The 117,544-nt window shown below is 42.6% G+C and overlaps 4 protein-coding genes across 4 annotated transcripts; 1 reads left to right on the top strand and 3 right to left on the bottom strand.

Annotated features, from left to right (window-relative positions):
* Window positions 1-4,173: 4,173 nt before the first annotated feature.
* Window positions 4,174-21,639, bottom strand: pnkd (PNKD metallo-beta-lactamase domain containing). The gene is made up of 9 exons (XM_030081021.1): window positions 21,482-21,639; window positions 21,000-21,115; window positions 17,537-17,649; window positions 16,651-16,709; window positions 16,292-16,384; window positions 14,255-14,418; window positions 10,242-10,328; window positions 9,871-9,986; window positions 4,174-8,521 (listed from the first exon to the last, which is right to left on the bottom strand). Exons 1-9 carry the CDS (start codon window positions 21,637-21,639, stop codon window positions 8,348-8,350), a joined length of 1,080 nt encoding a protein of 359 aa, XP_029936881.1. The 3' UTR covers window positions 4,174-8,347.
* A 12,384-nt stretch (window positions 21,640-34,023) lies between these two features.
* On the top strand, window positions 34,024-37,519 carry LOC115380026 (protein lifeguard 3). Its single transcript, XM_030081054.1, has 11 exons — window positions 34,024-34,294; window positions 34,403-34,470; window positions 34,622-34,686; window positions 34,775-34,828; window positions 34,940-34,990; window positions 35,086-35,125; window positions 35,412-35,449; window positions 35,567-35,654; window positions 36,026-36,121; window positions 36,282-36,335; window positions 37,224-37,519. The coding sequence occupies exons 1-11, from the start codon at window positions 34,024-34,026 to the stop codon at window positions 37,371-37,373; spliced, it is 975 nt and encodes a 324-aa protein (XP_029936914.1). The 3' UTR covers window positions 37,374-37,519.
* A 506-nt stretch (window positions 37,520-38,025) lies between these two features.
* Window positions 38,026-85,114, bottom strand: dars1 (aspartyl-tRNA synthetase 1). Its single transcript, XM_030080449.1, has 18 exons — window positions 84,958-85,114; window positions 81,233-81,335; window positions 75,866-75,895; window positions 75,463-75,520; window positions 71,825-71,917; window positions 70,415-70,517; window positions 62,167-62,269; window positions 60,515-60,595; window positions 52,916-52,975; window positions 49,705-49,816; window positions 47,998-48,132; window positions 45,813-45,960; window positions 44,245-44,391; window positions 43,528-43,570; window positions 42,869-42,949; window positions 41,383-41,494; window positions 40,369-40,440; window positions 38,026-38,644 (listed from the first exon to the last, which is right to left on the bottom strand). The coding sequence occupies exons 1-18, from the start codon at window positions 84,978-84,980 to the stop codon at window positions 38,553-38,555; spliced, it is 1,596 nt and encodes a 531-aa protein (XP_029936309.1). The 5' UTR covers window positions 84,981-85,114; the 3' UTR covers window positions 38,026-38,552.
* A 3,932-nt stretch (window positions 85,115-89,046) lies between these two features.
* Window positions 89,047-91,255, bottom strand: cxcr4b (chemokine (C-X-C motif), receptor 4b). Its single transcript, XM_030081695.1, has 2 exons — window positions 91,156-91,255; window positions 89,047-90,615 (listed from the first exon to the last, which is right to left on the bottom strand). The coding sequence occupies exons 1-2, from the start codon at window positions 91,183-91,185 to the stop codon at window positions 89,512-89,514; spliced, it is 1,134 nt and encodes a 377-aa protein (XP_029937555.1). The 5' UTR covers window positions 91,186-91,255; the 3' UTR covers window positions 89,047-89,511.
* Window positions 91,256-117,544: the final 26,289 nt, after the last annotated feature.

Raw genomic sequence — 117,544 nt, 5'->3', positions numbered from 1 at the left:
TCAGCACCAGAGGAAATCTTTCAAGTAATTTGCACTAATGGGTGTGGCCACAAGTGCAATGTGCCTGTCAGTTTCAACCCCTAGGGGGCAGTGCAGCCAGCGTTTTCTGCCTCATGAGATCGAGTGTTGTGCTCCTCTTTAATCTTGCTCCCGTGTCTTGGGGCCTCGTTCAAATTGCCAGCCCAAATCTGATTTTTGCCTGATTTTATTAAGTCTGAAGAGCAAATTACTTTTGTTTTTGCAGGTCATATTTAAGCCACGTGTGTATGTGGTTTGAAATGCGATTCAAATCTGATTTCTACAGATGTGTCTCAGTCTGACTGCTCTGAATAAATATTTTTCCAGCTGGGCCCACCCTGTGGCACCCACAGCTCCCGACCTCTGAGGCTGAAATTTGCCACGGAGGTCAAGTGTGTCTGAGTTTGTGTGTGTGAGGATACACACACATGTACGTGATCGCAGCCACTGTGAACTCACACTTGTTTCAATATATTACAATACATGCGTGGCCTATTTATGGCTTAATATGCCGTTACAAATAAAAAGAATATTCCAATAAAGGTGTGTGGTAAAATACTTATATATAAAATTAACATTAAAACTATAGTAAAGTTTGACATTTTACTGAAATGTTCATTTCATTGAATTTCACTACACTTCCTCTCATTTTTTTTTACTCTATTTCAATCAACACATACTACCACTGAAGCAACTTTATTGCTGGTGTAACAATGTATTATGCTATATATATTTATTTTTTTTTTTTTTTTTGCATGAGTCACTGGGATGTTTTCTGTTACTGTTTGTGAAGCCTGGAGGAATACTGACTTTCTTAAATCCTCGTAGCTGGAAAACAATAAAACCAATGAATTAAAACATTAAACAATAACTCAATATATTGACGGTATATATTGAGGAACAGAGAAAAAAAAAATCCCTCACATGTCAATCATTTTCATTCTCATCAGTGCCGTCAGACGAGGTTGAGGAGGATCACTGAGGTTCGCTGTCCGCTGTAATAAGGCGGCATTCAAAGCCAGAACAAAGCAGGTAATGAACTATGGGTCTTTTCTTAGGTGGGGCCCAGGATGGTCAATGAAAAGATGAATATTATGTTCAATAAAGTCATTTTTCAGATGCAGTCTGTTCCACTGAGATCCGCTACATTTAATGGAGATGTGACAATGAATCAGCCAAGGTGAAGCCGGAGCTGCAGTCCAGAGCACCTTCGTGGAGTCCGTGGCTATTTTACGACCAGATTAAAGCAGCAGTTCACAAAAAAAGAGAGAAAAAAGAAACATACCCCTAACCACCTAGAAGTTTCTACAGTTTTTGAGTTTTCCACAATCTTCCCTGTCTTTGTGCAGCCCAGTACAGGTATTGTGTTATCTGTTTGGTTCAAACTGTCCAGAAATTACATGAACACTGACACGGATATCTTGACATACTGTAATCCACAGCACACAGGGGCAAAAAGTCATGCTGGGAGCTCCAGGAAACAATGCCCAGATGCCCCAAATTTGTACTTTTTGAGGGAAAACAAAGTATTTTTGTATTCTGTGAAGTTCAAGTAAAAAGCAGCTGCAAAAGGGTTGAGAGCAAGTCAAGACATGAGCAGTTTGTCTTGGGGAAAAAAAAGTTACACTACACTGTCCTACCAGGGGAAATTTGGCAGCAAATGTGAGATCACGTCAAAGAAGACAGTGAAAGAAACTATTGAATGTTGAATGCGAATGCTTTGATGCAAAGGTCACGTGCAAATGCAAACAACTACCAGCCATCAGTCCAGTACGTCCTGTGCCTTCCTCAGCTCCTGCCTGTAGAGATTAGAGGTCAGAGGTCAGAGGGCTGAGGCTGAACCTCCTCTTGTTTGTCAGATTCAAGTTCCCAAACCAGGCCACAATACATAAAGACACAATTTCTGTGAAACTTCATTTTTATAAAACATCATTGTAGTCCTCAACATTAACAGAGTTCATTTTTCTCAAGAGATGCGAACACTTAACCTTTTTTAGAAACTGCATCTGCATTTGGTTAGAAGTTCATCCTATTGCCAAACACAGCACCCCAATACTTGTGATTTCCCACAAGGTCAGTTTCATTCCCGTCTGATGGGTTGGGTATTAACTTCCTGAAGTCAGAGATGACGTCCTTGCTTTCAGACACACTCAGCTCAAGAAAGGACTCCTTGCACCGTGACAAAAAGTTGTTAAATACTGGCCCAGAATCATCAGCCAACTTTATAACGTGTCTGTTCTGGTATTTACTTCGACAGCTGTCTGTGTAAAGAATATAAAGCAGCGCAGAGCACATCTGCCGAGCCTTCCTCTCTCTTACAAGCAAAGCCACGCACTCCATCAGAGGAGGAATAATCTGTGCAGTGAAAGGAAGATTTAAACGCTCAAATAAAACGTGGCATTTGTTTATGGACTTTGCCTCCCTGGTGCATCTACTTCAAAACAAACATGTGAACTCTCTTTTCCTTTATGTGTAGATTGTCATTATTGTGATAAAGAAGCAAAACAAAACAAACAAACAAACAAAAATTCATCAAAACTGTCTAAAAATGGAGCTTAAGGAGTTTTCTGCAGCTTAAATTCTTTATTTGTCTGCAGGAGCTTCAAGATGCGGCTGATCAATACATGAAAGTCTCACAACTCTTCCATATTATTGAGATTCCTTAAACTGTTTTAGGTGCTGGGAGGGGGGGGGGGACTCAAAAGCGGACCTGCTGAAGGAGTAATGTGACTGAAAAGTCGAATCCAAATGCATTAGTGGCCGAGACAAGAGCGGCAGAGACCGAGACGAGTTCAATTAAGATGTCAGGGAAGCGGTCTGGAGACCGGCCTCAAGCACGACAGCCGCATGTGAAGGTCAGCGCTGTGTCTGATGTTTTGAGTATGAACTTGTGAACGCAATGGAAAGTGTGCTTTGCAGGGCTCGCTCGGTTCAAAAATTATTCCAAGGCACAGGCGTACGGAGTGCATGACGGGAATAAATGAGAACAAGTGAGTAAATATTCTGGAGGTATGAATCCAGCTTTCAATCATCGCGTCCCTGCTGGAAAGATGCAGGATTCAGTTTTTCTCAGCGCCGACGTTCCAGTGGGTTCAATAAAGCACAACCAACGCGCCGTGAATCCACTGCTCAATTAAGGCAGACGTGCCAAAGCCATAAGTGCATGTCACGCCGCGCAAAAGGTCAGCGGCTTCTGCTTTACACACCAATGAACTACAAGAAATAAGAACCAATGCGTTGTGCAATTAGCTGCTTGGCTCACTTGAGGTGAAATCATATTTATTTGATAACAAAGGAGGAATAATTAACTGGTATAATTTAGCCTTTTCTGTTGGTCCTTTGATTTGTAAAAGATACTGAGTTTATGAATAGAAGCAGAATTTAGATTTAAAAAACAGAAAAACACGTATACATAATTGTGCATAATAAAAATTTAAAACTGTACACCTACACGCACACCTGAAGTCATACATTCATAAATACGACTGTGAGCTTACATACAACCATGCCTGCATTTTAAAATACCATATAAGAGCAAAAGACAACACAAAGACTTGAAGCTATCTTTTATTAAATCAGTTTGCATCACTTTTTTTTTTTTTTTTTTTAAACAAAATAGACTGTAACCCTCCATCCTGTGGTTGCTGGCCTGCTGTTTTATTACTCTGGTCTTTCTCCAGCAGGTTCAGCTCACCTTTTTCATCTACAGAACATCTTCATGTGCATAATCTCAGCTGTGTTATTATTAGAGTTGAGGGAAGTTGTATCGGTGAGAAAAATAACTTGCTTGTCAGTTACGAGCAGGCATAAAGACAACAATAACACCTACACAGCTGTAATGGAGGAGTTTGCTTTCATATCTTCTCATTAAAATGTAACCTGAAGTGAAAGAGGCTCCCATGAGGCGGTGCTCGTAACTCAAACGCATGCAAATAAAAATGCGAGGCTGCATCAAACAAATGGGATAAATTTTAGTCAACAATCACCAGGGGGATTAGATGCTTTGGTACGAGCTCTTCCGCAGGAGTTTTTCATCTCCTCACAAAGGTAAAAGGTTTATTCCTGTGCATCCTGGCACTCCCTGCTCCAACAGGGGCTGCCTTTCTCTTGTTTTTACAAACTGACAGACAAAACAGGAACCAAAATACCCAAACATGCACGGCAATAAAACCATCTTTATTGTATTGAAATAATTGCTGCCAAATATTAAACAAATGAATTATCACAGTATAATAAGTCATTCAATATATTAAAAATAATATTCGCAATTTTGTTTTTTTCAAAGTTTTGAACCCATTAAATGATTATAAAAAAAAAAAACATTCTACCTTGTACATTGACAGAGTGCCGTAATGCCACATTCTGTTTTTCTGCCAAAGTGTCAGAAAATGTTATAATTCCAGCAACGTCGTCTTCTTAAATAGTAAAAATATGATGGCAAAACATGTGTATGCTGAATTGCTTGAATCAATATTGTCCTGAAAACCTACTGAAAACAGTTAAGCCTCCTATTATTAATTCTACTTGCTAATAAAAAAAGTCAACAGAGATTCAGTCATTTAGAGTATTGTAAATGAAACCCTTCACACACTGTGCTGTGGAAACTACCCTTTTAACCAGCTAACACTGGAAAAAAAGAGAAAAAAAAAAAAAGCAAAATTGTACATCTAAAAAAACTTATTCAGCAAAGTCATTTGGTGCATGGTTAATTAAACTTTAAGGTAAAAAAAAAAAATGGCCTTCATTGGGAAAAAATATTCTTTCATTAACTGAAGCATACTGGCAGAAATACCTTGACTTATTGTTGGAGTTTCTTCAGCAAATTTTTGAGCAAAATGCCTGTCACACTCTTTTTTCAGAGAAGAATCAGGCCACAGCAAAATCCCAGTGTGATGCACTTTTAAAGAGATAAAGTTAATTATTTCTAAATCAAAGCCCAAGCTGACAGAAATATGGCTTAAATGGATAATAAATATGCATTTGGAAACTTAAAACAACTATTCATATGAAAGCTGTTTCTCCCAAGGGTGCCAAGTATGTTCTTTTTTTTTTTTTTTGGCCATACAAAGAAATTATTTTAGTGTTAATTCTTACATAAATATAGACAGCCAACCGTATTTGTTAAATTAACTTTGCCATTAGTGGTGAAATGAAAATCAAATATTCACTATCAAATAACTGCACTCCAAAAAGGCAATGCAGACAAAGCCTGTTGGAAGGCGTAATTACTTCTTAACAGCACTGCAAATGTCAAAGCAGCGTACCAATATAGCCAGCCCTAGATTTTCACTGAAGACAAATGAACAAAAAAAAAAAAAAAAAAAAAAACAATTCTCTTGACAGTTTTTGAATTGGCCTCAAACTTAACCTTCCTGTGCAGGAAGTAGAATTAACTAATACAGTACCTCGCATGCTGAATGAACTAGTTCAGTAATTTGTGTGCAGAGCTGACAGAAAGAGAGAAAAAAAAAAAAAAATCCACTTCCGTCATCATCCTGTTATTCACAAACCAGAGATCTGGTTACCAGTATTAGCAAAATAATGGAATGCTTCACTTCCATTCTACATTATTGCGTATATTTCTACGTTAAAGGGGCAACAAGTAAGCCTCGTACTATTTAAAGCACAAAATGACCATAACACATGTGCAGGGGGGAAACAGAGCGAAAATGTGACTTAGTTGTTTCTGGCGATTCGGAGTCACAGCAGCTAAAATGATGGGAGAGGTGGAGGTATTGTGTAAGGGGAGAGGACCTCGATCAATCAGGGATGCACCTGGATGATCCTGGATTTGGTGCTGGTGCCGATACCGGACTAGAATGGAGAGTCAGTATCTGAGACTTCACCAAGGACTAATATCTAACACCGAAAGCCCTGAGTCATGTGTCAGAAATAAACAAACTGTTGAGATTTTCTCCATTTTTGGTGCACTGAAGCCTGTGTTTCTCAAATGGCAGGGGGAAGTAGCATTTGATATCAGTGGTTCTGTGCGGTGACACCAAACTCGCGTTCCAGGCCAAAGTGAAAGTGATAGATCCGGTCGGTGCTCGGTCAATACTTCAACGTGCACGATGCAATTTCATCTGACCACTAGATGGCATCGCGAGCGGCCAGAGGTTTTTTATGTGGTGTGTTTGCCACGCCATTTCCCTCTCTCTCCTCCTGTAGAAGTGTACATCACGGCGGAGCGGAGGCCAGCCTAGGACAAGCTTTACTAGGCTTCATGCCTGCGGGCTAATAGCTAAGCCAAACCAACCGTGTTTTGTTTCATGTCTTCTCATGTTATCTCTCTGACTCTGAACGTGGCCTTTTCAGCTCACTTGCCTCGGCTGTTGCACTCACTTGCTCCTTGGATCCTGCCGAGGGCTGTACTGTTAATGGTATATTAAATGAGGTTACAATTACAGCTGCAGTGATATAGTAATAGTGAAAAGGGACCATTACTGCATTCCCTGCATCTTCCTGCTGTGCCAGTGCAGTCTTGCCTTGGAGCCGGTAAACATGCAGAAAGCACATATTTGGATGCCAGGCAGGGTGGAGCTGAGGAGGGAGCGAAGCCATCAGATACTCAACTCCACACCCCAAATATCTTGTGTCGACTGTACCATAACAAGTAGAGCGCAGCATTCACTGATAGCGGCAGTGTGTGGTCATGAGAGGATCATACGAGCACAATATTAGCTGTAATATTCCTATAATATTTCTATAATCATTCAGAGGCACCTCTGCTACGGAGACCAAGCCACAGCTGTAAGAAAATATCCTGGGGGAAACAGATACCCTGTTCATTACAGAGCGGTGGTCTAACCTGTGAGTGGAGCAGTAATCTGACTTGCTACTATTAACAGTTACATAATTCGAGGATTATACTTTCAAAACTATAGTATGTTTGAAATTAGCATTGTTCTAGTCTTAAAATAGGCATAGTAACTACATACATGTCCATATCCAGTTAAAAAGCACCCAATGCAGTTAGTTGCAATTCTGTAAGAATTACAATTATAGAATTATAATTCTAGATTAATAATTAGCAGATAAATATAGATAATTATAGGTAATTAGTAATAATTATAGATAATAATTACAGGACAGAATTATAATCACGATTATAATATCATGCGAATTAATTGGCAATTATAGTTTTTGTGATAATTGTGTAGCTCTAATTCTGCCATTGTGAATTTTCAGGAACGGCAGGAAGAGAGAACTTCTTTTAATCAGCAGGAGGAGCTCGACTTTGGCAACAAACTTTGGAGAGGAGGTGAAAAAGCTGAAAAGTGACGCTAACATGACTGGTCGATATGAATTGGTACTGGTTTATATCATTACGTCTCCACAAATAACACATTAGTTTCAAGAATGTTAAGAGGCTCTAAAATTGCACAGTGCAGGTTTCAAGCTGCAGTGTGTAGCCAGAAACAGATCCACCACTCGCAGAGTTAACTTTTACTTACAGAGAATGCTCCTTCTCCAGAGCATAGTCTGCTCTAAAGTGCTGTGAAGAAGACCGCCGGCGAGACACGTCAGCATCCTCTGCAAATAAAAGTTGTTAACTCTGCATGTGGGGATCGGTTCGATGGGAGTTGCAGAGTATCTTTTAGAAACGTTTGCAACTCCATGACCATAGTTTTGTTTTCACGTCTGTCTTTCACAGCAAAGGAAGACGTGAAGACGGTGCTTCACTGCAGGCATACACCACAAGAGTGTGTCCAAAGTGTAGTGTAGTGTAGTGTAGTGTAGCGTAGTTACATCTGGGTGCCAGAAGAAGACAACTTCTGTACTGCAGGTTCAAAGTTTGGTACTTGTTACCAGCACTGACAAATTAGTATCGGTGCATCCCTAATATAGGGGGTCTTCCACTGATTGTGACCTTCACTTTGATAAATTTTATATATTTGGATGGATTTGACTATTCAGAAACTAGAAGCAATGAATGGAAATGTGAAAAAAAAAAAAAACAAATCGCTTCCAGCATTCAAACTCCATTATTGAAAGCAGGGCCAGGGACATCCTACAATACCTTCATGGACCACCAGGGGGCCAAGGACCACTGGTTGAAAACCCCTGTAAATGTTAAGGTTGCAATGCAAATGCATTGTCGCTAATAGTCGACAGAGGTGACAGATTACTAAATGCCCCTTTAACTTTTTCAAATTCTGCCCAGTTTACCTGAACAGATTCAAGCTTTAACGAGTCACTTAGGAGCTTCACTTTGTCACCGCTCTCCAAATGCACTTCACCTCTCGAACCGTCGTCCAGTAACGTATAAGTGACTTCACCCATCTGCTCCCTGTTACCTAGCAGACATCCAGTGTTGGCGCTCCCTGCACTACCTCCTGTTGTAAAGCTCTTTGCGTTTCCGCAGCTCCACCAGGACTCGAGCCCTGAACTCTGTCCAGTCCTCATCCTGGAACTGCTGAAGGCCGAGGGCCAGGTGGAGCTCAGCAGAGTGGATCCGCAGGAAAGGATTGTACTCCTTCTCTTCCCCGATGGTGGAGGGACTCTGAAAACGAAGTGCATGTCAAACAGCAGGCAATCCTTCCTCTCTAAGTTGCCGTGCAGAGTCCCTCTCCAGCAACCACAACAATCTGCAAGCCAGTCATTTATATGCAGGCCAGACTGACTGTTAGCAAATGATTCCTGCCAACATTCAAACCAGCACACCTTTGCATGTCTGCCATGATTCCCCTGCTGTGCAACTGGAGCTCATCTGAAGTGAGATTGTGACTGCTGGAGGTGAACACAAATCACATACAAATGACCGCACTGGGAGGCTCGACTGACTTACAAATGAGTATAATGGCAAATTCCTGGATAACCACAATTACAAGCAATAATAAAAAATAAAACAGGACCTCAGTGTCCTCATAATTCTACCCTTCAGTTACCAAGCATGTAATTTGTGATAAGATAGCGTGTAGCGTGTTTTGTGGGAAGCCAACGTGCATGAATAAACAGTACTGCTAAACTGACTCACTCAGAATTAAAAACAAGGATCTCTGGTGTGTGCAGACCTCTGCTTTTACAAAACTAAACTTAACCTTCCAGTGGTGGTTTAAAATTGCAAATGGAGTACTGGGGTTATAGCATCCTTTACAATTCTCTTAAAATGACTTAAAGCTGCACTTTGTGTGAAAAGAAAGTACATTTCTAAGCTGAGAAAATTGGAATATAAAAAGCATATCTGTCCTATTAGCCTGAATCGCCAAGTGGAGCTGCAGCAGAGAGGAGAGTCAATTTTCAGGTGCTGTGTATGATCCTGGTGGGAAAACTCCTTAAAGCACAGGAAGCGATGAACTGAAAGTTAACACTCAAATCGCAAACTGTCTCCTGAACAGCAGCTCCGGCCAGAGAAAACTGGACTCACCAACATTGGCTAGACTCCCTCAACACCCACACAAGACTCTCAGAAGGAGACATTTTAAATAGCGTTTCATTATCTCTGGGAACTGAAGTCATCAAAATTCAAACAGTTAGCTCTCCAAGCCATTTGGCACCGCCAACCTCGAAAATTGCCAACTGCCTCAAGTGCAGTTATTTATATATATATCTATATTTTGTTTGGTTACTGTGCCATGCCACAGAGATGACAGACAAAATCTAATCTGAATTCTGGGACAGTCAGTTCTCTAAATGCTGAACTTTTGCCGTGCTGCCCACTGTACCACAGATGAAACTCGATGGAAGCCCTAAAAAGAGGACCAAGTGGGAGGAGAGCGAGCACTCAGGCATTTGACAACACATATGCTGTAGACTGGTGATAAGCCCCTCTTCCCAGGTGCCGGATAACATGAATCCCCTTTTGGGACGGCATGCCAGAGAGGCATAACAATGACGATGCATCATTCTCACCGTGCAAAGCTTCCGGCCTCGCTGCTGCAGCACCCACTGATATTTGTTTTCCCTGGCAGCGTTGCGTGGCTCAACCTCAGCAGCAAACAGCAGGTTGTCCTCTGCATACTCATGACCTGGGGGACAGGCAGTTCACACACACATACCAATGAAAAAAAGTCTCACACTCAACAGAAGTCAGCACACAGCCCTTTACTCAACCCTAAGCAAAGACTGATGTGTAAATTGGGCAGAAAATGTGACCCTCATGTCTTCGACTGCTCCACTTTACACACAAACTAAAGAAAAGTCAATTCATGGAGCGATGCATTCACTGCTACTTAAAACACACACACAGACACAAAGTGGTGTGGACATGATGAGTTTCCTACCAGGCCATAACAGAGTATCATCACTTAAGGAGCCGACGATGTCCAGAGACGACAGCATTGTTGTGGCACTGCCTTCAAATATCCTCCCTAAGAAGATAACAAGATAAAAGATTACAACACAGACCTCACTGAAAAGCTGACTGTGAGATTTAAGAGGCCTCATTTACACATGCCATTTCATTCATTCCTTATTTAAACAATTCATCTACACTTCATTTACACTTGGCAAATGCAAGATGACAGCAGACCCAACAAACTTCAGCCTTTTGATCTTTATGCCAAATAACTTTTTTGGACATGGACAAAAGGAATCAGAGAGTTTTTAACAAATACAAGAGGGACTTTGGAAGCACCTCACTTGCACTCTGTGATGACTGTGGGTGCACTCCACTTGTACGCCAAATGTGCCTGCGGTGCGCCAGGTTGGCAGAGCTAACACCCTCCGCTGAAGCTCCCTGGGTCATGCACTGCTTAGCCCACTTGGAAGAGAGCGGCGGATCCGTCACAGAAGGACTGAACACAAAGCGCGTGTAAAAGCTGGGAAACTGTGCAGCAAATAGAGTGCACCGACTCTCTTATTTCCACGTGCATATGAATGGAAGCTTCTCAGCAGCTGTGTTTTCTTCCGCGGGCTCTTCATAAGAACTATAACTCACGTACATGTAGTCAGACTGCAGCCAGACTGTGTCTCAAGGCTCCTCCTGAGTGTTGAGATGCACTGAGAAATCAGATTTAAATCCAGGCCCAATGCATCTTGGGCGCATTACACTTTTCCTTTTAGCTATCCAATCAACTAGAGGTGCACAAAGTGGGAAAGTGTAAATGGGCTAACAGACATTTACAGGATAGCTGGAGTTTTTGTTGCTTTCCTTGGTTCCCTTACTGGTTTACGTCACTGTTGCTTTCATCAAATGTTGGCGACTTTTCCTTCATCTTGGATCTAAATGCTGTCTGAACACTACTCCTAACAAAAAAAAAAAAGAAGACAAATCTGAGCTGTAAATTGTGTAAAATGAGCTAGTTGGTAACTTTAATTGATATCTAGCTGTCTGGCAGACTGCCGCTCTTTTGCTTTGCAGGCCTCTGTTACCGCCTGACATTCTTTACTTCGCCTGGCAGCTGGAGGCTCTTGTTCGGCTTCCCGGGAGTTTTAATGTCACTTTGCTGCCTAAGAGACGACTCGTTCTGTTTAGCAGCCTGTAGCTGGTATCACTCTGTACCTGCTGCCCTTGAGGAATCAATTGTGAAATGTATTCCCTGTGAAGAATGAATACATTCGGCAAAGTACTTGGCAGTCGGTCCATTACATTAAGAGACACGTTGTGTACGAGTCAAACTCCTGGCTTGAGGGTAGGGCTGGGTGACATGGACAAAATCCAAATATTACAATATCTTTGACCAAATACCTTGATAACGATATTGCAATGTTACTGTTGGTGCTTTCATAATATATTTACACCCAAGAGATTTTTGTTAAACAATCACTAGTAATGTGGATATGATGACCAACAAGATCAAAACAAATAATTAAACAGGTTGAACAGTCTAATAAGTTCAGAAATTGCATTTCTTTGCTGTAACTCAGCATTTAAACCAAGAAGAGACATCACTTATGCCAGATTATAATATTGCAATATTTCAAGATATATGCACGGACCAACACAGTCATCCTAACATTTGTCTGCATGGCAAAGATTAACTCTGAAATCACTTGAATTAAAGAAGTAGAAGAGGTAGTTTTGAATTTAGTTTTGGGTATCCAAAGGTTTCAGAGGGATGAATCTTTAATTATTGCTACCTGAAAGACCAATTTAAAAACCAAAATAAACATATTACTCAAATAAGGACATAAAATGTAATTATGATTAGTAAAGCAGAAAGGTTGAGCGCTGCACGAGCCCTTTTCTGAGGCTGATATGCAGCACAAAGACACCTGTCACTGCATGGTGGGGAAAAACAGACCCTTGACAATGTAAGACATTTTAATACTTTTAAATGACTTCAGTTTAGATAATTTAACTTTCTCATATTTTTCAAGGTCTGACAGATACCCTTTCACTGAATCTTTGATTGCTCCTATGCACAACCAAGCACAAAGACACCTGTCACTGCACAGAGAGGAAAGAGCTCCTGACAATGTAAAACATTTTAATACTTTTAAATGCCTTCAGTTCAGAGGACTGGCACATAAACCGAACTCTCGACTGCTCTCATGGGAACTGTCGTGCATCGACAATGAACAGAATAAATAGAAACGTCAAACAAATGTGATACGAAGTCCAAATTTAAATAAATAAATAAATAAATAATCGTCTATCACGGCTTAACATTGAATGCTGTGCTGCATTTTGTCTCTCAAGAAAACTGCAATATTGTGATGCCCAGCGACTGAGAAGCCACTATCTAACCCTATCTGATCACTATCTTCACATTTTTCAGGGTGAACACGGGGTGTAGAGGGGGTCTATGTGGAGTAAGTGAGTGACAGAGAGAGAGAGAGAGAGAGAGAGAGAGATTGCATATGTACACATGTGTGTGCGTGTTTCAGGAGCTTCCCTTTTCATTAGTCAGTAGCTGCATTTACACTGAATGCGGCGCATTCCCGCAGAGCTGCGTGGGGATGTAGGCCCGTTTTTTTTTTTTTTTTTTTTTTTTTTGTGCTCCAGGATGTAGCTGCTATGAATTTTTTTTTTTTTTAAATATCGTTTTATTTCTCTGATCCACTGCTTTGTTCTTGATGCCGCCGGTCCTTCTGTTCATTCAATCTCTCGATTGCTCCCACCTATCCCTCTATCTCTCTCTCTGTCTCTCTCTCTCTCTCTCTCTCATATCTGAAGCCAGAGCTGACCTGACTGTGGTTTTCAGGAACTTTAGCCAAGGCAGAGCTACCAGACTGCTAAGCTAACAGTAACCTAACAATAAAAGCACTAAAATCACAACCTAATTCTGTGTATGACTGCATAGCGTGTTGCTGAGCCGCCCCAAAATCACCACAGGGGGTGACAGCCCGACTCAGACCAACAGCCAGCTCATCCACACCGGCCAAGTAAAATCTATGTGCTCATTGTGCTGAAACTAGGAATAATCCTGCTGATAAAATACTGTGATATCATCTCTAACAATTACTAAAAATGAAAGTTTTCTCCATGGCGGCAGAAGGAGGTCAGTCTTAACCACTTGCTGTGTGTTGGTTAAACATCTAGGAGTCATGCAGTTATCGTGGTGAGACCTGAACAAATCTGAGCTCTACACCAAATCAAACACAGACAAGCAACTTTACAACCAACAGCAGGCGCTCTCACACCCGCTTCTGATGAAGTCACAGGCAGAGGAAAACATGGTTGTGGTGCAGCACATTAGGCTTTATATTCACTGGGCACCTTCTGTTTTTAACCCCCACTAAGCCTGTTGCTGCTGCTGAACAACCACTGACAGTGTGTGTGAGGCTCTGCCCTCTCTCGCTAAAACATGAAGCAGCAGCCAGCTCTGCACAGATCCCGGTGGAAACATGGTCTGAACGCTTGTTAGAAAATGTAATGTCTTCATAAAGGTCAACCCGTAATACATTACCAAGCAGAGGCTGCGACGCTCTTCATTTCTATAATACAACATCCAGCCACCCTACTTCACGCCTGAATGAGCATCGGAGTTAAAGTGCCGAGTAACGACAGCAGAATCACTTTAATTGTGGCGTCAGAGACGATGTGCATGTGATGAGAGCGATCGGTGAGCTGTGGGCTTGTTGGTGTCAGTGAAATGATATTAAAGGAATACTCCAACATTTGGACAAAATGCCTTTTTTTCTGACCTACCCAGACTGAGACAAAATGTTACTAAAAAAAAAAATAACAACAATAGTTTTAAGACACGCTAATTTGTGCTGTATCCTCCTACACCTTCAGTGGCGTGTGGATAGATGAGGGACACAGAGGTTATAGTTTCACCATATAACTTCTCCTGACTTCTCCTGAGCTGCAGCCTGGGAGTGAAGCCTGAGGTTAAACTGTGCTCACCACATCCAGACAGGAAGACCAGGTCGCCGGAGAAGAGGCTGGAGGGAGCGCCGATGGTCCGACCGTCCAGGAGGTAGATCATGTGGCCCACAGTGTGCCCCGGAGTGAACAGGGCCTTGAACTGCATACGGCCCACTGTTATCGAGTCCCTGTGTGAGAGCGGGCTGACAACACAGGGAAAAAGAACAGTAAGTGTGTTGGATTCTCTGGTCTGGTGTAATAGGCCTTGTTCAGACTGCAGGAAAACCTGATTTGAGCTTTAAGACCGACTGTCCGCTCTGTTATTTGCAAGTGATCAGATTGGATTTGTGTGGTCCAGACAGCACTAATGTCTCTGCATGGGTTGCTATGGTAACAACGTAGGTGTCCGTTTCTACACACTGGAGATGCGATAATTTATCAACACGGAGGCATCAGGAATGGAGATCTAGCATTTCGTCCAGCGAACAATCGTGTTGTCAAGTCGCGCTGCAGAACATCTCCATCACATTTGACAAATTCAGCGATGGAGGAGGCTGATATTAATTAACGTATCCATGGTAACAGCAGCCTCTATCATGCACTTTTGTCATTCTGAACGGACGTTGTCATTGTGTATCATGTTGCGAGTGACGTAACAGACACTTTGAAATCCTATTTGAGCGTACACAGCGCCCGGACAAACACACATCTGTACAAATCCGACTAGAGTCGCATTTCAAAGCTCCTGCAGATGCGGTTTGGATCTGATTCGCAAAAATCACATTCTATGTGTTTTTTGCTGTCTAGACTTTCTAAAAATCAATCTGGATACCATCTGGATGCGATGGATTTGGGCTGGCAGTCTGAACAAGGCCAGAGACTGGGAGCACGGATCATTAAGCCTACACCAGGAAAGATTCAGCTAACAGAGATCAAATCTGATTTACGATACTTGAAGATTTGATTTGAGCTTGTAAACGATGATTTAATTCAGTGATTCGACTCTGGCCCTTTCAAATCCATTTTAGATACATGAAATTAACATGTGCAGTATTAGTAAGACTATCCCTTTTCTTCTGAAATGGGAAAAAAAGACAATTTACAAACAAGTGAGCGGGCGTGAACTTAGGAATTTAGGATTTGTGCAACTGCAAAGGAAATTTGGACCCTTTGCCCTAATTCCTCTTCATGCTTCCACAATTGATCCTGAATTGGGCTACAATCAGGCAGTGGACAGTTTTTAAACATGTTTTTAATGTGTAAATCTGACAAGCACACTTCACACGCCAACACAATGCGCTTTATATTACTTATAAGCCCCATCATGGCCAGCATCAAGTTAAGCTGATAACTGTTTAACGTTGTCCTCACCCGAGTTAAACCACAGTGAGTAAAACATCATGAGGTTACATGTGCAATACTTGTATGTAGCTCAAAGGTAAATTAATAAAGGAATAGGCTCACAGTGTTGCTGTTCTGTGAAATTTGACCCGTAACGTGACTGTCATGTGATGCTGGTTGGAAGCAAAACAATCCACATGGTGGCCGAAGTAATCCAAATACTGTTCCGCGTGTGACGATGCATTCAAGAAATTTAAGCATTTTTGGTGTTTTGGTGTGGACGGCCAACTTTTTGAAGCCTTTGTGAAAAGCCTTGTGTGGATGGAAGACAATTTGAAACAAAAACAGTGTTTTCAGATTTCTCCAGATCAGCTTGAACTTGGCCTTAGTGTTGATTTGCTCTGTCAAGTCTCGGTCGGATGTTGAAAACCACTCGTTAAATCAGCATTCATCAGTATGATAAACACATTTTTGCCCTGTGGCTTGGAAATCACCCTTCTTTCCCCGTGTACTATGACCCACTTTCTCTGAAGTAAGACAAACACATCACTGGGAGGAATTCACCACAGCATACTACACTTTATTGTCAAGTTAGCGGTCGGGTCGACCACGAATCTCCCGATGTTTTCAGCAGGACGCAAAAGCACCGACGGGGAGGACAAGATGGGATTCGGTCCAATCAAAATTATTTGATGGGAAGCGTTATGCCCTGATACACAGGTGCTGGTGACTTACTGTGTGAGGCCAGGAATGTTATCAGTTGCATTTCCATAAACTCGACAGGAGCTGTGGAGTCTTTTCAGCCCTTTGTTCCCCCCACTGTGATCCCTGTAAAACAGAACAGAGAGAAATGTCTTGAAATGGGGTTTTGATGCAAAGTGTAAAACATCTCAAAGTATGAACTATGAGCAAGTCTCTGCATGAGAGCACAACCTAATCTCCACATTTACTTCATAATGCATGCATCTACCGTATCTTTGGTATTTGGGATATTTAGCCCCATCCCCATCCCCATAAGTTTGCTATCAATATACAAGCATTCAGTTTGACACAGCGCACATTAACTCCACATTAGAATATGATGCCTCTCTCACCAGTGTTTGTGTGTGCAGAAGATTGCTTCTAACATCACGCCTTCTTCCTTGAGCACTGCCTGGAGAGTTACAGAGCGTTGTTTAGGCCTCCTGTCACCACACTCGTGTCAAATCAATACTTTCGTAACAGTTGATTCACAGCAGTGTTTCCAAAAAATGCTAATCCTGTTGTAAAATACTCCACTGCCCAAACAAAGTTGGACTAGATATTCTCCTCAGGTGTCTTTTTGGATAATGCTGCGCTTCAGTGCACGCATTCATGACAACTTATTGACAATCACGAGATAGATCTACCTCTTGAGCGTAATGCAACAAGAAAGGAACATTGTGGAGTAGAGGAAGAGTTAGTATCAGAGGAGTAATTGTACTGCTGCTGGCAGATAGGGGCCAAAGTTTCACCAGAGGCTGTTATGCAGCTGATAAAGTATTGATTGAGTTTACAGGCTTTATAAATGCTCTTTATATCTGTGGCTGTGAGTTGTTTTTTCAACTCATCATGCAAATAAAAGTAAAATTCCATTTAAGTTTGCAAACACAGGCGACTGATTCTAATGCCGGGTATTTTACAGTCAACCTGAGCATCAATTTAGCGCGATGACACGGGACCTTAACAGGCATGAAAAGGCTCCATTAAAGGCACCATGAAATGACCTCATATGACTACGACTTCCCGTAAAACTAAGTATCTCAAATGGTGCACTACATCCCACCCAAATATCTTGTTTCAACAGGAACTAGATAAAAATCAGGAAAGTCAAAGTCCATTTCATGGTGTTTTTAAATGACGTCTAGACCTACAACACATGGCTTTTCTTTCATTTAGCATGCCAGTTACGGAATAAAATGCAAAACGAAATTCCTTTCCACAGTGGGAAAAGGTATTCACCTGAACCGTCTGTGGATCTGCGGGGTCGACAGCCACGGCAACACTGGAGGCTGTGTCGATCACAAGGTAGCTGTAGTTGTCAGACAGCACGGAGATGGGAATGATTTTGATACCTGTGCACAGAAAAAAGTGATGGCAGCATCAGTATTTCATTTTGAGCACAGAAGCTAAACATGTACAGTTGAATATATAATGTACTGTCTGTACAGTAGGAGTGGGAATCACCAGAAGCCCCAAGATACAATATTACCACAATGCTTTAGTCAGAATATGACCGTACCGCAGTGGCGTCGTTAGGCCTATTTTAGGGGGGCTTCAGCCCCCCTAAAATTTTCTTAAGCCCCCCCAAATAATTTGGTGGGTTTTTTTATATATATAATTTTTTTTTTTTTTTTTTTTTTTTGTTACAAAAAAGTGCAGACAAACTCAATATAAAGATGCAAGAATATGATTTAAATAAATAATAATATAACCTGTCATCATTCACTTGAATATGATCATAAATCTGTTGGTTTCCCTTCACTTCACAGTGTAAGGTGGAGAGCGCCATCAGTGCTTTGTTATTCAGTCCGTTCCACTTGTTCGTATAGACAACGCCCACATTACTGAAAATCCAGTCCACGTTTTCACTGCTACCTTACACCCCGCCGGCATACACGGCATACGTGCTGCACACAGCCGACTGAGAGCAGCGTTAGGACAACATGAAGCAGGGATATACCGTATTTCACCAGTTAATCTCCCGGGCGTTTAATACGCAAAATCAACTTGGACCCCGGGCGTTTAAAAGAACCAGGCGGCTATTCGCTGCAGGCCTTTATTTATTTTTGCACAGACCTGCACCGGGCCATTACTGTGATGACAGTTACTGTCCAACATATTTAAGATTATGGTACACCCTTTTTTTCTAACGTTAGCTAGCTCTCTTATTTTGACAGAAAACGGAAGTGCCGCACAGTTCTTGTGCGGCTAACTGTTTACTTCTGCAAAAATAAGGTGAGTAGCCTTATTTTGGGTTACCTCAATATAATGCAAATAATCGCCCCGGCGGTTATTCAGGTGGGCGTTTAATACGCAAAATGGGTGCAGACCCCAGGCGTTTAAAAGAAGCCGGCGGCTATTTGCGGCGATTAATTGGTGAAATACGGTACACAAGTTTTTCAAGGAAGTAAGTCGTTATCACTGCTGGTAGTAACAGTTAGTTAGCTACAGCCTCCAGCTAACAGCAGAAAGCTCTATATAATTTATCAACTAGGTGCTCCCCATTTTAATAAATAAAAACCTGGCTTGCTTAGTGAATTAAATTGTTGGCATGATGTTGATTTCTGTCACTTGTTTTAGCTCTGAAAAAGGGAGCGGAGCTCCTTGATGTATCACAAATATCAGTACATAATAATGATATACTAATAATAATATCCAGACGCGGCACACTACATATCGATAATGTCCCGATGGCAAATAGATTAGTATGTCTGCCTGACATGCAGGAGACTGGCGGTTCGATTCCCGGTCAGGACAACAAGGTGTTCCTACTTTATTACCTAATTTTGTTGTTGACAAAAACAATAAAGTGATTCTTATTATTCTGCCTGTCACTGGCTAGATGAAACACACAGTGGCATTGAAGGTTTCCTAATTCTCCATTCTCCATAAAATCTCCATTGTGTTTGACTGATTGATCTTTATTATTATTGTATCACAATACAACAAAATTTTGTTTGGAGAAATCCAGTCCAGATAGCAGCAATAATAAATAAATAAAGTGCCATAAACATAACATTTAATGACAGATCTCTTGTAATGCACTTTGTAACTGCAATAATTGAGCGTGCCCCTTCTTGTTATTGAAGCACTTGTTAATTATTCACACTGGATTTCAGTTAGAAATCCAGTGTGACACATACCACCTATCTCTCTCATTCTTCCCAAAATGAAATGATAAGTAGTTTCTCACAAGAAATCATAGAGCACATTGTGAAGGAATTGAAACAGGCCAGGATGTACTCTGTCAATGAGTAGGTTAATGTGAAAAATAAGGCATTTTTAAGCCTTGTTCTAACTTTATGGGGAGATACATACACCAACTGATTCAGATTCAGATTTAAACAAGGATTTGTGTGGTATACTTTGTTTGTTGCCATGGCCTTCCTATGTGCAGTTTGGGCTCATTCTCCATTCATGCTGATAGGCAGCTGCACTTACTGATCTGAAATAGATGCCTAAAAGGCGTTACCAATATGGCCATTAAGTGAACAGCCTTGGCCTAAAAGGACTTTGATAGAACTACATGAGTGCTTTCAATTCCAGTGAGCCGCATACTAGGCCTATTGACCCTAATTAAGCATACACCCTTAATTGATTATACAGTGACTTGAATGCATTATGTTTCAAGTCTAAATTTTGATATTATAAGTCTCTTAAAAGTCCCCTGAAGCCACTATTTAAGGGGTTGTTTTTCAAAAATTTCTCATGAATATGAAACATTTCAGTCAAGGTACACCTTATATGACTTATTTAACTTTAGCTTTTATTTAAGAGTCAAGATTAGAAAGTGGAGAGAGCCAAGAGACATATATATGAGCCAAATTAGCCAAATTTAAAGAATAGACTGAAGTAAAAAAAACAAACAAAAAAAAAAACAATCTCTTGGTGGCCTAAGACTTTTACACTGTACAGTATCTTTGTTAAATCTATCCAAAAATGTTGAAAAGCAGTTTCTCAGTCTTTGTTTTCTGTCTGTGAAATTTTGTGCTTGCACGCGATCACTCACATCCTGTGCATCTCCTGGGGCTAAGCCCCCCCCTGTCCTTAAAACCTAGTGACGCCCCTGCCGTACCGCGATTTTATACACTCTGCAATATGCTGAGTATTGCAATAACATGCATTGTGACCTTTTTCTGTTGGAAATTATGTCCCCAAGGGAACATGTCAACATTTGTTTTGTCTAATAAGATAAACTTTTCATTCTGTTTTCATTCTGCAAAATGGGACTGTCAAGCAGAAAGACTGCCCAATCCTGCCATAAAACCTGTCATAAATGTCGCATCGATACTTGGCAATACGATATCCATACTTGGCTTATGTGTATCAATACATTACTGCCACACAAAATATTGCAATACTATGCTGTACCGATTCCCCCCCATCGCCTAACTGTACAGTGCACATGCATGACTCTATTAAGTTCAAGTTCATGTTGAGGTTTATTTAGAGCCTAATATCACTGTTTACATTCCCAAAGGGCTGACAACAGACAGGACCACACCTCCTGAGCAAATGATTAGTGTTTACCATCTGTGTCAGTATTTAGTGTAATCTGTTAGAGAGCTCTAATCCTGCACTACTGTGTCAGATGCAGCCCTTTCAGCCACACGGTGCATGTTGTATTATAATAAATACAATAAACAGTCATTTGAACAGCAGTGCTCTGCATGAATACAGAGGAGTGATGACTGGGGCGTACCATTGAACTCCACAGGCTGGGCTCTGGAGTGTCCGGCGGGGTAATGTTCCCGGGCTTTCCTCATTTCCCTCTTGTAGTACAGGTAGCCAAGCCAGGTCCGGGTGTAAAGCGTGTACCTGGAAATGAAGAGAACATGCTGGGCACAGGGCTGGGCACAGGGCTGGGCAGCTGCACAGACTAGTGAGGCTAGCTCAGTTAGCAGGGCAGCTGCAGCTCCAGTGTAAGTGGCTGTGTGAGGATGCTTTGATTTAATGCGTGTGTTTTTCTTGCACAACGAGAGTCAAACAGTTCAAAACGAAATCAAAGTGGCCTCGGTTGTTGGCAGACATGGTTAAAATACGCACAGACAGTTAATTTGGTCCTGGTGTTGTCTCTAAACACTGAGAGGTGCGCCGCTGGGCTGCAGAGATGCTAAGCTAGCGCGGCTAACGGGGCTCACACAGGAGAAGCTCGTCTCTCTCAGGCTCCATGTTTGTACTCACGCGATGCGGAAGAGCGGCTTCTCGGTGCGGGCCATGGTCCTGGTCAGAGCCTGTCTGCAGAGCGCCCGGCCTGCCCTCCTGAAGCGGACACATAAACACAGGACCGAGCACAGGGAGGCAGACACGGCCACAGTCACCAGCCAGTCAGGAAGCGCCATGGCTGGCGGGGCGGGCACGCCGTGACGTCAACTTACGTAAGGACAGCCCCGGAAGCTACTATCACTACTACTTTAAAAAAAAACAAAACAAAACAAAACAAAACAAAACAAAAAAAAAACTACTACTTCCACTACTGCTGACTACTACTACTACTACTACTACTACTGCTATTACTATACTACTACTACTACTACTACTACTACTACTACTACTACTACTGCTGCTGCTATTACTATTATACTACGATTACTGCTACTTCTACTGCTGCTGCTGCTGCTGCTGCTGCTGCTGCTACTTCTACTACTTGCACTTCCAATTCATTTCACTAAGAGAAGAAAGACAGCTGGCTTATTCCTCCACAGCTCTTATATAAACATTATTAAAGAGAAGTATGAGATATCTAATATTCACTAATTATGTGAGGTTTATCTTTCCATATTGAGACATATAACAGTTTATTTAGACTATTCCATTCCATGGAAATTCAGCAGGTTTATTTAATACACACACACACACACACACACACACATTTATATATATATATATATATATATATATATATATATATATATATATATATATATATATATATATATATATATATGTATGTATATATATATATCTTTAGTTAGCTGATTGGTTCTTGCAATAATATGAATTTTAACAGTTGTCCAATAGGGCTGTCGGCTGTGGAGTAACCTGACTTCTGCACAACACAACAGATGGTCCCAACCCCATTGATAAAGCAAGAAATTCCACTAATTAACCCTGATAAGGCACACCTGTGAAGTGAAAACCATTTCAGGTGACTACCTCTTGAAGCTCATGGAGAGAATGCCAAGAGTGTGCAAAGCAGTAATCAGAGCAAAGGGTGGCTATTTTGAAGAAACTAGAATATAAAACATGTTTTCAGTTATTTCACCTTTTTTTCTTAAGTACATAACTCCACATGTGTTCATTCATAGTTTTGATTCCTTCAGTTAGAATCTACAATGTAAATAGTCATGAAAATAAAGAAAACACATTGAATGAGAAGGTGTGTCCAAACTTTTGGCTACTGTATATATATATATATATATATATATATATATATATATATATATATATATATACATATTAACTAATAATTAATAAACAGTACATGCATACAACATGTGCCTGTGTAGTTTGCAAGTTTTTCCTGCTGAGTCAGCAGCAGCATGCCCAGGGTTTTCCCAGCTGCTCATCAGGAGCATGTGAAGATTTTCAAGAGTCAGCACATAACATCCCGGGCACATGCATGATCATGTTTGTAATTCCTTTCAGCAGTCAAAATATACCTATTTTAAAAAATAATTTTGGCACAGAAGGAATCATGGCTAGAACATGAGCCTGTAGCTAAACATGAGACTTTTCATCTCACACAATATGTTTTACTCAGCCTCCTATCCCACGTGGTGGTACGTCCCTTGAAAGTTTTCCCAAAATGTGTTTTTTCAATTTTTTTTCCCCCAATGAAATATCAGAAAACATATGACACCTCCAGGACACCAATGCTCTTTCTATTACACTGCGTCATATTGATGCTCAAAGTTGGTTACTGAAAAAATCATGTTGAAGAAAAAACACATTTTGGCTTCAGATTGTGACACCAAGGATGGATGTAAAATTGATTTAGTTGCGGTTTCTAACACAGCTCAAGTGTGTTTTTCAGACCTGGAAATTTCATCTGGCTCTCTCCATTAGGGATGAAATGATCAGAGCTAAAAAAAAAAAAAAAAAAAAAAAAAAAAAAAGTAACAAAAAAATGACAGGAATAAAAAAGCGTGAAACTTTGACCGACCCATACGAACTTACGTATTCATAGTATGAATGTAATAAAGGCTGAATTATGCTTCTGCGTAAGAAGAGCGTACGGGGGTTGTGCGAAGCTTACGGGGGTTGTGCGACCGCCGCAGAGCCTTGCCGCGCACCTCCCAAAAATTGTAACTACGCGGACCCTACGCAGCCCCACAAGAGCTGTGATTGGTCCACCGAAGTACATCATTTCCGGCATTTCGTTGCAACCGGCATCACATCCTGTTGTTATGCCGGCCGGCAGCGCCGTTTTTAAAACAACTGTTGTGTCTCGACTCGTTGGTTGTGTTTGAAAACTTTGGAGAGTGCTGGATCTCGCGGAAGAACGCCTGGCCGAGGAGGTGCGCAAGTACCCGCACCTATACGACTCATCCTCTATGGAAAGCCGTTTGAGCATATATTCAGATATCCTACTAGTTAACTTTTTTTGCACTCACTAGTGACACTAGTGAGTGCTACTAGTGTCACTAGTGAGGCCAAAAATATTTACTAGTGTCACTAGTGAATGCCAAAAATGCTCACTAGTGTCACTAGTGATGCCTAAAATATTTACTAGTGTCACTAGTGAATGCCAAAATACTAACTAGTGTCACTAGTGTCACTAGTAACCAAACAGAAGATTCCTATTGGTTCCCAAGTTCAAACAAACCAATCAGCTCGCTCGGTTTGGTTTCCTAGTAATACTAGTGACAGTAGTTACGCCTTTAGTCCTTACTAGTGTCACTAGATGCCTAATTTTGTTTTTTACTAGTGCCACTAGTAAGGTCAAAAATGACCGCTTGTGACACTAGTGGCATGCAATTTGACTTTACTGGTGTCACTAGTGCATGCCACTATAGCACTAGTTAGGAAAAAATGTTTGTACTAGTGTCACTAGTGAGGACCAAAAATGATCACTTGTGTCACTAGTGGCACGCCCTAGTGCCACTAGTAAAGTCAAATTGCATGTCACTAGTGTCACTAGTGGCCATTTCTGACCTTACTAGTGGCACTTGTGACCATTTTTGGTCCTCACTAGTGACACTAGTTAAAAATAAAAGGTGCGACTAGTGTCACCAGTGAGAATTTTGCGACACTAGTAAAGATTTTAGGCATCACTAGTGACACCAGTAATGCAGAGAATGCTTTAACTAGTGTCACCAGTGGTTATTTTGGGTCTCACTAGTGACACTAGTGATGAAAAATGGCACAACTAGTGTAACTAGTAAGCATTTTTGAGTTAACTAGTGTCACTAGTTGAAGAAAATGTGCGCCACTAGTGCCACTAGTAGGACTAGTGGACTGCATGCAAATGAAGAAGGCAGGATAATTATATTGATTGGTCAATGTGTTGTGAGGCCTTCAAGTGCCTGCTCTGAATTGTGATGAGCTGTTTTGAAGTATTTTGCAGCATTTTCAGGGTAAAATAGTTATTTTAGCAGTTTGCCATGACTAAAACTGACAGTTTGATTAACCCTCATGTACCCCTGGGGACATTTGTGTAACTTTGGCTTTGGTGTAACTTTGGCTTTGTTAAGGCATATGGCTTGATATTTTCTAAGGTCTTGTATTGAAATTGAAATTTTGAAATTTCAACAGACTTAAATTCTAGTCCCTGTTCAGCCAGCCACGTTTACCATGGACACACTACATCTTTGTCTGCAAACTTCAAAATAAATGTAATAAATGTAATAATTTTTAAAATTCATTCATATTTTTATCTAATGAAAAATCTGTTTCAATCTATATTTGTTGGCGTTTGACCTTTCAAAAATGCCTTTTTTTTTTCCTGCGGTCAAAACTGTTTGCTCTTGACCCACAGGAGGGCGCACCTGTAGCCTATTAGCAAGGCGGCAGCAATTCAACAGCATCAAAAAATAGCCTTCCTTATTATCTAAGCTATCTTTAAAATAAAGAACAAAAATGTCTGAACAAAGGTGTCTTACCAGTCTGTACAATAGGCCTATTTTTATGCTTGATTTGCAGTTGCTGCCATGTGCGTTTTGGCCCCATCAGATTACACCTGTCACATGTCAGTTTATTTATGTGTTTATTGATGTATTTACTGTTGGGTTGGCCCAAATCCTCTTCCTTATAATTGCACTTCATGTGTGATTCTTGAAATAATGTTCTCCTTCCTTCTCTGAGCAAAATGTAACTGGCAGAACTTATAATAAAATATGAAATAACAGCATCTAGCCAACAAAGTACAGTAAAGAGACTTATTCAGTAAAAAGCAGCGATCAGGGAGCCTCAGCTGAGGGAGAGACAATTGATTTTACTGATGGGGGCAAATTTAGTCGTGTTTTTGGAGTGTGGGAGGAAACCGGAGTGCCCGGAGGAAACCCACGCAGACACGGGGAGAACCACGAAAACTCCACACAGAGAGGGCGGGGCCGCGAGCCCAAGCCCCGCCCCCCTCGCTGTGAGGCCGCAGTGTTTCACCAGCAGCCACCGTGCCGCCCGAGGTGCACTCTTAAAAAGGACGTGGAGCTTTTCAGGACATCCCGGCTCCCAGGCTGGGCCGTGTGGAGTGCTGGAAAATAAACTGCCGACGTCCTTTTTAAGAGCGCACATTCATCTTGAAAAAAAAATCTAATCTGCCAATCATGATGAGACCTTTTGGTGTGTGTGTGTGTGTGTGTGTGTGGTGTTAGAGTGTGTAGGGTTTAAGAGGCGTGGAGATTGAAAGGAGTGAAGGGTACGGTTGTGCTGGTGTGTGTGTGTGTGTGTGTGTGTATACATGTGTGGTGTTCGTGAGTGTGTAGGGTTTAAGGGGTGTGGAGATTGAGAGGAGTGAAGGGTTGTGGTGGTGGTGTGTTTGTTTGTGTGTGTGTGTGTGTGTGTGTGTGCTAAAATGGGAAAGGATGCTGAAGGTGAAGTTGGTTTGACTTCAGCCCCGGGATCCTTTCCTCAGTTTAAGACAAAAGGTCTCATCAGGAGGAGAATTTGTTTTCAAGATGAATGAAAAAAAAAATAAAAAAATTAGGATGGGCCCGAGAAGTCCTCCTTCTACTCTGCTTTCTTCTTCTTCTTCTCCTCCTTTCTGCGGGCCTTCTCCTGCTGCTCTGCTCGCCATTCTTCCTCTCTCCTCTGTCTCTCCTCTTCCTTCCTCAGCAGCTTCTTCCTCTTCCACTGCTGCCGCTCAGCCACCTCTGGGCAGCCGTCCACTGCAGGAGAAAAGGGACAGGTGGACAGGTGGACAGGTGAGTGTGGAGTGTGACGGAGCTGCAGCGGCTCTGAAGGAGGCCACGCTGCCGTCACTCCTCCTGCTGAGTGAGCGACCTGACTTACCTTCACAGCTGCAGCAGACGCCGTGCTCCTTCTGCAGAGACCTGGAGATCTTCTTCAGGTTTCCTTCTTTCTCCTGCTTGAAGGTCCAGGCCTGGAGCTTCGCCCTGAAGCCGAGCTTCAGCTCCTCCTCTGCTGCCGTGGACGCTGCCTCTTCCTCCTTTTCTCTGGCCTCTCTCTCTCTTTTCTCTCTCTGTCTTTTCTCTCTCTCTCTGGCCTTCTCCAGCTGCTGAGCTCTCCATTCCTCCTCTCTCTTCTGTCTCTCCTCCTCCTTTCTCAGCAGCTTCTTCCTTTTCCACTGCTGCCGCTCCGCGAACTTGACCCCTTCTGTAAAAAACACAACATTATTTTAAGTTGACGGTGCAAAAAGGTGCTCAAACAATATTGCATGAATGTCCCTGAGCTGTTTAAGTTATATTAAATTATAAATCATTTAAAAAAAGAAATAAATGTTAAATTTAAATTAATTGGAGACTGACTATATTATTGTTAATGGTTTCACACACCACTTTGAAAAAATACAACAATGTGTCTGTGAAGCTACACATCCCTGAGGGGGATACAACTCCTAACCTGACTTACCTTCACAGCTGCAGCAGCTGTACTCGTCCCACAGAGTCCTGGAGATCCTCTTCAGGTTGCGGTCTTTCTGCTGCCTGAAGTTCCAGGCCTGGAGCTTCTCCCAGAAGCCGAGCTTCAGCTCCACTTCTGCCTCTGGGACTCCTGCTGCCTCTTCCTCCTCCTCCTCCTTTTCTTGGGCCTCTCTCTCATGGGCCTCTCTCTCTCTTTTCTCTCTCTCATGGGCCTCTCTCTCTCTTTTCTCTCTGTCTTGGGCCTCTCTCTCTCTGGCCGCCTCCTCCTCCCTCCTCTGTCTCTCTTTTCGGAGCTCTTCCTCCCTCCTCTTCCTCTCCTGGGCCTTTTTAAATTCTGGAGAGGGCTCCAGCATCCACTCCCTCCTTTTCTTCAGGTTGGCCCTGAACAGCTCCCTTTGGCGGCTGAATCTGCCCGTGGAGAGCTGGGGGCCAACATGGCTGAAGGTTGGTTTGGGAGTTTTATGATGGAGCTCCTCAGTTTGACGCTGCTCCCTCAGCGTGTTCTCAGCTCTGGTGGAGCTGAAGGTTAAAGGTCAAGAGTCATGCATCAACAGCAGTCCAAACATCACAAACTACAGCAACAACATAATGAGAGCAAAAGAACAAATATAATATAGCACCATACATGTCAGACATGATACAGCAGTTTGTTAGTGGCTCAGTCTGATTGGACAAGAGGCGCTCAGTGAGTGCTGATATACAGAATAACAGCACTCTGCTGTTTTACTGTTATTATCACTAAATGAGTAAATCATAATGTGTCGTGTCTTATTTCCGTTATTTGATGGAAGCTGTTTGTGGAGGTGTTGTATAAAAGCAGCATCACAGGAGAGCGAGCGCTGTCACTCTGAACATCAAACCTGTCAAACCAAATCTAACCGTCTGAAACCTGGATCAACGTCACGTTTCCTGTGTTTAAATTTAATTAACCCTTTGCAACCTGAGCAAACTGGCTTGATTTCTTCCAAAAAATGGAAACAAAAGCAGAGAGCAGCTGAGCAAGATGTGACCCGAGAGAGAGTCAGAAAGTCCCTTAGAAAGTTGTGTAGACAGCAGGGAAAATGTCCATACCTGGTGTGAATGTGGGTGATGGGAGCCTGGTGGAGGCTCTGTGGAGCCGGACGGAGCTGTGAGGAGCCCGTCCTCCTGTGGTTGTTGACCTGCTTCAGTGACATGCTTACTGTACGTGATCACTTTGGAAATGAAAGTCCAGACACACGCGCAGGTCCAGGTGTCTGCTGTGTGTCGCCGACGTCACAGAGGAGCTTTGTGACGGCGTTCCGATGCGCCTCTGTGACGGGAATTCTGGAATTCTGGACCGAGTCAGAATCGAACCTTCTGAGGCCTCAAAGGAGGAAACTTTTCAAAAATATTTTAATGGAATAATATATATAACATATATATGTCATATGTATGCAATGCTGCTTTCACAGCTTTAAAATATTTTTTTTAATGTCAGTGGGTGTAAGCCTGGTCCAAATTTTAATGGCTGTCTTGAATTTTAGATTGAAATATTTCTTGCAAATTTCCAATTTCCAAATTTCTTCCAAATTTTCCCCTTGATGTACAGAAACATATGTTGTTGTTGTTTTTTTTTTATGTTTTTGTTTGTTTGTTTGTTTGTTTGTTTTTTAAATCACAAAAGAACAAATGTACTCTTCCATTTGGCAGTCTGTTTGTGCTCTCTCTCATCTCTCTGGCCTTAAATAAAGGTTGAAGGAAGCTGAAATGTCGATTGTCAGTATTTAGGCTTGATCTGCTCAAACTTCACCTTCGATCCTGCTGGACTGACACATTTTAGCAGATAATGTGGAAAATCATAACTTCACAGTTACAGGTTATATAGTTTTTATAGAATTTTGCATATGTTTGGATGCTTATGTTTGCCGTTTACTTATGCATATACACTCAGTGACCACTGTATTAGGTCGACCTGCACAATCTAATCTAATCTAATCCAGCTGTTGTGCCATAAAGTCTCCTCTCCTGCTGCCTTTAACATAAACATTCCTGATATATAGAAATGTTTCTATATTATATGTATATTTGACACATTAACGCATCACATTAGCCTAACGTCACTTCACATTACCTGTTGGCTCTACATTTTTTTACCACGACAAATCATCTGTCATCTGCGCTGATGGCTTTTTGTTCTGAAATAGGGCCCAGGTTGAATGCATGCGGTCTTCATGTTATGTTCAATCTAATGTTGACTGGCGTTATTTGTATCACCAAATATACACTAAAGCGGTCAGGTTGGCAACCTACAGCCCAAGTTTATTCAAAATGTGGCTGGTGAAGTGTCTCTTTTTACAATACTAGACGCAAACGCCGTTTTACTTTCTTTATTTCTGCAATAATATTATAACAATAATATTCCTAGAATAAAGCAACTGTGGGCACCAGATAGACACCCCAACACAATGAAAGAACAGCGATAAGTGAATGGAGAGACAACTGTACTTGTTTAAGCAGTAGCTAAGCCCCAAGAAGCAGTGATTTTACAACAGCTAAGGTACTCCACTGCACGTCATGCCTTAGAACTGCTTCAAGAGGCTTATTGCTTTTATAAATTGTTTACCCTACATATAGCCCAATAAACACACAAAAATGAAAACAAGAAAACAATCAACAATTTCTTGGTAATAATAAAACAACAAAATAATTAACATGGCTCAGCCAATCACATTTAAGGATGAGAAGCACCTGTTTTATAAGATGAAATAATAATAATAACACGATCACTTTTGATATAGCTAACACAATGTAGTATGTGCTACTGCATGTTGAAAGGAAGTCAACAAAAAGCAATGGAGCTTTAGAAAATCTCACTTTAAAGGGCAAAAAGAAAGAAATTACACACATTTTTATGCTTTATTCTGCTTGGAAAATAAGCAAGAAGCTACTGGAAAACAGCAGTGAAATCTCACCAGGCTTTAGGGGGTTAATTCTGGCTGGGTGGAGAGATGACTTTGGGAGCCAATAGGAAGTCTCTCTTTGTCTTACTAGTGTGACTAGTGTCACTAGTGAGTGCAAAAAAGTTAACTAGTAGGATATCTGAATATATACTCAAAAGGCTAGCCAATATGGCAAGCCGTGCTACTAGTAGCACTAGTAGCACTAGTAGGATATCTGAATATATGCTCAAACGGCACATTGACAAAAACCCGGATATATGCTCAAACGGCTTGCCATAATGGCAAGCCGTCCATTTGCATCGTCCATTTGGAGTTTCTGAGAGTCCATTTGGAGTTTCTGAGAGTCCCAAGGCTCGAGGGAAACGTCAGCACATCAAGAGCATTTCTCACTTCTTTTTTTTTTTTTTTTAATAAACGGTGCACTGTCATCTGTCAGTTTAGTTTCTCTGGCTTTGAACACAGCACCCTGAGTGACCCTGCGACGTGGTGGAGCGAAGGATTTGTGACACAAAGAGGAACAGTAATGGAGAAGCTGGGCAACCTTGACGCCTTCCCCTTCGCAGGTGTTAAATTTAAGTGATGTGCCTTGACAGGATTTGATGCAGCTATTACCTCCATTGTAACAGGTTTTACCTGCATAAATAAAATATCAAACACATCCAAAATGAGAAAGGCTACAATGAAAATGCTATCTGATACTGTGTCAAAGACGTCTTCATAGTTAATAAGTAAAATGGCTGGATCCTCTAGCACCTCGCTGTATTGAACCACACCAGAGATTACTAGAGGGAAATGTATTTGAATAATACCAATCACAATATTATATACAGTATATATGAGTGCATTATTAACAACTGAAAATATTACATTTACAGTTATTCTTCATCCCTTAGAGTCTGCTCTCTCTGATTTTGAGTGACAGTGAGGCAACAAACGTGTGTTAAAGCTGCCACTGGCCGCCTGTAACTTTTCATTTTTTGGCTGTCATGCCCATAAAGTAATCAATAATTGATAAATAAATATCTTAGTCCTTGCATAGTTTTTTTTTTTTTTTTTTTTTTTGAGTGACATGTTACAAATAATGCGGGAAGGAGTTATTTTTTTTCTCTTGCCCACATTCTATTTTAAATGATGAAGTTAACATTATGTAAAGCTTATGCATCCTACATGGAGACGGTAGAAATACGCTCGCAGTTATTAAAGGCTTTAACCCTGCATCATTCCAGCCCCTTCTTTAGACCTATCTTAGGAGGGGGCAGGGGGTCTTCAGGGGGAAATAAAAGGTCAACAGTAGAAGCCAAAAAGAAGTTGTATGCATCATCTGAAAGCCAGGAGTAAACCTTTGAGATCCAGCTCAGCACTATAAAAGTCAACTTATTATAGTCCTGAATCTGTAATAAGCATTGGCTTAGAGACAGTTAAAACAGTATGATGGAATTATATCATAGCCATCTCCATCCTCAATTATGCATCATAAGTTGTTGCAGCAATTTTTATGTTGATACTATTCCTTGCACAGATTTGGTGCAAAATTTAACTATATTTGACGGCTGGAAAATGAATAAAAATGGTCAAAAATCCCTCCAAAATACCGTATTAGCACACCAAGACCTCAAAGAACATCACAGAAAAATGCATGCTTTGATTTGGTGTCAAAAACTTTACACGTTTAAAGATTTCTTTACGACAAGACAAATTATTCTGATCCAGATATTACTGAGAAGCCTTTAACCCCTTAACTGTCGATATACCTAGGAAAAGCTACCTAGAGATATCCTCTGAGTGTCCCCGGTCTCTAGTTTATGGTTGTAAAGTCTCATAAGGCTGTGATTATCCTAGAGGTCACTATAAGTCTTACCCTACATGGTCTGGGCTAACATCATCACACATGAATCAAATGTGGCTCACTGAATCTACAAGATTCTCAGTTTCCCTGCATAAATTTATTGCATGCATTTAGCCTAACTTTGGAGCAATATGGAGCCACCACGCCAACCCTAGACCTGACATCAGTCGATTCCTTGTGTTGTCTTGTTTCATATGATGCCAGTATCTTCACTCTGGCTTTAAAATCGAGCCCTCTGCAGCCTCTGAGAGTCAGTAAGTCAGTAAGTGGGAACATCAAGGGGTTAAGCACAAGAGCTCATACTATTTTAATTAGCTGGCGGATGTAATGGAATGACTGTGGAATAAAGTCAGGTTTAGTGAGCAACGCCTACTGGCAGCACATAAACTCAGACTATATCAGCATGTAACGTGTAAGCTGTGGTAAACTGAGCAGAGCCACGACATGGAAGTATTAACAAGTGATTTTTTTAAAAAAAATGTAATAATTTATTTCCAGATGTTGCAATATCTAGGAAAAGACTCTACGTTGGCCCAGCGTCGACCCGTCTGAGACACAGCATCCTCAGTGTGTGTTTCAGTGACCGTATCTCGTTACAAAGATGACATCCTCTTGTGGTGCGAGTCCACAAACCTCCCGGGAGAGAGAGAGGACCAAGAGGCACACTGTTCCCACCTCAGCCTAAATCCACAGGGTAAGCATGCTCTATTTGCCTTTTCATTTGAGCTGAGAATACCCAGATGATGCATGCAAATTTTTTGTCTGTCGTTGTTTTCCCAGGCTTGTCCAGCATGAATATTTTAGAGCGACACAACCATGGCTTTTTCCAACACTGGAAACCAGTGGCCCTAAAAATAAACATGGGGTTTTGGTTAGATTGGGTAGCTTTAATAAAGTATGTTTGTATTTGTATTATTCTGTATTTACAATTAGAGGACAGCAGATTTTATTTGGAAAATGTGAGAATGAAAATTGGTGGTAATAATTGCTTATAGGACAATGAAACCATGAAATACTGATCAAACATGTTTATATTCAAAGGCTGAAAATATACATTTACCCTGGTCTTTAACCTGCAGTAACCTGATATCAGCAGAACTTTATAATAATTAAATAGTGTATATATGGTGTATATAGGTATATTTTTTTCACATATTCTCAATTTCTTATTTCTGTAAATGTTGTAATATTATTATAGAATCAAGGTACATGGTTGTACATAATGTGCATGCCTTTTTTTTTTGCAAATTTCTAGCACATGTTTATATTTCTTATTTTCCATTTCTAATTCTTTAAATTTCACTTATGCTTGCTTTTATATATTTAGAGCATATTTTATATATAAAGAATTTGAGCAACTGCAGCTGACTCAGTTTCCCTTCGGGGATCAATAAAGTATTTCTGATTCTGTACTGTACTACAGCTTTGAGGTAATGGCTCGTGACTTGAGTATTTCCTTTTTTTTTTTTTTTTTTTTTGACATCATGCTTTTTACAGCACTTTAATGGCTGTGGTTACTACTTAATTTTCAGAGAAAAAAAGCTTTTCCATGCAAAACATCAGATATGATGTATTGAGTGTAAACCAGACAAGAGTATTTTGAGCAGTTAGAGCCACAACATTAAAATACTTTTTATATCATCACGAAATTAGCACTCTGAGAGGAACCAAAATGACTACTTTTCATACTGAACTATATTTTACTGCTAGTACTTCTATACTTTTTCCTTAATATAATTATGACTGCAGGACTTGTACTGCATACATGAGTATTTTATGTTTTCTTTGTATTGCTACTTCTGATTAAATACAGAATTTGGGAAGTTTTTCCGTTCATGTTTACATTTTAAAGTCATGAAGAGGAATGTAACTTGTTCATCGCTCATGCCCTCTGTAAGGTGGACTCACTGTATCATCATGACCAAAGTGGATGCCCCTCCAGCCTATGAGGAGGCCCTGCACAGTCCAAAGTATGGGAACTTCCCCGAGCAGCCACAGTACGGCTTCGCTGCGCCGCCGCCGCCAGCCTACAGCCCCAGTCCTGGCGTCTGCCCCGGCCAGCCTGGGCGCTGGGGCCAGGCGAGCGCCTACCCCCAGGCTGGCATGAGAGAGGGCCCTGGCTTTCCTCCATCTGGGATGCCCACCATAATACCGACTCTGTCTGGTGGAGTGCCTCCGTCCAACCCAGGTTGTGACGCAGTGACACTGGACTTCACATCCTGGATTACACGTACTGTAGATATTCACAAGTGTAACAGCAAATATCCCTCTTAACTCCTTATAACCAATTCTGCAGGAGACATGGATGATTTTTTGAGCAGCCAGTGGGAGCACACATCTGTCCGGCATGCCTTCATCAGGAAAGTAAGAATGCGGTCTTCTATGCAAAGATAAGATTTTAACTGTGCATTCATGCTCTTGTGCAAATAATTACTGATTATGCTATTTGATCTAAACCACATCCAGCTACATGTATGACCTCAACAGAACTTCTTGGTTTTGTGTTCATGGGCAGGTTTACTTAATTTTGGCTGCTCAGCTTTCTGTCACCATTTCAATTGTAGCCGTCTTTACGTTTGTGTAAGTGTCTCCATTCATCCCAACACAACTACTCAATATTCACACCCTGTTTACCTCTGAGTGATACTTTATGTTTTTGCGTCCACAGTGAGCCGGTGAGGGTGTTTGTCATCAGAAACCCTGCAATCTACTGGACGTCTTTGTATGTATCAGCATTAAAATGAACTTATCAATTAAAGTCGTTCACTCTCATGTCAAAGTCATCTCATGTCTGCTCAAAATGTAGCAATTCTTGTGATCTGTCTTCCCACAGTGCGGTTTATTTTGTGGTTTACTGTGTTCTCGTCTGTTGCAAAGAGCCAAGGTAAGCATGACTATAATAACATATATATATCTATTACCAGCAATGACATTTGTATGTGCTTACTTATCTCTACATTCATTATATTCTGTGTTTAGGAGGCGCTTTCCGTGGAATCTTCTGCTACTGTCAATATTTGTAAGTAATGTTTCCAGCCTGGCTTGCTAAATTATGGGTCAGTGGCCAAGTTTTGTTGAGGGCCTGTATGTCCATATGGCAAAAGCAGCACCATATTGCAAGAAGTGAACTTGTTTTCGTATCCAAGATTGAAAAATTAATAATGAATAAAAGCAAAACAACCCCACCCACACATTCACAGAACTTATGGAGATGACATATGTGTGTTAGTCTTGTAGTTTTGAGCAAAGAGGCCCACTTTTTTAACATGCAGAGGCCGTTCAGTGACTCCTGTTTTGTCTTGCAGACTCTTGCCATGTCCTTCTTGACTGGAACAATTGCGAGGTTTGTTCAAAGCAAAATGCACCACAAGGCACAAACAAGATTTTGATAAAAACAGAGGTGCAACGGGCACGGCATTCTTGTCTTTAATTTTCCACCCGTTTTCTGTATTTTCCACAGCTACTATGACACCAAAGCGGTGTTTATTGCCATTGGAATAACAGCGGTTGTTTGTGTGGCTGTCACAATCTTCTGCTTCCAAACCAAGGTAGATGGAGATGTAAATTGTGCCGCTCTGTAGCTCAGTAGCCTGTGGCTTGTCAGAGGATGTCTTTGTTGTGAGTGTAAGAGAACGCCTTTGTCTCGCATTACAATGGGGCACTGAGGCCTTTAAATATTCATGGATTTTGGGGTAAGATGTTATGCGAATCCAACTTCTTGATCTGATGTAACTCAAAATGAATGTTACATTTTCAGCTTGGCACATTATAGGGATATTGCATTATGCAGCCTTCCCACATTTAATGTTTTTTTACATTGCTCAGATCTTCTCTGGTATCATCCCGAACCGGCCTGGAGCATGTTAGACTTTGAAGAGCTCGCTTTCATCCCGCTAATGACTTCTGTGTCTCATCACAGGTGGATTTCACCTCCTGCGGCGGACTTCTCTGTATTCTTGCTGTTTTGCTCATGATCATCGGGATGGTCACAACCATCGTCCTCTGCTTCCAATATGTGAGGACTCGTCCTTTGCAATCCCACTGGGTCAAACCATGCTTTATACATTACCGGCTTCCTCCGCTCACATTACTTACAGTGGGGAGTGGCAGCGGCTCGGTAGGGAGTATCTGTTTGACTTCACATACAGAAGCCTCTCTTATCTGCCACCCAACAGGTCCCTTGGCTTCATATGCTCTATGCTGCGCTTGGAGCCATTGTTTACACTCTGGTGAGCCTACATTCACATGAATTTCTGCACTGGAGAGCTCATGAATTTAAATTATAACACCTTATGTGACTTTTTCTTTTTTTTTTAATCAAAACAGAGAGGAAATGCTCAATACGCAGTGATAAAAAATACAAAAGTAAACACAAGTACTGTACTTAAGTACTTGTATTTTTCCAGTTCCAGTGAGACTTCATATTTTTCTTGCACCACTTTTCAGAGGGAAATCTTGTACTTTTGAACTGCATTAAACTACATTTATCTGATGGTTGTGGGTACTAGTTACTTTGCAGAAGAAGCTTCTCCATGCAAAACATCGACTCCGATGAATTGTTCAAGTAAACTAGCCAACAGGATATAGAACATTTAGAGCTGCTATATTAAAATACATCTTACAGATTAATGCATCAATAATTCAACTCTCTGAAAGCAGCCCTTCTTCTTAATGACTTTTGAATGATTTTTACTTTTGATACTTAACCTCTTGAACTCATACTTTCTCTAAAATTCCCTCTTAAGTCGTTTCAAAGTTAGAAAAAAAAAAAAAAACTTTTCCCACATTGTAAAGTTATATTCAGTGTATCTGCTGGTTGCTCTTCATCAGACTTACACTGAGAGAAAAGTTCAAACCCAAGATGCCACTGTTTTACAGCTGCAGCATCACGCCAAAAAGAAAAATATCTAGATGTCTCGATCACCATTTTATTTGCATTTCCCTTGAATTCAGCAGAACATCTTGAGTGTAGCACTTAAATCTTTAATGTAAAAGTCAGTATTTTACATGGTATTGCTGTTACTTAAGTTAAAGGATTTGAGTTGGATCGAGGATCAGGCCGTCCAGCACGTTCCTGCTTTTTGACCTCTGACTTTTCTTTCTTCCTCATCTGTTAGTTTTTAGCGTACAACACCCAGCTCCTCATCGGAAACCGAGAGCTGGCCATCAGTCCGGAGGAGTACGTCTACGGGGCCCTTTCTCTCTACATCGACATCGTCCAGATGTTCCTCTTCATCCTCCAGATCTGTGGAGCCGCCACGGACTGAGTGCAGCATCACGCACAACTGGTCTTAAGTCAGTTTGCCCTGTAATGTGTTTGATATTTCACGATACCCACGAATAAGCATGAAAACTGGAATGTGTTGTGGCCAGTTAAGAATAGTGAGAATCAGATCTATATGCTATATTTTTTATGTCATTAACACTTAAGCACTTTGACCCCTCCTTGCACTGTAGCAGGGCAGTGGCTATAAAGACCTTCCCTTAGCCTAACTGTGAATGTAGAGGATAATTTAAGTGTTGCATTTATAATTTTATTTGGTTGTAAATTAATAATAGCTTGGGGTCAGGACACCCAAAGAAAAACATATTCCCATCACTCTAAATTTGCCTATTTTTTTTTTTATTTTTCCCCTGAATTTAGATTCTTATGAACATTGATCTGCAGTCTGTGGTAATCATACAAGACTGAATTGAGATTATAGGGAACAGGACACATGCTGTTCATCTTCTCCACTGTATTAGCCTGTGAACTATCACTTGCATCAGCTATAATATTAATGCCTTCCTATCGTCAGGGTTAAGTGGCCATCAGACACCCGATGACTAAGACCGAAGATGTGATAACAGAAGTGATTCATAGCGTTCCCCACATGAGAGCTGCTCCAATAAACATCAATAACTCCGGCAGAGGGGCGATTTATGGTTTGAGAAGTCTTTTTATTGTCCATGTTTAGTGCTCCAATTACTTACAAAACATCTGTAGTAATTAACACCAGCATACTGCTTGAGACCACAATCATCAGGTAGTAGCAGTGCCTTAGACCTGTATCAAAGTAGACCGTTAGATCTCCATTAAAAAAAGAGCTAAGACAAACACTGATTTATTGATTAAGAGATGGATTATGAGTGTGCACCTTTATGGCAACATGTCACTAAATCATTTGCCAACACCCCTTTTTCCCTTTAATATATCTGTTATTTGTGTCAGGCTAGACCAACTGTGCACACCAATCAATAAAGTTCAACCTATTGTTAACAATGGCTTTATTCTATCATTCAAATGGTTAATCAGAGTGGCACTTCAGAGTCATAGGATGGCATCAGCTCCTACACTCTCTCTCTCTCTTTCTCTCTTTCTATGGATTGTGGATTAGTATTTTTCCCCATGACCAGCATCGTGTGTTTGTCTGGTGATGGCTGGGTTCAGGCACGTGACCGAGGGCTCAAGGGGTCAGGCGCTTGGGGTCACGTGGGAACATGGAGGTCTGGCGGACGTTGTGGAGGCCCAGGTAGAGCATGCAGACTCTCTCCAGACCTGGGAGGGAAGACCAAAAAAAAAAAAAGGAGTTAAGGCACAAACACTTGAGGAAACACAGCTGCTGGTACAGTCACTACCAGCTCCATGTCTTCTGGGGAAAAAAACAGTTTGATTAGTGGAACTAACGTGTATCATTCAGTTTTTCAATTTGAGCAATTCTAACTCACATGCCTAAGACACTCTCTCCCATATACATTCACTGGACTGATTCTCAAAGACACTGGAAAAAAAAAAAAAGGTCTGTACATGCGTGTGTTCAATTTGTAATGTCCAGCTGGCCTTACAATTAAGGAACAATTCCTGGACTGTTTTACAGGACAGAGTACTTAAACTAAATGAAACTATCTTAACTGTACTCTTAACAGACAGCCATGCGTGGCACAAAATATAAATATAAAAATTAAGCTTGACAGGGAAATTCAGGGGGAGGTCAGAGAGCTACAAAAAAATAAGATAAGACACAAAAAGCGGCCGAGAGGATTGCACAGAGAACATCGCAGGAACTAAAATAAATAAGTCTCCTGACGCCTCTGTGTCTCGTCTTGTCTTTTCGCCCCAGAGTTGTCCTTTTTACGGAGTACACTGGGGGTTTTACTCTAATTGTAAGCTGTACTCTGGGTAAGAGCTTCTGCTGAATGCCTAAATTGCAGGGTGTGCTCACACTAAAATGCTTTTTCAAAAACATCAGCTTTCTACGACACCGGTGCCAACTTGAATAAAAATGTTTTGAGAATCGGCTGATTGTGTGTGTGTGTGGCAGCTGTAAAGGCTTCACAATATTTATTATGAACATCACGATCCATGAAGTGGGCCACAAGCAATTTTCTCCTGCAAAAAAAAGTACAGTGTTTAGAGCAGAGCCAGTGCTGAGCGCTCTGAGATCACCTGCCAATCAAATCGTGTGGGTGGGACTGGGACCTTTTTTGGGATTGATGGAGTTTGAGTTCCTGTGGGTGGCGCTGTTTTCTTTGTCTGTTCAGCTACCAGACACTGTAAAGGCTTTCATAAACCAGCTCCACCCCTCCATCAGCCACAGAGCGGCCAAGCAGACAAATATTTACGTGAAAATGAAGCAGATTATTTATAAAGTCGGTGGGGAACTGGAAGCCTGGTTTCCTCTTAGTGTTTTCTTTAAGACAACAACGAGGAGCAGAGTGAGCATGGAGGATGTAGCCATTGCTGTCAATCATAAACAGTAATTATGGAGCATGCTGTTTCAATTCATGCCTTTTTTCAGTAAAGTGTATTGCACCGGCATGGCCTTTGCTCCCTTCACTAGCACCGTTTTATTCTCAGTTATATGCGTTTTGTGCTCTTTTTCAGCAGAGCGCAGTGCTACCCTGTGTATGAAAAGCACCACCTCAATAAATGTTGCCTTTCCTTGCTTGTATTGTGGGAGTTTCTGCAAAGTGTTTCAAACTGGACATCAGTGTGTGAATGGATGTTTTCGTAGTGCACACTGGGTCACGCGCTGTCATTACCATTGTCTGAGGCTACAAAGGACAGTATTGCTAATAAAAGCCTTACAAATATCTGACCCCAAGTTTATACAGTGACTATCTCCCAAAAAACCCAGTTTTAATTCCTTTTTAAAAAATTTTTGGCATTTTCTTGGTCTGGGACAGGAAAGATCAGGGGAGAGAGAGAGAGAGGGGAGATGAAATGCAGCAAAGGGCCCGAGCAGGAATCAAACGGGGGCACCCTAGTGTTAAATTACTTACCGATGCCTCCGCCGCCATGTGGGGGAGCTCCATACCGGAAGGAATCAATGTAGGCCTTGATCTTCTCCAGATCTGCAGTGTTACACAACAAGAGGTTCAGCTGCAACACTTTCACCCTACATGCTTGTTTCTAGAAATGTGGAAATGAGGAAAAGGCATCTAATGCACTTCTTATTCTTTTTAATGTTTTATTTAATGTGTTTTCAAATGTTATTCAAGTGTTATTTTTATTGTGAAGCACTTTGAACTGCAATTCTTGTATGAAAGGTGCTATACAAATAAAGTTTTATTATTATTATTATTATTATTATTATTATTATTATTCTCCCAGCTCTGAGTGGGTGCTCTGCCACAAATCAATCACTGTCAAATAATTAGCTTGAAGAAAAAAAAAAAAATAATAATAATAATAATAACAAGAGCAGAGGCAGCAGTCTAACTCAGTTGAGGGAGTTTGACCTTTATTGGACAGCATCATACTTTATTGCATACTTTATTGTATAAACTTAGCCCTTATTGCCTTTAGTGTATATATTTCGCATATTTAGTCTGTATTGTATATACTTTTTTATTTTAATTTTTTAATTTTAAATTTTTTGTTTTTATTGATGATGCTGCTGTAACATGTGAATTTCCCAGTCTGGGATCAATAAAGTATACCTATCTATCTATCTATCTATCTATCTATCTATCTATCTATCTATCTATCTATCTATCTATCTATCAAGCGAAGAGAGTGAAAAGGGATAAGGCATGACAAAGCTGCATTATTATTCCAGTATTTAACAGTGATACTGTATGTTTCTGACTCAAAAGACGTTTCTCCAGACTCTGCTCTGATCAGCTATCTGACTCCACTCTGTGGTCAAAATGTTATTTTACTATCTGGGCCTCTGTAAGCTGACTTGATGGCCTGATGATGTTGCCGAGGCTCCTGCTGCTGGCTGACTGAGGTCGACACAAGGCGATTATTTCATGTCCCTTTAATAAAGTCGAGTCTGAACTCGTCCCTACCGATCTGGTGATGAGAGGCTCTCTCCGTCAGCAGCTGAGCGTCGTGGATCCTCTGAGCTCCGGACAGGATCTCCTCTCCCCTCATGAACATGTCGTACGAGTTGGAGTATTTCTGGCGAGAGACAGAGAGGAAAATCATCCATCATGTCACTGATTCCATGCCAGCTTATCAAAATGTAGACATGAGCAAAGGAAAAAAAAAAAAAAAAAAACCAAAGCCTGCAAACACACATCTTTCTTAACATTTGTTTACATTGTCCTGATAACTGAAATTTCAATACTATCCACCACTAGCAAAGGCTGAACTCCATATATTCACAAGATGCATCCTGCTGAAACACTCGCAGACCGGAACATAAAGCTGAACAATTAATTGAAATGTCACAAAGCCAATATCCAAGTGCAATATCCAAATCGCAGGAGCTGCAATTTTTTGATAAACATCAAATGTGACAAACAGCATTAGAAATGTAGTACTGCGCTGCTTCAGAGATGCCCTGGCCTACAAATCATCTTCTCCTGACGTTATACGACGTGTTTTTCTGGCGCAGACACCAGCAAAAACTGCGTTGTCAGCATTTTTTTTCCTTGGAGAAAATGAAAATTATAAAGCCAATATTGCCCGCTAAAATTGTGCATCAAAGCAATTGCCAAATGTGACAAAATAACTGCGGGATGATATTCTCGTATTGTTTCCTGCGGCAATACGAGAATATTGAGAGGGAGGATTGAGAGGGAGGAGGAGTAAACAGAGCTGAAGACTCCAAATTCAAATCCGGTGAAACAGTCCAGCCTGTCCTGAGCCGGATCCAAGTCCACTTCACCCGCATGACAAACTGTGGCCAGGAGACAAATATGGAGAAGGGTTTTCGCATTTAACATAAAGCCCTGCTGCAAATATGAAGCCATTTCATTTATAGAGCTGACGGCAAACAGATTAAGGCCCCCGTGAAAAACTTCTCCGAGTCGACGTGCTGACATAATACGCTGCGTGTTTGTTGTCATGTTTCTTCTAGATTACTGTGTTTTCAGATATTAGAATGAGCGTTGGCACTGAAGTCCAATCAGTGACACGATGACATCAGATCTGTCATTCCTCGGTGGATGTCGGCCGACACGTGGCTCTCAAAACACCAACAATCGGCTGAAATGTTGCAAAAGAAAAAAAAAAAACTGGAGGCAGCATCGAAATGTCACTGACTGCTCTGCCCAAGAAAAGAAAGAAAGAAAGAAAGAAAGAAAGAAAGAAAGGTTTGTGGTAAAAATGTGGCAAATTTGTACCAGCGAAGCAGATACTAAATAGTTTCTTCCCCCCAAAAAATGTACAGCATGTTTCAGGCCACAACGGGAGTTTTACCACAAATTCACCACAAAAACTAATTTGCAAAACATTTGTGGCTGTGAATTTGTCACAACGCAGACAATAACTGTGTGTGTGTATGTGTGTGTGTGTGTGAGACAGAGAGGGAGGGAGGGGCTGACTTACGGGGTCGCTGGGGTCAGGCATGGTGTAGAAAGGCCTCACAGACAGCGGATACTTATCGAGCACATAGAAGTCTGTGTCATACTGATGGAGGAGAGAGAGGCAGCGGGTCAGAGTGAAACAGTCTTTATTTCATATTTATACACACACAGGAACATTAAAAAACGAGTCTGATGTCATTAAATGTCAGAAAAAGTGATAAAAGCAACCAAACCGATCACAGTGCAAAAACTCAAAATCTTACCAAGATTATTTGTCTTATTTCAAGTCAAAAATGTCTTATTTCTAGTCAAAATATCTCATTACACTTAAAATAAGACATGATCACCTCAGAAGTAACTTGTTTTTAGACAATTGTCTCTTGTTTCAAGTCAAAATTTGCTTGAAACAAGTGAAAATTTGCTTGTTTCATTGGCAAAATTTGTTTCTTGTTTCATGCTAATTTTCACTTATTTCAAGTGAATTTTCACTTTTTCCACTGGCAAATTTTGCCAATGAAAGAAGCAAATTTTCACTTGTTTCAAATAAACAATTTTACTTCTGAGGTGATCATGTCTTATTTTAAGTGTAATGAGATATTCTGACTAGAAATAAGACATTTTTGACTTGAAATAAGACAAATAATCTTGGTAAGATTTTGCGTTTTTGCAGTGCACACGTACCTTCTCCTTGACGAGGCGGCCGAGCAGCTTCTCGTTGGGCGTGCTGTGGACAAATAACCAGAAACACATTCAACGTTAAGTCAAATCATTTTATCTTATCTCTTTGTGGTGCACTGTTCTACCTTTAAATTGCCTGCAAATTAATATATAAATGAAAAACAACACTATTTTGTGGAATTTGGTACTCAAGGTTTAGCTTGCCATACGTTTACATCGATGGTATCACAAAAATATCAATAACTGTCTTCAACAGACAATATAGTTATGACACACTTTACTATGGATCGGTCACTAATCCGGTCTGCTGTTTCCTCGCTCGGTGCTATTGTTCAAGTCTAGTTTATTTATAAAGCACATTCAAAAGTTGACCAAAGTGCTGCACAATAAAATAAAAAAGAATAACATTTCAAACCGATTCAACAAAAGCAATTGTTTTATATTTTTTAACTTATTTACTTTTACTGATTCCTTCATTGTGCCATTCTTTGCTTTAGTTCTTTTTGGAGGCGGTTTGAATTTTGAATGTGTGGAACCTATTCATGCAGGAGTAGCATGTAATATTGCACAGACTTCTTGTCTATGTATATCTAAATGTACTTCCTGACATGATCTCTTTGTTGAAATCAATATAAAAAAAAAAGACTTGATTTATGTGGATTTCCTGCTTGTGTCAGTGACAGGAAGAGTGTGTGTGTGTGTGTGTGTGTGTGTGGTGACCTGAGGTCGTCCTCGTCGCCCATCTCCACCCCGGCCTGCCGCAGCATGGCCACGGCCTCGGTGTACTCCAGCCTCAGGGTGGGCTCCAGGAACTTGAAGGGCTCGCTGGGATACTGCTTGTTCACCGTCTGGATCTCCGTCTGGAAGCTGATGTGACAAAAACACACAGACACGCAAAAATTAGAAACTAACACGCAGGGATCAAAATGAAAACAAGGCTGGAAAATTGGGATTGGTGGATAAATACAGTTTAAGAGGTAAATAACTGAACGTGCTCAAACTTGGAGGCCACACACACACACACTCTCTCTCACTGTGCTCCATTCAAAACCATGCACAGCGCGGGCCTGCTGGCTGCCTGTTAGTATGCAACACTCCGCACAAAGCAGCAGTGTCAAAAATTCACTTCCTCCACACCCTGTTTGATTAACTAACCTAAAGTTACTTGAAAATTAACATTTTCCCATGTGGAAAGTCACGGCAAATTATGAACCTGATCAATTTTACAAGTGAGCAAGTTTTAATTAAGGCTCTGTATCTGCTCTTGTCTCTTTATTCCATGTTTCACACAGAAGTCTATTCTCCAGATGAAACAGGCAGGGTGACATATTTCTTGGACCAATTATTTTACATTGTTTCAGCCGGCAAAAAATTATTCCTGGCAGATAATATCTTCTAGTTTATCTGCCCCGCTATTATCCCGAGGCACACGGTTACTGAGTCGGTGATGAGCAGAAGTCAACCATGCATTGTATGCTAACTCAGTGGTTCCCAATGTGAGGTCCGGGGACGCCCAGAGGTCCTTGGGGAAGTTCCAAGGACCTCTGGGAATTTCATGGAATTCATGGAATTCATACTTTGAGGCTGTGAGTAAAGATGACTGTTTTGCTCATAGCTCTCTCTCTTCCTTGTATCATGTAAAACACCGTCCAAACTCTACAACACAAAATTTTACTAAACAGGTCTGTGCATCTATTTGTGTTGTTCTTGTTTTGAAAATACGATGGAAGCCATGTGCCAACTCATCGTGCTCTCCTGCCATACTTTTGTCCTTCACACGTGCTGTACTATTTCACACCACCAGGGGGCAATATTGCCATATTATAACGTTCTCTTGTTACCACACAGCTTGACAGCCAAGTGAGAAGCACTAATTCTCAACATGGGCTGACAGCACAGTGTGATAGCGCTCACACTGCATCCCAACACTAAGAGAGCTTTGGAAAAATAAATGCATGAATAAATATTTCTTTACTTTTTGCAAACTTTCAGATGTATCAGACGAGATGATCCGGATCCAGTCAAAATTCAGCAACGGCAACAAAACTTGAGCCTTCTTTTGGCCTGTAATTTGCATTGATCATTTTAATAACCATCAGGTGACCTCATATTAAATTTGAAGGCTACAAATGCTCTGAAAATTCAGAATATGGCAGACAGGTTTGGCAAAAGGTGTCACCTTTTCCTTTCAACCCCAACTGAGATGTTTTTTTTCTTTTATTATTTCCAATTATCACCGTGAGAGCACTGCATTCATGTTGGAGGTAACTATAAAGCCCCCATCTTACTTGTCTCTGAGGCCCTTGAAGATCTGGACCATGGTGTCAGTGATGGAGTCAATGACCTCGTGGTAATGGTAGTTGAAGGCCATCTCGATATCCAGACCCACAAACTCAGTCAGGTGACGGTGGGTGTTGGAATCCTCCGCCCTGAAAACTGAAATCATCGGGATTAAATATCAATGTCACTGCTTATAAAAACAGAAAGGAGGAGGAAATGCAGCCATAACTGAAAGTGGGGTTTTAATATGACCATATTACCATATTACCATAATATTAACAGAGACACACCTTTGACCCTGAACCCTTAACCTAAACCATGAAGTCAGGGAGGTCGCCATTTGACCTCCAAATGTAACCGCGGCTCACAAGGTTTCACGGAACGAGCGTGAGGTCTCAAACTGCCGAGTCATGCTCTGCGCCCGCAAACTGAGAGAAATGCGTCTTCCCGACAGGAAAAGATCACACGGAGGAGTCAAAACCAGACACAGGCGGCAGTTTCAGGTTCAGCCACCAGACTGACACACCAGAAAGTAAGGGTGTGGACGCTGAAACATTTAAATTGGTTTGATATTTGGTTTATTAAAACGTAGCCTAGTTCAAGACTTTCACACAGATTACTGCCTTAGGGGGGGGGAAAAAACGGTTTCCAACACACACACATAAACACACACAGTGCACACAACGCCTCACCATGACATCTGCTGGTCAGAAGTGACATTGCAATGAATAGAGAGCATTACTGTTGGAATTGTAATTTTTTGGGTCAAGTTATGAAATTATTGCAAGTTAAACTGACTTCACCGACACCATAATAGCTCGGACTGTTATTTTGCTCAGTTTGAAGTAAGGAAGCCTGTTTGCATCCTTCAATCCACTGCAAACCATGACTGCATACTTCACTGACCAGCAAGTGTAATTACACAAGCCTGACTTCTCAATTGCAATTAAAAAAAAAAAAAAAAAAAAAAAAAAAGCAAAGGTGCAATTTCTGAAAAAACTGTGTGGGCTAGCCAAAAGCCACTTCATGGGAGCTAAAAAGCAAAAAAAAAAAAAGTAAGTAAGTAATATTAAACGGAAAGGTAGAATGGGTTCAAGTTTAATTTCTCTTCCGTATTACATGGACTAATAAAGCATGTTATTTATCGAGGTGTTTGGCTTTATCAGCCTCTGCCTTTTGACTGACACAAGGTGGGAAACACAAAAGCAGGGACAGAAAGATTTCACCAGTGATGTTAAAGTTGGCTCCTGTTTCATTCCCTCTTGATCCCGATGGCCTCAAATGTATTTCAAAATGAAAAACATGATTCACTGCACAATTAAAAGTTAATACTCAGCTGAGCGCCTCGCTTTAGTCTTTGGAAATCATTGTGTGCGTGCTGACAAATGACTAACACATTAGGGCATAAATGCAGGACGTGTGCATCTCAGTCTCAGTGGGTGATGTACAAGTTTGGTGCTGATGGTGTAAAAAAAAAAGATGAAAACATTTTTTTTTTTTTTTTTCATGAAATTCAAAATAAGAGAAAAGCAACTATGACCTACACAGATCTTCCTAGAGGTGAACTAGTAGGTCGGCCAATATTCAGCCAAGGACAGAAAAATCAAATCAAACAAGCAGCATGGGAGATTTGACTTCTAAAAAAATTGTAAAGTTTAGGTTTTTTGCTTGTTTACCTCCCAAAATGAGACCAGTGGTGTCTGAAATACTGTGTGGCAAATGAAATAATCAAACAAAAACAAAAACAGAAATGTTCAACATCCTCACCGTGTGCTGGATGAGGACTGGGTGCACTGGTGGGAAAATGATGTACCTATAGAATCAGACCTGTGGCAGCTGTGTGCAGGAGCTCCTTCACACCAGGTGTTAGATGCTGCATGTATCTGAGCAGATGGTGGCGCTGTTAGCTCTCTCACAGCGCCGAGTGAGTGTGAGGGGTACCGGGCTGCAGTAAACACTTTTACAAGCCCCACAGTGTCAGCACCACACTCGGCTCTGATGGCTTTTAAAAAGCAAAAGAGGCCTTTGAAAGTTTAGCAAGCTACATGCAGCCAGAGCTGTGAGCCTGGTTAACAGCCACTACAGCTTTATGTGTTTGGATTTTCATCATCCTCCAGCTGCTTGTTTCACTGTTTTACTGGTCGCTGTAAGTGAGTGAAAGCACGCGGGGGGGCGGCGGGACACTTTCCATACCTGGACCCACGCAGAAGACCTTGTCAAAGTCAGCGCAGATACACATCTGCTTGTAGAGCTGGGGCGACTGGGCCAGGTAGGCGCTGGTTTTGAAGTAGGACACCGTGAAGACGTTGGCCCCGCCTTCGCTGGCAGCTACAAGTGGACAAAAAACAATTTAAATTTTACCTGAAGAGTTTTACTGCCTTATAAAACAATGATCACCTAATATATCTGCAGCCGACAAGATCCCAATGAGGACTGGTAACGCTGAGATTTGGCGTGTCATCGCTTTGAAAACAAAACCTTTTTACCTCCCAATTATCAAGACTTGCTCGCTTTTCATTGAGATGTTCCTATAGGATCTCTGCACTGTTTTAGCAGCTGCATTCATGTCATAAGTGGTATTTATTCCAATGCAAACTATGGTTGTAAAAAAGAAACAGTTTTTAGAAACAAACAAATTTCTGTCACTGTATTGTACATTAGGAACCCGACTGTGTTATTTCTGGTGTTTCCTGAAGTGACACTGACGTCAGATCTGATTATCTTCAGTCCTAAAAGTAGAGTAGTTTGGGTTAACAGAGTACAGACTGTTCAAGTCGCACGTTATGGGTGGTGGCAGGAAGGTTGTGGTTTTTAGCAAAAGTACAAAATGTTTGTTCGCAGCTGCCCGCCAAATGAATGAGCGCCAGTTTTGAATTCAGAGATGCCACCGTCATTGGCTCTTGAGGAAAATGAGGAAGTGAGAGTGTCACAGCTCAAACATGAGACTCATGTGGGAGGCTGCGGTCTGGAAATAAGCGTGAGAGTACTGTACTTTGTTATGAAACAACAATGCAATCTTTACTTAAAGAGCGTAGTCTGACCACAAATTTCAGGATCCAGATGAAACACATGCGTATTTTTCTTTGTAATGAATATATTCCTTTGCAAAGCTTCGTCCCTGGGCTTTAAATAATGAACTCATTTCAAGCTGGAGAATAAAGAAAAAGGCTTGGCCCGAGCCAGGTGTGTATAATGTAGAAGTATCTCCTTCCTGCCAACAGTGGAGAACAAATGCCAGGATAAAAGGGAAACTAGGCAGGGGAAAGCTCACATATCTGGGTCTCCTGAATCCCAGTGAGAGGATTCCTGCTTGAATCTGATGTTTTTTCCTACCACCTCTTTTCCAGTCCCGGCCTCCATCGAAAAACACAGAGAAGCAGGATGAAGTCTGCAGGGAGACACATTTAAGAAGGTTTCCCTCCCATGGAGCTTAGTGGGCAAGGTGAGGAAAGAGGGATTGAAGCGAGGGCAGGGCGAGGAGTCAGAAATCCTCCGTCGGCTGGGGTGAAACCATAAACCCTCGCTGGCCTCGTGCTGCAAAACTGAAACACCACTTTTCCCCCTTTGTTCCGTTAGAGATGCAAATGCCGTTGCTTTGGGGCAGCATCTCTCTGCGAGCCGAGCATCCTTTGCAAACCCATAACGTGCCTGCAGTCCGATTTGAATTCCTGATTTGAATTGCAGACAGCAGGGTGGGGTGGGGCGGGGTGGGGTGGGCGGACACACCTCCCTGGGCGTGCGACCTCAAAAAACTGTCACACCCTGACTCATAGTGCAACTGCAGGCGATCAACACCTCTTCTGAAACTACTCATCCAAAGTGATTCAATGCACGTCAGTTCAAACTTTATTCGTTTCCCACGGGGCAAAAAGCATGAGAGGGTGATGAGTGTGCTCGCACCTGATATGATTTTGGGGGTCTGGATCTCCACAAAGCCCTTCTTGGTGAGAGTGTCTCTGAAGAGCTGGCACACGCCCGACTGGAGGCGGAAGATGGCCTGGCTGGTTGTCGTCTACACACACACACACACACACAAACACATGTGCAGACACACACACAGAGTGGCATTAACACACACACTGTGATTCATTGGATTCATTACTCAATCATAAGAGAGGGGGGAAAACAAGGCTGCCAATTTGTGTTGGTGCACGTCTTCTCTTGACAATGAGTGCTCGTGTGTTGGCAGGTGTGTGGGCAGGATGGATTCAAACTCAGCAAGAGCCTCAGGAGCAGCAGAGCTATCATTAGCTATGTAAATACTGATATCAGACAGGTGAAGGGTACAACTGCTCATTGAAAGCAGAGACTATGGCAAGGAAATGCAAGGGAGGAGCTCCAACAGCCAGAAAATCCCCCCAAAATGAAACTGCAGAGCATGGCAGCCCTTCCTCAAAATCGACTGACTCATCTCAAATGACCACAAGCAGCTTTCCACTCTGGTTATCATTCACCTCCATGAAGGCAGGGCTCTGGTCCTTACAACAGGGCGCACACAGGTCGGCTTTAATTAAAAGGCTTCATATTTCTCTCTCTCTCTCTCTCTCTCTCTCTCTCTGGTTTGGCCACAGTCCTGACTCTCCTGTATCTGAGTGTATTGGCACAATCTCCATCTTACCGAATCATTTAGTTGTTTTTCCTTCTTCAAAAAAAAAGCTAAAACATCCACCAGTGGGATGAGATAATCCCACTTGCTTGCAGAGCTGATCAAGCCTCATTTCCTTGATACTCGTTGGCTTTATTCTGCCTTGTTTGAACGTATTTCTGCTTGTTCCCAGAAACATTCCTGAAACAAGAGAAAGTGCACTGGAAAACAAGCAGGATTATCTCATCCCACTGGCAAGTTTTTTTTTCCCCCACTTGGTTTAAGAAAACGCAATATTTTAACACCGTGAATGTGAGACTAAATGATTTGTTAAGGCGTAGGTTGTTTTTTTTTTTGTTGTTTTTTTTGGCAGTGTGCAGGCATGCTCATCAATCTGCATGCAGCGTGCGTCACTGCTGTCTGATCAGCCCGGCCTTATCGCCGATTCCGATCTGAACAATGAGACAAACAGGTTTTTTTCAGCAGTCACAGCAAATAAAGAAGTGAATGGCGAAACTTCCCACTCACATGTAGTGAGAAAACAACAACATGAGTAACCTGGAGGACAGCCAGGTGTGACACGACCGTCACCGTCTGATATGACTGTTTATGCAAAATATGGCAACTATGGGTGGCACCACCTGTTTAAACTCAGGAAATACTACCACCACAGAAAAAAAAAAAAAAAAAAAACAGAACCAGCGTGCACAGGAACCTGAGTGGCAGAGTTACATAACTAGAAAGCACTTCCTGTTTACAGCGAGCGGGTGTCGAGGTGGGCTTGGTGTCTCCAACTGAAACGTCTCCTGATGACGTTCTCCACGTCGTGGGACGTCAGGAGCGCGGCGTGCCTCTCTGCTGTATGAACCCAAGTGGCAAACAGGTTTTCTTTGATTTTTTTGGGGGGGTTTTGTTTTGTTTGTTTTGTCAGGTTTCACAGTCCAAAGTAAAACTGCTGTCAAATTTGCTCGAGCTCACCCAACGGGCTCGCCTCAGGGGGCCAGCAGCTGCACGTCCTGTTTCACTTTCCAGTCAAACAAAATCCCCCGTGATGAGGGACGACTCCCCATTCTGAGGAGTTTAGGGTAGTTTCTCTGAATCCCGCTTCACTCGAACCTGCACTGTTTGTTTTCTGTGTGTGTGTGGGTGTGTGAATGTTTTTAGTTTTGTTTTTTTGTTTTTGCCCGAGTGAGAGCAATTCAATTCAAACTCAGGTGGCGCCAATCGACCGCACAAAGACGCAAGACAATGCAAGTGTAGAAGAGAGCTGTGATGTGGTTGGTTAAAGTGAGAACACGATTTGAACCGACAACGGGAAAAGACGTCAGAGCGCAAGGGCTTCTGGGTGGCTGATGACATTCGACAGCCAGCAGGTGTTCATGTTTGAAAAGCAGAGCGTCACAGGACGACGCTCGAATTTCGTCACGAGCCCACCACGCTTATCTGAAATGACCGAAACTGAAATCCAAGATTAGACCGTGATTTAGTGACTCTGTGTCTCAGTCTGTCCACAGTGAACTTTAGAAACTGACAAACAGCCGGCAGAGGAGGAATCTGCCTCACGTTACCAAGTTTATTTTTCTGTTTTTCCAGTTCAGAGAATTTAGTTTGAACTCTGAGCTCCTGTCATTTTACAATTCACACATGGATCATCACTGTGTTTTCTAAAAAACTAACTCACTAACTTCTAATCCGAGCTACTTTTTACTTTACTTACAGTAGAGTCCTTTTACCTCTACTTCAGTAAAATGTCAGCAAAGTTAGAGTACATCTGCATATCAGAAATCCCCTCAGGTTTCATGTCATTATTTATTGGCCTGTGTGCATCTAAATAAACTAAATGCAAAAATCAAAGTGTCCCCTCTGGTTTGAACCAGAGCGCTTTATATTTAAGGACGGTCAAGTTACAAGGGGCCTTGCATTGGAGCCCATTCATTACCGGAGGAGTTTTATGGTTCCCTGTGTGAGAACCACCGGGCTCTGAAGTGTGGAGCTGATAACAGAGCCACGTCCATGAGCTCACAGGGCACAGCGCTGCAGAACAGGTGTTGCTGCTACCCGGCGCTGCACTGTGCTGCGGTGTGTGTGCGCGTGTGTGTGTGTGTGCGTGTCTTCCTGTCTGCCACATCATCCATGTGGGAGGTGCAGATCAAAACAATGAGGCCCTGTGTGGCCGGGCCTCTACCGTTGTTCACACTGTTGTTTAGCACCTCTCCCACTCGGAGCTCCATGAGGTGTCAGCACGCTAAATCACACACTTCTGAGAAACACTGTACAGGGGGCCTGAATTATCATCACCGAGCCGTGTGTAAGTCAGATGGGTTTAATTAAACAGTCTGTGTTAATGTAATCACTGGGTTACCGAGCCCAAAAAGGCAAAACTGTACAATGCAGGATCCATCTTGCCAGACAGCTTTACAAACCTCAGATGTGAACATGTCACTTAGATAAAAGAGATGAGATAATCCAGATGAACACACGGCATGTTTTCACCGCCGGTCTGTCTCAGGTGAGGCAGTAACTCACCCTCAGATCGATCACTCTGTTGTCCAGCTTGGTGTCCTGGTTGACCGTGGCTCTGCCCTCCTGAGGTGAAGGAGAAATACACAAACATCACAAAAAACAAGAAAATAGACCATGTTTGATTTCCAAATCAATGAGACATTCAAAAGTACAGTGGTCCCTTGTTCATCGCGGGAGTTACGTTCTAACCCTAACCCTAATAACCCACAATAGACGAAATCCGCAAAGTAGTCAGCTTTATTTTTTACAATTATTCTAGATGTTTTAAGGCTGTAAAACCCCTCACTACACACTTTATACACTTTTCTCAGACAGGCATTAACATTTTCTCACTTTTCTCTCTTGTTTAAACTCTCAAAGTTCAAACCTTCGTAGAAAAATAAGTCCAGTATTATAGAATGAACGCATTCTGTACTGTACAGGAGACACGGCACGGAGGAGATTGATTGACAATGGTCTATAGTCCCTTAGCCAATCAGGACGCAGAACACAATGTGCGGGTTCTCCCTTAGCCAATCAGGATGCAGAACACAATGCGCTGTTTAAAAAAAAAAAAAAAAAAAAAAAAAAAAGCATGCAAAATTGCATTTAAAAAAAAAATCCGCGAAACTGCGAGGCCGCGAAAGGTGAACCGCGTTATAGCGAGGGACAACTGTAAAACCAAAAAAATAAGAGAGTGTGGCACGCCCCTAAACTGGTGCAAGACACTGTGGATGCACTTTGGTTGTTGTTTTTTTTGTTTTTGTATGTGTGAAAAGTCCCCAAGCTTCAAGACACTGCTGCTTGAAACTTGGGGACTTTTCAGCCTGTTGGTGCCCTTCAGTTTCACTTTATAGGAACTGGATATCAATCTAAAAAAGGGTCACTGATTATGACAGGCTGGGTGTGAAGCTTTGGGCTCTCCTGGCCTGGCGGTGGCGCTGTGGTGGACCGATCAGGCTTTTATCACTCTTACCAAGTGGCAGCCTGGAGGAGATCATGTGTTCGGTCGTGTCTGTCCACAACTAATCTTGCAAACTACTGGGGTTATCAGCCTTATATTCTTTATGTGCGCAGTTCTAACTGCATGATGGAGAACCTCTTGCGTTTGTGGTGATTCAAAACATTTGTCTTTTGCTCATTCTTTTTTTTTTTTCCTCACCGTCTAGCTCACTCGACCAATGCTGCCCTCTCTCTCTCTCTTTCTTCACATGCAACTACTACAGCTGCATGATTTTTAGGGCCCGAGCACTGGAACAGTGCGAAGCCCTATTGTATTTGCTTCGTTTCTTTCTTTTTAGGCCCTCGCCCTCCATCGGAGAGAGGGCCTATTGTTTTTGTATCGTTTTTTGTTCTTTTATTATTATCACGCCCACATAACCCATAATTTGACCCCCTAAACATGCTCAAAAACTCACCAAATTTGGCACGCACCCCAGGTCTGGCGAAAAATTCGATAAAATGGCAACTCGGACCCCCGAAGTGCAAAAATGGGCTCTCTAGCGCCACCTAGGCACACTAAATCGGACGCTGCGGCCCACAGCAATGTCATAGAAAGACCAAACCAGCGCCGAAACGTAGGTCTCATCAAGGCCGAGATTTCACGCGCTCGCCCCCCCGACCTAAAATCAACAGGAAGTCCGCAGTTTGCCTTTCAAAGTAAAAGTCGGGCCCGAAATTGCGCGTTACACAAAAATTATCTCCTCCGAGGCCGTAAATCGTGGCGGCTCGAAAAGCTAATACATGAAAGAGGATACAGTGCTGAACAAAAGTTCTGAAGGATTTCGTCATTCCGGCCTTAGTTTTTAAGTTATAAGCCCTCGAAGTCGGCAACGCCGACTTCGAGGGCGTCGTTTTTTCCATGGAGTTTGGCGTGAAGAGGCGCACACTTGGCACTAATTAGGCCCATGGCGTCTAAAGTAAACGTCGCACGGCTTCGAAAATTATGCCACACGAAAGAGGACGAAAATTCCTACAAAAATATGAAATTAATTTTTAAATTGGAACAACTTTGTGGCCGCTGTCAAGACTTTTACAACATTTTGGACCCTGGTGTCCTCTCCTCTGCACTCTTCCCGGTCATGTGACTCACTCTAGGCAACGGACAGTTCCGCAATACACAGCCATTATAAACCGTCAGCGGGAGCAGAAAAAACAGTCAAACTTAAACTGCCATAATTCAAAAACAGTACAAGATAGCAAAATCATGTAAATACGAGATTTATAGAGCCGAGTCTTGTGCCTCGTTTAAACCTTGAATAAAGTCTGTAACTCAAACGATGTCCGAGCGGCGTTACCTCAAACATGGGTGGGTTTGATCGATTTCTCTATTGGATTGAATGAGGATTTCTCTGTGTGCCTGCATTTTGGTGTGATCATGACACAGCTGCCAGTACTCATGTCACTCACACACTAGGACATCCTAGGCCTTTCAAAATAAAAGCCCAAAACTCTTTCCAACTGAAAGCACCGAAAAAGACCCTTACAAATGGGAAAAATGGATGAATTGTCTGCACTTCAATGACACAAACATCGTGGCGGACCGGCACCGGTGCGAGGGCCGACCAACGCTGCTTGCAGCTTTAATTCTTCGTTTTTATTATTATTACGTCTAAATAACCCTTAATTTGACCCCCTAAACATGCTCAAAAACTCACCAAATTCGGCACGCAGGCCAGGTCTGGCGAAAAATTTGATAAAATGGACAAACGGACCCCCAAGGTGCAAAAATGGGCTCGGTAGCGCCACCTAGGCACACAAAGGCAGCCGCTGCGGCCCACAGGAATGTGATAGAAAGACCAAACCAACGCCGAAACGTAGCTCTCATCAAGCCCTACAATTCACGCGCTGACACCCCCGACCTAAAACCAACAGGAAGTCCGCAATTTGCGTTGAAAAGTCACGTTCTCGCCCAAAATGCCGCCTTTGAACAAAATCTAACTCCTCCCAGGGCGTAAATGCCAGCGGCTTGAAATTTTAACAGATGACAGAGGACACAGTGCTGAACAAAAGTTCTGAAGGATTTTGTCATTACTCGTTTAGTTTGGATGTGATAACACCTCCAAGTCGGAGGGGCCAGAACCAAAATCTCATTTTTTCCCATGGAGTTTGGTGGGAAGAGGCTGACAGTTGGCACTAATTAAGCCCCTGGAGTCTAAAGTAAAAGTCTGACGGCTTTGAAAACTATGCCGATGGAAAGAGGACGGAAATTCCTACAAAAATATGTAGTTTTGATGTGGATTGGACCAAGTTTGTGGGAGCTGTGAAGAGTTTTCAAACATTTTTGACTCTGGTGTGCTCTGCTCTGCACTCTGCCTGGACATGTGACTCACTCTAGCTGCCTCAGGAATGCGCAATACACACCCATTGTAAGAGCTCAGAGGGAGCAGAAAACACTTTCAAACTAAAACTGCCATAACTCAAAAACGGTAAAAGATAGCAAAATCATGTAAATGGGAGATTTATAGAGCCGAGTCTCGTGACTCGTTTAAGCTTTGAATCAAGTCTGTCACTCAAACGGTGACCGAGCTGTGACCCCTCAAACAGGGGTGGGTTTTCTGGATTTCTCCACTAGATTGAATGAGGATTTCTCTGTCTGCCTGCATTTTGGTGTGATCACGCCACAGCTGCCACTACTCAAATCAGTCACACACTAGGACATGCTAAGGGTGCCATCTGCTGGAGGGGCGCTGCTAGTGGCCAGAGGGGCACCAGCAGCGAATGTACTACCAGTGGGTTTTTGTTGGCGTCGTGTGTGTGTGTGTGTGTGTGTGTGTGTGTGTGTGTGTGTGTGTGTGTGCGCACGTGTGTGTGTGTGCACGTGCGTATGTGTGTGTGTGTGTGTGTGTGTGTTTGAGTGAGTGAGTGAGTGAGTGAGTGAGTGTGTGTGCCTGCATTTTGGTGTGATCATGCAGCAGCTGCCAGTAGTCCTGTCGGTCACACACTAGGACTTCCGCGGCCTTTCAAAATAAAAGCCCAAAACTCTTTCACAATAAAAGCACCGAAAAATACCCTTAAAACTGGCACAAACGGACGAATTGTCTATGCTTCGACACGCGCGCCGTCCCCGACGTGCACGGGGGGGCGAGGGCCCGTCCAACGCTGCTTGCAGCTTTAATTTTAAATTTTTTTTTTATCCTATTGTGGCCGTGTTCTCTCCGATCACAAGTGAAAAACTCCAGGATGTGAGTTGTAGTGTGTGTGAAAACTGAAACAGATACACAGAGCTAAAAAAATCTAAACTCGAGAGGTTTTCCGGTGTTTTTTTTTATAGTGCACTGTATTACATTTGAATCAAGTAGGCATTGAATTTGTAACATGAAAAGCATTTGACAAAACTGAGCTTTTTCTCAGCACATTGGGCAGCCTGCGGTCTGGAAAAAGGGGAGACACGCCTGGCAGAGATGTGCTTTCCACTGAGTGCACTCATCCATGATGGAGGCTTCTCCTAGACCACAGCTGCAGCAGAAAAAGCACATGAACCTGCAATCCTTCACTCAGCTGCTGGAGATGCTATTTGTAAATTCACTGTTTACACACAATAGACTCGCCCCACCACGGAGTAACTGTGTGTGGGATAGAGCGAGGGGGGGGGGTTATTTTTGCTCCATGCAGCTACAATTCCAGGGTCAGCAGCAACAAAAAAACATCTGCACTACAGGACAGGTTTACAGCGTGAAACAGGGCAAGAGGAGAGAACGGGAAAAAATAAAAAAAATCAGCTCAGGTAGTAAATGTTTCATCACGGGGGGAACTCGCACTTCCAGGGTCGTGGATGTCAAGCTTCCTCAGAGGACCTGCCGGGGTCTGAGCTAACAGCCTGTGAAGCCGCTTCCTGTTCAGAATAACCACATGCAGGAGGACGAGGGGTGAGACGGGCGGGCGGGCGGGCAGACAGGCAGACAGACGGGACTGATCGGGACTTTGTCTCTCGGGACAGCAGGTGCTCTTGGAAGTGTGTGACTGACGGGCCAAATCCCTGCAGAAAACACCTGGGTGGACGCCGCAGCTGCAAGGATTGGCTTACTGCAAAAACACCGACAGACCTCCAGCTGTCTCTGCCCGGGTCACACTGATCTATCAGTTTGCCAATAGTGGCCTTTATTAATATCAAATATCAATATTGGCCTTTATTAAATATCAAATATTAGCCTGTCATATGGTCCACTGCCTATACAACAGAGGTTCCTCCCTCAGTCTGGGGAAAAAAACAACAAAAAACCACACAACTGTCACTTGTCCATTAAACTGTTCAATGACGTTTTTCTGAGTTTTCCTTTGAAAGCTTAATGTAGTTGTGGCTTTCCCCAACTGCTGGAGGAAAAAAAAACCTCTCGGATGTCCCTTTTCAATATAAGCAAAACAGTGTTTTCTTCACGGAGAGAAGAACAGCTGTTCTCTAAAGGGAGAAACTATGAAGTGTTTTTTTGTAGAGAAGAGAGGAAATGGAGAAAATTAGGGAAACTTCAGATAATGTTGCTAAAGAATGGGGAAGTTTCTGGTTTGGCTGAGCGTCAGAAGAAGCAGTTTTTGATAGTAAAGACACATCAGTTCAAAGATGACTCCGGAAAGGCCTGTGACTCCACTTAAGTGCATTTTATACGTCTCTGCATGAAAACTACTGCGATTTGACGAATGTTTGGAGGGTGAGAACGGTCTCTGTGCAAATGTGTCGCATACCTGCTCAGCATTTTCAATTTTACACTGAATCTATGCGAAGTCACGCACGCGGATTGGCTGATCGTAGGCAGATGTCTGTGCAAGTATAACAGCCTCAATGTCACTATGGCCACGTTTTTTTTTTTTTTTTTTAATTCAAATTTTATATTGTGGTTACGATTCATTACATGAGAGGTTTTCAAAGTGGGGTGCATAATGAGGGTCCTCCAGTGGGGTCCCCAGCAAAATGAGGAATAGTTCAATGTCACTATTTTCATTTACGAATATCATTATCATTTTTTAATCATTAAAAATATAGTTTTCTTGTGATGCTTTGGAATAATTTTGGATGATAACTTTGCAAATTTTCTGTTTATTTGTTGTATTTTTTTCCCCTCTTTTGCAAATGTCCTACTAATGTCCCGAAAGTTTTCTTTCCTAATTTGCTAACAACCTTTTTTTCACGTTTTTGAAACAAATCAAGTGAATTTGATCAGCATTTTGAAGGGATAATTTAATAGACATTGCTAAGACATCAAAATAAGCATGAGTGATTTTAATCTCACCACACTGAGTGATTTGACGAGTATGACACATCGTCAATTTCAGAATCAAAACAAACCAAAATATCCTTTGATGTTAGTTTCCCGCTGGCAAAAAAAAAATTCAGATGGGGGTCTGGGCTGTAATGAGAGCCAATCTGGGGGTCCAGAAGTTTGAAAACGCCTGTGTTAAGACTACAAAATCACTTTAGTCTCTACATATAAAGCTATTTGACTATTATAATAATATAATATGCACAATAAGCACATTTCCCTCTATAGCTACCACAGGCAGGGTAGGGAAATAGATGAAATAGGTGGGATGTCACTCTGCCTTGAAGAGCTGCTATCCTTAAAAGAACTTCATTAGTCTGGGTTTCAAGGGAGAGTTCTGAAGTCTCATGAATAAAAGATTTCTCAAAAATTCACATTCCATTTTTTATTACAATGGCACGATACCGCAGTTTCACAAAGGCAATGAGCTTTGACGAAGCCATGCTTTACTGTGACGGCTGAATAGAAAAAGCTGGGCTATGCAGTTTCACACAGTGGTGCCCCCCCCCATCCCCCTCCCCAAACGGCAGCATTTCAATTTGGTGAACTTCAATTCCCAAGAAATCGTGTGACATGACGTCAGTAAACACTCGTATTAACCGAGCCGAGCGGTCTGAAGCTGCTCTATGCCAAAGAATACCAAAGGGACAAATGTGGCAGAAGCTGTTATGTTTCCAATAGAAAGTGGAGACAACTTCCACTGTGCAATTACTCTTCCAAGCGTGATTTACATACTTACACGATGTGAGCATGACAACGTTTCATTAGAGAAGGCTCTCGACCAAACATTGTTGTTGAAGTGAAGATGAAAGGCAAATGGTGTGTGGATACTCTTTCATATTCAATTTTAGTACCCAGCACTGCAAAACAAATAGGATGTGCATAGTTCCTGTTAATGACAGTGGGCATGTATTTTTCATTTTCTTGCCAAAGTTTCGGTTTAAATTTGTCACTTCCTGTGCATCAAGATTTCCCAACACATCTTGTTTCTGATCACATGGGCACCATGTTGGCAAAGGCAGTTAGTCTCATTCGCCGCTGAGGCGTGGATCTCCTGTGGCTCAGCACAGGCACATTACTTAAGAGTCGAAATAAGGCGATATTTTATCATGAAAATACTGCATAGTGGATCACTGAGAGGGTTTTATTCACCTACCAACGCCTCCTAACTGCTATAAAATCACTGTGAACGCTGGTTTATTGCTTAAGTGAGAGGAGAGGATAAGATCAGGCTTGGATGTGGGCCAGCACCTGGCATCAGTAACTGCAGTGGAAATGAAAAACGTCACCGGGATATTCCTGTTATTAAGAATCGTGGGTGAGGCACAAAAGAGGAAAGGTTTTGCCTTCCCCGTCTGCTCATCCTCACCTCGTCGGCCTCTCCTTCGGGCCTGACAGCATCCTCCAGCTGCAGGGGCAAACGGGCCTCGGCTTGGCTGATGACAAAAATCTGACAGAAGAAAGAAAGAAAAAAAAATGTTAAAAAAAAAAGTGAGAAAGCGACATGTCTTCACACATAGGAGTGAGAATAACCACTAAACTTTCCATGGTTCACACGCCGAGAGGATGGAAAGTACCTGGACTCCAGATGAAAGGCTGAAAAGTCAATGTGACGATGACACCGGCTCCCTCTTCAGCGGCATGCGCTGCTGATGTGTGAGTGTCTGACTGGGTTTCAGTTTGTGGGTTTCAACGCTGCTAAGAGCCATGTGCCTTCCCATGTGTGTTTGAGAGTTTACATGCATGAATGCCAACAAGTGTGTGTTCTTCTGTGTGCGTGTGTGGATTCAAAGAGGCGGTACTCTCTAAAGTCTAACATGCCTGAAATAATAATAATAAAAAAAAAAAAAAAAAAAACACAGTGCCACATACAGATTTGTTTACATTTGCCGTGGTTTTGCTTTGCTTTGCTTTGCTTAAGTGTACTTCATCCCAGTGGGGGCGCAAAAAAATATTAAAGAGGTAACAATAAGTGATGGAAACGAGAAGTAGCAGTGACCAAAACACAAAGGAAAACAACAACAATGGAGAACATGTGGCTCGATTTAGGGGCGGTTTTAATATATCGTGCAGACGACGGAAAAGAAGAAAATATAAGGGGCCTGTGAAATGGAAATGAGACACCACTCCACGAGCAAACGCACAATTTCAGAGTAATTGCAGCCAGTCGTACGGCGCTGGCTTTCAAGAATTTGCTGTCTGAATATTTTGCAGTATTGTAATGGTTATTTATGTTTTTGTTCAACTTGTGATTTATGGCCCTTAGTTGTTCAGACGTGTTCAGAATAAAGTTTACCAAACCAAATGTAGCGATAATGAGAATAATAACACAATCAATTTGATAGGTCACTCAAGGTCACCTTACAGGATGCATGAATTTAAACAGAAAAACAAGCAAATAGTTGTGGAGTTGTAAGGCTTGGCTATTTTCCCCACCGAGTGAAACTTGATGTGTGTGAACCAGCCAGACGTTTGTGCAGTGTGTATACAGCCTGCTTTAACGCTGACATAATAGAAACTTTTTTGAGTTAGTGCCAAAGAGCCATGTTCCTGTGAGCATGTGTGTACACGTGTGCGCATGTTTGCAAATTTTTATTCTAAAAACTGTTGGTTGACATGCTTTGATGCTGAGAAACACGCGTGTTCATGCACTTGCTTGCTTGCATGTGTTTGTGTGTTTTCATTTCCATGCTGCAGTGGTAAGAGGTGAAGATCTCTAGAGTGTGCGCATGTTTGTGTTTAAATGCTTGAATGCTAAGAATGGGGTGTGTGCTTGCATGTCAATTGTGTGTGTTCCTACGTATGCTTATATGGTATCTCTTTCACTTCAGGCTGTGTGGGGAGACAGCAGGACATCAGGACACACTTTACCGTCTGATGACCCCCTCTAAAGTCCTCCAGCCTCAAGCCAGAGGGACCGTGGCATGTAAGACGGCGTTGTGCCCACATGCTCAGGCTGTATCTGTGTTTGTGTGTTTGATGACGGTGCTGAAAGCGTCCCGTCGCCCACACTCCTCCTACCCTCTCGACGTGGAGCTCGACGTCCTGCTGGGAACAGCTCTCGATCTTCTGCTCTACTTTCTTCACCACCGCCTCCACGTCTACGATGCTCTCCTTGGTGACACTGGAGAAGAAGGTCGAGGGGGGCGGGGAGGGTGAACAACAGATAGCACTCAGAACAACAAACACCTCTGTGTGGGAGGTTAACTGCATGAGAGCGATATTTCCATCAAGCCCTGATTTGTCTTCACAGGCAGGCTCTTTGGGGTTGGGGTAGAACGCGGAGGGTGAGTAAGGTAACCGCAGACACCAAGAGACACCGAAAAGCCTTTTTCAAATCTCTGCACAGGCTGAGAATACAACTGCTGTGATGACATTTGCGAGTGGGGAGAAACGTCTACAGGGGCCGGTTACCAGACCACGTGAGCTTGTGGCTTTTGTAACAAAACCAGCATCTGAGCAGTCACCCTTTCTCTTTCTGTGACAGAAATAGTCTGCTTTCCTTGGACTCAAAGTCAAGCCAAAAGGAAGTCATTATTTTACCGGACTTCTCTTCTGAGCCTTGGTATTTTACAGGGCTGGGGAAGTGAAGCGTCTTGGGGTGAACCAATACACACAGTTTTACTTTGATTCAAAATCAATTCTGCAAATCCTGAAATTGATGCTTTATAATCCCACCATTTTTATAAAGCTGCACATTTCACTTGTGTTTTACAAAAACTCGACTCCTGCAAGCATCAGGCCGTGACTTCCAGCAGTACAGAGGCTCCACTTGGCCAAACTTCAACTAATATTCATCTCTTCAGTCTCATGGAGGGCACTACTAAACCAGCACTAATTAATCTCAAAGCAGATGCTGATGTGTATTTTGAAATCCAAAGTAAAAAAGAGCAACATGAACTAAACTTTGACATTCAGTGCTGTAGTAGTTATCAGGATAAATTGAGGAACAAACTGAGTAGAGAGCAGTCAGACCAGTGTTTGAATTCGAGACCAACAAACCATGACACACAGTTCTACATTTTCAGTGCATGTTTATGTTTGCATTTAATTGCTTAATAAAGAAGAATGGAACAATTAAAATCCGTTTTGGACTCAATTTGTCCCGAAACCATTTAAATAAATGACATAATCAAACACTGAGGGTGTTTTCACATTTGAGTGGATTACTCAAATCCGAAGATGAGATTATTTCAATGTTTTTCATCCTCGCAGGTTCACTTTTACTTATGCAAATTCTTCCAAACCGCAAAGTTTTTCATCCCACGTCATCAGTGTCCCTTTTTATTGTTTGCGTCTGTAAACAAGGACCAAGGCAGACATCTGATGATCCAAGTTCTGCTTTTGATTGATTGGTGTCACATAAAATGGAAAACAGAACTTGTGCTTGAACTTTAGTAAAGGGCAAATAACGCATCACATGAAATGATCCTATCATATGATGACTTACCATCGGTCACAGTGTGCTGCTGTAGCTATGTCACAGTGACCTGTGGCTGTGTAAGCATTAATAGCTGTTCTTCTTTCGGATTTTTAAAACACCAACCAGCAGTTTTGATTCTTTCCATGCTAATAAAGCACAAAGAAAAATGGAAACAATTATGTTTCTATTATGTGAAACAGAGTCCACTCTCCGCCTGAAAACAAATGATGCTGCCAAGGTCGCTGCTGAGAAACTGCTCCCACAGGACATCAAAACAACATCAGAAAATAAATTCAGAGTTATTGTTCCAGGGTTCTGAGACCAGTGGGGTTTTCCACAATGCAGTGGTGCCACCGATGAAACCCACACAACCCAGCAGAAAACCATCAAAAGGGTTTCTATTCAATGATTCTGCAAGGTGTGATAGACCACAAGTTGAGATTTTTGGGGCATAAATGTAGGTTTGCCAGGAACGGCGCATGCTGCCAGGATGGTTGGGAACTCATTTGTTTACCAAAGAGGCAAGACAGGTTCAGTGTTCCCAGATTTCACAGACAGTTTTGATGGGGTTAAACCTTCATCCATGTGTCAAGTCTGTAGTCTTCTTCTTCGAACTGGCTATGAAGCTGCTCTGTTTGCATCAACGCTTTATAATGTTTCATCTGGATATCCAAAAATGCTCCAACAGTTCTATCTAGGTTTTGAGCTTTGACTTTCTCTGGGGTGCTATTTCGGGAGATTGTGGAGGTGGCTGATCTATTGCGTTGTACCGAATACATTCTTCCTTCTTCTCAGCAGTGCTTCCTGACTTTCTCGGGGGCATCACATACAGTATACTGGGCCACACCTCTTAGGGCCTACTCACATTAGGGCCAGTTGTTCCGTAACATGCTAAAGCAAAAATGCCCCCATCCCCAGTCCCCTGCTGGCCTGCACTCATATCACCCAAAGCCCAAACACGCTAAAGCACGATTGCCCTCGGTACGCACGTCATCATGTTAAAATACGACACACGCATGGCCCAACGTCATTATGAATCGACTTTTGTTTATACGCGGTTGCAGCAGCACAACGGACAACGGCACAAACAACATGGTTGATTATTGATTGCGCAATGCGGCGATTCACAGTTAATTGCGCTGTGCGCAGTAAACAATTTTGCAGAGGCAGGAGGAAACAGGGAGGGATGGTCGCATGATTTACGTCGTATCCACGTTCGTGCGCTGCATGCATGACCGTGCATGTGCTCATGCATGAACTGCGGAGCGACGAATCACGCTTCTCTATGTGGTGGTCTGATGGACGAGTCTGGGTTTGGGGAACACCAGGAGAACGTTCCCTGCCTCCAGGAGAACGTTCCCTGCCTCCAGGAGAACGTTCCCTGCCTGAGCGCATTGTGCCGACTGTGCAGTTTGCTGGAGGAGGGGTCACGCTGTGGGCTGGTGTTTCTGGGCTCGGCCTCGGCCCCTCAGCTCCACTGAAGGGAAATCTGAACGCTTCAGCTCACCGACACATTTTGGACAATTCTCTGCCTCCAGCTTTGTGGGACCAGTTTGGGGAAGGAAGGCCCTTTCCTGTCCCAGCATGACTGAGCCCCAGTGCACAGAGCAGCTCCATAAAGGCATGGCCGGCTGAGTTTGGTGTTGAGGAACTTGAGCGGCCCACACAGAGCCCCGACCTCAACCCCATCCAACACCTTTGGGATCAACTAGAACGGAGACTGTGAGCCTCTGGTCCAACATCAGAGTCTGAGCTCACAAAGGCTCTTCTGGATGAACGGGCACAAACTCCCACAGACACTCCAACATCTTGTTGAAAGCCTCCCAGAAGAATGGAAGCTGTTCTAGCAGCTGAGGGGGACCAACTCTATATTAATGCCTTAGAATGGGATGTAGAATGGGATGTCATGAAAGCTCCTGTAGGTGGCCTAATGCTTTTGTCCATGTACTGTAGTTTCAAATACTGTTGACAGAGTTTGGCACCTTTGCTTTGGTCGGCTGCTCAAATGAATCCCCAAAGTTAGAGCTGCTCACTGAACAACAGAACAATGTCAGCATTTTTATGTCTTCACTATTAGCTTTTATGTTTTCATCCCTCCATATCACAATTTGAAATTTGGTCTCAACTGCTGACCAAAGGGTTCCCTTGCTCCTCGTGTAGGAAACATTACAAAGTTTATGTGATGGTTTATCCAAATATTCGTTACTAGCATCATACTTCCTGACTGTGAAGCTGATCAGATGCTTTCACATCTGCTGTAAACTACACCTCAGTTCATATGAAGTGGACCCCAGACCCCCGTTTTCATGCAAACTCTGGTCCGCTGCTCTGGACCTCACTCAAGATCGAAAAAAAGCTTTAACATCACCGGGCTTTTGGTGTGAACTGTCTCGAGCTCGGGAATTTAAAAAACACCCCATCAACTTCGTGTGAAAACATCATGAATGAACACAGTATTAGGGGAACTTTTTAGGGACAATATTTTTGGAAAACAGATGATGAACTGATGAGGTGAATCCAGGTAAAAATCATTATTCCTTAGTGATTCTCCTCGTTATATCTACACCACCACAAAGGAGGAGATGTAGATAAGGAGAAGTGGATGAGTTAGATAAGGATTTCTAAGCCTTTGAGGCAAAACATCGGGAAGACATCACTAACTTTTTTTTGAGAATACGATCAGGCTTAGAAGAGTGTGGTGTGTATTACATCCTTGTAATATGTACCGTGGGCTGCAATTAACAACTGTTTTTTAATCAAGCTAATGATATTTTTTTCAACTGGCCCATTAATCTCACTACAAACTGATTAGTCTAGATTTTTAACAAACCAAGAAACTAAAACTTTTTTGCAAAATTACAGCAACTTTCACTGATAGTTTTAAATTTTATTTATTTTCTCGAACTAATCTTTATTGGATGCCATTTCAGTTTTACAGCCAAAAGTCCAAAAACCCCTGTATTATTGGGATTCTGATTATATTTTTAAAAACTGCCAAACTTTAAATGACTGCAGTGGAGTTTTTCATGATGAAACTTTTTCTCGTTCCATGGCTTGGATTCATGTAGATGCATGTGTAGCGAGCCAAACAGAGAGCGCTAATGGAAGTATTTACAAAACTGACATCGCTGTTGATGTTGTTGTTGTTGCCTTCGAAATAGAGCTCTTCTAATTGACATGTCTCCATGAAACAAGACAAAATCAAGAAAATTACACAGGGGGTCAAAATTCTGGCACTGAATGCAAATCCCTCTTAACAACACGGGCTCTGAGCTTACACTAAACTACAGCATGTGAGGGGAGAGCATATTTTCTGTTCATTAGAATGGGTGGAAAAACAGGCCCATTGTCCTGCAGGGCCCCTTCACTCGAGCTGGAAGCCCAGAGCATGTCAGAGATAGGAGGGACAATGCCGACTGTGATGCGGCGTGAGGCCAGATGGAGATCCTGCTGTAATCCTTCACTCCTTCTCATTAAAAAGCAGTAATGAGGGACCGAGCATCGGGGTGCCGCCGTCCCCTCAGTCCCCCAGCAGCTGCTGCCGGAGTGCCTCCCCTACAGCGGGAGATCAGCTAGATAAATAAATCCCCACATTAATAACCTCCGCTGCCAGGCCCAGGGACCGGCGACAATACACTCAGCACACAGCGAGGCAAACCGAGTGATTAACTCAACACCCAAAGTGGACAACATCATGTAGACGCAGGGAAACTCAGCTCCGAGAGAGAGAGATAGTACACTTACCTCACCAGGCACAGATAAGAAACTTGGGAAGGTGCTCCGGTTAGACAGATATATCACCACAAAATTGGCTTTTTATCAAAAAATATATAAATAAAAAAAAAAATAAATAAACCAGTATATGCCATCCACCTCTGATACGACGGCAGTTCCTCCATCATCACAACCTTAAAAAATATTTTATTTTCTTACGTTTAGCTGCCTGCAGGCCAAATGCTCTACTGCTGTTCAGTGAAAAATACACACAGTAGAAATGTAACGATGCAGTCACCGCATCAAAGTATTGATTATGAATTCTGATACACCTGCATCGATCTGCTAAAAGAAATAAACTGAATGCATTGCTCGGACTCTGTCCTGAATCCATTTGAGATGCGCTGAAGCTATGTAGAGTTTTACAGGTGGAGCAAGCAATTCTGGAGAAAGACTGTTGATGTTTGAAATCGACAGCGGTTCAAGCCACAGCATTTGCTTCTCATTTACAGAATCGGGGCTGTGTACGAACACTGGATTTGTTTTTCAGCGCACACACAGAAGGGACAGCTAGCAGACACTGACGCTGCTGAATCAGTTGATTTCAAATGTCAACAATCTTTCTCTTTCTATCTTTTCTTTAAAAAAAAAAACAAGAGGACCTAATGTTGATCTAACAGAAAACTATGAATTTATTTACACCCCTAATATGCAGTGCACATATATCATACTGTGTGCACACACCAGAAACACCAACAGTTCACCAATGATGGATTGAAACTGACCTCTCAACAGGAGAGCCGGACATCATTTTTCAAATCTAAGAGTTTATGCAATTAATGGAGGAAAAGTCTTTGGGGGTAGTAGCTCTTCCAAACAGCTTTTATGTCATCGTAATCAGCCTATGTATATTCTAAATGCTGAATATTTGATTTTTTTGTTTCCTTTTTTGATAGGCAGAAGTCTTACAATAATTGCTTTTTTGTGTTATTTTGGCACTTTTTTTCCCATTCTTCACTGACTTACTGTATTCTGTTTCTTAGTATTGCTGCCACTTTAAATTAAGATACCAATTAACAAAGTCTGGCTGATATGCTGACATGCTGAAAAATGGTGTTTGAGGGGCTTTTCTACCTTGACAAGAATAAAACTGGTGTTTGAGGGGCTTTTCTACCTTGACAAGAATAAAACTGGGGAGAAACACTGAGTACCTGAAGTTTGTGAAGCCTTTACCATAGATTTACTATTCTTTCCATTTTTTTATTCCATCCTTTTTTTTTTTTTAATCAAACATAAGTTTTTTTTTTTTTTTTTTTTTTTTAAATTCGGCTGTAGGTGGATAAATATGTTGTTACTGAGATGGTGACTAATCACTGCCTTGTGAAGCACTGTGTAAAGTCTTTGACGAGTGCTACGTAAATAAAGTTATTTATTTGGTCATGACAACGGTAAAATTCAAAGACAGTAAATATTGCTACGACATATGTCCTATTGCTATATCTTTACCTTTAAAAAAAAATCCAACATTCGCCTTCAAAAGCCACACAGTCGAACCCCAGCAGGTGCAGATATATGAATACAAACAACCATATTCACTTCTCCATCAGTGACAGGGTAAGTTACAGCCAGGAGCCCTTAGATACTTGAGGTGTGCGGGATCTGGAGCCTGATGACGTGTTAATTAAAGAGTGCGAGTGACACGAGAATGACTTGGACATACAATATGCGATATGCGACTTCCTCCACAATGTCATGAATGTCTCCTTCACGGCCCCTCTCATGATTAGGAGAGGATTGGCTTCTAATCCAGGGTTTTACTCAGCTTGTCAGTCATCCTAACAATGTGGGTGACACTAGACTAAAAACACTCACTCGGTACCGGCATTCACACAAAACAGTCACAGGAAATGTCAGTGTGCTTGCTTCAAATCAAGAATTCAGTGTTTAGAGAGCAGGATGTTCTCATGGTAAACGTGATATGGAGAAATCCCCTTGGTAAGTCGTTATGCTGCAACAGGAGTTTGCTCCTTGTGTGTTTTCATGTTGTGATAGCAACCGTGTGCTCACTTTCACTTGTTGTGTTGTTAGGTGGCACTGTCTTGCAATACAGTCTAACTGTCTAACCATAACATTGCGCAAGCTGATAAATGAGGAACTATTTCACGCAGAAGTAATCAGCTGACAGGCTTAAAAACACACTGAAATGTCAGACATGCCCTAAAAATGGTACAGATATAGATTCAGCTGTGTGGTCTGTACTCAGTTTTCTCACAATATCAGATAAAATCCTAAAAATATAAGGCAATGTTCCTTTTTTTTTTCTCCCCTCAGTGTTCAGTGCAACTTCCTGCCGTTACAAAGCATTATGGGGTAAAGCAGCAAAGTCAGCTGAACCTCAACAGCTGCTGAGCCCGGCTCGGCTCTGAGACTGAGAGGAACCATCAGAGCGCTTTGACATTTCTACCGGAGCGGGGTCACTGGGACCAGGCTCGCTCTGCCTTGGTCGCCCTGCTGATTTGTGTTTGGGCTCAACTTCCTAAACTTCCTAAACTTCACCACGCTGCAACAGACTGCCAAGAGCATGGAAACACTTTGGGAGCATGTGACAAGTGTAAACTTTCCTGAATTGTCAAGCAAAACACGCAGCCCGTTGCCGGTCCCTCTACATCGGGAAGCTGCAAATCAAAGCTGAAGACACGCCCCCCCCACTGAGAGGTATTATGTGTTGCTAGAAACTCACTTGTCAGCTCCAGGCGCCATTATTATCAGCCCACCCTCTCAGTGATGTTCATATCGGCTGATATTCAAGTTCATTCACAGAGAAACCTTAATGGGCTTCATTCTGGACCCTAACATGATTAATGAGCCCGGCTCTTAAGTATTTCTTCCTCCTCTGATCCGGCCCACTGTATCTGCCATCTTGACAGGAACCGCTCCATTAAAACGCCGCTGTACCCCGCCCTGCCAACAGCCGGCTTTTGTTGTCAAGTGAAAAATGATCGATTCTCCCACCCACCCGCCCTCCAGCCCCTCTCCGAATGTGTGAAAATGGATCGGACGACTATTAGGCCCCAGCGTTTTTCCCACCATTGTGTTGCCTTCGCTGACAGGAAGCGCAGTCTCAGTACTCACTTGGCGGCAAACTTGACCATCTGCTTGCTGGCACGATCTCCCACCGCGACCAGCGCCTGCACGTTGAACTGCTGTTGACGCAGGACCAAGAAGCACTGCTTCCCTGCAAAAACAACAACAACAATAGACAGTGCCTCGCCGTTAACAGATCCTTTCATCGACGCTGAACCGAGCTAATGGGCTTGTCAAAATAAAAGCCGGGGCTCTGGACTGGGAGCTGCGTTCGCGTGGCTTTGCTCAGCCCAGCTGGAAGAGGCTGTTTCTCCCCCAGCTGTGACGACCACTCTTGTCTACAGGTGAAGTGCCAAGCATCTGCGAACGGAGCCTTCTCTTTGAAGAGGACTATATGGAGCCGGGGTGATAGCTACCTTCCTCACACACACACACACACCTTGGGACAGTGCAAACAGTTAGTGAGCAAACAGTTGGGACATTAGACAGTCAGACCACCCAGATGCTTTGATGTTGCCTGGCTGTGAGAAAGGGGGGGGTGGTGGTGGTGGTAGATGGTGGGGATGACAGTTACGCCGCGATCCCACCAACAGAGCAGCCTCATCCATCCCGAGCCAAATCAGGATGTTATTCTACTCACAAGGACGTCCTTTATAACGAGCGGAAAAAAAATGAAGAGACGAGTGGAGGGGAAGTCACTCTTGACATGGAAGTTGTCTTGGAAGGAAGTGGGCTACAAGATCATCACAACACCACGGCGCATTCATAACCGCATTGTTAGCGCGGCGGCGGACGTGCTTGGTGTTTCATGTTGGGATGTTAATAACCCGGCCAGCCTCAATAGATCCATTGTATTCAAATGGGGCAGCAGAGGCAGCCTCATAGCTGGCAGCGGCGGCGGGGGCCGGGCAGGGAAAGGTTATCCGATTTCGACGCTGGCAGAGTTCTATCATTGAGACGACGCAGCGGTGATATCAAAAACACCCTCAGGTTTTCAAACTCAGCTCCACATGAAGGGAGGTGGCGGTGGTGTGTGTGTGTGTGTGTGTGTGTGAGGGGGGGGCCCACAGAGGAATATATTCTTGAAAAGGGGGAAAAAAAAAAAAAAAAACAAGTCACACTCCATCACCCTCACTGTGTCATCTTACACCAGCCTGCAAATATGATGAATAACTCTCAAGTCATGCTGTGCTATTGTGCCGAGCGGATTTTCAAAACACAAGCTGCCACTTTCTTTTCGAGCCGCTGACCTTAGACGCTGCCCACTCTGAATGGAGCGATGTGAAAAATGGCATTCCTGTGTGCACCTTCTGGCCCGAGGGCAGCGGGGCCTTTTTTGTCTATAGTACACCGAGGATTAGCGACGGGGGCGTCGAGTCGGGCCCGTCCGCCTCTTTGGCGCTAAAGGGAGATGCTGTGTAATCCGAAAAGGTGAACAAAGACGGAGGGTGATCTCACCTTTGGCTCTGCTGGTGTGGATTCTGGCGCGCACCCAGATCAGCTGCTCAGCCTTGTCGGCAGTGAGGTCCTGCACGCGCACCAACAGCCTGTCTGGCTCACACACACACACACACACACACAAGAGGGAAAAAAAAAAAAACAATTTTAGGATGACTTCAAAGGACTTATCTCCCTCTCTTTCCCCACCTCTGTGCAAAGACTCTCACACCTCCTCTACTTCTGTTTGCAAGTTCCTATAGGCACAGAGGAATGTGAATGAGCATGCATATACATGTACACACACACACACACACACACCAAAAAACTGCTCAAATTACAAGAGGGACAGACGTGCCTAATAAATAAGACACACTAGGAGGCTTGCTGAAAAGCCTTCCCACCGGCCCGCTCTCTGTGGGCTTCATGACAAATTGACTCCAGTTTCACCTGTGTCACTCACAGGTGTGCTTTCACCTTATTATCAGCAGGCAGGGGAGGCAGACACAGAGGCAGCACAGGAGAAGGCAGAGCCGCCCTTTTGGCTGGGAACGCTGCCTCCACCCACATGAAAGGCCTCCTTGCACCCTTAACCCCCCCCTCCCGCCTTTCCCTTGGCTGGGTTCAGCACGCAGGTGAGGCAAACTGCACTTCTTCTTCTTTTTTTTTTTTTTTTTTTTTTTTTTTTTTTAAATCTGCTGCCGCTGGAGCTCCAGACAGACCGATGGCCCTGACAGGCCTGCCTGCTGTCTCTGCTGCGTTCACCCGGGAGTTATCGCACGCTATTAGTCACAGCAATTATCTCCAACACGGCTGCCGGTGTGACGAGAGGGGAAGCCAAAAGCATTTGTCACGGAGCTGATCGGTTGTAATCGTGTTATCTAACTTTTAACAACCTGACAAAAGGTAAAAGGAGAGGTTAAGAATCAGGATGTCCCCTAGTATCAGTGCAGGGACACTATGGTTTCCATTTCATGTATATATTCATTTATATTTATGTATTCATTTATTTATTTATTTATTTGTAACAATTTTTGGTTAGTTAATTCACTTTAAAAATAGGTCCAAGATACTTTTAAATAAAACACAAACATAACCACAAAAAGTCAAACACCTTTTTCCACTGTGGTCTTTGGTGGTTGGAGCCCATTTACTGCAAAGTCTCAATGTTTTCCCAATCACTTTGCAATTCAATGGATTCCTATTCCACATCAAATGTAAACTTTCCTGACTTTCCCGTGTTCGTCCTTGACTGAAACGTTTACTTTTTTTTTTTTTTTTACCTGTATAAGCGTACAATGGTTCTTTGCCCTTCATCAAAATTTTAAACCCACTTCAGATGGTGAGATCTTATGAAACTTTATCGTTGTGTTTACTTCTGCAGTGAAAGTGAATATAATGTGACAATAAATGTGACGTTTGATGAATAATTAGCTACGATTTCTTCTGGGGAGATTCTTTTTTTTTTTTTTTTTTTGCGATATTTCTCCTTTATTACACAGGTGCAGAGAAGAAGGACAGCAGGGTAGAGATTAGAGATGACATGCAGAAAAGGGCCACAGCCAGATTTTAACCCAGGCTGCTGCAGCTTACTCAGCCTCAGCAGGACACGGTGCATGCTTTACATAGTGAGCCACCAAGGTGCCCCTATTTCTTTTTTTTCATGATAATCCATTGCTTCTCCAAAGAATTTATGGAATTTCAAATTTTATGACGAGTGTCGGGTCGGGTCGGGCCTAAAATTTACGTGAATTGGGCGGGTCGGGTCGGGCTTCGGGTTCTGTGGGGGATTTTTTTTTTTTTTTTTTTAATAAAAAAATAGAATTATGTGTTGTGTTATTGATTATGACGTTTCATTTTTATGTGACTGGTGGAGAGAGTGAGAGACTGGATTGGATTTGGAGGCTAAACTTTCAGTGACAGACAGACAACCAGCTGTGCGAGCGCAGTGCAAACAAGTGAGAGAGAGTTGCAGCAGTATCCCGCTGTGCTGGCAGACTCGGCAGCAGGGACGGTTTCTGCTATGGCCAGTGCAACTGCCCAAGGCGCAATCTACTTGGGGGCGCACGAGAAAAAAAAAAAAAAAAAAAATCGCCAGTTTTCTAGACTACCGTATTGACATGCCGCGGCACCATCAGTCGGCATCAGGCGGGCCGGCCGCGGCACCGTCCGGCACCGCGCCCACCCGGTCAGGTCTGCCGGATATGACAGGTGAGTTGCCTGATGCTGGCCGGTGCGGCGGCCGGCCCGCCTGATGCCAACTGATGGTGCCCCGGTGCCGCGGCCGACCGGCGCTGCTAAATAATGGCGAATTTGGCGATTTTTTTTTTTTCTTCTCGGGCTTTATCAGGCTGTCGGGCCTAAAGTTCGGCTAATTAGTCGGGTTGGGTCGGGCCTCGGGCTGGCCCAGTTGGGCCCGGGTCGGGTCGGGTCTTAATTTTCAGGCCCGATGAGAACTCTAGTGTAAACCCTGCATATACATATACATATATATATATACATATACATATATATATATATATATATATATATATATATATACGCACACACACACGCACACACACACGCACACACACACGCACACACACACACACACACAATTAGATTTGTTAATTTAATCATATATAAACAGGGATTTCAAAAAACATAACTTTTAGAGCTTGACATTAACTAACTGCTGTCCTGGCTGTGAAAGATGGATGTGGAGGTGATAATAAAGATGTGTTTTTGAAGGAATATTTCCTGACAGGGACTGCCATGACACTCAGCTCGACTCGACACAATGAAATACAGATAAAACAGCGCCGGGCCAAATGAAGGCTTCATGTTTACTGTGATGGATTATGTTGCTCTGTGGAAGTTGGTTTTCACACTGAACAAGAATGAGAGGCAGCCCATGGCTTCGTCTGACAGGAGGAGAACAAACTGTGACGCGTGGCTGTGCGAACAGCAGGAGGAAGGACGGGCAGAGAGGGGAACCTCGACCACTACCACAAACTTAAAAAGAAGGTTTATCCTTTAAGATTTTGACCATTTTATTATAGTGCCGACAAGGATTAATGGATTAGCAGCAGACAGCAAATTAACTGAGCATAATTTCAATTGTTTCAATCACTCTGATGCTAAGAATTGCTTACATTTTGATTCATATCAATACAAAATAAATACTTTGTTGTTTTGGGGTTGTTTTTTTTGGCTGCTGGTCAGATTAAGGAGGCAATTGGATGACATTACTTTGGGCTCTGCTACGTTTCCATGATATTTAATCATTAATTTACCATTAATTTTGACACTTGACAGCTAAAAGACACTACAAATGAATCAACAATGACAAAAATCATTAGCTGCCGCCTTAAAACATAGAGTCAGAGATTCTGGAGAAAGACTGTTAATATCTGAAATCAACAGCCACATTTAACGCCCCTCTCGCTCGCATTGCTACCACTCTTCACATCAACAAATATCACCAAATGAGAAACGGGTTTGGGTGCACACAGACATGAAATGCGCCGGGCATCAACAGTTTTTATCCTCGCAATTTCTGTCCAACTGAGAATCTTCTCAAAACCCGGAAATTATCAGATTACTTCCCACTGCTTTGTCAAGCTTTTCCCTCCTCGGGTGACGTGGTGAGAGGAGGAAGCTGCTGCCATACTAACCCAGTTTCTGCTGCGACTGGACCATCGCCGAAACACCATAGCGCTCCTTGGCAAAATCCTGATGGAATAAGAAAACAGCTTCTTAGCGGTCATGAAAGGCAAACTGTCTCCATGTGCACTGATGTTTCTTTAGTTAGTATAACCGCTAAATGAAATATCAGTACATGCACATCAACTCTTAATATATCTTGCTGTCAGAGGCGATATTTCTGCTCTAATTTCATGAGCGTCAGCCTGTCTACAACATCTGAGATAACAGCAGATAATGTGGCTCATCAAGAGCCTGCGGAGGAAATTGTCAAACAGAGTTCAACATGCAGGCATTTGCATAGAAACCACTGGAAAGGTGTGAAAGCACAGGCAGAAAGGCAGAGAATTGGGCTTAGAGGCTGAGGATACTCACATCTTCCTCTGTGCTTTGTTCCTCGGCAGCCTGCAACACAAAGAGGTGAGGGGGGGTTTTAAAGGGCACAGCAAATAGCCAGGAAATCACCACAACAGGAGGACACTCTATTAAATTCAAAGCCCTACATAATAAAAGTTCAAACCACTTGAAATGGAGCCACCCCAAAAACTGTTTGCTACAACAGCCGTGCAAGCGCCATTTTCATCCCGCGCCATCAAGGATTTGAATAAAAATGAATAAATCAAAAGCTACAATTATAATATCGTCCCGGAGCCACGCCGCAGATCACTCGCATCCGTATCTCCCCTCTACATGGCTCTTACACATCACAGACAATGAGTAATGGCAGCAGGAGAAATTGCTTTGTAATAGAAACAGTGTAAGTGGACAGATATTCTTTATCTCAGCGCTGACGCCCAGGCTGCTTTGAGGCAAAATGACTCCCCATTGTAGGAGATTGAGTTTTGGTGAAGCTACAGTACAATTCCACTTCCTATGCAAATTGGTACGGGTGCACGGAGATAGTTGGTAGTGGTGGAGCGAATGGGAATCACCCATGCTTGATATAATAATACGGTCACATGATGGATGATATTGCGGTTTATGACCAACTGGAGTGGGCACGCTCATTTGCATACAGGCCTGCAACAGGAGCCATCCGGACTGACGGTGACTCGCCATAAGGAAATGCGAAGCGCAGATCGGGAAATAACAAAGCAATCAGCGACACGATAAACAATCGGCTCAGTCCGTGGCACTAACTCACGGTCGCCGTACAAAAAATCTTCCGACTTCCAACTGGGTGAATCCAGCTGGAAGCTCTCATCCCTTATTGCCTTTACCTTAAAAAATCCGTTTGAATCGTGAAAGCGTGATGTACAGAGTGTATGACAACTCTGGGATCACAAGGATAAGCAGGCATCTGACTGGCTGGATGACACATTTCCTGACCGATGGATAAGGAAGAGGAGGAGGAGGAGGAGGACCGGTGGAGTCTGGAGCTCCAACATCCCGACTTCAATTTTTTAGAGTTTGCTGTCGGGGGCTGCCTGAGGGGGAAAGTTTACGTTTTACACCTGTGCTGCTGCTGATCCAGATACGCTCTGAAAATGGCGTCATGTTCCATTTGCGCCGTGGTGGTGATGAAATTCTTAATAGCTGTAACGGCTGGGTAATAGATAAATATTATAGCAACGCTGTTATGTAGACTTGGATTCTGGATAGTATCACATTGTGTATTTCCCTCGTTTTAAAGGCTGCATTATAGAAAAGGACAACATTTTCTCGCCTTGCTTAAACTCATTTCTGACGGGTGTAGCTGTTCTATTATTTGCCTTTACCTGCTTGGTAATCATATCCACATTATTAATGACTGTTCATCAAAAATCTCAGTGTGTGTGAATATTTACTGAGAGTATCAATTGATACACATATCAATATTTTGTCCATACCGCCCTGGCACAGTAGCAATTGATCTGGAATAGTTTTACCCCTTTTTCCTCCACAGGAACCGTAGCCAGACCCTCTTTCTGCCCCGGGGGTCGAGTTCCTGACCCTCAAAATTGACCCTGCAAACGAGGTCGTACTCTCCGAGTTCCTGGGAGCCATTGTGGTGGAAATTTACCACTTTACATGCCGTATTCGTATGACGCAAGCATCAGCCGGTTGTTTTTAAAGGAAGAACATGCGACCACAAACACAGATAATTACAAGATTGCTCTATCAAGAGATTGTTTGGCTGGCAACTGAGAGAAAAACATGCGGCTCGTCTCCATCCTCCGCTGCATGCCTCATCACAGTGGATCCCAGCACTCGACACAAAACCGGTTTGCTCTTTTCAGCTTTTTGCTTTTCGAGTGTCCTCAATCTCATTTTCAACTTCCATGCGACTCTTCTCCAGAATCAGTGCAGCATCACCGTGACACAGCGTTAAACAATCATGAACATAATAATGGCACTGACATCTTCAGTTACTATGTTTACATGCAAACAAGAAACCAGTGCACTGTGGGTAACCAGGAAATGTGGTTACTCAAAAACCCCAGGTTACATGTTTTGTAATAATGAGGTTTCTCCCCGTCCTCTGAAGCTCTTGTAGTCCAGTCATTACATGAAAAAACCTAGGACAAACTGCAAGAGAAGAAAACTCAACTGATTTTGTATCCTCAGTTTGTCCTGAGTGAGGGGAAAAAAAGTCCCAAGAAATCCCATTGGTGGAAAGTTTTGAAAATCACCTATTTATCACCACATATTACCAAAAAACACTGTTTTTAACACACAGGGGAAAGGGGTTCAAAATTTTACTTTCAGATATCACTATAAAAATTCACAAGTTGATTACACACACAAAGACAAGAAAAAAAGTCAATTACAAGTTCTTTGAATTATTCTGTTTACACATGCATATCACACATTATCTGATTTGATATGCGCTAATAAGGAATATAAGGAATAAATGCCAGAACAGATATTAAAACAGTGAATTAAAAGGTTACTATATATAATAATAATCTTTTAATTCACTGTTATATAGTAGCATTTTAATTCAAGGTTACTATATATATAGTAATATATATATAGTAACCTTTTAATTCACTGTTTAAATATCTGTTCTGGCATTTATTCCTTATATTCCTTATTAGCGCATATCAAATCAGATAATGTGTGATATGCATGTGCAAACAGAATAATTCAAAGAACTTGTAATTGACTTTTTTTCTTGTCATTGTGTGTGTAATCAACTTGTGAATTTGTATAGTGATATCTGAAAGTAAAATTTTGACCCCCTTTCCCCTGTGTGTTAAAAACAGTGTTTTTTGGTAATATGTGGTCATAAATAGGTGATTTTCAAAACTTGCCACCAATGAGATTTCTTGGGACTTTTTCCCCTCACTCAGGACAAACTGAGGATACAAAATCAGTTGAGTTTGCTTCTCTTGCAATTTGTCCTAGGTTGACCCCAATTTTGGCCTAAAATTACTGGACTATTGGGCCTGTTCTTCCTGCTGGCAGCGACACTGCAGCCTGCAGAGAGCGGCTGTGACCAGGTGGCCTGTTTCTTGTTGGGTCGATTTCCCTGAGCTTCACCTCCACACACACTCCAGAGGGACAAAGCATCGAGTATACAGGGTGTGTTGGTGTTTATCCTGTAAGTTTCCTCATCCTGTCTCTTCTCCTACACATGCTGACACGTAAAAGGCTGAGTGAGGGTTTCATGGCAGTGGTGGGGTTTCACCAGCAGAGATCTAGCTGTGTAAATCAGGTGTCTCTTTACACATTCTATGGAAACCTGGGTTTTCGTTTACCTGGCAGTTGAGAAACTGCCAGGTAAATGATAACTAAAGTGGATGTAAATGTTTGCTGTAGTCTGTCACACACAGAATGACTAGACCCCTTCCCCCTCATTTGCATACAGTTTTCTGTTCTTTGCGGCGTGGTGGTGAAGCAAACGCACAAGAGTTTTAGTTCCCTGGCTCGGCCTCCTGATCCTTCTTCCGTGAGCAAAACCCAGGAGCTTTGGCTGGTGGACAAGGGGCCGATATAAAGAAACCTGGCGCTCAGAGTGCAAATACACCAGCGGACGATCATGTGAAGGAGTGAGCCATTTCAGTCCTGCCTTCACCTGGTATTAAAATGCGTCTCAGGTGATCCCATCACAGATGGACAGCTGTCAGTCCGTCCGTTCACCCCTGGCATTTAAATCAGTCTCATCTGCCCACTTGTGATCGGATCAGACTTTCCCGCTCCATATGCAAATAGACACCTATCATTTCTATTCAGGTTGTTTTATTTGTTTTGAGAGAGACAGAGAGAGAGACTGTCACATGCACAGTAAGATGGTAAAGCTGCACAATATAATTCTTACTTTGCTAGTCCTCCTTCCACACAAAATAAATAAATATAGTAAATATAAAATGGCTTTTAACAGGCACCAGGAGACATTCTCACTCACTCTAGCCTCATTTTAATGCGCTGTCAATTACTTACGATGTATTTCATATTAGTGAATTATGACCATGACTGTGCGGACTCTCCCACTGTCATGGCTATGATGTGTCTCAGAAATGATGGGCGAGGTTTAAAAAAAAGAAAAGAAAACTAAATCCGAGTGGCCACTAACACGGAGGCCTGTAATTTTTCTGTAGTATTCCTGTAGTAACTCTATCACATCTAGGGTTAGAATGTGTTTGATCGAGCTAGGGCATGAATTTTAAGAACTGCTGCTGCCTCCAAAGAACCCTGCATATTGTCAATACATATTTTAGACCCCCCCCCCACCTACATTTCTCGAGTCAGTCTTCAGGGCAGCTCATATTAAGGGGAGCTGAGCGCCTCCCTGCCTCCCTGCCTCCCCACCCTGCAGGAAGTGTTTTTATTCATTAAACAGCTGCTTTATAGTTGACCTGCACTTTTTTTTTCTATTGGAAAAGTGACAGTCAGGCCGGTGTTGGGATGTTGGGCTGGACCGGAGCTTAAGACAGAGGAAGGTGAGAAGATAGATAGATAGATAGATACTTTATTCATCCCGCAGGAAATTCGCAGTTTTTCAGCAGTATCCACAGATTACAGATTAAATAAATCAATAAAAAAAAAGAAAGATAAAAAAAAAATAAAGAATAAGATCTAAGTACAACAGAATAAGATCTAAGTACAACCCAGTGTGCAAAAAGCAATGTGCAACAAAAAAAACAGAAAAAAACGTGTGCATGGGTGTATAAAATGTGCATATAAAATGTGCATAGAGGTAGGTCAATGTGCAAATTTAGAAGAAATATACAGTATACGCATGATAAATAGCAGGACACTATAAACAAGGATTATAAAAAAAAAATAGAAATATGAACAATTTAAACAGAAGTATTAACAATTTAAACAGCAGTGGAAAATAACCTAACCTAAGTCGGCAGTCCTTCAATGCGCCCTGGCACAAGTGTTTGGCCGAATGTGTCCTGAGTGATCTCAAGGCGCGTTGAGGACACACTGCAGCTGTTGACACCTGTACTTAGAGCTGGCAGCTAGTGATCAGTGACTTCATGGCCAAAATGTGGATGAAGGGGAGATGAGAGGCTAAAAAAAAGGGATGTGGATTGTGCAAAAAGTTTGCAACTGCAGATTACGAGTGTGCTGCACATATTTGGGGCATTCGGTGCTTAAGAAAAAAGCTCTTTGTTTGGGTGGATGTAAACACAGCAGTAAGGACGGGAATAGAGAGACAATGGATACCCCTATACCCCCCCCCACACACACCCTCCTGCTGCCCAACAACACAGCACGTCACACCATTACCAGCTGTGAGGGAGACAGGGGGGTTAGGGGGGCATCGGATGTGGAACAAGAAACCAGAAAAAAAAAAAAGCCACTGACCAGCTTGGCCTGTTTCTCAGCCTTCTTTGCAGCTTTCTCCGCTTCCTTCTGCTGTTTCTTCAGGGCTTTCTTTGACTGGGCCTGCGCCTCCTCCTGCGCCGCCCTGCAACAGGAAGACACGCACAACACAAACATTTAAGTCAACTTCCACCTTCTATTTCTCCCGCGTCCCGGAGGAAGTTGTCGGCCGCCTGGGAAAATTAATTCTGAGCCATCGCCACCTCCAGGTTCAGGCCGCGTCCAGGCTTTTAAGTCTGTGCTGCCTTTAATCCCATTGTTTTTTTTTTCCACACGCAAAAAACAGCTGTAGCCTGTGTGAATGGAGGTAGGGCAGTCTGGGAAGCGGCTAAAAGCAGAAACGTCAGAAAGCAAGATTAGCTAGATAAACACGCAGACGTGGTGAGAGCCACGGAGGACGCAGCAGTTTCACCAGAACTCTCTAACCCATTAAAGAAATTTGGGTTGAATGCAGCTTATCCGATTAAGATGGCATGTAGTCTTATCTGAAAGTGGAGACATCTCTATGTGATAAATGCTACGGCCACACCACACCATACATCAGAGCTGATAGGCACGTGAACGTTGCCTACTCTGAGTAATGTGATAGATTAATTAGGTTTTCTTCTAGTCTGGAGGTTTGGGATTGATTCATTTATTCAGAAAAGAGCAGACGAATAATGGGACCTGTTTTTGCTGACAAGACGGTAATGATTATTTTTACTAGAGGCTACGGCTTCATTTTACAATTCGGCCAATAATGAACAGCAAACTTGGGACTAGCTAGAGTGAAGAAAATAATTCACACTAAATGTGTTTACTGGAATGAACTGAAGTGTTACTGCAAAGTTAGGAAACATCACCGTGCAGGTATTCAGTATGTGTTATCTGTGGGCTTCACTGATATAAATATCAGTGCTTTGGCATGGCGCTGGCGTAATGTCAGTGCGACATTAAAGGCTTAAACAGGGCACAGTCAGCTGCCTGCTGACAAAACGATAACACGTTCCTCTAGGTCAAAGACTAAAAGGCTGTAAAAGATAAGGCGCATTAAACTACATAAAAGCTGAAGAGCAACTGTCAAGGCGATCTAAGGTGATGATTCATTTAAATTAAAAAAAAAAAAAAAAAAAAAAAAAGCATGAATGTTGAATGTCTCCCAGTGAAAACAGCACCAACTGTGTAATAAAAGTGTGATAGGTCTGCAGGTGAATAAATGAGTCCTGTTTGGTTTTCAGACCGTGTGTCTAGACCTAGAGGAAGCCTTTAGGCAATGTAGAAGCTGCTCCCATTTAGTCACAGGAAATAACAAGGACCAGAGACCAGTTATAAATAGCAATATAGCCAAAACAAAACAAAACCAACAAAAAAAAAAAAAAAAAATTACAGCAGATGACGAGTTGCACTTGACGTCCAAAGGGCCATCGGGTGTTTTTGCACTTTGACGTTTTCATCTTCAAACAAGCGCAGCACCAATTGAGCCATCGCACAAAGAGCATCCTTCAAAACAACCGGCAGCCAAACGCAGCTCCGACATTTGTTCATGCTTCAAAATGCTCTCGGGCAAATTTGTGGGAAGATGCTGTCTCTTAATTTTTCAACCCAATTCAGGTTATACTTGCTGTCATTCCTCCGCTCCTATATTACAACGACTTCAGGCAGAAACTGGGTACATATTTCTTTTAAAAAACAGATATTCCATTGTTAAAGAAAATGCCCTCTGCGACTATAAAAATACAAATGTACATTATGACTAAACACAGAGTCAAATTACATTTATAAATATGTGCTCAGGCTGGTTTATGTCTTCTCCTTGGCATCAGGTTGGACATGCTAAACCCGATCAGTGTTATTGCTTTTTCACCCTCAGATGATTCAGTTCAGTGTAAGTGTCTGGAGCAGCTGTCCCCAAAACACCTGTGGCCTGCTGTCAAACCTGTCCACGGCCACGCCTCTCAGCTGCCTACTCCGAACACAGCCCGTTTAATTACACACACACACACACACACACACATGTTTACATGTTGCACAGTCAAGCATAACCAGTTTATCCCATTTCCCTGCTTCCAAAATAATGGTAACAGAGAGTATAGGCCATTTTCATTGATTTTTTTTTTCTTTATCCAAAACATGCACAATAGATGCCGATGGTTACTGAAACCTAAAGACTGCCTGTTTGTTTGTATGTTTGTCTTGGCATTGAAAGCATCTGATGCACCGATCGAGCTCATTTTTTATTGACTTCCCGCCCACTCTCAACCTCCAAGCAGACTGACTGGTAACTACGTGGCTCGTAAGCAGACGGAGAAACTGACAAGAGCCAGCGATGGAATGTGTGTCAACAGGATCTGACAGGTCGCCCATTTGCATTTAATTGGTATTTGGAAAAAAACAAAACAAAACAAAAACAAAAACGCCCTGGCAAACTCCAGCAACATAAGCAAACATAATGGGTGGTAAGAAAACATGCACTAACCCCGCGCCCCAAAGTTTCAAATGAATGCAAAGTGACTGAAGTTAGTTATGCACAGCAGCGGTTCTCAAACTGGGGGTCGTAAGGTCATTTATGGGAGTCATAACATGATTAAGACATAAGCGAAAGGAACATATTTAACATGCAAAGTTATCATGCTTATGCAAGGCAAGGCAAGGCAAGTTTATTTGTATAGCACATTTCAGCGACAAGGCAATTCAAAGTGCTTTACATAGAGAAACAATATAAAAGCAACACAAGAAAACATACATAAAAACAATTAATAAAAAGAAGCTTAAAGGAGAATAAGATAGAACAGGAAGTTAAAAGTTACAGTGCATTCTAAATTATTTAAAAAAATAAAATAAAATTAAAAAAAATATATATATATATATATAATAAAAAAAGTATAATATATATATATATAAAAAGTTTACTCTTTTTTTTTTTTTATCTTGTGCAACAGTGATTTTCCTCTGATAAATCAATCCACCTGGACAGATAGTCATCCATTACAGGAAAAATGCTCACCTGTCTGCATGCGCAAGCTGTGACAGGAAGCCGTGAGCAGGCACCGGTTTGTTTTGAGGGGGTCACAAATTAAATCCCTACAGACTGAGAACCACTGACCTACGGCAAAGTTTGTTCTAGTGCTTTCAGTGTGAGTAACAAAATGTGTCCCTGCCAACCTGTAAAAGACAACAGGAGGCAAGAACTCTGCTCTATAGGATCCCACCTCTCCCATATGATTCACCTGCAATGATAATTCACCTGCAGAGCGGAAACCAGCTGTAAAAGTTGACATTTTATTGACATGATGCTGCTCAGTGGGTCAGCACCACCATGCCGAAGTCACCACAAGACCTTAAAGAGCCATATGACGTGTTAAGTAATATTTTAGCTCCTATACACAGCTGACAGTGAACACGGCAACAAAAAAACTCACATTTTTTTAAACGGAGTCTGGTGAGCAGTTCTCTCCGTGCACAGAAACACAACACCTGAAGTTATCTTAGCGACACCCTGACATTTGGCTCATCTTGTTTTATATGTTACTGCAGGTCGATGCTTTTTGCTAAACACACTCACAAACACACACACAAACTTTTCTCCCATGCCAGGAGTTATCCTGTCAGATGATGCAATCTAGTGCAAGCCTGGGCAATGCTAAATGCTAAATGCTAGCCAGACTCATGCTAGTGTAAGTTAAGCTGTCCGTGTGTTTGGACGTGCGCCTCCCCCGCAGCCCGCTTACCCCTGGACTTCTTCTTTAGTCATGTCAGATTATAATCTTGGAGATTAGGCTGAAGGTTTCACGCTTCTTTGACAGACAGAAACACCTCATCAGCTGTTCAGAGCATGGACGGCTGGAAGAAGGAAAGACCCGTTTTAGTGAAGCACCAAACACCGGTTTCTTTGCGGTCCGGCTATAAACAAGCGACACGACTGTGGTTCCGGGTGAGTTGCACGTGGAGCCCGTTTACAGATAGATAGATAGATAGATAGATAGATAGATAGATAGATAGATAGATACTTTATTCATCCCGCAGGAAATTCACAGTTTTTCAGCAGTATCCACAGATTACAGATTAAATAAATAAAAAAGATAAAAATAAATAAATAAATAAATAAAGAATAAGATCTAAGTAGGCTACAACAGAATAAGATCTGAGCACAACAGAATAAGATCTAAGGCTACAGGCAATAACTCCAGATTTTGTAATCTCATCTGACCCTCAGATTGATACGGATTAGACCCCGTTTAGCATAGATGTTTCCACATGAAAACAGCCTTTTATTTGTTTGTGTGTGTGTCTGTTTGTTTTTGTTTGTTTGTTTGTTTTTAGGTTCAGCTGTCAGTAAAGACCTATGGAAGTCACGGCACAAAGTAACAACAGCATTTTAGCCAGACAAGATGAAAATGTTATACAATATTTCCTAAAATTTTGCTTTATTATTAACATTCATCGACGTGCACGAGTGGATCAAACTATTTGCCAATCAAATTTCGTGGCATATGATGCAGCATAATATTTTTCACCGTTATCTGGCTTGCTGATTGCAAAATACCCCCCTTTACAACACACACATACACACACACACACACACCCTGCACAACACTATACAGCACTATGCAATAACAATGTATATGAGGGTATACCATTCTAAGACTATGCTTTGCAATAAAAGTGCTAGTATACTGTAACAAATTGTAAAATAAAACACAGGCCATCCCTCAGCGCACACACACACACACACACACACACTCACACTCACATAAACCTGAATCCTCCACCCTGGGCAACTGACCACCGTCTGTGTGTGGGCTTTTTTCAAGCATCTACATCCACTTTAAGTGCCGCTTGCCATGAAATTACTTTCACACCCTCAGCTGAGTGCATTAAGTGCATCCAGGCATCCAGTGAACTTTTGACCAGCGACCGTGCACAGGCGGCCCGGGGTGGTTTGAATACAGTGGGGGTCATTTAAACTGTTTCTCAGGCTGCTGCCCACAGGAGCTCCTGATGCAGGAAACAGTCTTCCTGCCGCTCACTTCCCAAACACAACAATGTCACCGTTAATAATAGGCCAGTGCCCAAAAGGAGCCTTTTGTGTTTGTGTTGCTGTCGTCCCCAGTTTGTGATATTTCTTTATGGGGGATCTCTGGGCTCGCTGGTTCTTATTCTCACTCGTAACGTTAACATACAGTGTCTGAGCAGAATGGCCTAAATGAGCCCCTGAGCCGCCCGGAAAATGCTCCAAAGTTCCCGTTTGAGACACGACAGTTTTGATAGGCTTCATCACCGGCTAATGAGTCACCGGCACCAACTATTTCCTGTCCATCTCAACAGCTTTGGCCTTTAACCCAGCAAAGCAAACAAGAAAATCGCTCATTAAACGTCTCTGAGCGGTTTCCCAAATCAAAATATTTGCACTGCTCGGGTTTGTCATAACTGAAAGATTGCATGTCACGAGAGGTTAGATTTCTGCAATATTACAAGGGAAGATGATCCAGATGTAACGGGCATGATAACATTAGGATGATTAGAAATGCCTCTGAAAATAAACACTTTCTGTAAGCGGATAGTGCACCAGACGCAGTGCACTTATTAGGGAGGTGTGTGTTCAGCAGCATTAGGTATTTTCTCACCACGGAGACACACACACACACACACATTGTCTTTTATGATGAATAATAGATCACCGTCTCTGATCTGACCAAGCAAGTTTGTGAGGATGATGTAGTCCAGTGTAACTCAATGGGCCGAGCATAAGGCTGGCACTACCCGGGCTTTATTCCCCGGGCTTTATTCCCAGTACTTCAAATGTGTGCACTACAAAGTAAAACCATCCACCGACTAGCAAGTTTTTACTTGAACTGAAGCATTACATTCTTCTCTATGGGATTTAAAAAAAAAAGAAGAAAAAAAAAAAGAAAATCTGCACCCCTTGGTCTTATGAAACCTTTTCAAAACCAAATAGATAAACTGAAAAATGCATGATGGTTGAGGTGAAAACCGGGCTCCTGAAAAAAAGCTGATGCTCCACAGATGGAGCGCACATCACTGATGTGTTTTGTCTTCGCGTTGATGGGTGGGCATTTCCTCAAGAGCACCTTAAACACGCCAGGCCAGTGTCATTCAAATGTCCACCGAGGCTGTGTGATCACTCAAGCAAATCTGGCACTAAAAAAAGAGTGTGTGGAAATTCGCTGGGCTCTGCATGAACTGTTTCTGTGAGTCAACCCACCTACTCAGCGGCATGGGGAAATTCTAAGAGAGCTGTAAATACATGTATGTATAACACTAGCACTGAACCATAAAATTAATTAGTAAGCTGTAAGAGAGGAAAGTTTAATTTCACCGCAGATTTAATGATTGTTTTTACGTAGGGTTGTGGGAAACTTTCATCATATTTGAGGTGGACAGCACTGTCAGGATGATAGCTGATTTTTCCTTCAGCACTATGCTTTATGTATTAATATAGGGCCTAATACTGTATTCTCCAAGCCAGATTCCTTTTCCATCACAGCTAAAAAAAAAAAAAAAAAAAAAAGGTGATTTTTTTTTTTTTATTATTATTATTGTGAAAGCAGTGAGGTTTCCAGGTGGCAGCAGAAGAAGCAGATGAGGAGGACTGGGCTGAACTCACTCGAGTGCAAATGACACATGTCTCCCTGCACCGGCTGAGGCAGCTGAGCTCTTATGCTAATAGGCAAATCATTCTGCGACATTTCCAACTGAAAAAGCACCTCTTGTTTCATCCCCTCTCTCCATCACCTGACTGTGAGAAACTAGACTCAGAAAAATGTCCATGAAGCTCGGGGCTTGACGGGGGGGGCACTTAACACCTTTTCCAAGTGTAAAGAAATGGAAATGAATCCTCGTTGGGAGTCTTGAATGGATGTGAAAGCCCGCAATGCACAGCGGCTACTCAGTGACTTCATTCTCCTTGACATCTATTGTTGTCGGCTTCCTTTGGACTCCAAACTTGAACATCACTCTGTCATCAGTCTAGCCAGATAAAATCTCTACTATGCACAGCCGATAAGACAGTCCACAGAAAGATTAATGTGACTGCCGGCTCAAAACTCATCATCTTTATGTCTTATCTTGTTTGCGCCTTGTCACTGGAGTCCAGGAAAATAATTTCGGCAGATTTACTGCCAATGATGTATGGCCCGCAAACTCCACAAAGGCTACATCTGCCGCTTTACACTACATTTCACAATACATCATCTGAATTTTGATAGTGGTTATTTTTCTGTTTTAGGAGTAAGCCCCTGGGGAAAGGATTGGCCAACCCATTTGACCCTATTTGGGGTGAATAAGGATAAGAAGTCGTTTACAAGGCAAACACAAAGGAGGCAGTATATCTCTCCAATTGGGAAGTAAGGAAGAAAATGTAAAGGGGGACTTAACATGCCATTTTCTTTGTTCAGGAGCCATATGGGTGCTAATTCTGACCAAAGATTTTAGCTTTTGTGTCTCGGCTGCTTAAGATGTAAAAGTGCACAGATGTTCTTGCAATTACAGGGCCTGTCTGCTCAGTCCTCCTCCTGCTTTTCAGCCAGATCAGGTGGAGACATTTGCAACTAGGAGAAAACAACCCCCCTCCCTACACACACACACACACACACACACACCCTCCTCTCAAACCTCCCTCTACCCCCTGAGGGAAAGCTCTAAGAGGAGGTGGCTTAGCCAAAAATGCACACCAACACAGTCATTAGAAGAGGCATTAAAATTTTATTTTCACAATATATATATATAAAAAAACAACAACTTTGAAATGTTATGAACACAAGTCAAAAAAGGTCAAAAGCAGCATGAAAAAATGTTTCATGAAAAAAAAAAAACTTCCAGTGTGAGCGACAGAAAATAAATAATAGCTTTGGGATAATCACACAATTTAAGTGCAGACACAAACAAAAAAGCTGAGAACTATGTACAGGCTTTTAAAAAGCAGCTATTTATCCCTGAAAACATACAAGAGGCTGAATGCTCGACCTGTTACAGAGCAAAACACAGGTGACAAGAAGAAACTGTATCTTAGTTGCAGAGCTGATAGACACTGAATGGAGATCAGGCTCTGCCTGAGGCTACAATCTGCTGCGAGGAGGATAAGACATTAAAAAAAACAAACAATAAAAACTGACAAGGCAGTGTCTTGCAGCAACCAAAGAAAACAGTACAAAATGTGTAAAAAAAAAAAAAAAGTATTTACATCTGTACAAAATGTAGTAAGTCCGTTGGGATTACGCTTAGTTTTGTCTCTCATGAGTGTCAAGTCTGTAAGCCAGTGTCTGTTAACTGGACAAAACACTTGAGGACTCGGACTCGGTGGACACGGATGAAATCGGCCCGCGCTTTTTGGTCATAAGAGTCGCTTTCTGGCTGGACTTGCTGCTTGTCAGCGCGTTCCTGGCCGATTTCTTGAACTTTACTCCCAGGAAAGCGTAGAGGATGGGGTTGAGGCAGCAGTGAAAATAAGCCAGAGCCTCTGTGATAGCAATCCACTTGCGCACCGACTGCTCCAGCTCGCAGCTGTGCTCGATCACCTTCAGTAACATGAGGGTGTCCACGAAAATGCCCACGCAGTAGGGCAGCCAGCAGCCGAAAAAGCACAGGATGAGGATGACGGTGGTCTTGAGCGCCTTCTTTTTCAGCGGCTGGCCTTTGGAGCCCTCTGACAGCTTGGTGATGATGATGCAGTAGCAGATGAGGATGATCAGGCCGGGCAGGACGAAACCCACCAGGATGTGCTGGAAGCGGAACGCAGCAGTCCAGATGTCGTTGGATTCAGACGGGTAGATGCGCTGGCACATGACCGTGGACTCCACCTTATCCCCTAGGCCAAAGGGATCAGGGGACGCCTCCACTACCTGCGCCTTGGCGAACACCAGGTCAGGCACAGTGAGCACAGCCGCAGGCAGCCACACGCCCACGTAGATCACTCTGTCTGCCAGCAGCCTCCTTGTGGCTTGGCTGTTGGTGGCCCGTACCACTGCCAAATATCTGTCTACACTGATAAAAGCCAGGATCAAAACACTGCTGTAAAGATTGACTGTGTAGAGCATGTGCACAGACACGCACATAAAACCTCCAAAATACCAGCTGCTGGCCGCGTCCACGGCCCAGAAGGGCAGCGTGACGACAAACAGGAGATCAGCCACCGAGAGATGGAGCCGGTACTTGTCGGTCATTGTTTTGACCTTTTTCTGGTAGCCCATCACAACAATGACTAATCCATTGCCAATGATCCCCAGGATGAAGATTATTCCGTAAATGGTGGGTAGGAAGATCTTGTAGAAGCTGTCGCTGAGTGCTCGGCTGCATGGCTCCCAGCTGATGTCCAGCTCAAAGTCCCCAGACTCCTCGGAGCTGTTGTCCAGACTGTCTAAAACAAATCGCTGCAAGCAGAAAGGCCGACAGTTAGAAACAAAACCTGGAGCTCTGCAGCTTACATATTGGAGAAATCTGCACAGACCTGATCAGCTTATTTAATGTGAACTGAAGGTGTCTCACAGTTTGTAAAAGTCTGAGAAGCCCACTGTATAGGATTTCTGACCTCTTGCTTGTAAGATAATGCCAAGTTTGACTGAAGTGTAACCTTAATATTTCAGTAAATGAGTAGTATACACATATCAGAGGGCAACTGAATTGCTATAAAAATGCTGTGGAGATATTTTACTCCATAGGAGATAAAAAAAAAGTGCACTAGGTAATAGAGTATGCCTCCTGAAAACTCACTGTACAGCAACACAGTCACACTTCAAATTCCTGTAGATGAACACTATGTGAGTGTGCAGGCCTGTGATAAAATCACAAGAAACTCACAAGTACTACAGATGCACTATCTAGTTTGTCCAAAAATAAATAAATAAGTCTTGAACAACACAGGTAGTGCAACAGGTTTGGTTGGGGGAAGAAAAAAAAGCAAGAAAACCCACCTCTTCGTAGTATTCCGTGCTACCTGCCATGATATCCGTGATATTGCTCCTTTGGGTACTTGAAGCTTGTGTGTGTGTGTGTGTGAGTGTGTATCTCAGAAACAAGGTGATGCGTGTTGTATGAGAGGGGCACCCGGCACATGGCCTAAATACGGCTGGCCCCTCCTCCTTCCCCCGGAGGAGGAGCGTCCCTGGTCGGTGACACCCCGCAGGACGCAGCATGTCCCAAACGGGCTGCCTATAAAAACAAGCAACGGCTCCGCTGGTGCGTCAGCCACAACCACCCGACTAGGTCAATAAAAGCACCTGAAAGTACCTGAAACAAAAAAACGAAACAAAACTTCCAGACCTACTCATGTCAGTAAATGTAGTTCCTGGGAACTACAGTGGAGTGATGATGCATGAGAACAGAGAAATCACTTGACGTAGACACACAGGTGTAGAGGTTTTTTTTTTCTTTTTTCTTTTTGTCCTGCACCAAGAGATATCAATAAAACAATTAACTTCCAATTATTGTTATTGGCAGCTTTGACTCCTCTATGAATGCAAAAAGCTGCCAAGTCACTGTGCGTCGATTACAACACACCTCGCATGTCCTCATCTATCTAAAGGAGAAGTTTGCGTTGTGTAAGTGTAATCACAGGAAGGCGAACTGTAGTAGCCCAGTGACGCTCTAAATTCAGAGTGATGCCACCGAAACATATGTGAAAATCCTAAGCACAACCATACCAATATTAGAGGAAAATGATATCGGATATCATCACAGATAAAATAACACAACGCATAGTAATGTCACTATAAGTCCATTACTGAGAACTACAGACACACTGAAAGCCTATATATGGATAATAAAAGGAATATTATAGGGTATTAAAATAGCCAAAAGCTGGACAAGCTCACTATAAACTCAGCACGGAGTAGCACCGACATACCATAAGACCCTGTAGGAATATTATAGAAAATATCATAGGAGATAATTGCACAAGGTTTAGGTCCCTTAAAGGAATACCACAGCAATATATTCAAAAACTTAGGCTCGTAGGTATATTATTGGAATATCATTACTGGAATATTGTAATGATTTTTTTTTTTCTTCCTCTTGCTATGATGTTTTCAGCTCCACGGCAGCCCGCCCCGGAGTGAGGATGGGCATTTAGCTCGTCTCGCAAAACTCTTATTTCTCTCTACAAATTACTTTTGAACCGCGTCTGATGACAGTTCTCATCAGCCGAGGTCTCCGTCTCTCCTCGCCGCTCTACATATCCTGTCACTTTCCAAGTTCTGTTATGTCTGCGCCCCCAAGTGCTGAGTGACCCTCCTGGATTTGAACAGAGCCACACACTCTTATGTGGGATTTCTATCAAACAACTCCCCGGCCTCCGTGTATGGGGCACTACTCATCTCTCACACCCTCACCACCCTCTCTGATTTCAGTTAAGTTAGTGATGACAGGGCCCGACCACACAAAACTCCCCACCCTCCTCAACAAGGATCTCTGGAACAAAAAAAAAAAAAAGAAAAGAAAGAAAGAAAAAAAAAGTTGTGGGTTCTCTGAAACTGAATATGTGCCATGTGGCGTGCAAATGCTGTTTCTCATCTTTGATATATGATATGACCATTGATTGATTGATTGAATGAGTCTGTCTGCGTCATCGGTTCTACTGATGTTGCGTCCTTGTGCTGAATACTGATTCAGCATAAAGTAGCCTAATCATTTGTAACATTTTTCCTACTTCTTCATAAATCTCCATGTGAACAATCTCTTTTTTTTTCTTCTAAAACCAGTTTAAAAAAAAAAAAAAAAAAAAAAAAAAATCTGCTAGTGCAGAGAAATAATCCCACTTGTTTCCGGTGCTGTTCAATGTGTTTCTAGATTTTTTTTTTTTTTTTTTTTTAATCGAGTGCTATTTTCTTGATCCCAGTGGGCTGATTTCTTATTTAGCCTTATTCTGCTTTGTTTCTACATATTTATAGGCTTCTTGTGGCCGAGGGGGAAAAAAGTGAAACTGCACTGGAAAGAAGTGGGATTACCTCATCCCACTTGCAGAAAAAAAATGTGTTTTTGTTTGTTTGTTGTGAGAAAATCCAGACTTTAAGACTGGATGTGAGACCAGATGACTTGCTAAGATAGTCTAACTATCATTTACGCTTGCATTGGCCTGTCATCTGAATAAGACCATAACATGTGTACGAAAAAGAGGATTTGAAGACTGAATATGGGATTAAATGACATGTTAGAATGGATTTTTTTCCTCAGTGTAATGTTTGTTTGACTGTTACTCACTGATACAGCATGAGCAATAAAGCCACTTCATGGGGGCTTTTACAGAGACTGCACTTCTCTTCTGGGGAAAATCCTCAGATGTGTTTCCTGCTCTTGAATATGGGGAGAAAAAAACAGGCTGAACAGACAAAGAGAAGAGCGCCACCTACAGAGACTCAGACTTTTAACTTTCATAACACAAAAAGAACAAAGTGCCTGGGCAAAAAAATTCTCAAATGTTCAAATCAGAGGGAAATACCCATAGTTTCTGGCATCATCCTTAGCCCTTATGTTGTTTAATGTCTATTTCCCTCAATAAAATCAGGGAAAATACATTTGTCAGCCCATTTTTTTTCCATCAACAAGGAAAATCCAAAAATAAAAAAGTCACATTCCTGCCCATGTGGTGTGACTGGGTGTTCAGTGCAGAAATGCCACAGCAGCACTGAAGAACAGGCACAGAAATCCCACAAGAATCAACCAATAATGCTCTAATCAGAGGTAATCCATCATTCACAACACTTTAAACAGCCCTCATTGGATTTAAATAAATTTCATAAGCATTTCTAAAGGCTTATCAGAGTTGTCAGAGTGTAATCCTGCACTCTGTGTGTGTGTGTGTGTGTGTGTGTGTGTGCTGCAGCGGCTGGAGTCCTGAGGAGAGGGCCAGGAGGAGTCTGCTGCTCACAGAAAGGTCACTGTATTGGTATGACGCTCTTATCAGCAGCGTTTCAGCAGCAGACGGTTGCTCCGCTATCTGTCTGGAAGCCAGAGGTCTTGGAGTGCTGGTTATGAATTACATACATTATTTCTCTTTCTTCTCTCCCCAGTTCGCAGAATCACTTTAACTGCAGACAGCAATTCCACTAACACTTACACTACAAAAAAAAAAAAAAAAAAAATCTCTATCTCAACAAGCTGTTCGGTCTCATATTCAGCGTTAAAACTCTTATTTCTCCTCAAACGAGTGAATCAAAATGTGTCAGTCAGACGACATCAAGTCACTTGTCTCTGAAGCAGTTTTGCTGGTTTCAGGATTTTTTTTTTTTTTTTTTTTCTTAGAGGAAGTGTGAATGTGCTGAAAAGAAAACACAAGGAAAAAACTCCCTTGATTCAAGAAAATTCAAGAGAAAAATTGGGATTTTCTCTTCCAGCTGAAGATGCACATCCCCTTCGCTCTCTGAGTTTTTCCTCATGATAAGTAGATGCTGACGTTTCTGGATTTTTAGCTTTGAGATCACAAGAATATAGAGAATGCAATCCTTTGGCATTATTACGTTGTACTTAACAGGATCTATTCCCTATACCTTCATTACACAACAGACAGGAGAAGCTCTTAGCATCTGCACAGGAACATCACTAAATAATGACTCTTTTACTATTCAGCTTTCATCACTGTTTGATTAATTTTGGGTTGTAGTGTAATGCAATAATGGTGCATCATGCATTTAATAACTCAGCCAGTAAAGACAATAAGCACCAATAATCCAGCCTTTACAAACACATCAGCAGAGGATCATTGGATTTAAATCATTTTAACAGCGCAACATGATTATCACTTCAACACTATTTCTCATTTATTCCTTTTTCAATTAGCGGCCTCTGTGTGTGCACGGCACGGTAGGAAGATGTAAACTTGGACAAGCTAAAAGTTCATCTTGGTGGGTTTGAAGCACTGAAGTGACTTTGGTAGAGAAGCGGTGATGAGTGACAGCAGAGTGACAGCTTTCTTCTTTTACTAGGCGTCTAATTTGGGGTTTTAAGGCGCATTTCATGTTGCTCTGGCATTTCAAACAGTCTCATGTAACAGAGGAAAAAAAGGGATTCAGAGATTTCAGACATATTTCAGTCTCCGATGTAACATTATGCCCTTTCTCGCGTTGTCGACTCAAACCTATGTAATGTATAATCTGCCTGTGACCAAGTACAGACATGAACCGCACCTGGGCTTGCCAACTTTTTTTTTTGTGCATTAGGGTTATTTCAGATTATTGACTTGTAATGTACCAGGAATTTACTTAATGTCCACGAGATGACAATCAATCTACCTTTGCAATTTATCTTTTTATCATTTGTGCGGTGTGTGTACACGGGGCTTATCACTTTGCGGGGATTTCAACAAGAGATCTCAGTCTTCATAATAAATAAGCCTCTTTTGGGCTTCAGTGGGATATCTGCAGCCTCCACTGTCAGCGTGAGGATTCAGATTGCTATCGGCGGTGAATACAAAAGATCCATGAGCCACTTAGAATACAAATCACAAGGAGTGTGAACGGCGGCGAGGGGGGCTCTCCGCTGAAGAATGGGTATTGAAATGAGGCAGAAGAATGGCTGTGAGATAAAGGGGCAGAGCTGCTCCGTCAACAACAGCAAGAACCTCCAGTTTGAACTCATCCCTGGCCCTCAGCAAGTCAGCATGGGATCATTTTCATAATGATACCGCTGCTCAAATATCACCTTCACTGTTCTTCTTCATCTTTTTTTTTTTTTTTTTTTTTAATCACTGCCTGGAAAATAACATGCACCTTTTGTTGTTGGAGCTGGCTTCAGGTCTCGCCCTTAACTGCATGAGAGGTTTTGGGAAGCTCATCCCAAATACCTTTAATCTCTTGTCTGAGCACTGCCAAGTTGTTTATGTGCATTTCAGCTCCATACGTGCACCCTGCCTCCCCTCTGTGGGTGCTTGCCAGTGCATATGTGAAGGAGTCTAGTATCTGGGATTTTTTTTTTTTTTTTAAAACCTTTTTGTTCCTTTTCGCTGACATTTTAGCATTGCAAAAAAAAAAAAAAAAAAAAAACCCAATACATAGACGCCTGCTTAGTAGTGTAGTTTATTTTCCTTTTCATGCCGTAAGCCACATGTTATTATTCATACTGTCATAACAATAGCGGAAATCAGTGTTAAAGATTAATTTTTTTACAGCAATGAAATGCCCCCCCCTGGGTTTTAAAAGCTTCTTGAAAGTTTGTCAGGGGTGTTTTGGGAGTTTCGGCGTGTTTTCTGTTGTTTTCCCATGACTAATAGGGATCACAATGTCCTTGTATGTTTGTGTGCAGTTATTTTCGGTATTCACACAGGAATGCATAACTTCTATATCTGTGATATCAGTCAAGGTGCTGCCATCAGGGTGCTTTTGTTTTTCCATCTCTCCATGGTCTGTGTGCTCTGTCTCGGGGAGGGTTGCAGGTCGCCAGGCAGGATGAGACATTCATCCCACATGCTTGTTTTATGCCGCTCGCCGGGCCTCTGTGTGGGTTTTTGTCTTCTGGCGAGACAAGATGCATCCAGCCGCCGTCAATAGAACATGACACCTGAAAAATGATGCTCAGATACACGACTTTAATCATGAAAACAGATCTGAAAGAGGACGAGGACGCGTAAGCTCACACTCAGCCTTCTCTGGGTGCGAGTGATGGATGTTAATATAGGAACTAAGTGGGAGCTGATCAAAATCTATTATTAAAAAAAAAAAAAAAAAAAAAAAAAAAAAAGTTGGCATGGTGAAATATGTCCGAATGATTATATTCCACTCACAGAAATGTTTGAGAAAGCATCCGGCGTGCACCATGAACTACATTACGACTTTTTTTTTTTTTTTTCTTTCTTTAAGTAAAGTGTGAATTTAAACAATAGGCTCAGTTTTAAACACAAAGGGTGGGCCTTATCGTCGGAAGGCACCCTCTCAAACTTCCTACTGTTGCTCTGCACAGGGGTTGGACGTGTGATCACTCTCTCAAAGCTCTTCCCTTGACCTCGATCAAGGTCACAGTTTACCAGTGAACTCATTACAAAACTCAGGGCACGAGCACAGGGTCACATGCTCGTCACTAACACCAATAACAGCTGAAGTCAGAGGACAGGGTCACCAAAGTAATGACATTACAGTTAAACAAACTCAATTTAGAACGCTTGCAAAACTGCAAATGTGAAAATAACTTCCAATAACCCAACTGCTTTATTTTGTCGTATGAATTTAATGTAGACCGTTATGCAGTGAGGAGTCTGCAAACAACTTTGTGTGTGTGTGTGTGTGTGTGCGTGTGTGTGTGTTTAGCATAGTACATAGTGCTAACAAACTGACTCATGTACTGTCTAAAAAACTGTAACTTGCTGTTGTATTCTGAATAACGGCCTGTTATGAGTCATCTTTTTTTGACACACGAGTGTCACTCGTCAGAAAAGTGGTTTTAGTGTTATTCACACTTTCAACACAATAAGTAGCCGTTTAACAGTTTTTTTTTGTTTTTTTTTGTACCGGGTTGATGGGTTTCTGTTTTTTTTTTTTTTTCCCAGACAGTGACAGAGATTTTCTCAAAGCCACGCTGTAAAATGGACCTTTTGTTGGATATGAACACAAATATGTTGCCTTGGGATTATAACAGCACAGCAGTGGCAGCGCATTCACAAGTCCTGGGTATCGCCTTGAGCCTTGAGGCCGAGGTAATTTGTACAATTTACCATTTAGGGTTTATTTCCCCCTTTCTCGTGTAGGAATACAAAGAAAGTAAGTCATCACCTCCTAATTTGATCGTGTCAGTGAGCAACAACAGGAAGCAGAGGAGTTGCACCTCAGCACATCCTGCCGCTGCCTGTCCCGACACGGCGTCCCAGCAGAGTTATCAAACGAGCTATGAACCACTGAAAAACTGAGATGGGTGACACTGCCCCCGAGCTGTTGAGGGGAAATGTATATCCACTTTTGGCCTGGATCCAAAACAAGCCACAGGGGTGGTTGGGAAACGCAGCCTGCTGTTGCATAGGAAGGGTGTTCTCTACGAGCCTGTGATAAACGCAACTGGGGTTCCCTTTCCTTTTTCACCAACGTCTCCAATGTGGTTTTCGCTTTGCAAGGCGGGCGTGAAGGCGCTCAGGGTGGCCATCTGATGTTCACAGTTGATCGGCGAGCGCTTGCATGACGGCTGATGCGTTCAATTAAAAGTCAGCCCCTGTCAGGCTCTCACAGGCGAACCCCAGGACATGCACCTCCGACTGCCTCGGTGCATCAGGGACGTGACTTGGCATGAATTTCAATCAAATCGTGAATAAGCTCCTCTTGAGCGGAGGAGGACCCGTCCTTCAGCTGCCGCTCTGTCTGGGCACCAGGAGATCCCTTTACAGGGCCTGTATGCGACAGAAGGCCATGAAAAGGATCACAGCCGGGCCTTCATTCAGGCTCCCCGTAGGTGGAGGTCCTCCATCTGGCCTGTGAGGTTACTGGAGGAGTTTGGGGAGAGCAGAGGCCCGCTCGGCTCAGCCCTGATCACCTCAGATAACAGGAACAATAGGCCAGATGACAGTAGATAAGCTTTCTGTAGAAGACAGACCAGCGGAGGGAAGGAGGGAACAAACCTCATCTGCTTCACACATCTCGAGTCCTGGTGGGGAATCTTCACGCTGAAAGTCACCGGCTTTATTCCTCAGTTTATGTCAGGGAAAGTCAGCCAGCGCATGATGTTTTTCTTTTGCTTAAAATAATAAATAATAGTTAACCCCAGGACCCTGATAAGGATCAGCAGCTTGGAAAATGAATGAATGAATGAAAGCCATACTCATAGTTTACATTTAGTGGTTTCAGTCCATTTAAATATCCATTTGGAACCAAATAAAGAGATAAGTCTGTCTTCATGAACCTCACTGTGCTGGGTACACAAGACGTAAGCTAACTAATAATATATTTCACTTTCATTCATGTTATCGCTTGTTTGTTTGCTTATTCACACGTGAGGAAATTATAGGACATAAAAACCCTGTGAGGCTTTATCTAAAAAGCTCACCATGAAGGGCTGAAACAATGGAATAAATGACTGAATGAATGAATGAATGAATAAACAAACAAATACACAATGGTGCAATGCATACCAATGTAATACAATTATGATGCTAATTATACGCATCTGAAAAAGAAACAACAACCTCTTATTTGGGATAAAGAGTTGAAAGGAAACTGATTCCTTACAAGGTTTTTTTTTTTTTTTTTAACTTAATCTACAATTTATGTTTTTTTTAATAGGCAGCGTTTCCAGAAACACATTATCAGGTCGAGCAGATCATGAAATGGATTCTGTTGCTCAGCATAATTTGCCGAAGAACACGGAAACCAAACACGGCAGCACTTGAGCATTACCGCTCCGAGTGAAATTATTCAAGCAAACTCAACATTTTAACCTCTGCTTTCCAAAGAGGCTGTGCACATAAAACCCGTCGCCTTTGGCACTTTGCTCTCCGTGCTGATTTATAACAGCACTCAGCACCCGGAGACGGCTCTCATTCATTATTTAAGCTCCGTGATGGAAAAACAGGCTGGGTTTGTGCATATGAGCGTGTTTGTTGATGCACATGGCCTCCTGTAATGAGTGACATCGAGCTGTGGTGTGCAGCGAGGGGGACAAGTGTCCAGCATTAAGCCAGAACAAAGTGCAGGGAGGTGGTGGTGGTGGTGGTGGGGGGGATCTATCACCCCCGGCCAGAGGGACGCTTTACCACCCCTCTGGTGCCTCGTCGTCTGAAAGATGACACCGTCTTCCCTGCCTGCCCGAGGCCAACACAAAACAAATAGTTGTTTTATTTCCTTCTTCCTTGTGTGTCCGGGTTCGCGCGGCAGAAAGTAAAAAGCTGTCACCGCTGAAACACCGGCTCTGTTTTTCAGTCTCTCCGCCGGTGAGTCATGGCATGAGAGACTGCCCTCTTAATCACAGTCTAGTCATCAGGTCTGTGCCTATAGTGAAGCAACTTGAATTACCTGCCAGCGTTCTGTTTGAGTTGGAACGCAACCAAGCGCATGCATTGTTTTGCAAAGTGTTTTTCCCTTTTCTTTTCTGTTTTTTTTTTTTTTTTGGCAAGTTTTGCAATGGTACTGTTTTGCAGCTAATTGTTGGTGAGAGTGGGACTGTAGGTAGCTGTTAGCCTCGAGTGTGCTCTGTGTGACTCCAAACAGAAACAGTAAGAGATGATTGCTGCGGAGGAACAGCGAGAAACGCGCCGCTGGAAGGGGTCTCGCATGCACAGGCAAAAACTGTTTGTTTGTTTCTCCTTAGTTTGTATCGGGGCTGACAGCGACCGTCCCTCGTGAATAAAAAAAAAAAAAAAAAAAAAAACGGTGGAATTTAAAGCTAAACAAAGCTGCCCTCTGCGCTCCCTCAGCCCCCTGATAGAGTTTCTTCCTCAGGCCTCCTCATGCGGTCAAATCCTACAGGCTCTCACCCGGGACCCGAGGCCCTTTGTATTCCACTGCCTTTGGGTTTATTTTCTCAGAGTTGCAGGCACAATTGAATTCTTTTCTTTTCCTAAAGACTGCATGGACTGTAGATCCCTCCGCTGATACCGAGTGCTGCCTTTTCTACCCCCGCTGCCCCAAATCTGTGAGGATTATTGTGTTTTTGTGTACACAAAGATGTGGAGTAAATAATACATCTGGAGTTACTGCTGCCAGGCCGACATCCTGTCCACCACCTTTTTGATTATTTAGCAGGCCTGTGCTTTGGGGTCATTCGTGATGGGAGGAAGGATGGGTGTGGGCCGCCCAGTCAGCATACCAAAAAACACTGCAGTCCCAAAGGAAAGCTATCATTGATCAGGATACGGCGGGGATTCTTTGTTGTGGATGTGTTTTGAGTGCTGCAGTACCTCTGCTGGAAGATTGAGCGTGGTTTGGTTTCATTATACCCAGCATGCCTCTGAAAATGGGAACAAGAGCCCCCTTGGTCTCAGCAAGCAGATTTTTGTTAAAACACTCTCCTCTCATTGACAGCGAGACTGGAAGTGAGCCTTAATGGACATCACCGGGGTTTTTGAAGAGCGGGACATGAGAAAGCTTTGCCCTTCTGAAGACTCAGGGGGCGTCCTCGGGCCTCTCAGGGGTGGCGAGCGACAGTGAAGCCATTCGGTTCAGGCTGATTATTATCTGCCAAGCAGCGGGACGCTTGGATATTTGCTTTGGACTGTGTTCGCCAGAGAAGGCAGACCCAAGGCAACAGCAGAGTGTCATTATCAGAAGAGTCAACAAAGGTTTTGTACTATCATCAGTAGCATCTCCACGACCCAGAGAGCTGTGTGTGCTTCAGTTAGCTCCACGTCCTGTTTGCGACGGCGTGTTTAATTTGGTCTTGCAATGAGATAAACTTGACTAAACCGCCGTGTTTGTTTACCTGCGGTCACGCCACACCGGCTGCTCTCATTTTCAGTGGCTTTTTTTTTTTTTTTTTTTTTCCTGTTTTGTCTCCATCTTTGGTGCTGAGTGTTGGTTGTTATGGTGTTGCTGCACTGCATTTCCAAGAGATCACCTGTCAATCAAACAGTCACAGGACTGTGGTGGAAAGAGTACTACAAATTGCTACTCAAGTAGGAGTACGGATGTTTTACTTAAGTACAAGTACTGCTGTCAAAACCTTAGTAAAAATAAAAGGCAGCTCATTTAAAACGCGCTCGGAGTGGCTTTCTCAGAACAGCACCTGTGCTGGCTGTGATCTTTTCCAGAAAAGAATGAGAGAACACGCTTCAAACTACCTTCTTTTAAAGGTGCATTGCGCAAATTTGCCGAGGGTTGATTGAATTGAAGCCCCTGTAGACTCAGCTGACATCTGACGAAATCTGCAGCTTTTCATCGAGCAGCTTTCATTGTGAAATTTGGAAATGCCAAAAAAATGAAACCACTAAAATAGACGCAGATTCTTCCTCGAACCTTCGCTGACTGAGCGTTTTATTGTGAAAGGTTGCACAATCTGTCATTGATCATTGGTTCTCTGTAATGGATTTGAAATGTGGTGCAGTGTCATACTTAAAAATGTGTTTAAGTAAAAGTAAAATTACAGACTTTGAAAAATACTCAACAGAAGTACAAGTACACAAAGAAAGTTGTTCAGTTCCTGTGATGTGAGTAAATGTAATTAGTTACTCTCCTCCTGTGGTTTTTCCTTTGTTTTTCTGTTGATGGAGGCTCTCTCTCTCTCCCTCTCTCTCTCTCTCTCTCGCTCTCTCTCTCTCTCTCTCTCTCTCTCTCTCTGCTGTCTTGTTCATGCTAACTCTCCCAGCTCTTCTTCTTCTGTTTATTCCTGAACAAACAGCAGCTGTTGCTGGTGGAAAAACTCGTCACCTTCTGTGCGATATTTCCAAGAAAAGGGCTGAGAGACACCAACGTTGTAGAAAAGCAAATGTAAAAGCTTTCCTGAACTGTATTTAGGTTGAATAATTATTGTTTTAGCCACAGAGAGTAGACAAAACAAACATTTATTGCATAAGAGGGCCAAAATGGGAGAGTTGGTAACTATGAAAAATTGGATCTTCAGTATTCAGAAAGCCAGTAATTTTCACAGCTTGCTTATGTTTACCGACCAAGATGCTTTATACAAAAGGATAACAGAGGGAAAAAAGAGGTAAAAAAAAAAAATCCCCGCTCACTGCTGTTTATGACATAGGATTTCAGTCTTGAAGGAAAAATCAAGTGCAGTACAAATGAATACTTTAAAAGCAGGGGGTTTAGTGATATATATTACATTTTCACGGCTTGTTCTGGAGTGAGTTTTTGGATCCACGTTTCTCTTGTGGAGAAGATTTTCCTCCGGTGGCCGAGATCACACCAGAATTTCATTTAAGCAAATACAGACTAGTCTATCTGCAACGTCTAAATTAGTAGGAGTGGGGCGCTTCTCTCTCTCACAGTTGCACTTTGCAATTTAGACTGACAAGACGCGTCTATTTATGCAAAAAAAGAATTTGCCTACTGCTGCCTTAACAACTGCCATGCAGACACTTGTGTAATAACAGAATTAGCTTGATGTATTTGAGGAGCAACAACTGGAGATGGTGTTGCAGAGCAGACAGGACGCGCAGCTGGGGAGTCTTTCTCGTCTCCACTCTATGAATCAGCAATTCATTTCGAGCCGATTTGTACAAAAGGTGATTGTTAGCGGCGTGCCCCGGCCCGTCCACTTACAGTTCCCTGAGTGAACCCTCCAGACAGCCATCGCTCAATCATGGCTCACCTCTTTGGCAGAGGGCGCTGACCGCGGCTTCCAGTCTCACTTCAAATCAAATCAATGTCTGATCCATCATGGGCCTCGTGCCTTCAGGGCGGCTTAGGGATCTCTAGGAAAATGCCCACCGGAACATCAACTAGCTGCTTCTGTCGAGCACTAATGGCGTGTGTGTGTGTGTGTGTGACTATTGAGTGTGTGTGTTTGTCCAGAGTAATAGAATGAGAGACGACTCCTGTCTCCCTTGGGAGGTTTCCATCTGGTTTCATATGTTATCTGACAAGATTAGGGGACTTGGACATCTACATTAGCAGCTGCAGTCGGGCTGGGCAGGACGCGCTGGAGAAGGGGCTGTTTTGAATATCTTAAGCCTCTCACTTCGACCCACAGGGAAATATAAGTCTGGAGAGTTGTCTGTGCTGGTGAGAGATAAAAATTCGTGGTTGAACATTACAGCCGAGGCAGTTTTTCAAAGTACCCTTGCTGTTCTGAGACTTTCGGGGCTGATGCTTTTGCTTTCAGCATCTCCTGTTTAGCTGGAGCAGCTCAGGACACAGGAGCCAGCGCTGCATGGACCTGAGTGTCCCGGTTATGGAAGTACCCTGATTTTGTGTTTGTGCGTGCAAACATCATATTCAGATTTCAAAAACCTGGAAAAGCCTTTATCCCCGTCTCGAAAAACCCGATCATGCTAGAACTCTGTGAAAGAAGCAGGGAGACTGTTGCATGCATGCATCTTATCCTGGTTTCTGATCGCTGACGAATTACTGAGCGGCTGCGGCTTCAGCAAAGTGACGCAGCGGAGAGTGTCTCAGTTCTGGAGCGATGAAGAAACTGAGTTTTGTCTTTTGGTGATGAGAGAATCAAAAACACTTGGCATTTTAGATCGGAGAAAGCATCAAAATACTGACCCGTTCAAGTCTGACGCTTTCCTCTCCCACCGCTGGCAGTAAGGTGAATTAGTCAGACCTACAATGCGATGTTGGCATTTAATAGTGCTAATCTCGCTGTAAGCCAAAGTGGTCTCATTTTCAACAGCCACAGTCAAATTAATTTAAGGTTAACAGTTACAGAGGAACAGCAGATGAATGATTTACAAATTCCCCGGCGTCTGTGCAAACAACATGCAGCCATCAGCAACCAGGATACGAGTATTTACTATATATACAGGGATATGAATAACCAGATGTCTCTGTGTTCTGTGTAAACGCCATATCCTGAATTTGATCAATGCCGGGATAAGCCTCATAACCGCGATGCTTATATCCATGTAAACACTATCATTGTTTAAGTGTATATAGAGCTCCCTCCTCCACCAGTTACCTTCACACCGACCAAAAATAAATCCCACCGCCACCCGGGACCTGAGTTCAGTGTAAACAGGTTAACCCTGCAACAGGTGTGGGTGATCATCATTTTTGGCTCCAAACAGCCCAGGTGTCAACAAGCCACCTGATAATTTGACCTGTGTAAGGTGCAGTGTTATGATGCACGCTGACCTTCCAGATGCTGTCGCGTTTATTTGCTGTCTAATTTGAAGTACGGTGGATCATTTACATGGGCGCGAAATACCGAACGCAACATTTTGCTGGTGCGATTATGGATGCCACTGGATTTCTATGCAAGATACACCCACAAGCGTTGGGATTGGTCAGCTTTGTTGTCCTGTTGTCCATTTGATATACACTCAGCGGCCACTTTATTAAGTCCACCTGTACAGTCTAATGCAGTTCAGTGCAACAGCTCTGCCATGAATTTTACCTTTTAACAAAGTTTTTAATGTTTACTGTTTCAGTTTTTTCTGACACTGCGGAGAATGTGTCAATTTAATTCTAAGTTTATTATTGAGGTTGTAGTTTGCAGAGGTCTTGACTACATTATATTGAGAGGTGTTTCTAATTTTTGGTCCTCGCCATTTATATACAATGAGGGGGGACAGAATATTGGAAACAGCTCTCAGTAAAATGCACTGCAGTCCAACAGCAGCACTAACTATGAGCTCAATGCCAAACATAGAAGTGAATGAACACCTCTATTAGTGAGACAAAAAGAAAACCTGAGCATTATAGGCAGCAGAAAAGTAAACTTTATGGCCCAACAGTTGCATTGGATTGTATTAGACTGTACAAATGGACCCAATAAAGTGCCTACTGAGTGTAACCACTAACCTAAACCAAGTAGGTGTCCTCATAATAGCAGATTCTACCGATATGTGAGCATTGTTTGTCATTTTGCTCTCTCCTGGTGCTCAAATCTAGTGAGGTTGAATGCAATAGATCAGAAATATGAATACAGGGCTTCTGTGAAGAGGAGCTTGTGGCATTTTTGCTGTTTTATCGGTAGACAGGAATACTGCACAGCAAAAATTATTCATTCAGTCTTAAAAATCTTGTTTTTCTTAGCAGAAATCTGCAAATCTTCCTTGTTTCAAACGGGGTTCCATTTGTTTTAGGATTTCTTTTTTCTTTTTTTTTTTTTATATAACTTGGTTCAATTAAAAAAAAAAACTAATTTAACTCTGAACATGGGACTAAATGACTGGGTAAAATGGATTTTTTCCCTTTTTTGCGGTGCATGTTGACTTGTTAATGATGAAAACCAAGCCTTTTCACGTAAACAGCTTAAAGGACAATGCCAGCCTTTCTTCTGTTTGTGCAGATCAGTTTTGCCAGTCATTTAAATGATGTTTGTCATTTACATAATTCCCAGTGGTGTCTGTGTGCTGTCCTCTTTGATTTCACATGCCAGACTTTGTTTCCCTTCCTTTTTTTGAAGCTGCTCGCTGATGTTCATTTTTGTCTGGTATGAGAAACATCTTCCACAGGCTTGAAAAATGCCTGAGTAAGGTTTTCCATCACAGTAAACATGCTGCCTTAATTATTTTGGAGAGAAAAAGAAAATTATTGCTGTTGCTGTACTCGAGTGTAATAATCCCTCTTTACAATGTGGCGTGCAGGGCGTTAAATTTAGAGAGCAGTTAATTTCAACCTAGATTAGGCAATGAAAAGTTTACATATTTAAAATTATGAAAACGAGGAAATGTTCACACGTCCAATTAGATACAGAAAGCATGTAAAAATGATTGGAGGGAATGTAAACTACTTGCAGACACACACACAAAAAAAGCAGCACACTGTGAAATAATCCTCATCGTAACAAGTCATACTCACTGTTAACATCTTGTTTTTTGGCAAAAAAGGTACATAATCTGCCAGTGGGATGAGATAATCCCACTTGTTTTCCAGTGCTAATCATCTTTTTCCCAGGATTTTCTTGAATCAAGCGTCATTTTCTTGATACTCGTAGGTTGGTCTGCCTTTTTCTACCTTATTTCAGTGTAAATACACTGAAATAAGGTAGAAAAAGGCTTATTCCCAGGACAAACATCCTGAAATAAGTGGAAGAGCACTGGAAACAAGTGGGATTATGTCATCCAACAGAAAAAAAAAGAAAATTAAACTCAAATATGAGGCTATATGGTTACCTCATCTCTGACAAATTACATTCCCTAGGCTGGGTTCTTAATTATGCTTTTGGGGGAAAAGTATTTTGTCATGGATTGCGTTTTTTTTTTTTTTTTTTTTTTTTTGTATCATAAGTACATGTCTAATCAACATATCTCTTACATAATTTACCCAATTTCCCCTTAGGGATCAATAAAGTATTTCTGCTTCTGCTTCTGCTTCTGATGTCGGGTGGTAATTTCGCTCGTTTTGTTACCTTTAGCCACCAGAACCACTTGGTTAAGCAACAGAAGGAGGTGAACCAGGGTCGAGTTGGTAGTCTGACTGGAGCCAGGTCGCTCTGCATGTCACCATAACTACTGATGTTATGAATTTCCAATATGGCGAGTGATTCTGTAACCGTAACACGACCTGAATCCCGTCCTTACTGCTCAGACTGTTTATTAGTCTTACTCACCGACATCGACAGGTTCTCCGGTAATGGTGACTCATGCTGTGTTCACCGTGCTCAGCCTCTCCCCACAACATGCACACCTTCTGTTTCTGAGGGCTTTCTTTTTTTCTCTTCCCTGTGATTCATCAGATTTACTGTGTTTGAATGCCTGGCGGCGGGCTGCCATCATAATAGGTTGAGAAAGATTGTTTCTGCCCATCATCAGGTTTCTAAATCATCTGCGGGGCTTTTCTTTCTCCCCTACATAGATAATGATAGCATTATGGCTTTGAGATGTCATAAATCACCTTTTTAAAAGAATCAATTTTATGTTCGGTTACATAAAGCATGGCTCCGGTGATTGCTCCCATCCATCTGCAAACTCAGAAAATGTGGCTGTTATGCACTCTAATCATGTGATCTGGTTTCCTGTAGCTTGTTTTCACTCTGAGCTCGTGGTGGAGCAGAGAGGAGGAGGAAGACTCCCGGATCTGTGTATTTTCTCAGATTTTGCCACAGTATCAATGCAGCAGTTTGGTGCTGTATGAAGAAAGCATTTTTCATTGCAAAACAATCAGATAATCTCTTTTAATTTCACACAAATGTCTGGGCAGATCCGCCACAAATATCTGCAGCCGCACCGAGCCAGCACCCTGGCTCCGTCTCCGACCCGTTGTTACCTTTATGATGTTGGCACCAGCCGGGATTTTTGGCCCTAACAAGCCCGTTTTTCCACCTCACCGCGCCTCATCCTGCGTATGGAATGATAGCTGCTCATACACAGCTTTTTTTTTTTTTCTTTTACACTGCAAAAAATGACGACTAAACAAGTCATGGCATCTAGTCTCTAGTGTTAAAACCTTTGAACACTGAAAACCTCTTCTCTTCAAACAAGTAAAAAAAAAATCAAGTGAGGTGAGATAATCCCACTTGTTTCCAATATTAATCAACTTGTTTGTATTTCCTTGCTCCAAGTGGGCTGATCTGCCTTATTCTGCCTCGTTTCAACAGATTTATTCTTGTTACCTGAAAAAAAAAAAAAAAAAAATCCAGAAAAAAGTGAAGCTCTGTCGAAAACAAGTGGGATTATCTCATCCAACTGGCAGATTTTCCCACTTGTTTGCATAAAAACAAGATTTGAACACTGAATATGAGACTAAATCACTTGTTCAGATGGAGATGGAGTAGGAAAATATTACAAATTGCTCGCCTGCTTTATGTTTTCTTGACCTTAGCTCACCCGTCTGCCTCATTGTGCTTCGTTTCAACATCTTTACACTTGTTCCCTAAAACAAGTGAAACTGAAATGAGTGAAATCCCCCAGGACGTTTTTTTTTTTTTTTTTTTTACTTGTTTCGAGGAAAAAACAAACAAACAAGATTATGTTATGAATATCATACTGAGATGGATTTTCTTGTAGCGCGCATCTCAATTTCAGAATATTGTGCTACGGCAATCTTCCAGCTCATAACCTGGTAAAATATATTGGCAGCGCAAATGTGTGAATGTGCTCTGTGAGATTACCATGTCAAGAACATATGAGCCTATATGGCTTGTTAAGGTGGATTTTTTTTTGCAGTGACAGAGGAAAATACAGGTTGTTCATGTCAGATTGCCAAAGAAACAGGCTGAACTCTTAGTGAACCTGCTTGGCTCGCTGTTGTTGTCTGCCTGCTTCATCGCACACACACACACACACACACTCTGCCCTCACTTCCCCAGTCTGCTGAGTGACGGCCCTCGTGATAGATGCCACATATGTTCACAGCCAAAGGGGACGGCCGGGAGATCAATAGCCCCCCTCCGCCGCGGACCGTGAGTCACTATCGCAGGCATCATCTGCCTCGGTCGCACTTCCCTCATCTCAGATTGCGTGAGAGGCTTGAAAAGATGAACTATCGACTACCGCAGAGAGGCTTGTTTTCGTCTCTTCACCCCGGTGCGCTGGCGTCAGACGGTGTCAAAACATCAGCGCCCTTCTTGCTGACACGAGGTTGTGTCATTAAATGTTACGCAATAAATATGTAACAGGGAGAGAAAACGGCTCTTTTAACCAGTTCTGAGCAGCACTGAGCCCGGTGGGCTGGAAAAACAAACCCGCCCACTGCTTAATCTTTCAATTAGTGTGTTAAAGGTGGCTCAATCCGTGCACCTTTCACCCTCCCTGTGCCCGCGTGTCTGCCTGCTGCGCTTCCCTCTGTTCTCCTTCCAGATCTACTTTGGTCCTGGCATGTTTATTTTTGGCTGGACTCCCTTACAACCTACCCTCCCTCCTTTGTCTGACAGCCTCTTCAGGCAGCAGCAGGTCCAGGTAACCACCCAGTTTGGTAACACTGCAAAAGAATCTGCACCTTAAGAAGTCACTGGGTGTCATACTCAATGTTAAACTCTTGCTTTTCTTCAAAAAAGGTAAATAATCTGCCACTGGGCTCAGATAATCCCGCTTGTTTCCGATACAGTTTCACTTGTTTCAGGATTTTTTTCAGTATAAATCTGTTGACGCACCGGGCAGAATGAGGCAGATCAGCCCTCTGGCATCCAGACGACGACGCTTGATTCAAGAAAACTCTGGAACGAATTTGCAGGAATGTGCTGGCAGGCCGGCTGTGAGTGTGTGTGTGTGTGTGTGTGTGTGTGTGAGCCGTGAGATCAGCACACGCAGGCGTGCAGCAGAAAAACAATAGAACCTGAACGGGTAGAACCGGCGCGGGCCTGCCGTTCACCAGATCACAGCATTTCTGGGTGGTTCAGGTTGCCATGGCAACGCAGTTGTAGTCTTCAGCCGTCGAAACATGTTCTGTTTTCACCATAACATAAATAAATAAATAAAAGATTGTGAAAACAACCCTGTGGCTCTAGATTCTGATCGAGATTTTTTTTTTTTTTTTTTTGGTCTTGAGAAAAGTTGTCAGTAACAACATCTCAGTTTATTAGGATGAATTTAGCTCACATTGAATTAGCTACCATTAATGAATTAGCCTCTAATAACTATTAAATAACTTTAGCAGCATGCTGATGTGCTGCCAAAGAGCCGGTGTGGGTTTGGCACAACAGAACTCTCAGTAAAGTAACCGCGGTGACATCAGTGAACGCTACAGCCGTCGCCATGGCACGGTGAACCACCCGGAAATATGTTATGAACTGAAGGCTGACACGAGCCCACACCGCTGCCACACAGCCAGCTTCCATGGACAAAACGCTCCTGAGGTTTCATGAGAACAAGCAGCAGCTCAGCTGATAGCTGAAGCCGCTGGGCGCAGGTCTGACTGCCGGACATTTCGGTGACGCCGCTCCCTCGTGTCCCAGTGACTGTCCTGCCAAACATCACAGCCCCGTCCGCTGTGTTCTTGTTTCTGACCGGCGTTCCCCTTTGCTCTGAACACAGAGGGTCAGTGTATTCTCGATAAATGCACTAAAATAAAGGAAATAAAAAAGAACGGGTTGTTGTTGGCCTTTTGCAGATTTAGCACTGAGGTTAGCATCTGACCAGATCCTCACACGTACTGACGCACTCAGTGGTTTCCCTGCTGACAGCTACAGGGGAAAATGCTGTTACCATAGTGATTTAAATAGTCTCTGTTGAGTTTAGGGTCACGGCTAACACCAAATACAAGAACAAGCTCTTTTGATGAGATTAATTCATTTTCACTGACAGATACCCAAAATGTGGAAAATATGAAGGTAATTAAAAGATTTACTGGGTGGAGGGTTTTGCACAGTAATGTCTTCACTCATGTTCTGTTCATATTTATGTCCAGAAATGTCTTTTGCACCTGCCCTTCGTCCTTTAACCAGTTAAGGCTTGGTGTGTGAATATTAAGAATCACCACCTTTCTGGAAATGTGCCTTCATCGCTGTGCGGCCTTTTTTTTGGAGACTGACTATATTTCTCTATATTTCTCTCACCAAAGAGGATCTCGTGCTTTTTGTTCAGTGATAAAACAGGAAAATCTATTTTCCTACTTTTCCATACAAAACATTGAGTATATCTTGACTTTTTTTTTTTTTTTATTAACTAACCGATTACCATTAACAATTTTCAAGTCCTAAATGAAAATGTCTCTCTCTTGTTTGGAGTCACATTTCTGTTTCCCTCCTGCTCATTTCACCTTCGAGTGTTTTAACCGGTGTTTAGCGTGTTCTGTTAAAACCATCCCCCCTGGGCGAGGCGGCGAGGCAGGATACTCAACCGTCAACCTTTTTACAACACACACAGATAAAGCCTCGGTCGGCACGGGCAACCTGTGTGTTGTGTTAGGTAAAAAAAAAAAGCCACAGGTGATTAAGTCATCATCATTACCACAGTTGCCCCAGCGCTTTGGAAACAAACAGTGAGGTAACCTCGGATCGGCCTGAAGAGGCTGCAGGATGTTTGAGAGGCGCTCAGTGAATTTCTAACAGCAGCTCTGAAGTCTGAGTGGATTCCTCTGATCTGGTCATTGTGCTGCTGCTCTCACAGGCAGATGGCCTCTCCTCCCTCAGTGGGGGAGGGGTGTGTGTGTGTGTGTGTTTGTTAATGTCTATTTGTATGCCTGTCTGTCTCTCTGTGAGTTTCTCTGTCTGTATGGTCTATGCTCTTGTGTGTGTGTGTGTGTGTGTGTTGTGGCTGCCGTGAAGCCCTGCGTTGGGCCCAGCAGGGCACAGAGGCGACCAGGGGGGAACAAAGCAGCAGCAGCGACATTAAAGACGGTGCATCTCTCGAGTGTGAATGCCCTGTGAGCGCCGGGCCCTGTGTGTGTTTTAAAGCCAACAACAACACAGAGCTGGACACACATCTGCCGTCGTACTGGGGCTCACGGTGTTTGCTCCCACCTGCCGGACGCGCTCTGCACCATTAGCTGCCCACTGGGCAGGAAAAGGGCAGCAGCACAATCCCACTGCCAGCCAGCCATTCGTGATGCATGGCTTGGCACCATCCAGTGGCCTCTGGAAGCCGTGGTGGAGGCTGACAAAACCCCCCAAAATACAACCTGGACGTCAAGCAGAATTCAAGAGATGTGGTTAATCTTACGCTGTAGGTCACAACATCTCAGAGTCAAGGCCTGCGGGCCAATCTGAGCACGTAGAAAGACATTTCTGAAGAGCAGAGCTTCATGCAAAATTCGTATTTGTGTATGAATCATTATATTTTTTTGCACAGGATCAAAAGAAGGACCGCTCTGGGTCAAAAGCAATCAACAAATATAGGCCCTGTTTGGCCCTCGAGTCGGCTGTGAATTTTTAATACTGTTTAAACACAAATATGCATGTTTTTTGGTGGTGGCAGTGTGGTTGTGGTATTTTGTGGTTTAATTTCCTTAGAGAGCAGGTTCCTGTTTGTGCGGTCGAAAAATAACGACATCGTCCTGCAGAAGCTGAAACTACGAGAGTACAGCGGCGACCGAGGGGAGGGACCTACAACCACAGCGCACACACACACACAAAACAAACTTTCAGTGCAACTGTTGTTGCGTTGTGCTGTTGCTACCAAACAAACACCATGCAGCTGCAGAGCTCACCATCCAAACACACTCCTTCCCAGCCACCAGCACAGTGGAGGATCTTGGGAAATGGTGTTTTCCGGGTCTCTGATGACAATATTTTGTTTCTTCGCCTTATTCTAACAAAATGGTTAACATGGGGCTATTTTTGTATGTGGTTACGTCTCGTATGTAAAGTTATCAGGGCTGAAACTTCATTTTAATTCCATTTCCTACAATCTGGGACCAGTTCCTATCCGTGTGCTGTCGCCCCCTAGAGGTGACTCCAACCTGGAATTTCAGCGCACGAACCGCGTTTAGAGAAAGTACTGAACGTGTACAAAAAATGAACACTGATTACACTTTTTTTTTTCTTTTGCAATAGTCATAGTAATATCAAATTAAATCTGACATTTTGTTTACATGGGCAGGGCTAATTTCAGCGTCCGTTTATTTCATTTTCCATCGGTCTCACCCTGCTCTTGGCATCTGCTCTGACCCCGCTGGTCGCTGTGGCCCAATACAAGAGATTTCATTCAAGGTTTCTGCCTCATTCCCTCCTTGTTGTTCAGTACCCAGCAGTAGTCTTGAGCCTCCCCTAGGGGGCGTCCCACCGGCTGAGGAACACCGGGTTGTGGCAACTTTGATTTCAAATTTGATTCTTTAAGTTTTCTTATAATTGTTATTTCTAGAAACTCAAAGACATATCCAAGCATAGCATTTTTATTTTTCAAAGCACAGCTACATGGATCACATGTTTGCAAAAGCCGTGGCAGAACATCTGCTTTTTCAGAAATGTCTGCTTTGTTTCAGACGAATAATAAAGGCCTTTTGTTTCTGTCCCTGCAGCCATGCAGCGCTTCTTGGCATTTTGAAGTGGATCCGTGTGTAGATGCCCTTTAAATTCACGAGCATCATTTATTGATGACCCGTTTGCCTTCATTTTGACAATATCCAAGCAGCGTTTCTGTGTCTTGTCTGCCATTATTGCCAGAGATTTATTTGGAAGCCACATCCAGCAAGGCAGCATCGTTTCCATTTGTGTACATGAAGCCGTCGCCCTCTGAGCCCATTTGGACCAAACAGGTCAACTCCTCTCGGTCTGTATTTGTGCCATTTGTGCCGGTGGGTGTAATTTCAAAAATGCCACAACACAGTGCCGAGACGCATCATAAAAATGAACCCAAATATTGTGTGTGAGGCAGACGAACAAACAAGTGAACGGATGGAGTCTGATCCACAGCCCAAATTTATTTTGTGGAAGAGCAAAGCATACGCACAGATTTAAAACGTTAAGCAACTTTTTGGCCTTCATGAGTTTTCTGAGTTTTTTTTTTTTTTTTTTTTTCCAGTTTTTGAAAAGGTATTTACATCCAGAAAACCTGTAACACTGTTTTGTAAAACTGACGGCATACTGGAGTCACAGGTATTTGCAGAGTGAAAAAAAAAAATGTTTTCTTTATAAATTTGTTTTTGTGTCCTTCAACCATGACTTCATTGATTATACTCTCTGGAAAGCATAGGAGGAAAAAAAATATGTAATTGATTTGAAAAGGGCTTGTGGAGAGCAAAACATTAGGAACGCATGAATTCCACTATAAGCATAATTTGGATTGCTTCTTTTCATCGTTCCCTGCTCCTCATAATTAATCAGCAGAGCGCTGTCTGGTTGTTTGTCTGATGCGGTGAGCTCAGTCCAGGGGACAGACGAGTTTACAGCCATCAAGGCGACGTCTCCAATTACAGCTGGGATGCATTCAACCATTTCTTCAGCTTGGACCTTTTTCCTGTCCTCTCTCTCTCTCCCAAGGCTGCTGTTTATCGCCTCTAATTTCAAATCACATTATTTCTTTGTAACTTCTCTAAATGTGCAATTTTGCAAGCAATGCAGTGTTAATTCATTTATTTCTATGCCTTATGTTTATGGGAGGCTGTAACACCATCGCTTAAAAAATTTGAAAATGACCGAATGATCTTTTTTGCGTGTGTGTGTGTGTGTGTGTGTGTGTGTGTGTGTGTGTGTGTGTGTGTGATAGTAAATTCAAAAAATGATGGAAGTTTGGAGGCTGTATCTTTGAGGAAGTCGCGTCACGTCAGCATTCAGGATGCATGTTTGCTCTAAGCTGTGTCTGGTGGCTTAATTTATCACATTCGCCAAATAATTATGTCATCTTCTCCGTCATCAGTCATCATCCCACTTGATCCTAAAAGCTCTCACACTTCAGTGGCGAATGACATCAGACTCTGAGCTTTGCCGAGCTCACGCTTTACTGAATTTAGCCGCTGATACGGAATTAGGCCGGTGAGTTTGTTTCAAAATGGTAAGAGGAGTCCCTTAAGCAAACAAACAGAACTAACCCCGCAGTGAAAGAGTGAAAGGAGAGCCACGCTGACCTCTTCCTCTCGTTCTGTGTTTGTTCAGCGGATTTCAAGTCATTAGACCACTAACAAGCACAGTGCCCTCCAAGGCCCTTGTGCTGAGGAGCTGAAGTGACCCACAAACAACAGCTGAAAGGGAGACACAATTGTCTTGTTTGAACCAGTGTTTTGTTTGCTCCCGAGTCTTTTTACGCTATCAGCAGGACTGAGCTCTTCCAAATCCTCACTGCAGACAAAGCCGAGGCTGTTTACGACGACGGTGGTTCCCTGCACAGACCCACAGGATGCTGCTTTAGATGACTTTAAATGTTTTTTTTTTTTTTATCCATTTGTGGAGTCAAGAGTCATTTTTGTGGGATACAAAACGCCTCACAGCAGTCACCCTGAGAACATGCAATTTAATTTGGAAATTGCCTTTCACATCTGAGGAACATTGTCAGCAGACAACAGAAGCACGAGGTGACTAATCAGGTCTACTAGCAGAAGAAGTAGTGGTAATATTGTTGTTATTAAATTATCATTATTGTTATTTTATTGTTATTATATTATACATCTTTGATTCTAAAAATGGGACACAGGCAAAGGAAACTGAATTAAAAAACAACAGAAATTTAAAGAAGCTCAAATGAGGAAAAATTGTGACAAGCACCAAATATGATTAAGTGTGTAATGAATAAGAGCAAAAAAAAAAAAAAAAAACAAAACATAATAATAACGAGTTACCTGGGGATGTATTAGCCTCAGCAGTAAAGGCACATTACGTAAAATAGTCAAGGATTGATTTATTCATGGACTCTTTAGTTTAGATTCAACCGACCAAAAAACAAAACAAAACAACAAAACAACAACAAACAAACATGGGATAAACACATACTTTAATGCCTGAGTCTGCATGGTTGTCATCCCCAGGCAGACTCACATGCTTATTACATTACATTACATTACATTAGAGTCCATTACATTACATGACGTGCTTATGCAAGGTCTTTTGTCAGTTGAGTCAAAATGGCCCTCACTTAAATCAAACATGGGCAATTTTGCAAAGGGCTCCTTTAATATCATTAAAGATGCCAGACATTATTATTGAAATAGACACAAACACAATCACATCAGCGGGGAAACTAAAATTTGATGTGAAATGTTTTTTTTATGGCAGCATCTGCCCCCGGCCATTGTGGAGTTTTACTCTCCTGACACGCCGGTTTTTACGGCATGAAGCCAACATGGTGCTGTCCCTGTACCAGCTAAGAGAGCTGGATTTATCACCTAGTAAATTCTGTTAGCCGCTCCCGTCTGAAAGCTTCCGGGGTTCAACATACGACGCTGGGAACATGAATGAGTGCCGGCGTGACCCCTGTCAGGCTGGAACATCTCTGATTGGTTAACGAAGACAGATCAGGGTCAGGACCACCACTGATGAAATTACTGTCTTTTAAAGGTTGGCCCTTCACTTTCACCCCACAGGATCTCTCTCTCACTCTCTCTCTTGCTCTCTCTCTCTCTCTCTGTCTCTCTCTGACGCACACACACACACACACACACACATGCACACACTTGTATAAACAAATGACATGTGCCTCCGCCAGCTGCTGGAGAAAACTGTCAGTCATAATTCAGGTGTTTTCGTTTGCTTATCCATCCATGTATCTCTCTCTTTCTATAAATAGTGCACAAACTGAGAGGAGCAGGCCGCCGAGACGTAAAAGCGGCGAGCCGGCCGTGGGTGATGGCTTTACTGCCGATCATCACGCTGTAAAAAGGGAATCCTGTCTGAGCGGTTTGTGACCTCCCAGTCCTAACTTTCTGTTGCAATAGAGCCAGATCACATTAAGGCAAAAACCTTGAGGCTGGAGGGGTGTTTGCTCATCGCACGCACTCACTCACACACACACACACACACACACACAAAATGAGATTTCAGGCCATGAAGCTAAAATCCACCAGATGGTGCTCATCATGTCCTCATTTGACTTCCTTCTCACTTTTAATATAATCTTTTATTAATTTCGCTGCCCCACCCCCCGTCGCTGTCTTTCTCTTCTCCTCATATGAGCTTACGTTTGGTGCAAACACCGGTGTGATTGTCGCCGCTCTCGCCCTGCGCCTGCATGTCTGCTTTAATGACTTATTGATGGACGACTGCCTTTCATCTGAGGGGTCTCTTCTCACCTCCCTCGAGTGTCCAGCCGTTCCCATGTCTAAGGTTTCACTCCGGACTCTCTGCTTTTTGATCTGCCCCGGGTCTTTTTCCAATCCATTTCAAGTCGAGCAGGCCCATACCACCTCTCTGACTCGATCTCAGTGCGTCTCTGAGTCCTCCGTGAGGATGAATGTGTTGAAAAGAAAGGGGCTAGTGGAGGCCTGACAGGCTTGTGTTACCGGAGGGAGATTTACATGGGGCTGTAAAAGCTGGGGTGAAAGG

The sequence above is a fragment of the Myripristis murdjan genome, chromosome 21 (assembly GCF_902150065.1).
Source record: "Myripristis murdjan chromosome 21, fMyrMur1.1, whole genome shotgun sequence".
Taxonomy (NCBI): domain Eukaryota; kingdom Metazoa; phylum Chordata; class Actinopteri; order Holocentriformes; family Holocentridae; genus Myripristis; species Myripristis murdjan.
This window is presented reverse-complemented; position numbering and strand designations above follow the sequence as displayed.

Bases quoted from the DNA above. Each gene is read 5' to 3' on its own strand.
- pnkd (XM_030081021.1), bottom strand. From the start codon at position 21,639: ATGGCGCTTCCTGACTGGCTGGTGACTGTGGCCGTGTCTGCCTCCCTG. The intron at 21,116-21,481 runs GTGAGTACAAAC...CTTCATTTCCAG, and splicing joins AAGCCGCTCTTCCGCATCGC to GTACACGCTTTACACCCGGA. The intron at 16,710-17,536 runs GTGAATACCTTT...GTAACTCTCCAG, and splicing joins CAGATCCACAGACGGTTCAG to GCAGTGCTCAAGGAAGAAGG.
- LOC115380026 (XM_030081054.1), top strand. From the start codon at position 34,024: ATGACCAAAGTGGATGCCCCTCCAGCCTATGAGGAGGCCCTGCACAGT. The intron at 34,295-34,402 runs GTTGTGACGCAG...CCAATTCTGCAG, and splicing joins AGTGCCTCCGTCCAACCCAG to GAGACATGGATGATTTTTTG. The intron at 35,655-36,025 runs GTAGATGGAGAT...GTCTCATCACAG, and splicing joins TCTTCTGCTTCCAAACCAAG to GTGGATTTCACCTCCTGCGG.
- dars1 (XM_030080449.1), bottom strand. From the start codon at position 84,980: ATGACTAAAGAAGAAGTCCAGGG. The intron at 71,918-75,462 runs GTTAGTATGGCA...TGTGTGAGCCAG, and splicing joins CCAGTCGCAGCAGAAACTGG to ACAGGCTGTTGGTGCGCGTG. The intron at 42,950-43,527 runs GTACGTGTGCAC...CTCCTCCATCAG, and splicing joins GCCGCCTCGTCAAGGAGAAG to TATGACACAGACTTCTATGT.
- cxcr4b (XM_030081695.1), bottom strand. From the start codon at position 91,185: ATGGCAGGTAGCACGGAATACTACGAAGAG. The intron at 90,616-91,155 runs GTGGGTTTTCTT...TTCTGCTTGCAG, and splicing joins GCACGGAATACTACGAAGAG to CGATTTGTTTTAGACAGTCT.